Source organism: Oncorhynchus tshawytscha, linkage group LG06 (genome assembly GCF_018296145.1).
Source record: "Oncorhynchus tshawytscha isolate Ot180627B linkage group LG06, Otsh_v2.0, whole genome shotgun sequence".
Lineage (NCBI taxonomy): Eukaryota > Metazoa > Chordata > Actinopteri > Salmoniformes > Salmonidae > Oncorhynchus > Oncorhynchus tshawytscha.
The window spans coordinates 24,776,162-24,877,741 of record NC_056434.1 but is presented as its reverse complement, the minus strand read 5'-3'; the positions used below and the strand labels follow the sequence as shown (position 1 = coordinate 24,877,741).

Sequence of the window (101,580 nt, the reverse complement as noted above, 5' to 3'; positions counted from 1 at the left end):
ATTCCAACTGTACCATTTTAAATATTACATGACAATACATTTCATTACACTTTACCCAAAACATTTAGTTTGTTCCCTTAGGCCACTACTCCACTGTCACATATCTGTCCAATATCCAAAGTATTTGCTGTTTAGTCCTCAATTTAACGAACTTACAACTGCAAGCATTGCATGACTAGCAAATTGTTCAACAATAACTGACATTGAGTATGATCATGAATGTGTTAGTACATTGTGACTTTACTTCCCTATTCGATAGTTTCTGGAAGCTAAAAGTGCTGTGCTGGTGAATTCATGGTTAGTCCCTTGTGGCTCTGAATCCCTGCTTCAGAGCTATTTTCAGCTGAGACTAGGGCTGCTGCGGTCACAAAATTTTGTCAGCCGGTGATTGTCAAGCAAATAACTGTCGGTTTCACTGTAATTACTTAACATTAACACATTTAGCATCACCTGGTTTCCATACATAGCCTACAAGCCATTTTAAAAAGTCTAATAAATCCATGTAATATAGCCTCTACATCTTCACAATAAATCCATTATTTATTTTATATAGGTCTAAGGAATCATGATATGAAGAAAACGTTGTCTATTTCAGAAGAAAATAATAAAATACTCTGATACTCCGAGTTGTCCTTATGTTAGGTCCTGATATGGCTATGCCAAATTGCCAATGTTGACCCGTCATTCAGGACAGGTGGGGCAGAGCCCCTCATTGAGCCCCACATTTTTAGCAAAAAATAATAACAAGTAAATGTATATATATTTTTGGGGGGGCTTGCCTGTTTTGCATGTTATTTTGGCATAAATACGTGTCACATATCAGTTTGTAAACAATGTAAAAAATAATATATATCATTGAGTTAATAAAGCCGCATACAAACATGGTCTCTTTTTTGTTTTCTTGAGTAAGGCAGCTCCAAAATGCAGGTGTTTCAGCCTAGCTCAGTGCTTTCTGTGGTGTAAATACGGAGTGTTGCATCGTGACTAGCTCACTGTTCTGTCACTCATAGTAATTTTATGTCATTGCAAAGTGTAAGAGCAGACCTTGAAAATTCTATCCCTTCGGCTGCTGCCATAGAAGTGCCCTTCCAAGAAGGCTCAAGGTCATTGGCCACAGATAAAATTACATCAAATCACGTTATATGTACAGTAGCTATGATTGGACTGATCATGTCATCATCTTACTTTCAAAATATTAGATAGCAGTCATTGTCATGAATCAAGTCGACAATCTACTGGCAAATCCTTTTTAATCCTTGTCATATGAATAGAAATAATTAAGAGAAATTATAGATAAAACGTATTGGTGCTCATCGGCCATAACACAACAAGTTGGAAATCGCAAATTCAACGAGGGGTTTGGAAGGAATCAGTAACAATGGCTGTGTGATTCAAAATCTGGGATTAAGGGGCTCTTTTCCAAGTTTAAAGTGATAAACATTCAACATTGGTCATGCTGTCAAAACAACTGTTAACTCGGAGGACCGCTGCGCCACCTTCCTGTTCAAGTGAACACAGCACAACAATGTGAGTCCAAAAATGTATTGTATGCTGCTTCATGAATGATGTAATATGCCAGGGAGATATGTATACTGTAGCTAATAAAGTAATACTAAGTGTATGTTGTCTAGTAAGATGTCAGTAGGCCATGTGCCTCACCCTAATAATTTGGTCTATTACACCTCTTAATTTCGCCTACAAAGCCAAATAAAATATTAATATTTTCTCCAAACTATTTGAGAGAGTGTGCACATGCGACTATTTTGTGTTGAGCAGTGAACAAAGAAATAGGTACACCAATATGCTAAATTTACAGTTATAAACGTAACTTTAGTTGTTCTACTGTTATGTCCGTTGTTAGAAGGAGACCAAGGTGCAGCGTAGTAGGCGTACATTATACTTTTATTTTAAATGACACCAAAAAACAACAAAATGCAAAACAAACATAAAGCTATATGCAGTGCAGAAAGCAACTACACACAAACAAGATCCCACAACTAAAGGTGGGAAAAAGAGCTGCCTAAGTATGATCCCCAATCAGAGACAACGATAGACAGCTGCCTCTGACTGGAAACCATACCCGGCCAACAAAGAAATAGACAAACTAGAATGCCCACCCAAATCACACCATGACCTAACCAAATAGAGAAGTAAAAAGTCTCTCTAACGTCAGGGCGTGACATCTACAAACGTTGGTATATATGTTTGGATTTTTGAATGCATTGTAAGGCTGCATGATGAGACTCGAATGATGATTTGAAGAAAGGCACTTGAAAGACATGAGCTCTGCTTTGTTTTTTGAGCATGCTGTACATACTCCAATAGTCTCTCAATCACAATTTGACAAGCACTTGATATTCCCTCAAATTTCATGGCGGCATAACCCTTTGTGGCCATAATGCACCCAGAAAAAATACATGCCTTTTGCGGCCTGGAGTGCTGCATTGTGCTGCATCTCCCTGAGTCTGCTGCACAAGAGTCTCTCACTCACATCACTCTCTGTCATGTAATCGGGTCTTTCTCACAGGCTACAGTCATGGCCAAAAGTTTTGAGAATGACACAAATGTAAATTTTCACAAAGTTTGCTGCTTCAGTGTCTTTAGATATTTTTGTCAGATGTTACTATGGAATAATGAAGTATAACAAGTACAAGCATTTCATAAGTGTCAAAGGCCTTTATTGACAATTACATGAAGTTGATGCAAAGAGTCAATATTTGCAGTGTTGACCCTTCTTTTTAAAAACCTCTGCAATCCGCCCTGGCATGCTGTCAATTAACTTTTGGGCCACATCCTGACTGATGGCAGCCCATTCTTGCATAATCAATGCTTGGAGTTTGTCAGAATTTGTGGGTTTTTGTTTGTCCACCCGCCTTTTGGGGATTGACCACAAGTTCCCAATGGGATTAGTTATCACCTTTGCCTTATGGAAAGGTGCTCCATCACGCTGGAAAAGGCATTGTTCGTCACCAAACTGTTCCTGGATGGTTGGGAGAAGTTGCTCTTGGAGGATGTGTTGGTACCATTCTTTTTTCATGGCTGTGTTCTTAGGAAAAATTGTGAGTGAGTCCACTCCCTTGGCTGAGAAGCAACCCCACACATGAATGGTCTCAGGATGCTTTACTGTTGGCATGACACAGAACTGATGGTAGCGCTCACCTTGTCTTCTCCGGAATTATTTTTCTTCTCTGGATGCCCCAAACAATCGGAAAGGGGATTCATCAGAGAAAAGGACTTTACCCCAGTCCTCGGCAGTCCAATCCCTGTACCTTTTGCAGAATATCAGTCTGTCCCTGATGTTTTTACTGGAGAGAAGTGGCTTCTTTGCTGCCCTTCTTGACACCAGGCCATCCTCCAAAAGTATTCGCCTCACTGTGCGTGCATATGCACTCACACCTGCCTGCTGCCATGCCTGAGCAAGCTCTATACTGGTGGTGCCCTGATCCCGCAGCTGAATCAACTTTAGGAGAAGGTCCTGGAGCTTGCTGGACTTTCTTGGGCACCCTGAAGACTTCTTCACAACAATTGAACCGCTCTCCTTGAAGTTCTTGATGATCCGAAAAATGGTTGATTTAGGTGCAATCTTACTGGCAGCAATATCCTTGCCTGTGAAACCCTTTTTGTGCAAAGCAATGATGGCGGCACATGTTTCCTTGCAGGTAACCATGGTTGACAGAGGAAGAACAATGATTCCAAGCACCACCCTCCTTTTGAAGCTTCCAGTCTGTTATTCGAACTCAATCAGCATGACAGAGTGATCTACAGCCTTGTTCTCGTCAACACTCAAACCTGCGTTAACTTCTTGGTGACAGGGGGGCAGTATTGAGTAGCTTGGATGAATAAGGTGCCCAGAGTAAACTGCCTGCTACTCTCTCCCAGATGCTAATATATGCATATTATTAGTAGTATTGGACAGAAAACACTCTGAAGTTTCTAAAACTGTTTGAATGATGTCTGTGAGTATAACAGAACTAATATGGCAGGCGAAAACCTGAGACAAATCCAACCAGGAAGTGGGAAGAGGTTTGTAGTTTCATTTAAGTGATTGCCTGTCCAATATGCTGTGTCTATGGGGCCAGATTGCACTTCCCAAGGCTCCCAGCAGATGTCAACAGTCTTTAGAAAGTTGTTTGAGGCTTCTATTGTGGAAGGGTGTCGAATAAGAGCTGTTTCAACAAGTGGACTAGGCAGAGGCCAATCGGTTGTTTACTGCGCGGTCACGCGGGCGCGCCGTTCCTTCTTTTTCCTCTGTAATGAATACGCTATTGTCCGGTTGGAATATTATTGAAGATTTATTATAAAAAGACCATAAGGATTGATTGTAAACATCGTTTGACATGTTTCTACAAACTGTAATGGAACTCTTTTGACTTTTCGTCTGGATTTTGCACTCGTGCATTGTGCCTTTGGAATAGTGAACTAAACGCACGAACAAAACGGAGGTATTTGGACATAAATATGGACGTAATCGAACAAAACAAACATTTCTTGTGGAAGTGGGAGTCCTGGGAGTGCATTCTGACGAAGATCAGCAAAGGTAAGATGTATGCTATTTATGACTTTTGTTGACTCCACAATTTGGCGGGTAACTGTATGGCTTGCTTTTGTGGCTGAACGCTGTTCTCAGATTATTGAATATTGTGCTTTTGCCATAAAGCTTCTTTGAAATCTGACACAGCGGTTGCATTAAGAACAAGATTATCTTTAATTCTATGTAAAACATGTATCTTTCATCAAAGTTTATGATGAGTATTTATGTTATTTGATGTGGCTCTCTGCAATTTCTCCGGATGTTTTGGAGGCATTTCTGAACATGGTGCCAATGTAAAATTTTGGGATATAAATATGAACTTGATCGAACAAAACATACATGTATTGTGTAACATTGAGTCCTGGGAGTGTCATCTGATGAAGATCGTCAAAGGTTAGTGATTAATTTTATCTATATTTCTGCTTTTTGCGACACCTCTCTTTGGTTGGAAAATGGCTCAATGCTTTCTGTGACTAGTTGCTGACCTAACATAATGATATGTTCTGCTTTTGCCGAAAATACTTTTTGAAATTGGACACTGTGGTTGGATTAACGAGAAGTGTATCTTTAAAAATGGTGTAAAATATTTGTATGGTTGAGGAATTTAAATTATGAGATTTCTGTTGTTTTGAATTTGGCGCCCTGGAATTTCACTGGCTGTTGGCTAGGTGGAACGCTACCGTCCTGATTGATTCAAGAGAGTTTAACGAGAGAATCACTGACATGATGTCAGCTGGTCCTTTTGTGGCAGGGCTGAAATACAGTGTAAATGTTTTTGGGGGATTAAGTTCATTTGCATAGCAAAGAGGGACTTTGCAATTAATTGCAATTCATCTGATCACTCTTCATAACATTCTGGAGTATATGCAAATTGCCATCATACAAACTGAGGCAGCAGACTATGTTAAAATTCATATTTGTGTCATTCCCAAAACTTTTGACCACGACTGTACAAGTTAAGACCGACACAACTGAAATGCTTGCGTCCTTATCCAATTCCGAGGTGAATAATGAAGATATTGGATGAACTGGGACTGACAGTCTGGGACTGTTGTGGGATGCGATAAATCCCAAATTAATACAACCACTAGCATCAAAAAAAACTTGTGGCTGACACAGATCAGAACATTTACCTTAAAATGTTGATAAACTATTAGGCTATTTCTTCATGTTATGAGTTCCATTAGCGGAAAACACCATTATCAAAAGTGCCCGCAAATGCAATTATGCATGTAATGCTATTATTAGCATTAGCACACTGGGATTCTCTGCCTCTAACCCTATTACAGGGGCTGAGTCACTGGCTTACTGGTGCTCTTTCATGCCGTCCCTAGGAGGGGTGCGTCACTTGAGTGGGTTGAGTCACTGACGTGATCTTCCTGTCTGGGTTGGCGCCCCCCTTGGGTTGTGCCGTGGCGCCCCCCTTGGGTTGTGCCGTGAATTTAAGTATGCTCTCTCTAATTCTCTCTTTCTTTCTCTCTCTCTCGGAGGACCTGAGCCCTAGGACCATGCCTCAGGACTACCTGGCATGATGACTCCTTGCTGTCCCCAGTCCACCTGGCCGTGCTGCTGCTCCAGATTCAACTGTTCTGCCCGCGGCTATGGAATCCTGACCTGTTCACCGGACGTGCTACCTGTCCCAGACCTATTATTTGACCATGCTGGTCATTTATGAACATTTGAACATCTTGGCCATGTTCTGTTATAATCTCCACCCGGCACAGCCAGAAGAGGACTGGCCACCCCCCATAGCCTGGTTCCTCTCTAGGTTTCTTCCTAGGCTTTGGCCTTTCTAGGGAGTTTTTCCTAGCCAACGTGCTTCAACACCTGCATTGCTTGCTGTTTGGGGTTTTAGGCTGGGATTCTGTACAGCACTTTGAGATATTAGCTGATGTACGAAGGGCTATATAAATAAATACATTTGATTTGATTTGATTATAAAGGTGCATTTTTATGGTGAAAATTATCTTCCCCAAACTTGAAACAGACGCGCTGCTTATGTATGCCAGTTAGGCTCTACACTCCTTGTAAAGCGGATTAATATGCTTAATTTTTGAATAGTTATTTGGCCACTTTTGTTGTGATACAAATCTTATTAAAATAAATTAGGCTGATGGGCTAGGCTACATGGGGTGTGCAACTATGGTCTGAAAAAGTCGCTGAAAAAGGCATTGTTTCATACGCTGGGCATCATTCACAAGTGATAGGCTAATATTGTCACCCATCAGACTATTCTTGATTTAATATTGTCTTTACATATACTAAATACCGTGTGTGACATTTGTTTTGATTTAGAATTGACTATTATCATGCACCTTGATGGGTTCTGACTTAAAAACTTGAAAATATGAAATATCCTTCTTCATGTCACTGAGGGAGAGAGAATGGAATGCAGAACATTTACATTCTGTCAGAACAACGCTATAGTCTATTGTTAGACATCAGGTATCCTATGGAAAGGCGAAAGGCGACAGTCTGGTACAAGTCAATAGAACAGCTGTGAGTTGGGGAGAAGTGAGCAATTTGGGCCGAGGTTAGTTCTGTCTTATGCAGCTGTGTGAACCAGTGGGTGAATAAACTTGGTTTGAGTTTATAATCGTCTGTGGGTTTTTACTCTGTTTATGTAGTACCTAACAACCTGTATCGAAACAGGGGCAGCGGGAAAAAATACATGTCATCTATGCACTTAAATAGTGAATGGAGGACTCTAAGCCCTGTGGTTTATTTTCATGCCAACCAGGTAGGCTATACTCCTGTTGTAAATATAAGCAATGTGCTTCATATTAGGAAAGTTGAGAAATAAATATCATAGGCCTTTAGAAAGCTGATGGGATCTTCATCTTTTTATTAGCGGCCATCACTTTGTTTTTCTCCCGCAATTTCATAGCCTATAGAAATGTTGCGCAACATGAGCTCATGGGCTCTAATAAAGTCTTTGATAAGGTTTTCGAACACATTTGCGTTGATGTCAGAGTGATTAGAGGGACAATAGAGTGCTGAGTACCAGGCAGTTAGCAAGTTTGGTAGGCTACTAAAGACCAGCAGCAGCATCAGAGCAGTGACTAAACTGTCACGTGGAATTCAACTGCCTTCATGACTTGTGACCACCGGTATGGATGTAATACGGTCATCGCAACAGCCCTAGCTGGGACTCCATTGGATATCTGCCTAGAAAACTAACTACAATAGCCTGAGGTCACTGCAAAGAACACTGCTAAAAACAACAGAACATGCATTAGTTCATACCAAAAATAAACTCATATCCCTTCATTTTATTTCACTGTAATGGGATTTTATTCAGAGGCACACATGTTATCAGCTAATCATTTTGACCTCTAATAATATGCTGTTTATAAGATTCCTAGGCACAAGCAGGTATTGTTTCCAGAAGGAAAGTTTGGTGCCTCTGCCGAAGGTCTAGATCTGTCATTGTTTTAAAATACTCTTAATTTCCCCTCTGGTCACAAAGACAGTATGACACAGGTTGGCTGGGGGTAATTCCATGTACTGCAAACACTGACAAAATGACCAAGTGAACAGTCACCACTTCAGACAGACGGTGAAAGAGATGCGCCCAATTTGCTGAGAAAGTCATGTTTCACGCACAGTTCAGCTATCATATAATAGCTGAACAAAAGCTGGAATGTCGTGCCCAGTTTGAACAATCCCTTACTCCTAGACACTTCCAAGGTCCCCTTGATGATCTAATACTGGTTGGTTGGTGTGTGTGCTGTGTTCATGTTCATGAAATCTCATTGTAAAACCACCCTCTTTTCCAGCTTCTGCGCAGGGAAGGTGAACCTCCTCATGACATCATCGAGTTCCTCCAGAGCCAGCTGAGCATGGAGAACTGTGACAGTGTCTGACCGCACCACCCACTTCAAGGCCCGGTACAGGTCCAGCAGAACATCCCTCAGGACCTGGGAAAGACAGAAGAGAAACAAGGGAGAACGATAGGGGAAAGAGAGAGAGAAAGGCACGAGAGAGACATATTAGAGGGATGTATGCAAAACTGAACAGGAGTAATCTCATAGAACCATGATGAGTGGTGTAGGTAGGTGACCACTGCTCCTGGGAGCAGAAAGAAGACACAGGTCTTCAGCCATCAGCCGTTTCTCCTCTAACACCAGGTTTGAGGTCATGTCTGGTCTACCAACCTGACATTTCACATGGACTCTGTGTGTCATTACCATCACAGCAGCTGCACACAGCTACAGCAATGAACAAAATGACAGGATCTTGAGAAAAGCCTGAAAAACTTAAAAAGGTCCAATACAGCCATTTTTAAAAAAAATCGAATAATTTCTGGGTAACAATTAAGTACCTTAATGTGATTGTTGTCAATTAAAATGGTCAAAAAGACACAAAAAATGTTTGTTAGCAAAGAGCAATATTTCAAGAAAGAATTTTGCCAAGACTCTCTGGGAGGGGTCTGAGTGGGGAGGTGAAAACTGAACTAGTTGTTATTGGCAGAGAGGTTTGAAACTCTTAAAAGTCTATTAAGGGTGCGTTCATAAATTGGTCAGTCTTGGTATCTACTCCGATTTCAGAGCACTCTCGTCTGAGTGTGCCAGAGCACAGAATAACTGATCAATTTACAAACGCGCAACACCCATTCAATATGACTGGAGTCCATAAACTTTGGCAATTTTTTTCTCATTATTTCCAGCAGCACAGTTAGTCACCAACACTCTAGTCTAGATAATATGAAAACAGCCTAATCACCTCTGCCAGTGTGAGTTTTACAGTGTATCTGGAAGTAGCTAGCAGATCAACCCTACTCCTCTGCCAGAGCATCCATTGTGTGCTCTCTGAACTCTCCGAGAGTGAAACACTTTACCAATGGACAATCTGACAACGCTCTGAATGTACAAACGCCCAGAGCACACTTTGTGCGCACTCTGGCACTCCAGGGTGAATTTATGAACACATCCTGAGTAATTTACCACTTGGGGATGTCACAAGGCAGGCCAAAACTCCATCCCACCAAAACAGGCAGAATTTTCAGGTGGTCTTTTCAAACAGCTCTTACACTAAAAGGGCCTTATCATAATTTTCACAAGTTCACAGTATTATTCCAACCTCAGTGTAGAAATGTAAATAAAACTCAGAAACCTCATGTTTATGACTGCACTGGGGCTGTAACAATGGGAAACGTTGTGTTGAAAAAAGCAATTGCAGATTAGAAGGTTAAGTGTAAACGTTCTTCCACCTATAGGTTACACTGCAAGGACCATGACCCATTCTTGAATGACCATGACATTGTTTGAAGGAAACCAACTGGGGTTGCTAAAACCAATCCCAATCAATGACCAATCTATAAATCAAGAGGGTGAAAGTTAACTGGCCCTCGGTCCAGACTGTGTTGACCCTTAGCAACACATCTGTGTCCAGTCCAGGTCCTAGACAGCCACAACAGTTAGCTGATCTTTGTATTCTGCTCTTTTACTATCTGTTTACTATCTGTTTGGACAGAGCATGTTATCCAAGTTGAACATGGAATTTCCCCAGATAACATGGTTGTTACAGGGCAAGTACAAGTCCAAAAACAGGAAGTTTTTACCAGGTCTCCTTCCTGTTCTTGGTGAGAATCTCCTAGCAGCCTGTAATCACACTGTGGAGCATAGTGACACTAACAAGATTAATGAACCAATTGTTTCAAAGAACAGGCTCTGAACAGATTGTTGAACACCGTCAGTGTTGTTTTCAGTTCACACTACTTGTGTCTCAGTAGGCTGGCCAGTGTAGAGCACCAGAGATGACAATATGGACATTCCCTCCTTCCTCCACAGATAGGGTTCCTCTACTAACCTATATCGTTTTCAGAGATGCCCAGATTTGGTGCACACATTCTGAGGCCCTGGCTATACAGGTACTGTATGTTCTTTATATGGCATCTCTGAACTTTTGGCATTCGGGTCTATTGACACTAGGGCGATATTAAGATAGTATCGTCTATCGACGATGTTTGACAGCCATTGTTGATGGTAAGGACATCGTGATGTGACTATGGTATAACCTATTTGAACACAGTAGCCTAAAGAATAGAGTCTGGCGGGGGGGGGGCATGCCAGGAAACCCACTACACAAGACTAAACAATACATTAATTGCACTATAACGGTGACAAACGGGGCCTACATAAAGCTGTCCCAACAGCAGAGTCCCAACAGCAGTCGTCATTGTAAATAAGAATGTGTTCTTAACTGACTTGCCTAGTTAAATAAAGGTTAAATAAAATAAAATAGATAAAAATACTGCTACACCTGGCAATCAGCGGAGCCTTGTCTGGCAGCGAAACAGTTCATTCAGCCTCATTTTTGCCTTTAAAAAAAAACATAGCTGATATGGCTGACTTGCTTAATAAACAAATGTGGATTCTACTGAGAATTGAGATGTACAAACTATGGCATAAGGGGACGACAAGCGGATAAGAGGCAATCCGTAATTTTGATTAAGACATTAATGAGCTAGTGACAACGGACGTAGTCAATATAACTATTTGTTCAGCACTTTGAAATGTGCAGCAACAGAATTCAGAACATGGGCACGTTCTTACAGTGTACTCCCTGTACACCAAGTCAGAACCGTATGATAAATAAAGGGGGCATATAAGCAGATAATGAAAGCTCTTACATATTCAATGATAACATTTCTCTAAAACAGGCTATAGGCTACATGTGCACCACCAAGTTAGAACAGTAGGTGAAATTAAGAGGTGAAATTAGACCAAATTATTAGGGTGAGGCACATCGAACCCCATTTGGGTCTTTGTGTGTCAAAAAAGATACACGTCAATTAACACTGTTTGATGCATTAAATATGCTTTTAATTTGACATGTCAAATAACACAATTCTATAATAGAATGTTGTGTGTGCTGAATTTGCACATGCAAGCCAAGCGCCACCACTTCTTTCAGTAGCACTGTCAAAGCCATACAAAAAAAAGTCTGCAAACAAGCACACACAAACGATGTGTTTACAATACCGCATTGGTGAAAATAGACCAAATTATTAGGGTGAGGCACATGGGCTACGAACAGCTTACTAAACAACATACACTTAGTATTACGTTCTTAGCTACAGTATACATATCTCCCTTGCATATTACACCATTTATGCAGCAGCATAACGTCCCAAGACATTTTTGGACTCAAATTAAACAGGAATGTCCTGTTGTGGGCAAAAAGGCAGTCCTTTGTGGGCAAATTTTGTCATCAAACTTTGTCATCAAAGTCTGGCATTCTCTGGATTTTTGGTGGGAACACATCCACTCCACTGAATAGCAGGCTAGTGATTGCTTTGCAATGCTTGCCGTTAGCCACTGATTCCTTCCAAACCATTCATTGCTGAATTTGTGATTTCCAACTTGTTGTAGGATGTTTATGTCCAATGGAATATGTGCACCGATACATTTTATCTATAATTTCTCTTCATTATTTCTTTCCATATGACAAGGATTAAAAAGAATTTGCCAGGAGACTGTCGACTTGATTCATGACGATGACTGCTATCTAAGATTTTGAAAGTAAGATGATGACATGATCAGTCCAATCAAAGCTACTGTACATATAACGTGATTTGATGTAATTTTATCTGTGGCCAATGACCTTGAACCTTCTTGGAAGGGCACTTCTAATGTAACTCTATGGCAGGACCCAAAGGGCTTAAATGTTCGATGTCTACTCTTACTAAGGACTTAGCCTTGGCCTATGACGTAGTGTCCCATGAGTGACAGAACACTGAGCTAATCACTGCGCAATGCTCCTATTTTCTGCTGGCTTGCCCCACCACCACAGAAAGCACTGAGCTAGGCTGAAACATCTGCATTTTGGAGCTGCCTTACTGAAGGAAACATAAAAGAGACCATGTTTGTATGCGTCTTTATTAACTCAATGATAAATATATATTTTTACATTGTTGGAAAACTGATATGTGACACGCATTAATGACAAAATAAGATACATAACATACCTCAACACAATTAAAAATATATATATATTCCTAAAAATGTGGGTGTCAAAACAGGTGGTGCAAAGCCTGTGTTACAGTATATAGGCTGTGTTATATAGGCTGTGTTATATAGCCTGTGTTATATAGGCCTAGTGTATGCAAGAGAGGAATGTAGGCTAGACAGAGTGGAGAATTCCATCAAAGCAGCAATGTTCAGTCAGAAAATATTTCTCTCTCTCTCTCTTTCAGATGCATGAGCCTTATAGCCTAAATCTTAAAATGTTTCATGATGGACACTCCTTAACTATATTGTTTCTAGGGGTTTTAAAAGATGTAGGCTATATTCCCTTGTCTCTCCACTCGACATGAATGTGACTTTGGGCTAGGCTATGCTTTCATAGTTTTATGCATGCATGCTTACTCTCCCGATCAAACAATAAATTAATGTACACTACCGTTAAAAAGTTTGGGGTTACTCAGAAATGTCCTTTGTTTTTGAAAGAAAGGCACATTTTTTGTCCATTAAAATAACATAAAATTGATCAGAAATACAGTATAGACATAGTTAATGTTGTAAATTACTATTGTAGCTGGAAACGGCTGATTTTTGTATGGAATATCTACATAGGCGTACAGAGGCCCATTATCAGCAACCATCACTCCTGTGTTCCAATGGCATGTTGTGTAAGGTAATCCAAGTTTATAATTTTAAAAGGCTAATTGATCATTAGAAAAGCCTTTTGCAATTATGTTAGCACAGCTGAAAACTGCTGTCCTAATTAAAGAACCAATAAAACTGACCTTCTTTAGACTAGTTGAGTACCTGGAGCATCATCATTTGTGGGTTCGATTACAGGCTCAAAATGGCCGGAAACAAATAATTTTCTTCTGAAACTTGTCAGTCTATTCTTGTTTTGAGAAATTAAGGCTATTCCATGTGAGAAATTGCCAAGAAACTGAAGATCTCGTACAACGCTGTGTACTACTCCCTTCCCAGAACAGTGCAAACTGGCCCTAACCGGAATAGAAAGAGGATTGGGAGGCCCCAGTGCACAACTGAGCCAAAGGACAAGTACATTAGAGTGTCTAGTTTGAGAAACAGACGCATCATAAGTTCTCAACTGGCAGCTTCATTAAATAGTACCCACAAAACACCAGTCTCAACATCAACACTCTTCACATCCACACATGGCTTGCAGAGAAACAGCTAATGAGGGATCAAAGGACCAGCAGGATTGCCTGTCACTTCCCATTAGTCTTTTCACCTCTGTGCAAAGCCTCAGAGTGGGTCAATGGTCTGGTTTAACTAATGATACAATCAACTATGCAATTGGCATTCATTACTAGATAAATACTACAATACAGCACTGGACATGAGCCAAACTCAGAGGGTAGAAAGGTACATCGAGAGGTGACATAATTATAGTTGAATTTAAGCCCCCAGCTGAAGGCTTTCCAACGCAACTTATTAACAGTGGCCAGTCTCATCACACAATGTGGAAAATCCCTGGCCATTAATCATCAGTTTTGTATTAGCATGGCCTCTCCAAAGGCAGGCTGCGGACTCTTTTAAACAACCAAGTTTTGTGGGGCCGGGCAGAGGAAATCACCAATGTGAGTCACAGTGGCTCTGGCACCAAGGTGACATACCTATCTACCTACCACATCCAACAGACACGCCTACGGAGTGTAGAACCAGGAAGGCCAAATTGCACTGAAATCAATTAGTGTTGCAGCAAACTACTGCATCAGATGTACAGTACCTGCTCCAGTTCAGGGTCAAGGAGTGCAGTACACACACGGAAATACATCCGAGGTCAATCATTATTTCAATACAACAAAAAGTATCCTGTCTTGGCAGTAACTCCATATTTATAACTGAACATGACATAATAACAGTTGAATTCAGGGAGGTGTACTGTACTACACTAGTACATGCTGTAAAGTGTGGTGTGTGGATTAAAGGCTGTGTGAGTGAGATAAACACGGAGATAGGTATTCTGGGATCAACGATGCTAGGGTTCTCAGACTGGTGTTCAAAGTAAGGGAGAAGGACATTACAGATCCACTCTTCTTTGTCTCTCCATTCCAGCTGGCTCTAGTATTCCACATGTAAACACGGGGCTGTTCACCAAGACACACATCTCCACTCACATGTCAACTACATTCGATTACATTTTGTAAGAGGACATACCAATGTTTTTCTTCTTATGACTGTTCAACAAATTTGTGTGGGAATGCTCAACAAATGTGCGTTTCCATTTGGTTCTAGTACCTGTGTAGGTATAGATACTGTATCTGCTGTATTGATGTACCTGTGTGGCTTTGTCGCAGCAGGGCTCGCCACACCTCAGCTGCTCGCCACACCTCAGCTGCTCGCCACACCTCAGCTGCTCGCCACACCTCAGCTGCTCGCCACACCTCAGCTGCTTGCCACACCTCAGCTGCTCGCCACACCTCAGCTGCTCGCCACACCTCTGCCTCCTCCTGTCTTTATTAGTGCCGTCAAACAGGTGCTCAACTGATGAAAAACACACATACACAGATAAAAACACTCATGGGGGCTGAAATGGCAGAAACCGATCTATACAGAAGCAGTGAACTTGCCAAGGTTCGCAGTGCTGCGGTTACCGCTAGTGGACCGGGTCGATTTACATATTGGAAGGATGGACACACCCACACATTCCGGCAGGCTGCGATGGACTGAGAGGGATTAGGCTGTAGTAGAGAGCCATGGCTCTCTTGAATAAGGATCCCTGTTACTCAGCCTGACAGAGATGCTTATTCATGAAGCAGAGTCTGCAGTGCACAGCCCTCGCTGACAGACCCCCAACCCTCACAGCAGCTTTATTTAGGGCCCTGACCACTGCAGCATGCAGGCAGGCCTTCCACAGGCTGCCCTGACACACACACACACATTCTGCCTGGAGTGGACATGCATTTGAGTGAAGTGATTCCAGCCTCACTCCCTCATCCTCCCCCCACCTGCGAAAAGCCTGATCTCAGCGCAGAAGGAGGGGCTCTATAGGAGAGGACACTCCAACAACAATACTGCTGAGCTGGGAGAAATCTGTCATGGGCAGAGGATGTGGCCAAGACAGGGGCAGTAGGACAATACAGTCAGTTTAGTGATCTTCCTCTGAAGAAAGAGAACCATGACTTTAACCTTGAACAGCACCTGCTGTTCCCCTGACCCCTACTTGAACCCCACCCTGACCCCAACTCAGTGACACAATTAAGAGAAGGTTTAGTAAAGTCATTATGTAATGAGTGGGTGGGAAATGTAAAGATGATTAATTGATGGACAAACGAGACATAACAACTATCTACCTTACCTACTGACATTTAGACACTAGGCGAATAAACTGACAGTCCATAGTCTAAAGTTGTTTAACCGTATGACAAGGCTAACTAATGGTTCTCACCTCCTGAGTACTACACAGAGCAAGTCAACAAGCAAAATTGACTATTGGCTGCTGACAGTGCTGAGGAAACCTCCTCACATGTCTGTCCTCAAACACACCTCAGGAGAACATGACATCACTACCTGCCCGGTGGTCCTGCTGGTGAAGTTCTTTTAATCTATACAAAGTGCTGAGTCATTGTTTTTTTTTGCAAAAGTGGTTGCTAAATCTGAGGAGAAGCTTAAATAGAAAATAGACTTTATTCCTTTCAGGGTGTGTGTGTGTGAGAGAGAGTGTAAGAGTGTGTATATCTGCCTTACGGATACAGCCCCCCACTGACGGGGCTAAACCTGCTCTATTCTACAGCTCAAAGCAGTGGGAGTGGGGCAATGGAGTTGACCAGGTGATAGGGTGTCCCAGTAAGACCCAGACGGGTGGACTTGGCCTGGGTCACTGCAGGTGAGTCTGCTGGACCAGTCAGATAGACCCACCATGACACACAGATCCTATTAAATTGGTATTCTATATTTGTATTGTAATTCCTAATTCTATGCTATGAGAGGTATCATTCAGCCTGCCGAGGCCTCCACCCTGTACCCTCCAGATACACCCCACACACCAGTTCAGCTGGCCACTCCTCAGTCAGAGACACATTTCAAAGGAGGGTCACGGTTATAGTTGCCTTAATGAAAGAGAAAACAGGTGTGTGAGTGACTTTATCTGGATTAGAAGGCATGTACATCATCCAGTTTCTCCTGTCCATTCCTGACTCACTTCATCCTTCTAGCTCCTTTGTCCAGTAAGTCAAACAACTGACTGTACATTTCCATCAGTCTCAGACCAACAATCTCAAGGATATACATTCGCCTTCATGTGAATTTGGACAGTGAAGCAAAAGTTAGAACATTTGTTCTATACTCCAGGATTTTGGTTTTGAAATAAAAATGTTTCATGTGAGGCGCAGTGCAGAATGTCACCTTGAGTTGGTTGGAACCTCTCCAGCTCGCTGACAATAAACAATGATTCATTTAAGATTGACTTCGAGTGTCCCTGTGTAATAATTTTCACGACATTAGCATTTTTGGGGCCTTGTGCCTCTATAACATTCTCACTCATCAATATTAACGATTAATTCATGATTATCCATAATGTCATGATCGTCGTAGTGAGGAGACCAAAGCACAGCGTGGTGTGAATGCATATTTTAATGGATGACGAAAAACACGAAGTACACTGAACAAACTATACAAAATAATAAGATGAACGTGACCGCTATCAATACTCTGTGCAAACATGCAACATAACATAGACAATAACCCACAAAATACCCAAAGAAGATGGCTGCCTAAATATGGTTCCCAATCAGAGACAACGATAAACACCTGCCTCTAATTGAGAACCAATCTAGGCAGCCATAGACATATATAAACACCTAGATGATAAACAATCCCATAAACCTACAAAACCCCTAGACAGTACAAAAACACATACATCACCCATGTCACACCCTGACCTAACCAAAACAATAAAGAAAACAAAGAATACTCAGGTCAGGGCGTGACAGTGCCCCCCTCACAAAGGTGCGGACTCCGGCCGCAAAACCTAATCTAAAGGGGAGGGTCCGGGTGGGCCTTTTTCACGGCGGCGGTTCGGGTGCAGGACGTGGACCCCACTCTACCTCAGTCTCGGCCCACTTAGGTGGCGCCTCTGGAGCGGGGACCCTCGCAGTGGACCCAGGACTGAAGATCATCGTAGAGGGCGTCACTGGACTGAGGAGCGCCCCTGGCTGGCTGACGGCTCTGGCGGCTCCTGGCTGGCTGACGGCTCTGGCGGCTCCGGACAGGAGGGAGACTCTGGCGGCTCAGGACAGGAGGGAGACTCTGGCGGCTCAGGACAGGAGGGAGACTGGCGGATCCGGACCGTGACCCGTCGTGGTAGGTTCCGGTCTGTAGACTGTTGCCGGACGCTCTGGACTGGGTACTGTTGCCGGACGCTCTGGCCTGGGTACTGTTGCCGGACGCTCTGGGCTGGGTACTGTTGCCGGACGCTCTGGGCTGGGTACTGTAGCCGGACGCTCTGGGCTGGGTACTGTAGCCGGACGCTCTGGACTGGGTACTGTTGCCGGACGCTCTGGGCTGGGTACTGTAGCCGGACGCTCTGGGCTGGGTACTGTAGCCGGACGCTCTGGACTGGGTACTGTTGCCGGACGCTCTGGGCTGGATACTGTACCCGGACGCTCTGGGCTGGGTACTGTAGCCGGACGCTCTGGACTGGTTACTGTTGCCGGACGCTCTGGACTGGGTACTGTTGCCGGACGCTCTGGGCTGGGTACTGTAGCCGGACGCTCTGGGTTGGGTACTGTAGCCGGACGCTCTGGGCTGGGTACTGTAGCCGGACGCTCTGGACTGGGTACTGTTGCCGGACGCTCTGGACTGGCGAGGCGCACTGTAGGCCTGGTGCGTGGTGCCGGCACTGGTGGTACTGGGCCGAGGACACGCACCTCAGGGCGAGTGCCCGGGAGGAGGAACAGGGCGTACTGGACTGCCGAGGCACACTATAGGCCTGGTGCGTGGTGCCGGCTCTAGTGGTACCGGGCTGGGGACACACACCTCAGGGCGAGTGCGAGGAGTAGGAACAGGGAGTTCTGGACCCTGGAGGCGCACTGGTGGCCTGGTGCGTGGTGCCGGCACTGGTGGTACCGGGCTGGAGACACACACCTCAGGGCGAGTGCGGGGAGGAGGAACAGGGCTTACAGGGCTCTGGAGACGCACAGGAAGCCTGGTGCGTGGTGTTGGCACTGGTGGTACTGGATTGGGGACACGCACCTCAGGGCGAGTGCGGGGAGCAGGCACAGGACGTACTGGGCTGTGGAGGCGTACTGGAGGTCTGGAGTGTAAAGCTGACACAACCCGTCCTGGCTGGATGCTCATTCTAGCCTGGCCAATGCGAGGAGCTGGAATATAGCGCACCGGGCTAGAAATGCGCACTGGAGACACCGTGCGCATCTCTGCATAACACGGTGCCTGACCAGTTACACGCTCCCCACGGTAAGCACAAGGAGTTGGCTCAGGTCTCCTACCTGACTTAGCCAATCTCCTCGTGTGCCTCCCACAACAAATTATTGGGGCTGCCTCTCGGGCTTCCGTGCTAGCCGTGTACCCTTATATCTTCACCGTTCCTCCATTCTCCTGTATCCCTCCTCGCACTGTTCCAAAGAATCCTATGCAGGCTCTGGCACTCTCCCTGGATCAATCGACCAACTCTCAATCTCCTCCCAGGTTGTTACCCATTCGTCCTTCTCCCGGGTCCATCTCTCCATTAAGCGCTGTTCCTCCCAATCACGCTGCTTGGTCCTTTTAAGGTGGGTTATTCTGTCACGATCGTCAAAGTGAGGAAACCAAAGCGCAGCGTGGTGTGAATGCATATTTTAATGGATGATGAAAAACACAAAGTACACTGAACAAACTATACAAAATAATTAGACGAACGTGACCGCTATCAATACTCTAACATAGACAATAACCCACAAAATACCCAAAGAAGATGGCTGCCTAAATATGGTTCCCAATCAGAGACAACGATAAACACCTGCCTCTAATTGAGAACCAATCTAGGCAACCATAGACATATATAACCACCTAGATGATAAACAACCCCATAAACCTACAAAACCCCTAGACAGTCCTAAAACACATACATCACACATGTCACACCCTGACCTAACCAAAACAATAAAGAAAACAAAGAATACTCAGGTCAGGGCGTGACACATAATCATGGTAGCCTCCAAATGAATGTAGAAGTGATCAGAAACATATTATATTGTTTATTACAATAAAAGTGACTCCAAAATTCATTATTCACCATTCAGTTCTTACTGGGCAAAATACAATCCAAAACACAACCAAACAAAATGCAAATGCATCCAACAAGTTTGTAGAGTCACAAGCTTGATGTCATTGTCTGCTAGGAACAGGAGACCAAATATTACACTTTTGACTAAGTGAATTTACCCAAATAGTTGACTTTTTCAAATGTGGGGATTAGATACATTTCATTCTAAATGGTGAAACATACAGTGCCTTCAGAAAGTATTCACACCTCTTTCACATTTTGTTGTTACAGATTAAATTGAGCTTTTTTGTCACTGGTCTACACACAACAACCCATAATGTCAAGGTGAAATTATGTTTTTATATATATTTTTTAATTAATAAAAAATTAAAAAGCTGAAATGTCTTGAATGTCAATAAGTATTCAACCCCTTTGTTATGGCAAACCTAAATAAGTTCAGGAGTAAAAATGTGCTTAACCAGTCGCAATAAGTTGCATGGACTCACTCTGTGTGCAATAAAAACATTTGACCCCAACTCCAGAATACTGGAGGACATAGCTACATTTAAAACTTTAGCTTCGCTGCCCAAATACATATGGAGGTGAGGGTATGTTTGCAAGCCATACAATGAAAAAGCAAAAGAAAAGTGGCCCATTGTGCACTGGGGATTTGGACAGATACAGAACGTGGGGCCCTATGGTTTGATCACAGTTGTTCCGAATACGTGGGTTGGCGGGCAGAAGAAGTTTCCCAGGTGCATAAGAAGGGGAGAGTGATACAGAGGAGTGACAAAATATCCCTGTGGGTATCTAATGTGGCAACAAACCAGCTGTTGAACCAGCTGAGATGATGTTCTGTTAGACTGGTGGAGCAGGGCCAGGGAGAGACCGTCGCTGGTCTGTCTGGGTGTCTTTCACATCCAAGACAAGGCAGTGGGAGGGGGGTATGCCGAATAAACCCTCACTTGTCCCGAGAAATGGCACTATCGAGATCTGGCAGACAAAACCAGGGAGAGGGGAAAAACCCAAACAGGGAATTCTATCAGAGATAGGTTTTAATACAGTCCCCTCGAAAAAACAATCCTGAGTATGGAACAAGCATGTATTGTCTGATGTAAGACTGTTTTATGCCTTTCTGACTAAAATTAGGCCTGATCCACTGTTATGACACAATAACATGAGTAAGCACGGACACATTAACATGAGTAAGCACATTCACATTCATTCATACACATGTCCCTCACAAAACAGCTCATTATGAATCTGTCAGATGCTTGGGTGACTGTGTCATTGAGGCTAACTGTAGGTACTTCCTTCTTTGTGTGGTCAAATCTACACGCCAAAAGATAATGAGTCTATTGCTGGAGCCTCTCCCATGATGTGTGGTTTTTGTGGTGATTTTAAAAAAAAAATTACTAGATCAGCAAGCTGGGTTCATAACAGTCCACTCATCCATAGCCCTGGCAGCCCTCATCAGCACCTCTCCAACCTTCAGACGTGTCTCCAGGGTCCTCTCCTTCTAAGAGGATGGACCACTCTGGTACTCTTCCTGCAGCCGCAGCCAGGCCTGCAGAGAGAAGAGGTAGACAGAGAATGGGACACTGAGAAACCCCAAGCCCAATACAACCTATATACCACCATTAGGTGATTCCACTGCAGGTTAATGTCAATGTCATTCCAGAACATCCATTTCTAGGGCATATGAGATGAGATACAAGAGTCGTATCATAGATATACTTGTTACAACTTTCTAAAAGGAAAGCCAGCCAAAGTCAAAGGTTAATAACACCCCACAAAACTAGAGTGAAGACCAAAGGTTTACACATGTAAGGTGAAGCACCACCTGGAGCCCCTTGACTTCCTACCTTGAACGGCTGACAGATACACAAAAGAGTCTTCATGCTCCAAGTTCTCCAGAAAGAGCTTTAAGACAAACTATAAGATAAGACACATTACACCAAATCTGCTCAACTTTCCCTGTCTGAAATGTGTATCTCCATAGTGCTTACTATTTGTCCCAAAACAACCCTAACACATCTTCAATAAGATGAACATTAAAGAGGAACCCCACCCCCCACTAGGTATGGTAACCCCTAAGCTGAGACAGACGGACGGGGGACGGGGGATGGGGGGGTCGTGGAAGGTGCACACAAAAGGGGGCTCATTACGCTGAATACTAAATGAGAGCCAGGCCCAGGGGTGATAATCCAGTCTCCTCCACCTCAGTCACATTAACAAGTCCCCATAGACACCACTGTCACGCCTAGGGTCTCTGATCAACTCCCCTCATCTATTAAACATCCTCTCCACCCAAACAGACAGCAGCACCCACACAGATTGGTACTGCTGCCTGCTACTGTCCATGCCTCCAGGGCCTGCGTGAGGCCCAAGAGAGGAGCCTCTTCAAGGCAACAGTACCAATCTGTGTGGGTGCTGCTGTCTGTTTGGGTGGATTGGATGTTTAATAGATGAGTGGAGTTGATCAGAGACCCTGAGCGTGACAGTGGGGTCTAAGTTCACCACCTCATTACTTAATAGTTTTTTGTCAAACTTTTACTTTAAAGCTACAATATGTAACTTTTTGGGCAACCTGACCAAAATCAGTTATAGTTCTGTAACTCTCATTGAAAGCAAGTCTAAGAAGCGGTATATCTGTTCTATGTGCGTTATTTATGTGCTTCCCATTCTTAAGTTAGTTTTTGCGTCTTTTAGTTTTGTACATCAGATTCAAACAGCTGAAAATATCATATTTTTGGTTATGTAAAATATATTTCACAGTGGTTTAGATGGTACAATGATTCTCTACACTATACTTGCTTGCTTTGTCACATAAACTGATGGCGGAGTGATTTCTGCATAGTGCATCTTTAAGCGTCTCTGTCCTCTCCCTCAGCAACAGGGCTTTACAGAACACTGGTCATCTGGGCCTCTTTATTAAGGAATGCGGGCATGTTGACTAATACTTTAAGAGCTCTAAGAATAGCAGTGTCTGTCTCTGATGAGGTAAAAGACCCAGGGCTAACACTGTGCCATTTTGCATGAGGTAAACTCTTCATGCTCAGATTAGGACATGTCTCTGATAAACTGGTCTCAGTTTGGTTGATAAGCAGTAATTTTAGACGTCTTATCTCTACTGCCATTAGCCAGGTTTTTTTCAAATGAAAACTTTTTAAAAAACGTTTTATGTCTGTGTTGGTTTGAGGATGTGATGGAACTCTTTAGTGGACACCCAGTGGTAGGAAATTTGTGGTTTGTACAAGAAGTTGTCTGTCTGTTCTCTCCCAGGTGGTGATATTCATCGTGGCCAACCCGCAGAGGGCCTGTGTGGGTCTGGACAAGGTCTGGGGTGTTGAGGGGCAGGTGGAGACCGAGACCCTCAGTATGGGAATGGGCCTGGTGGCCACCCTGCTCTCAGGACCCTCATTGGTACACGCACATACGTTCAGGCAGCAGGCTTTAACATTGATATTACTAATACTGCTACTAGTATGCTACTATGTTGATGTGGTCATTCTGTGTAATATGTGGTATTTTGTTTTGATGTCTCTTTTCCTCGCTCTCTTTTTCGGTCTCCTCTCGCTTTCTCCTTGTCACAGTTGAGTGCTGATGACTACTCAGCAATGCCAAGGCTACTCCCACCCTTGGAGGAGATTTACCAGAGGCACCCTGAGGTGGTGATCCAGGAGCTGGCCTCAGACCGCCGCCATCACCACATGGGGCATACCACCCTGACAACGTGACGTGAGCCGCTACATACCAAAACCCCAAAACTGACAATAACATGCCTTCTGAGAAGAACCTAAAGATCAAGCGTCCCAAACAAGTCACTCACAAGTCACCCAAACTAGACTCCCCTCACCCACCTCTCATTCCAACCACAGCACACACACTTCCCAAATGCCTAACACCCCAGCCCCTATTCAGACCTGCATCCCCAACCTCAGAACACAGCTCTGGTGATGGGGATAGTCTGGCCCAGAACACTCATCCCATCCCAGATAGGGTCATCTGGGGCTGGCCAGGGTCGTATAGGGATAGGAACAGGAACAGCAGGAGGGAGGGATGGCAGCAGGAGCAGTGGGCCCTCCAATGGCGTCCCCAGTAGGGCCCTTCTCAGACTGCCTGCTGTAGGCTTGTGACCGTGACATCCCCACCAGAACAGCAACCCTGAGAACCCTAACCCGGGCCATACATAACGGTATGTAACGGACAGAGAGGCACTACAGAACCAGGAGAAAGTCCTCACGGTGAGTAGAGAGGTAGTGTATAGCTTATTAAATATGACTGTGGTCTGACTGTGAATAAACCAGGGGACCCCGTACGGAAATGGGTTTAATGGGTTCCCTCTGATTCAGTAGTATCTATCTATCTATCATCCCAATTGCCCCCAGGATCTCCATCTCCCATGAGAGGGGCCTCTAACACCGTAGCCTTGAAGAGGCTCCTCTCCTGGGCCTCACGCAGGCCCTGGAGGCATGGACAATAACAGGCAGTAGTACCAATCTGTGATGCATAGTTATGCAGTGAAAGGCAAAGACTATATTGGTTAACTATGGCTTGCGCAGTAGTAGAGTATGAGGGAGACCTTCACACATGACAGTCAGGACCTGCAGTAGAGCCAGCTACTGATCCCGCCCTGTGACTTTCCCTCCTTCTCCAGCTGCAGTAGTGTCATGGCTGACCTGTCCACTTCCTGCTCATCTTCCTCCTCAGCCCAGCAAGTCAGTGCCTGGCAGGGAAAAGAACATCCATAGTTACAGACCAACCTCACCTGGGCAACACAGCAGGACAATAAAGACTCATGTCCAAAGCCATAGGCTGCCTCTCTGTGTGTAAATACCTAGTAAATACCTAGAGTCATTTTCAGAGCAGTAAGGGCATTGATCGGCAGACTAATTAAAACAGTATTTTTCTGTAGCTGTGTCAATTTCCCTGACGCACAGAGCAATCATTTTTTTAGAAAAAGGAAATGGTAAGAAGCTGAAATCAGTTCTGAACACTATCAACAGTGGTGGTTATTTTTCAGTTAAATAGCCTATATTGTTTTCATTTTTAACAAACCAACATAGGTGACTAAGTAAACTGAACAAAAATATAAACGCAACATGCAACAATTTAAAAGATTTTACAAAGTTACAGTTCATAAGAAAATCAGTCAATTTAAATACATTTATTACACCCTAATCTATGGATTTCACATGACTGGGAACACAGTCATGTGTTGTTCACAGATACCCTTCTTTTTTTTAAAGTAGGGGCGTGGATCAGAAAACCTATCAGTATCTGGTGTGACCACCATTTGAATCATGCAGTGCATCTCCTTTGCATAGAGTTGATCAGGCTGTTGATTGTGCCCTGTGGAATGTTGTCCCACTCCTCTTCAATGTCTGTGCAAAGTTACTGGATATTGGCGGGAACTGGAACACGCCAATATCCACACGTCGATCGAGAGCATCCCAAACATGCTCAATGGGTGACATGTCTGATGAGTATGCAGGCCATGGAAGAACTAGGACATTTTCAGCTTCCAGGAATTGTTTACAGATCCTTGTGACATGGGGCTGTGCATTATCATGCTGAAACATGAGGTGATGGTGGCGGATGAATGGCAACAGTTCTGGTGGACATTTGTGTAGTCAGCAAGCCAATTGCACACTCCCTCAAAACTTGAGACATCTGTGGCACTGTGTTGTGTGACAAAACTTAAGATTTTAGAGCGATTTTTATTGTCCCCAGCACAAGGTAATGATGATCATGCTTTTAATCAGCTTTTTGATATGCCACACCTGTCAAGTGGATGGATTATCTTGGCAAATGAGAAATGCTCATTAACAGGGATGTAAACAAATTTGTGAACAACATTTGAAAGAAATAAGCTTTTTGTGCATATGGAACATTTCTGTGATCTTTTATTTCAGCTCATGAAACATGGGACCAATTGACATGTTGCGTTTATATTTTTGTTCAGTGTAGTATTTTTTTCTCTCAGAGAAACTCCAGCACAGCATGCAATACATATATATCCCAACTAGAAGCAATGGATTGCAGGCAACATCCACACTGAGCTAATGGTTAGAGCTGCCACTTTCAAGGAGTAGGACACTAACCCGAATGCTTGTAAGAAATCACACTATGCCCTCCAACGGACCATCAAACAGGCAAAGACTCAATGCAGGTCTAAGATCGAATCATACGACACCAGCTCTGACGCTCGTTGGACATGGCAGGGCTTGCAAACTATCACGGATTACAAAGGGAAACCCAGCCGCAAGCTGCCCAGTGACGTGAGCCTACCAGTCAAGCTAAATGCCTTCTATGCTCGCTTTGACATAACTTTGAACCATGCGTGAGAGCACCAGTTGTTCCAAATGACTGTGTGATCATGCTCTCCATAGCCAATGTGTGTAAGACCTTTAAACAGGTTAACATTCCTCAAGGCCAGATGGATTACCAGGACATGCACTCAGAGCATGTGCTGACTAGCTGGCAAGTGTCTTCACTAAAACTTCCAACCTCTTCCTGACACTGTCTGTAATACACTACATGACCAAAGGTATGTGGACACCTGCTCGTCGAACATCTCATTCCAAAATCATTGGCATTAATACGGAGTTGGTCCCCCCTTTGCTGATATAACAGCCTCCACTCTTCTGGGAAGGCTTTCCACTAGATGTTGGAACATTGCTGCGGGGACTTGCTTCCATTCAGACACAAGAACTTTAGTGAGGTTGGGCACTGATGTTGGACGATTAGGCCAGGGCTCTGTGCAGGCCAGTCAAGTTCTTCCACACCGATCTAGACAAACCATTTCTGTATGGACTTCCCTTTATGCACCGAGGCATTGATCACCAACAATGATGAGACAGCCTATAGGAGGAGGTCAGAGACAACAACCTCTCCCTCAGTGTCAGCCAGACAAAGGAGCTGATCGTGGACTACAGGAAACAAAGCTCCGAGCACACCCCCATTCACATCAACGGGGCTATAGTGGAGCGGGTTGAGAGCTTCAGGTTCCTCGGTGTCCACATCACTAAGGATCATGGTCCAAAACGTCTTTCTTTTTCCCAAAGCAGTTAAGCCAAAACCACGCCCCGTTATTCAGAGGGGCATTCTACAACACTTTGATCGCTCTCCATGTCCGGAAGTGAATATCACGTAGCTCAAAATGTCATCTTCCAAATACGGAAGTGAGTAGCACGAAATTTCAGTCACTGATAAATAACATTTGCCCTTGTATTTCAAGATTGAGTAAAACCAATCTTGAAAGATAGAAATGATTAGCTAATAAATATTTGACAAATTATGAATAATAAGCATATGCGTTTACCTGATAATAGACTACTAATGATAATATAACAACTTTAAATACAGAGCTAGTAACGTTAAGTAGCCTAGCTTAAGTCAGTTGACCTTCAAATAAGGGAATTCCTCAGTATTCTATGAGACATTTTTACAACTTTGAAACTCTGAAAATAAATATATGGGCAAATGATGTGTTGCGTGTTCGTTCATCCATGTCTCTCAACAGGCTGTGATGCTGTCGCGAGCCAACAAACGCTAGCCAATGGAAGTGTAGTAGAACAACCCTCTGAATAACGAGACGTGGTTTTGCTTAACTGCGTTGGGAAAAAGAAAGACACGGTCCAAACACATCAACACAGCCATGAAGAGGGCTGATGCCTCTTCTCCCTCAGGAGGCTGAAAAGGTTTGGCATGGGCCAGCAGATCCTCATAAAGTTCTACAGCTGCACCATTGAGAGCATTTTGATTGGCTGCATTACAGCTTCATGTGGCAAATGTTTGGCATCCAACTGCAAGGCGTTACAGAGGGTAGTACATACGGCCCAGTACATCACATAACTTTTCTATTATTTCTCTATTTTCTTTCTCTCTGCATTGTTGGGAAGGGCCCGTAAGTAAGCATTTCACTGCTAGTCCACTGTATGTGACAAATACAATTTGATTTGATTAACCTATCATGTGGCCACAGTAGTGGAGGGAGCTGAAGAGGGGATGACCAGGTATTGCTGGGTAAACTCTGGGAGGTCCTGCACCATGGTGAAAGCTGCCCTGGTGGCCACACGCTGGAACTTCTAAGATGTCAGCTTGTTTCTGAAGTGCAGGAGCTCCAGAATGTGACCATTATGAGCTAATATTATTACCAGACTGAACCTATCATGACTTTTATGCCGGTATCTATGGCAAGTTCAATTTCCACAAATCTTTTACAATATGACAGGTTTACATGGGGGCAAACCTGGCTGTAGTAGCTGTGTGGAGATAGAGACTGCTGAGGGCAGGCTGCTAGGATCCTGGCAATACTATCACATTTCCTCCGGTCCGACTCTCCTTTTGTTAGAGAGGGATGGAACAAATGGTGAACCTGCATTACAAAACAGGTAAGGATGACACTTATTGATAATTCAACACAAATGATAATGCCTAAGAGTTTCGTGGATATGTTTCTCTCCCTGCTCTGTCTTAAGCACTTGATATTTCAGATCTTCTAAATGTTCCCTTCACGTCTCCAGCTCACCACTCCTGGATGGCGCACACCACAAACTGGACTCCATTGGGCTGCATCAGCCTCTCAGACAGCAGCTGCCCACACAGACACCTCAGACATGAGGAAGCCTGGCTCAGAGGGCTTCTACTGGCACCACTAGCACCAGGGCCTGGAGGGGCCTGCAGGAAGAGAGAGACATGAAGTATAAGACCATAACAGAACACAGACACAGCACCATATACACATATGAAAACCAAACATACTGATACATAATGGTGTACAGATACTTTACTGCACTGTGTTCTACGTGTTTAGGACCTCCTTGGAGCATAAGAAAGTATTTGATGACGATTGGCTGATAAACCTTTCCCGGAAGGCTTTGGAGAGCCTCCCTGCAGTTCTTGCGTTCCTTACTGCTGAGCTCCTATGTTTTTTTACAAGAGATCATATGAAATCAGTCAGTGATGACAAGAAGACAGCTCATCAGCCGGCTTGCCAATAAAAACGTTGGACTTCATATGGCAAATAGGCAAAATGTGCATTTGTTTGTTCTAATTTTGCTAAAACCAGAGTATTTTCAGTCTTCATGATATCTAGGACGATGTATAATAACATTCATATTCAACATGAAAAGGCCTGACCAGTGAATGACCTTCTCATCCTTAGTGGTGCATTTCTCAGGGCAGAGTGGGCGATTTCCCAGCTGGTATAGTGCTGCCATGACGTCTTCCAGGTGGCGAGTGTAGACCATGGTGGCCAGGGATGACAGCACAGACAGCTCCAGCAGAACAGTGGTGGTGGTCAGGAGACTGCGCTCAGGGACAATGGCCACATCCTGACGCAGCAACACTGTACATAGCCCATCTGTAAATAGCCCATCCAACTACCTCATCCCCATACTGTGTTTATTTATTTTGCTCCTTTGCACCCCAGTATCTCCACCTGCACATTCATCTTCTGCACATCTACCACTCCCGTGTTTAATTGCTATATTGTAATTACCGCGCCACTATGGCCTATTTTATTGCCTTACCTCCCTTATCTTACCTCATTTGCACAAACTGTATATATACTTATTTTTGTTAAATTTTTACTGTATTATTGACTATGTTTGTGTATTCCATGTGTAACTCTGTTGTTGTAGTATATGTCAAACTGCTTTGCTTTATCTTGGCCAGGTCGCAGTTGTAAATGAGAACTTGTTCTCAACTAGCCTACCTGGTGAAATGAAGGTGAAATAAAAATACATTTAAAAAACACCTCCACCATCGCCGCAAGGATGGCTGCCATTTCATGGGTTCTTAACCAACAGCGCTATTTAGTTCATTTTTTGCATTTTTTTGTAACTTATTTTGTACATATAATGTTGCTGCTACTGTCTCTTATGAAAAGAGCTTCTGGAAATCAGAACAGGGATAACTCACCTTGAACTGGACGAAGAATTTCTCTTTAATGAGTCGGACAAGAGGGACTTACTCCAGACACCCGAACAGGCCCTCATAACTGTCATTCGCAGGAGAAAAAGAGAAGAGGTATCACGGAAAGAGATCGGGGTGACTTGTGAGGATCCGCCGGCGAGTGGCTAATCTGCTGGATAATAAATTGGACAAACTAAAAGCACGTATACCGTACCAACGGGACATTAAAAACGGTAATATCTTATGTTTCACAGAGTCGTGACTGAACAACGACATGAATAACATACAGTTGGCGGGTTATACACTGTATCGGCAGGATAGAACAGCAGCCTCTGGTAAGACAAGGGGTGGCGGTCTATGTATATTTGTATATCCGATATCTAAGGAGGTCTCTAGGTTTTGCTCGCCTGAGGTAGAGTATCTCATGACAAGCTGTAGACCACACAATCTACCTAGTTTTCATCTGTATTTTTCATAGCTGTCTACAAACCACCACAGACCAATGCTGGCACTAAGACCGCACTCAATGAGCTATATCCCGCCATAAGCAAACAGGAAAATGCTCATCAAGAGGCGGCTCTCCTAGTGTCCGGGTAATTTAATGCAGGGAAACTTATTTCCTTTTTACCACATTTCTACCAGCATGTTAAATGTGCAACCAGAGGGGAAAAAAACTCTAGACCACCTTTACTCCACACACAGAGATGCGTACAAAGCTCTCCCTCGCCCTCCATTTGGCAAATCTGACCATAATTCTATACTCCTGAATCTTGCTTACAAGCAACAATTAAAGCAGGAAGCACCAGTGACTCGGTCAACAAAAAAGTGGTCAGATGATGTAAATGCTAAACTACAGGACTGTTTTGCTAGCACAGAGTGGAATATGTTGCGGGATTATTCCAATGACATTGAGGAGTACACCACATCAGTGACTGGCTTCATCAATAAGTGCATTGATAACGTCCCCACAGTGACTGTACGTACATATCCCAACCAGAAGCCATGGATTACAGGCAACATCCGCACTGAGCTAAAGTAGAGCTGCCGCTTTCAAGGAGCGGGACTCTAACCCGGAAGCTTATAAGAAATCCCTCTATGCCCTCCGACGAACCACCAAACAAGCAAAGCATCAATACAGGACAAAGACTGAATCGTACTACACCGGCTCTGACGCTCGTTGGATGTGGCAGGGCTTGCAAACTATTACAGACTACAAAGGGAAGCACAGCCAAGAGCTGCCCAGTGACACGAGCCTACCAGACAAGCAAAATTACTTCTATACTTGCTTCGAGGCAAGTAACACTGAAACATGCATGAGAGCATCAGCTGTTCCGGACGACTGTGTGATCCCGCTCTCTGCAGCTGATGTAAGTAAGACATTTAAACAGGTCAACATTTACAAGGCCGCATGGCCAGACGGATTACCAGGACATATACTCTGAGCATGCGCTGACCAATTGGCAAGTGTCTTCACTGTCATTAATCAACCTCTCCCTGTCTATGTATGTAATACAAATGTGTTTCAAGCAGACCACCATAGTCCCTGTGCCCAAGAACACTAAGGTAACCTGCCTATATGACTACCGACCCGTAGCACTCACGTCTGTAGCCATGAAGTGCTTTGAAAGACTGGTCATGGCTCACATCAACACTATTATCCCAGAAACCCTAGACCCACTCCAATTTGCAGACCGCCCCAACAGATCCACAGATGATGCAATCTCTATTGCACTCCACACTGCTCTTTCACACCTGGACAAAAGGAACACCTATATGAGAATGCTATTCATTGACTACAGCTCAGCGTTCCAACCCCATATTGCCCTCAAAGCTCATCACTAAGCTAAGGACCCTGGCACTAAACACCTCCCTCTGCAACTGGATCCTGGACTTCCTGACGGGCCGCCCAGGTGGTAAGGGTAGGTAACAACACATCCGCCACGCTGATTCTGAACATGGGGGCCCCTCAGGGGTGTGAACTCAGTCCCCTCCTGTACTCACTTCACTTCACTCATGACTGCACTGCCAGGCACGACTCCAGCATGATCACCAACAACAACGAGACAGCATATATGGAGGAGGTCAGAGACCTGGCATTGTGGTGCCAAGACAACAACCTCCCCCTTAACGTTTTTACAAAGCTAACTAGTCACAGCTATTTCTCTTCTGACATGGATAAATGTAAATGTAGCATTGGGGTAGACAGCTTTCCCTTATTCATATGTGGCTTAGCTAGCTAGCTAACACTGTACACAAACAGTACCAGTCAAAGGTTTGGACACCTACGCATTCATTTTTACTATTTTCTAGAATAATATAATAATAGTGAATACATCAAAACTATGAAATAACACATGGGATCATAAAGTAACCAAAAAAGTGTTAAACAAATCAAAATATATTTTAGATTCTTTAAAGTAGCCACTATTTGCCTTGATGACAGCTTTGCAAACTCTTTGAATTCTCTCAACCAGCTTCATGAGGAATGCTTTTCCAATAGTGTTGAAGCATTTCCCACATATGCTGAGCACTTGTTGGCTGCTTTTCCTTCCGTCTGCGGTCCAACTCATTCCAAACCATCTCAATTGGGTTGAGGTCGGGTGATTGTGGAGGCCAGGTCATCTGATGCAGCACTCCATCACTCTCCTTCTTGGTCAAATAGCCCTTACACAGCCTGGAGGTGTGTTGGGTCGTTGTCCTATTGAAAAACAAATGAGAGTTCCACTAACTGCAAACCAGATGGGATTGCGTATCGCTGCAGAATGCTGTGGTAGCTATGCTGGTTAAGTGTGCCTTGAATTTTAAATTAATCACTGACAGTGTCACCAGCAAAGCACCCCCACACCATCACACCTCCTTCTTCATGCTTCACGATGGGAACCACACACAGCGGAAATCATCCGTTCACCTACTCTGCATCTCACAAAGACACAGCGGTTGGAACAAAACATCTCAAATTTGGACTCATCAGACCAAAGGACAGATCTCCACTAGTCTAATGTCCATTGCTTGTGTTTCTTGTCCCAAGCAAGTCTCTTCTTATTATTGGTGTCCTTTAGTAGTGGTTTCTTTACAGCAATTCGACCATGAAGGCCTGATTCACGCAGTCTCCTCTGAACAGTTGATGTTAAGATGTGTCTGTTACTTGAACTCTGTGAAGCATTTACTTGGGTAAATGCTGCAATTTCTGAGACTGGTAACTCTAATGAACTAATTCTCTGCAGCAGAGGTAACTCTGGCTCTTTCTTTCCTGTGGCGGTCCTCATGAGAGCCAGTTTCATCATAGCGCTTGATGGTTTTTGTGACTGCACTTGAAAAAACGTTCAAAGTTCTTGAAATGTTCTGCATTGACTGACCTTCATGTCTTAAAGTAATGATGGACTGTCGTGTCTCTTGCATATTTGAGCTGTCCTTGCCATAATATGGACTTGGTCTTTTACCAATAGGGCTATCTTCTGTATACCACCCCTACCTTGTCACAACACAATTGATTGGCTCAAACGCATTAAGGAAAGAAATTCCACAAATAAACTTTTAAAAAGGCACACATGTTAATTGAAATGCATTCCAGGTGACTACCTCATGAAGCTGGTTGAGAGAATGCCAACAATGTGCAAAGCTGTCATCAAGGCAAAGGGTGGCTACTTTGAAGAATCTAAAATATATTTTGATTTGTTTAACACTTTTTTGGTTACTAAATGATTCCATATGTGTTATTTCATAGTTTTGATGTATTTACTATTATTCTACAATGTAGAAAATAGTACAAAATAAAGAAAAACCTTGTAATGATTAAGTGTGTCCAAACATTTGACTGGTACTGTACATAATAATGATGAGCGTCTTTCGCTAAATCACACTGAATATTAACTTACCTCCAAGAGGTTTAGTGAGAACACTACGTGCAGGCAGTATGGCATATTTATGTTTTATCTTTCTTTAGCAGAGGTCCTGTACCGTTTTTATTTCAAGACCTGATTATCTTTTGTAGCCATGCTGCTAAAAACACGTCGCCGAAATTTTACCCACTTTTCATGTGGGTAGTTCAGGAGTGGATCCGATTGGTTATAATTTAATAGATCTGAAAACAGAAGATACCCGTAAAGAATTGGCGGACGCCTTCAAGCAATTCATCTGCACTTATTCTCAAATCGTTATTATAAAAATCTCAAGAGTAAATTATTGGCTAATGTAATAACGAAGGCTGTCTTGATGTTGCTTTTTAAATAACCTTAGTATATATTATAACCCCGAAGATTTATCCACCTTTAATAATTTAGGTTGGCCTAAATAAAGCATGATCGGCAGATATTTCATGAGTAATCTTTATTAAGGAAACAACAATAACATTTCATAAATTCTGCTACATTTCTATAAATTCATCACCCACGTACAATTTGTCAAAATCAATACCGATAAATAGCCTAATCAAACGATTCTTATAGTATACTGCGTTAAATGCGCAGAAAATTCGAATATTTACCATTTCCAATTTCAACAGAGGCAGCTATCTAAAATGTTTAATTATGTTGATGGGAAAACAGGAACAGAAGAACACATTGATGTTGAAAGGAATAGGCCTAATAACAAAAGTCACCAAAAAACATCGATAAATAAATAGCTTGAGAACATAGTTCAATAAATAGTTAGTCTCTGAAACCCAGACCTATGAGCAACAGCCGGAACATTGGTACATTGTGGGAGGAAACCCGTCTGCCGAGACTAATAAATAGTTAATAGATCATCAAATAAATACAACCTTGCAACACAAGTACTACATTAATGTACCTAAGAGTGTCATGTAAAAATCCATGTATTCTCGATAGCTTCGTATCCATAAGCATAGTGTTATACTTTCAATAACTTAAGTGCATTTTAAAACAAACACAACAAAATGTGAAACATGTCACTACAGTTTGTCTAAAAAAATGTCCTCTATGAGAGGCACTTAATATGTCCTAGCCTTAACGCAGGTGCAGGCAATAGGCACTTTAATATAATGTGAGCTGAATGAATATTTTCCTGGGTCGGTCGTGCAGTCGGTCTTCATCAAAACCATCTGGGATTGCACTACAGGCACAGAGTTATATCCATAATCTTCGTATTCGGCCCCGTGATGTCCGTGCCCTTTGACGATGATACATCCCGTGCATAGACATTCAGCAACAACAATCTTCTCAGGGAATCGTCCCTCCTTGCTATCGATGCTGTGGGAAAAGTCACATTCCAATGATCCAAATAGCCAATGAATCAATTAATAATGCCATACGAAAATGTATTTTCTTTCCTAGCCATATGTCATGCACATTGACTCAAATTATAGTATTGTCCGAATGAGAATACTATGGCTGCATGAGTAAAATTGTAGCCTGTACGAACCATCCTGATCTCGGAGCTCACATTCTTTGATCATGTTCTGTGCCGAAACAGAATATGAGTTCGCGAGATCATGATGGTTCGTACGAGGCTATAAAATGTTAGACCTATCCAGAAAGTATTTACTTCGAGTAGAAATAGATGCCTTACCTGTACCGCCAGGGGGAGACAGAACGGTTGTTGTAGTCTACTGACTGTGAATGAAGCACAGCAGGGCAGGTCTTCTTCGTACCCAGCTTGTGATACTGCGTTTCATCAATATGACCGTCTTTCAGGTACCGGTTTCGACGCAAGATCTTAAGAGCTCCATCCTCCAGTTCTTCTGCACTGAAGCATCCCTTATGCTTGTGTGCCTCTGATGCCAAAGTCAATTTACCAATAAAAAGTCCAAGTAAAAGTAGAGTCTGCAAAGGAGTGAAATAAATGAATAAAAACGAACAAACACCATTAATAAATTACCATTTGAATAAAAACCAATCCAAAATGATGGATCAAAACGTAATCCAACATTCATTCAGGTGTAGTTAAATTTCAAACAACCAGGGCAGTCAAACTCTCACTTACCTGCATAATCTTGAATAGACCTGGCATTTTCTAATATCAAAAATATATTTGTTAGTAGAGGAGTCCAAGTGCTTATGCTCTGTTTTGTGCCATAATGCCAGTGATCCTACAATTTATAGCGGATGTACCTGGTTGGGGAAATCCGTATGTAGGAGGAAATGGAAATCACTATATTCAGTTCCCAGCTTCCTCTTTCCTACAGTGAGTGTCCCCACTGTCAGGACTTGGCTTGTGTTTACATCAACATTACATCACCTGTTATTACATTAATCTATATGAGCTTGTGTACACCTATACATACTTATTCATATTGATTTTATTAGCTGCTATAATCAATATATTGACCATAGGCATACTATCAGACAGCTTGCATCCATTGACAAACAGTAATCTTACTGATATGTTTCCATAGTCAAGACAGAAACTAGGAATTATGAAGAAATGTAACAAAACTGTTCATTTATACACACACGGATAAAATAGATCAAATCTGAATCCATAAAATAAATGTAGCCTAATTTTGGCCTATCCTAATACACCTTTTCAGTTTTCTACCAATAATAAATGTAACCACATACTGTATGCTAAAACTTTCAGAGGGAAAAAAAACTGTAAATATATTTTTTCAAGTTAAATTCAGCATGATAAACGAAGGATGATGATTGATGAATTCTTATTATAGTATATTTAGCTCATTCACTAGACAACCTCATCAGCCTTCCTACAAGGTGAACACTTTCTCCTGCAGCCTGGATCGTCCCACTCTGATGCAAACAATGGTGTCATCACAATAGCCTCATCTCTCCCTGCCCCTCCTAGTCGTACCCTTACTGAACAAGGAGTATTTTTCATGTTTTTCCTGATTGAAACATTTCCAACATAGTTGGTTCCAGAAATACAAGTCAGTTACAAAGAAAGCAGATAAGGTGTGATAGCTGGGCAAACCTGTAAGTAAGTATGCCTTATCAGTGCATTATAACGACAAACATCACATGAGATTGTCAAAATGACAGGTATCCTCACCATCAAGCCAGTACACAGGCAAAGAGAAATCTGGAAAGAACGCCACATGGCTTCAATAAACTAACAGAAGACAACATGCTTCATTATAAATAGGTATTTTTCTTTGTGATGAAGAAGTTCCCTCTATCTGTAAGCTAATGAGCTGTCAGGGTATGGGACTTTTAGTATGCAGAATAATCAGACTGTATGCAGATAAAGTAGTAGAGCATGTGTTTTAATATATTCTGGTTATGTTGAAACAGACCCTAGACTATTAGTCTGCTTACTGATTAACATGTCTGAGAGATATACATTAACATCTGCCACTCTGGAGATGGCTCAGTGTAAACTGAGATGAGTCCAATAAGGGCAAGTACCATGAACTTTCCAATGATCAAATCCCTGCCCCGAAGAACAAACACACTAAATCAGTAGGACTTGTACCATTGACCAGTTTAGCTGGGCTCATATTTCCACCTCACTAACGTTAAATCAATATCATCACGTCTTCTATCACATTTGCCTCCAGTCTCTTTTCCAGAGTAATTGCCTGGAGCCTCAGCCCAGCCATTGACTGCCAGTGGAAAAGCACCAAATATCATTGGTTAATCCGAATGCATCTGTGATGTCCTTGCCCCACTCTAGAATGCATAATGTGTCCTGCCCATTATTATTCATAAGATCTGCAGTAATCATGTGAAAGCCTTGTTTTTCAAATTATATTTGGTAGTGAAAATGTACATCAACATGCAATACATTGCGCTTCATCTCCTGTGAAGAACAAGAGAAAACAAGTGATTGATGGAGCCATGTATCCAATTAATATAGGATTGGGGAGAGTGAAATTATGGAGAAGGACGGAACAGACACACGACAGATGGTTTCTCTTTATCAAAATAGTTTATTTAGAAGCCTTTTGTCACAAAAGCAAGACGCTCCTTATCCTCCGGTGTCCCCAACCATCTCTCATACTCTGTCAACTAAAAATGTGAGAAAAATAAAAACACAGTAAATTACTTGAGAAGAGCTAGAGATTTTTTGGGGTAGATTAAAAAAGCAATACTTCACATCACTATCAATTTGTTCTCTACAATCATACACTTGAAAAAAATGGGTGCTTGTCAAATGCTCACTATTATTGTACACGGTATGTAAAATGAACACTGCAAGAGAACACAGAGCACAGGCCTAGAACAGGAGAAGTCATTGGTTAAGACATAACCACCATGAACAAGAGGTCCTGTGAGCGTGTTTCTCATTCTGAATGAATGCAGACAAAATGTTTGTACAGAGAACCAGTTGGGTTTCCAGGATCTTCAGAACGGAACAAATGGGGCAAGACCAGCACTCGACCCAACAGAAAGAAAAAACAGACATGAGATAAGAGACAGTAAAAGGGGCAGACAGAGAGAAACAGTGTGGATCAAAAGTATATAAATTCACCTTGTCAATGAGACACGATGGGAAGATTGTTCCTTCTCACTAAATAGACAACAGTGAGCAACAGTGACACCCTGCTACTACTTCTTTTCAGCACTGTAAAACCTTTTAGACAACCTCTCTCTGAGGGCAAACAAGCAGAAATGTTTTGGTGGCCATTTTGTTCAGTAACAATTACACAATGGCCTTTACATTTAGGGACAGACACCTTTTTTACATTTCCAGAGAATGCTTGGCTTCTTGACAGGTATTGGTGATTTATGTCCCTTGATGCTTGATGTTGCCTGGGCGACTTGGGTAGGCAGGCAGGCAGGCAGGCAGGGTGAGGGTTATTTCCCTGGGATCTTGGCCCTCTTGCGGGCGATGGCATCCTCAACAGCTTTGAGCTGCTTCAGCAGCTCCTCACGGCGAGACAGTGTGCTGCTAGGCTTGCCGGAGCCTGAGCCCGGGCCGCCTGGGGGCTGTTTGCCTGAGCCCGAGGACAACACCCCTGGACCTTTGCCAGACGACTTTGGTGGTGGGGACAGAGGACGTTTTCTAAAGAGAGAAATTACATGATTGGGCTTAGTGCCACATGCCTATGACAATTTACAAGGGTTATCATGGGGATTAATCTACCTGTACAGAGAGGGTGCGAGTAGATGTATAAATAGTGACGACAGGGTCACATGCCCTGTGTATTGGTGTATATCATATACCTCTGGGGCTTCCACTTTTGTGACTTGTTCCACATTCAAAACAAAGGCTTGTGGTTGCTCTAACATCCTAAAATGACATCACTACTGCAGTGGTGAAGGGCAGCACCAACAAAGAGGCGTCAGATTGGGGTTGTGTGTGTAGTTTTGGACGAGAAGCAGCAGAGGGCACCTACCTTTCTCCCGCTGGTGGCATGGGGCGAGGGCCCTGGCCTCTGGGCCGGTCCATTCTAGGAGAGAGTGGGGGCCGCCCAGGCATCCTCCTGTCACCACGACCTGTAGGACATTGATGGGAAGTTGATTACATACAGCAGGGAATTGTGGCCTCAGATGAATGACTTGGTTCAACACAGACAAAGCATATAGAAAGAACAGATAATGCAGCCTACGGTAAGGTTTCTCTGGTAGTTGGATTTCCACATTTGGTATAACCAAACCACGTGTGTGTGTGTGTGTGTGTGTGTGTGTGTGAGAGAGTTCCTTGGGAAGAACACATTATTAATGTCAGACTAAGCGTTTTCTGAACAGTTTGAGGCCCTCACCTCTCTCAGGAGACAATGCTATCCTCTTGCTGAGTGGAGAGGTAGGCCTGTCCTTGTCTGAAGGCATGTATCGCTTCCTATTACCCCGCTCTGCCTGCTGCTACAGAGTGAGAGAGCGATACATTGTTAGTCAGACAGTTAACAAGCAACAAAATTAGACAAAATCACATTTGCTCAATGATCAATGGTGGCATTTAAATAATGTGTGTACACAGCCTACCCTGAAACAATATCAGCGATACCAAAAGTATGGTATACAGAAGCTTAATATTAGTACTAGTATCTATTTTTTCTTTTTTTAAATTTGACCCCTTTTTCTCCCCAATTTCATGGTATCCAATTGTTTTTTAGTAGTTACTATCTTGTCTCATCGCTACAACTCCCGTACGGGCTCGGGAGAGACCAAGGTTGAAAGTCATGCGTCCTCCGATACACAACCTTGGTTAGCGCACACTGCGCGCCCGGCCCGCCGCAGGAGTCGCTGGTGCGCGATGAGACAAGGATTTCCCTACCGGCCAAACCCTCCCTAACCTGGACGACGCTAGGCAAATTGTGCGTCGCCCCACGGACATCCCGGTCGCGGCCGGTTACGACAGAGCCTGGGCGCGAACCCAGAGTCTCTGGTGGCACAGCTGGCGCTGCAGTACAGCACCCTTAACCACTGCGCCAAATCAGACACTTATCACATTGACTGTCCAACCTCTCCTTCGCACAAAGATACTCACATCTCTAAACTGTAATGCTATTAGTGTCACAGGGTGTGATATCAGTGTCACTTGTATCTAAATTAATGTTGTCACGATACCAGTATAGCAATCCTACAATGCCAGATATTCCTTGGCAAAAAGAAAACGCGAAGCAGAGTGAACTCTGTGGTCATTTAAAACATACATTTGTAAAATAGTGTGTGCTATAGCTTGCAAAATAAATAAATGTGACTCTGGGTGGCAACATAAGGCTGTTTTTTTCCAACATGAACATCATTTCTGTCGATACTAGTCTCGGGACAACACTAATCCACATATTGTTCCATAGTAATTCAGAGACTCAGTCTATTTGAGTTGAGAGCAGTTGACTTTCAACAGTAAATCCAGCAGCAGTCACCTTGTTGAGAAGCGTGAGTTTGATGTCTTTGTGCTGGCCATAGCCTCCAGGGGCTCCCATGGGGAGTCCGTGGGGCGGGTGCATGGGGTGGCCGCCAGGACCGTGCCCCCCTGGACCGTGCCCCCTGCTGCCAGGCCCAGATCTGGGCATGGGGCCGTGGGTGTGTCTATGAGGGAGGCCTGAGGTATCAATCTTCCTCCGGTCCTCTCTGGGGGGATGGGGCTCATCTTTCTTAGTGGGCTTCCCTGTGGAGAGCAGACCGTATACATCACTAACATACAACCCATAGAACCACCAGATGCTGCCATTCTGTGATGACACGTCAACCACAATACAATCCAGAGTGAATTGCAGAGTCTATGACAAAAGCCTAACTGCTACCTTTGTCCTTGTTGGGACCCCTGTCCCGTGGCGGGACCCTCTCCTTGCGGGCATGGGGCTGTCCGGGGGTGGGGGATTGGGAACTGGCTGACGACACAGGGCTAGCCAGGTCAGCGTACATGTCATCTGAGTCAGCGCTCCTCACTGAGCTGCTGCTGGAGGAGGCCGAGGACACACTAGACACACTGCTCACACTCAGAGACCTAAACAGGGACCACACAGGCCACAGGGAGAGAGAGGCTCAGTGCTGTGTCACAAAAACCTGCACACACACTAACTCAGGCTGAAGGAAATATTGACAGAATATCGACATTTGTAGTGGGGGGGGATTTTTATTTAAGCATGACAAATTATGATTAAAACACACAAGAACAGAAGGTGGTGACTGAGTGGGTGGTGGGGCAAAATGGGGGAGAAATCAATCAAACGGATGAATCACGGTTAAGATAAATGAAGAGAGGAGCAGGTGTACAAGCCAGGGTAATATAAATGGCAGATATAAAATGGCATAGTACCTGGATTTTCTAGGTAGTTGACCAGTGGATAAACAGCAAAGAAAAACAAGAGAGAAGGTATTCAATACATATCGGTTTCAAAGTGGTACCTGCATCAAATCAAAGTTGATATGTTACATGCACCGAATACAAACAGGTGTAGACCTTACCGTGAAATGCTTAAGTTACAAGTCCTTACTCTACAATGCGGTTCAAGAAAAAGAGTTATGAAAATATTTACTAAATAAACTAAAATAATAAAAGTTTAAAAATTAATAAAAAAATAAAAAAGTTACAATAAAATAATAACGAGGCTATATACAGGGGGTACCAGCACCAAGTCAATAACTCCTTTCTGAGGCAAAATTCTCTCAACTATCAGCTTTTAAAGCAGTGTAGTGGAAGTTAGTGGAAGTGGGATCGATTCATCCTACCTAGACTTCTTGGATCCAGAGCGTGAGATGGAGGCAGAGGAGGAGCGGGATCTGGAGCGAGAGCTGGAGCCAGAGTAACTACTGCCGCTCACACTGCCACTGACTGTCCGCCTAAACAGCGGAATAGAGTGAGAGGAGAGAGAAAGATTAACATATTTCAGTGAGCGAAGAGATCATCATACTTTTAATAGTAGATTGTACATCACAGTAACAATCTTGCAACCTTACGGTTAACTAGTCCAACGCTCTAACCACCTGCCTCACGAGGAGCCTGCCTGTTACGCGAATGCAGTAAGAAGCCAAGGTAAGTTGCTAGCTAGCATTAAACTTATCTTATAAAAATCAATCAATCATAATCACTAGTTATAACTACACATGGTTGATGATATTACTAGTTTATCTAGCGTGTCCTGCGTTGCATATAATCGATGCAGTGCACATTCGCGAAAAAGGACTGTCGTTGCTCCAACGTGTACCTAACGGTAAACATCAATGCCTTTCTAAAAATCAATACACAGAAGTATATATTTTTAAAGCTGCATATTTAGCTAAAAGAAATCCAGGTTAGCAGGCAATATTAACCAGGTGAAATTGTGTCACTTCTCTTGCGTTCATTGCACGCAGAGTCAGGGTATATGCAACAGTTTGGGCCGCCTGGCTCATTGCGAACTAATTTGCCAGAATTTTACGTAATTATGACATAACATTGAAGGTTGTGCAATGTAACAGCGATGTTTAGACTTAGAGATGCCACCCGTTAGATAATATACAGAACAGTTCCGTATTTCACCGAAATTATTAACTTTTTGTTTTTGAAATGGCAGTTTCCGGATTCGACCAGATTAATGACCTAAGGCTCCTATTTCTGTGTTTTATTATGTTATAATTAAGTCTATGATTTGATATTTGATAGAGCAGTCTGACTGAGCGGTGGTAGGCAGCAGCAGGCTCGTAAGCATTCATTCAAACAGCACTTTTGTGCTTTTTGCCAGCAGCTCTTCAAAGTGCTTCAAGCATTGCACTGTTTATGACTTCAAGCCAATCAACTCCCGAGATTAGGCTGGTGTAACCGATGTGAAATGGCTAGCTAATTAGCGGGGTGCACGCTAATAGCGTTTCAAACGTCACTCGTTCTGAGACTTGGAGTAATTGTTCCCCTTGCTCTGCAAGGGCCGCGGCTTTTGTGTAGCGATGGGTAACGATGCTTCGAGGGTGGCTGTTGTCGATGTGTTCCTGGTTTGAGCCCAGGTAGGAGCGAGGAGAGGGATGGAAGCTATACTGTTACACTGGCAATACTAAAGTACCTATAAAAACATCCAATAGTCAAAGGTTAATGAAATACAAATCATAGAGAGAGAAATGGTCCTATAATTCCTATAACAACTACAACCTAAAACTTCTTACCTGGGAATATTGAAGGCTCATGTTAAAAGGAACCACCAGCTTTCATACGTTCTCATGTTCTGAGCAAGGAACTTAAACATTAGCTTTCTTACATGGCACATATTGCACTTTTACTTTCTTCTCCAACACTTTGTTTTTGCACTATTTAAACCAAATTGAACATGTTTCATTATTTATTTGAGGCAAAATATATTTTATTGATGTATTATACTAAGTTAAAATACGTGTTCATTCAGTTTCGTTGTAATTGTCATTATTACAAATAAATAAAATACTTTAAAAAAAATGTAATGTATTTTTAAAATCGGCCGATTAATTGGTATCAGCTTTTTTTTGGGTCCTCCAATAATCGGTATCGGCGTTGAAAAATCATAATCGGTCTACCTCTAATATGCATAGTCACTTGAACCATATCTACATGTACATACTACCTCAATCAGCCTGAATAACCGGTGTCTGAATGTAGCCCCGCTACTGTATATAGCCTGTCTTTTTACTGTTGTTTTATTTATTTACTTACTGATTGTTCAGCTAACACCTTTTTTGCACTATTGGTTAGAGCCTGTAAGTAAGCATTTAACTCTAAGGTCTACCTACACCTGTTGTATTCGGCACACATGACAAATGAACTTTGATTTGATTGCATACTTGGCAAGGCATTTTAGGTCACATTCATATAACTTAAAACAAACTGTTGTCCCTGCAGTGGAGTAGAGTGCTGCATCACAGATGAAGGGAGATTTCCCTCAGAGCAGGAACAACAGCTGTGTTCATTTGACGCCACTAACATCAAGTCACGTCGTGACTGACGATACAAGTTCACCTGAGAGGAAAACCTACGAAACTGCCTACAACAGTCTTCAAGTCCTACTCCTCTTGCCAAGGGAAACTCCCAGCGGCACCTCAGGCGTCATTGTGCCAGTCAGCTGTGAACATTCATCTCTGAGTGACAGCATCTTTTGTTGAAATGAATTAGTCAGGTTGGTCCTAGCTATGTGGTAACACTAAAAGCATCTAACATCCATTGAAATAATTTCTTGACAGCCCTTAAGATGCACGCACATCAATCTTGTGCCCGTCTTACTTCCTACCCTTTTGCCTGCTCCTGTGACATGGATACCTGGTGAGCAGTGCTAAAGTCATCACAACATTCAAATCACCATTTCATACAACGATGGGCTTTAACATCAAAAGTTAATAGAATGTGCAAATGTTTGTACTTGACTACTTTCCACACCAGCCCTCCATGTTTCAATCACATGAACACTCTAAAAAGAGATAGAAAGTAAAGCATTCATACATTATTCAAAATGTATCCATGGTATGAAATGACGTTATGGTTCATGTTCCACTAAAGGAAAAGGGTTGAGGGAAAAGGGTTGAGGGAAAAGGGTTGAGGGAAAAGGGTTGAGGGAAAAGGGTTGAAGAAAAGGGTTAGTTTCATTAACTATGAATCATTGCTGAACAAAATGACTTACATAAACATGCAGTCAAGTCAATAAATTAACATTTTACAGGGGAGCACAATGCATCTTTAGAGCTGCAGGACCCCCGGCCAACAGGTTTTACATGAGATTTTCCACAGGGAGAACCACGCCACCCACACAGCGTGAGCCTAGTGCATTCTACCCATGCAGGCAGAGAAACCACAGCCAGTGGCTCGCCCCCTCGCTGTCCTTTCCTACCCTTTTACTGTCCTTTCCCTGACCACAGCACCAGCCCTGGGTTCTTCCCCATGCAGGCCCAGACATGGCCGTCAGCTGAACCAGAGATAGAGGATAGTTCTTACACCAACACACAGTCCTGCTGCTGGAATAGGCCCCTGCTGATGCAAATCTACCTGCCATACAAAGTGGCTTTGTGAGCTGAGGGATACTCGTCGTGCAATTTCAATAAAAAACCCACACACACACAAATATGCCTGATATTAGGCCTACCAGTGACATATTGCCTGAAAATAAGGTTAACAATCTGATTTGCAAAATATTAAAATGTGAACCGGTTAAGTCTCAAGTTAGTGGAGCCGCAATAGAGTTCACTGCAATAATTTTTAAAAAGACTAACACCCAGATGGGAAAAAATAGTCTCTCCTTGATTTGTGGCAATATTTTGTACAATCATTGCACCATGGTATTAGGGATGGGAACAGTTAATTGAATAATCAAATGGACGTTAGTATTGGATTACTTAAGTGAGTGTTCATTAAAAAATATATAATAATTGTAGGCCTATTTTAACAATGAAACAGCTGTCTAAATTAAATTAAATGATAGTGACAGTTAGCTACAAGGATATATACCATGACACTTAATTCTTAATTGAATAAAACACAATGTAGCTTTTATAACATTGAGCTACTGCTGCACATTTAGCCCTCCAGTCCTCCCTGATATTGGTACACTTCAAACAGTTTCCACAAAACCCGAAAAACCCGAAACAGATCAATGCAAAAATCAGAATTCTCTTTCACTTTTGCTGTTAGCCAAAACTAGCGGAGAAAAGCAGTCTGTGCGCTGTTTACCACTGCCATGTGCATTTGTGTCATTTTGATTGGTCAAGAGCATTTTATTTGTGTGTTGCATTTGGACTACCCGCATATACAAACAAATGTCATGATATCATTTGAATAGTAAAATAATTTCAAATGTCCATCCCTATTTGGTATATCACTGGATATCCTTGAGCTCTCAGGTTGGCTGTGTTATTAATATGTGACAGAGGAACCTGTGATAAGACGGATGGCCAGTAGAAGTGTGTACTTCTGTCCTACCTCCTGGGTGGGTTGTGCTGCTGCCTCTCCTTCCGTCGGCCCCCTCCCGAGGCGGCGGCATGGGCCGGCCCCCTCCCGAGGCGGCGGCATGGGCCGGCCCCCCTCCCGAGGCGGCATGGGCCGGCCCCCCTCCCGAGGCGGCATGGGCCGGCCCCCCTCCCGAGGCGGCATGGGCCGGCCCCCCTCCCGAGGCGGCATGGGCCGGCCCCCCTCCCGAGGCGGCATGGGCCGGCCCCCCTCGTGGGGCTCGCGGTGGTTGATGGGCTTGCCCCCTTCTGGGGTGGGTTTGGGGAGTTTCCCAGGCTGGCCTGGCAATGGTGGGCTGGGAGCCTTCCTGGGGGGTGCCTTCTCCCTACGAGGAGGGGGAGGTGTACCAGGCTTCAGTGGGATGCTTGAAGATAAGAGAATATTGCTTTGTTGTTTGGCATGCAGCATTCACACGTCACAGTAATGAAGGCAAAACCCATACTTTCTTCAAAAGACTGATTGACTATAGACTAACAACAGAAGCATGCTAGCTACACATCTAAGGTGAACCATATAGCATGTCAATTAAAAGTAAACTACTCTATTATTATGTAAGACTCAGTACCTATAGACTCTTGAGCTATGAAAGGAAAAGTACAAACGATCTGTGTGAGTTGCGTATGAAGGTGCACAGCACAACTGATGAAAATATAGCATGTCTATGGATGAATGGATATGGCTGTACCCTTTGGGGCCTAGAGCTGGCGGGACCTCAACTTTATTCTTGGCGTTCCTCTGTGCTGAAGGGGTCGGAGACGGAGACGATGAGAACGATCTGGACCTGCAGTGACCATAGGTTAAAGGTTAGCATGGACTCAGTGAATGAGTGTCCTATTCAATAGACAGTGTTGTGGGGGTGTGTTAGGTGGTGCTGTGCGTTGACAGACAGGCAGGCAGAGTGTGTGTCGGACCTGGAGTGGCTGCCACTGAAGGAGGTGCGCTGGGATGAGTGGCTGGAGTACGAGCTGAAGGACGAGGAGCCTGAGCGAGACCGAGAGCGGGATGAACCAGAGCCTGTGTAGGAGGAAGAGCGGGACGAAGACCTGCAGAACAGAACACACACTTAACCTCTCCCTTTAACACACAAACACAGAGTACTCAAGTAGATTGAAACACTGCAGAAAATAGATGCTTTAGTAAGGTAGAGTACCAAAGTAGATGTATGGCTGAATTGAAAGCTACCTAGATGAGTTGGACAGCGATACAGAGGATCCAGAAGGCCGGTGTCGCCGGCGGCCCCGCGGTGGTGACCCAGACATGCCCGGAAGTCTCCTGGGGGATTTGGACCGGCGCCAGGGGTCCTTCCACTCATCTGGCCGCTTGGACATGGGCATCAGCTCCTTTTTGGAAGGCGCTTCCATCATCGGTCGACTGAGGGGTTGAGAAAGGAAATGGGGGCAAACATTTATTTTTTAAATCACACATTTTGCAATAAAGCATCACAAATGAATGAGACTGAAATCATGGACAGAAGGCCAATGATGAATGAGGACACTTTGATTCCATTCACTATTTTCACTCCTTCCTTAACAAGCTTTTCAGTGACAGATGTTATTTTTTATGAAAAGCTGTGGTATGACAACATCGTGCGTACATGGAACCAGTTCATGTTCTTGATAGAGTGTGGCACAACATACTGACACAACATACTTGAGCGACAGCCCTCCAGTTATTCCCAGGTAAGAGAAACCGAGACACTGATTTACAACATGCGTCGCAACATGATGTGAAGCTGATGATCTAAAAAACACATTAAACTGTTCAAAAGACTGTTCCTTGCCATACCTATGTGTGTTATACGTCCTGCACCCACTTCCTGACAGGTTGTCATTCTAAATAAGAATGTTGTTAATTGATTTGTACAGTATAAAGAAAAAATGTGAAAAAACAGTGCATCTGGAAAGTATTCAGAGCCCTCGACTTTTTCTACATTTTGTTACGTTACAACCTTATTCTAAAATGTATTAAATAATTTTTTTCCCCCTCATCAATCTACACACAATACCACATAACGACAAAGAAACAGATTTTTAGAAAGTCAAATTTATTTCAAATAAAAATACATTATTATCAATTTACATAAGTATTCAGACCCTTTACTCAGTACTTTGTTGAAGCACCTTTGACAGCAATTACAGCCTTGAGTCTTCTTGGGTATGAGGCTACAAGCTTGGCACGCCTGTATTTGGAGATTTAGTTCCATTCTTTTCTGCAGATCCTCTCGAGCCCAGTCAGGTTGGATGGGGGGCGCTGCTGCACAGCTATTTTCAGGTCTCTCCAGAAATGTTCAAATCGGGTTTAAGTTCGGGCTCTGGCTGGGCCACTGAAGGACATTCAGAGACTTCCCTCGAAGCCCCACGTTGTCGTGTTGGAAGGTGAATCTTCGCCCCTAGTCTGAGGTCCTGAGTGCTCTGGAGCAGGTTTTCATCAAAGATCTCTCTGTACTTTGCTTCGTCCATCTTTGCCTCGATCCTGACTAGTCTCCCAGTACCTGCCTCTGAAAAACATACCCACAGCATGAGGCTGCCACCACCATGCTTCACCGTAGGGATGGTACCAGGATTCCTCCAGACGCTTGGCATTCAGGCCATAGAGTTCAATCTTGGATTCATCAGACCATAGAATCTTGTTACTCATGGTCAGAGTGCTTTAGGTGCCCTTTGGCAACCTCCAAGCAGGCTGTCATGTGCCTTTTACTGAGGACTGGCTTCAGTCTGCCCACGCTACCGTAAATCAAATCAAACATTATTTGTCACACGCGCCGAATACAACAAGTGTAGACCTTACAGTGAAATGCTTACTTACAAGCCCTTAACCAACAGTGCAGTTCAAGAAGAGTTAAGAACATATTTACAAAATAGAATAAAGTAAAGGTACCGGTACAGAGTCAGTGTGCGAGGGTACAGATTAGTTGAGGTAATTTGTACATGTAGGTAGGGGTGAAGTGACTATACATAGATAATATACAGTGAATAGCAGCAGTGTACAAAAGGGAGGGTGGTCAATGTAAATAGTCCAGTGGCGATTTTATTATTTGTTCAGTAGTCTTATGGCTTGGGGGTAGAAGCTGTTGAGGAGCCCTTTGGTCCTAGACTTGGCACTCCGGTACCGATTGTCGTGCGGTATCAGAGAAACTTGGGTGATTGGAGTCTCTGACAATTTTATGGGCTTTCCTCTGACACCAACTATTATATTAGGTCCTGAATGGCAGGAAGCTTGGCCACAGTGATGTACTGGGCCGTACACACAACCCTCTGTAGCGCCATACGGTCAGATGCCGAGCAGTTGCCATACCGGGTGGTGATGCAACCGGTCAGGATGCTCTCGATGGTGCAGCTGTAGAACCTTTTGAGGATCTGGGGACCCATGCCAAATATTTTCATTCTCCTGAGGGGGGAAAAGGTTTTGTCATGCCCTCTTCACGACTGTTTTGGTATGTTTGGACCATGCTAGTTCATTGGTGATGTGGACACCAAGGAACTTGAAACTGGACCCGCTCCACTACAGCCCCGTCAATGTTAATGGGGGCCTGTTCAGCCCACCTTTTCCTGTAGTCCACGATCAGCTGCTTTGTCTCGCTTACGTTGAGGGAGAGGTTGTTGTCCTGGCACCACTGCCAGTTCTCTGACCTCCTCCCTATAGGTCGTCTCATTGTTCTCAGTGATGTGTTGTCAGCAAACTTGGTGTTGGAGTCGTGTTTGGCCACGCAGTCGTGGGTGAACAGGGAGTACAGGAGGGGATTAAGTAGACACCCCTGAGGGGCCCCAGTGTTAAGGATCAGCGTGGCAGACGTGTTGTTGCCTACTCTTACCACATGGGGCGGCCCTTAGGAAGTCCAGGATCCAGGTGCAGAGGGAGGTGTTTAGTCCCAGAGGCCTTAGCTTGGTGACAAACTTCGTAGGCACTATGGTGTTGAACGCTGAACTGTAGTCAATGAACAGCATTTTCACATTGGTGTTCCTTTGTCCAGGTGGGAAAGGGCAATGTGGAGTGCGATTGAGATTGCATCATCTGTGGATCTGTTGGGGCGGTATGCAAATTGGAGTGGGTCTAGGGTGTCCTGGAGGATGCTGTTGATGTGAGCCATAACCAGCCTTTCAAAGCACTTCATGGCTAACGACGTGAGTGCCACAGGCGGTAATCATTTAGACAGGTTACCTTCGCTTCCTTGGGCACAGGGACTGTTGAACTGCTTGAATCATGTAAGTATTACAGACTCGGTCAGGGAGAGGTTGAAAATGTCAGTGAAGACACTTGGTCCGCGCATGCTTGAGTACACATCCTGGTAATCCGTCTGGCTCAGTGGCTTTGTGAATGAAGACCTGTTTAAAGGTTTTGTTCACATCGGCTATCGAGAGTGTTATCACAGTCATCTAGAACAGCTGGTGCTCTCGTGCATGCTTCAGTGTTGCTTGCCTCAAAGCGAGCATAAAGGGCATTTAGCTCATCTGTTAGGCTCGAGTCACTGGGCAGCTCGCGTCTGGGTAACCCTTTGTAGTCCATAATAATTTTCAAGCCCTGCCACATCCGACGAGCGTCAGAGCCAGTGTAGTAGGATTCAATCTTTATCCTGTATTGACACTTTCTTATAAGAGTACGAATTAGTCTCCCGCTCCATGAAAGCAGCAGCTCTAGTCTTTAGCTTGATGCGGATGTTGCCTGTAATCCATGGCTTCTGATTGGGATATGTACGTACGTATGGTCACTGTGGGAACGAAGTCGTTGATGCACTTATTGATGAAGCCAATGACTGAAGGCCTGGTTGGTGGAGTGCTGCACAGATGGGAGAACCTTCCTGAAGGACCACCATCTCCACAGAGGAACGCATGAGCTCTGTCAGTGACCATCGGGTTCTTGGTCACCTCCCTGACCAAGGCCCTTCTCCCCTGATTGCTCAGTTTGGCTGGGCGGCCAGCTCTAGGACGAGTCTTCGTGGTTCTAAACTTCTTCCATTTAAAAATAATGGAGGCCAATGTGTTCTTGGGGGGACCTTCAAATGGCACAGACATGTGTTGGTAACCTTCCCCAGATCTGTGCCTCAACGCAATCCTGTCGTCTCGGAGCTCTACGGACAGTTCCTTCCTCCTCATGGCTTGTTTTTTTCTCTGACATGTAGTGACAACTGTCAGACCTTATGTAGACTGGTGTGTGCCTTTCCAAATCATGTCCAATCAATTGAATTTACCACAGGTGGACAGGCTACAGGGAGAAGTTCAGTGACCTGCCAATGTGGTTCCGGGACAACAACCTCTCCCTCAAAGTCAGTAAGACCAAGGAGCTGATTGTAGACTACAGGAAATGGGGGGGACAAACACACCCCCATCCACAGTGCTGCAGAGGAGCGGGTCAAGGACTTAAAATGGTCCACACACGCACAGTAGTAAAGAAGGCAAATCCTCAAAATGTTATACAGCTGCACCATTGAGAGCACCACTGTCTGCATCACCGCTTGGTATGGCAACAGTACTGCATGGCGGGGATATGGACAGCCCAAGCCCCCTGACATCCAGGACCTCCATATCACGCCGTGTGAAAGGAAGCCCCGAAAAATCATTAAAGACTCCAGCCACCTAAGCCATAGACTGTTCTGCTTCTGCATGGCAAGCGTAACCGGTCCATCAATTCTGACACCAACAGGCTCCTGAACAGCTTCTATTCCCAAACCATAAGACTGCTAATTAGCCACACAGATTATTGGAGTGGATCCTTGTATTTTATTTTGCACTGTCTCTCTACACACTCACAATGACACTCTGACTACACACACTCACAAAAAAGCTTCTACTTTTTTAAATCAAATGTCCTGATGCATACATCATGATTAGCTCTATACATATCTACCTCTATCACTCCAGTATCCCTGCATAGTATAAATATGGTATTGAAACTGACCCTCTATATAGCTAGCTTCTTACTTTCGTTTTTTCTATTTCTCATGTTTTTGTTCTATCTTGATATTTGTAGTACTACATGGATTACGGCATTGCTGGGTTTATAGCTTGCAAGAAAGGCACTTCACTGGACTTTTGCACGTGACATTAAAACTTGAAACTTGAAATGTTGATTTAATACATCGTGACAATAATGACACTTGAGAATGGCAGCAAATGTTCAAATAGGATGAAAAAAGGGTCTCATGCTTATCTATTGAATATCGGTTATCGTGGAATTATTGGGCGATACCGATATAGCGGTAAAAAGGCCCATATCTGCCGGGAACATTGGCGAACCGATATATCTGCCGGGCTCTATTAAACACAGCTCTACCACAGTCTTCTCCACAAACCTGAGGTTTTAGTCCAGATACAGTGCCTATTGAAAGTCTACACCCCATTAGAACTTTTTCACATTCTGTTGCATTACTAAGTAGAATTGAAATATTATTTTTGTCATTGATATACAGTACCAGTCAAAAGTTTGGACTCACAAGGGTTTTTCATTTTTTTTTACTATTTTCTACATTGTAGAATAATAGTGAAGACAACAAAACTATGAAATAACACATGGAATCATGTAGTAAGCAAAATTGTTAAATAATTCAAAATATATTTTATATTTGAGATTCTTCAAAGTAGCCACCCTTTGCCTTGATGACAGCTTTGCACACTGTTGGCATTCTCTCAACCAGCTTCATGAGGTAGTCACCTGGAATGCATTTCAATTAACAGGTGTGCCTTGTTAAATGTTAATTTCCTTCTTAATGCGTTTGAGCCAATCAGTTGTGTTATGACAAGGTAGGGGTGATATACAGAAGATTGCCCTATTTTGTAAAATACCAAGTCCATATTATGGCAAGAACAGCTCAAATATGCAAATAGAAATGACAATCCATCATTAGTTTAAACATGGTCAGTCAATCAGGAACATTTCAAGAACTTTGAACGTTTCCTTAATTGCAGTCGCAAAAACCAGACTGTGTGAATCAGGCCTTCATGGTCGAATTGCTGCATAGAAACTACTACTAAAAGGATGTGCCGTGACGTGTGGAAGGAAATTTGCAACACAAACAAACATGGAAGAGGGGAAAGGTCGGTCGCATTGATGTGGTTTGGGAATGATAAGTAAAATATGCAGCAGGCCGGGCCCGACAACAGGCTCAAACACCACAAACCTCTTTTACCACCTACGCAAGATTCATGTGAAACAGTACGGAGAGAGTCTACAGATGAGACCCAGAAAAGTACAATCGAGTGCTCAAAACAAACCCCCGACTCAGACTTTGCAAGAGGCTTTTGCCCGTGGCACACCAGATGGCAAAGAATCCCAAAGATGGAAGGAGATAACAGCTGCCGTTACAACTTACTAGAGGTCGACCGATTGATCAGAATGGGCGATTAATTAGGGCCGATTTCAAGTTTTCATAACAATCAGTAATCGGTATTTTTGAGCACCGTTCTTTTTTTTTACACCTTTATTTCATCTTTATTTAACTAGGCAAGTCAGTTAACACATTCTTATTTTCAATGACGGCCTAGGAACGGTGGGTTAACTGCCTTGTTCAGGGGCAGAAAGACAGATCGGGGGATCCAATCTTGCAACCTTACAGTTAACTAGTCCAACGCAATAACAACCTGCCTCTCTCTCATTGCACTCCACAAGGAGACTGCCTGTTACATTAGCATTAAACTAATCTTAAAAACAATCAATCATAATCACTAGTTAACTACACATGGTTGATGATGTTACCAGATATTATCTAGCGTGTCCTGTGTTGCATATCATCTGACTGAGCATACAAGCATCTAAGTATCTGACTGAGCGGTGGTAGGCAGAAGCAGGCGCGTAAACATTCATTCAAACAGCACTTTCGTGCGTTTTGCCAGCAGCTCTTCGTTGTCCGTCAAGCATTGCGCTGTTTATGACTTCAAACCTATCAACTCCCGAGATGAGGCTGGTGTAACCGAAGTGAAATGGCTGGCTAGTTAGCTCACGCTAATAGCGTTTCAAACGTCACTCACTCTGAGCCTTGGGGTGGTTGTTTCCCTCGCTCTGCATGGGTAACGCTGCTTCGATGTGGTGGCTGTTGTCGTTGTGTTGCTGGTTCGAGGCCAGGGAGGAACGAGGAGAGAGACGGAAGCTATACTGTTACACTGGCAATACTAAAGTGCCTATATGTTTTTCAATAGGACAATGACCCAACACACTTCCAGGCTGTAGAAGGGCTATTTGACCTGGCCTCCACAATCCCCCGACCTCAACCAAAATGAGATGGTTTGGGAAGAGTTGGACCACAGAGGGAAGGAAAAGCAGTCAACAAGTGCTCAGTATATGTTGGAACTCCTTCACGACTGTTGGAAAAGCATTCCAGGTGAAGCTGGTTGAGGGAATGCTAAGAGTGTGCAAAGCTGTCATCAAGGCAAAGGGTGGCTACTTTGAAGAACCACTTTTTTGGTTACTACATGATTCCACATGTTACTTCATAGTTTTGATACCTTCACTATTATTCTACAATGTAGAAAATAGCACAAATATTGAAAAACCCTTGAATGAGTAGGTGTGTCCAAGCATTTGACTGGTACTGTACACAAAAAAACCTCCATAAAAGTCCATGTGAAAATAATTCTACACATTTTTACAAATCAAAACAAATTCAATAACTAAAATAGTTGTTGCTTAAGTATTCACCACCTTTGTTCAGGTAAGCCTAAATTAGTTCAGAAGTAAGATTTGGCAATAACAAACCAGAAATGGAATATATCTTTAAGTGAATCATTATGCTGTGGATGATATAATAAACCAGCTCTGTTAATTTAGTGCCTCAACTGTGACGGCACAGCAAGGTTACATCATGGGAATCTTTCCCAAACATCAGTGGTAATAAGCGAGGTGGGTGGGTACACAGCTCAGCTAAACTTCCAAGCTGAGCCAACTGATGGAAGAAAGGACTTAAGGAGGAAGTATTACACTTGAGTCAATGACACAAACACTGAGGGAAAACAAGCACGTCTATATTCTGTGGGCGTCTCAGTGCATGCAAGATGATATTAGTCACCGCTCAGTGAAAACAGTGTGTGACAGCGACACTACTGTAAACGACTTAAGCCGGGCGAACACTACATGATTTGGCCTTGATTTAGATGTCCCAGACAATGAGACTCTGCACGGAACATGGCCACGCTCAATGAGACACTGCACGGAACATGGCCACGCTCAATGAGATACTGCACGGAACATGGCCACGCTCAATGAGATACTGCACGGAACATGGCCACTCTCAATGAGACACTGCACAGAACATGGGACACTCAATAATACTAATAATATTAACAGATACTGCATGTCTGACATGGACGGGATGGGCAAGTTGCATCATGTTTCGTATGCAAAACTCCTCCCTCGCCACTCTTTCCAAACAAACCCAGAAACTAGGCACTCCTGTCATTGAGAAAGAAAACAGTGAAAAAATACATTACTTCCTGAGTGAATGAGTCAATCAATGCTCTGTCCACAGGCTATGCTACAAACTGGCAAAAGAGACCACAATGAAACTCAACCAGGGTTATGACTTAACAGGCCAAAGTCTCAAAACTTATAATCAGGAAAACAAATGCCAAACTCCTTTTAACCAACAGGTTGCCCTGCCTAAGAATTTACATCATGAATATGACAGCAAAACACAAACGCGAGTTGAGCCAGTCTAAGACAACTATGATTTCAATTGGTGGTCACAAACGTGAACAAATTATAAACAATAGATTAAATGAATCTCAGAAAGGAAAAATGTGTCAAAGTTCTAGATAGTGGGTGGAAAGACTCAAACAATGCAGTTTGGAATGAAGATCAGGGAACCATCATCATGCTTGTGACTAGGGCTGTCCCTGACAAAAAAATCTTGGTTGACAGAGTCGTCGGTTCTTTCAACCAATTGATTGGTCAATATTTTAAAACATGCCTAACCAGAAGAGAAAAAAAACCTGTTCCCAACCAGACCCCCCTCCTCCCGCTGCTGCTGGCCTTTACAGATTCTGCCATTATGCTCCTGAAGTTGCCAGCAATAGGCTACGCCAGCGGTCGGCAACCTTTTCCATTTGGAGTGCCAAGTTATCGTACCATTTCTATGCGTGCCAGTTATGATTTTCATACACACATTTTTGTGGAACAGTTTAATTTAATTTATAATAAAGTCTTCATATCTCAAAACCAATGTCGTGGTTAATAACTCAATGAAAATTAGACTAATCTTAAAGTAACTTCTATTGCCAATATGTAAAAATAGCCTACATAAAGCCATCAAATAAAAACATTGCAGCCCGCAGGTAGAAAATATCCTGATAAAAACAAATATCCTATAAATCCCATTGGCAATGTATGGCCAGTCTGCAATTAACTTGAAACACTATCAATTACTAACTTGGATCAGGCCTGAAGGCACTTGAAAACTTGCAACATTGTCTAAAATATTGTGGGCCCTCAGAGTTACCGGAGTCAGTGAGCTCCAGACAAACAGACACAGCTGTAAGCCATTTGCGCAAGGGATAAGTAGTAATCAGGTTGACCTTTTTTTCAAATAGGCTACATTGAGGAACTATTGTCATTCTCAATGGATGTAAAAACAGACTTTGTTTACTTGCATTTTGAGGTGAAGAAAAATAATTTGAGAAACTCCATAGTGATGTTGAGTTAAGTCAATCATAAATCGTGTCAGATACCCAAATGTGCACATTAATAAGCCTACATTTGCACGCCAGCCAGGTAACCTAGGCCCAGTTAATGCGTAATCAGGTGCGCGTCCTAACTCAGGATTGACAGGAGCGCTCCAAACAATAGACAATAAATTGACAAGTCGTAATTAAATTAAATAAACCAAAACGTTTCTCACAAGTGTGCCTAGGTTGTGTGCTCAGCAAACAACGTGTCTACTCCTACAATGACAAAGGTAAGACTGTAATAATAATTGTAATAATAATAATAATATATTCAATGCATTAACAGAAATTACCGTAACCAAACAAACATTGTAGATTACAAATTATGGTAATGGTAAATGTACTACTGGTGATACTGGTGTTCCACCCCCACGGCCTCTGCAATGGATTAATCCACTCAGACAGGTGTGAATAAAACAGGTGTCTCATGTGCCATTTTTTAAATTTTATATATATGCCACTCCGACTAAAAAAAATCTCAGTCGACCGACAGCCAATCGACCAAGCAATCAACAGTAGACTAAATAGGGTCAGCCCTACCTGTGACATTATAATTTGGAGGATTCCCATCAGGTAACAACAGAAACCAAATACATTCCAGCGTCTTGCAGTCATACATGAATACATTTTCTAGCCATGTGCCTCACAATTTATATGTAAGTAGTGTGGAGTATGACCAATAGCTGCCTTCCAGCTCCCCGTTATCTTTAGGTGCTGACAGCTCTGTTAACTTAGCTCCCCAACAGACGGGACAGCAAGGTTACATCATGGGAAACTTTCCCAAACATCAGTGGCCATAGGTGAAGGTGGGCGGGGGTGCACAGCTCAGCTAAACTTCCAAGCTGAGCCAACTGACAGAAGGATATACTTGAGAAAGTATTGCACTTGAGACTATTACACAAACACAAGTATAATATGTGGACATCTCAGTGCATACAACCTGATATTAGTCACTGCTCAGTGTACAAAACTTAAGCCGGGCGTACACTACACGATCTGGCCCTAATTTAGCTGTCCAAGACAAGTTAAGATCGGAGGAAGAATTTTTTTTTTAAACCAGTACTTCTACGGAGCTACATTGAGACATCGCAAAGTCTCAAAACCTTTAACCAGCAGCCTTTAACCTCAGCTCAATCAGTGAAAGGAGTGGTGTCTTATTGACACTGTATAGGCTACTGTATGTCTAATATTAAAGAAGCCTAGAGGTATTGCTCGTGTGAGGCAGAATACCTCATGATAAATTGTAGACCACACTATCTACCAAGAGAGTTCTCAGCTATATTATTTGTAGCCGTCTATTTACCACCACAGAACGAAGCTGGCACTAAGACAGCATTCAACCAACTCTAAGGCCACAAGCAAACAAGAAAATGCTCATCCAGAAGCGGCTCTCCTAGGGGCCGGAGACGTTAATGCAGGCAAAAATATGTTTTACATTCTACCTTCACATGTGCAACCAGAGAGAATGTTTATTATATATATATATATATATATATATATATACTTTTTTTTTCTTAAATACACTCTAGACCACCTTTACTCTACACACAGAGATGTATTCAAAGCTCTCCCCCTCCCTCCATTTGGCCAATCTGACCATAATTCTATCCTCCTGATTCCTGCTTACAAGCTAAAACTAAAGCAGGAAGTACCAGTGACTCGCTCAATACGGAAGTGGTCAGATGGCGCGGATGCTACGCTACAGGAATGTTTTGCTGGCACAGACTGGAATATTTTCGGGGATTCATCCACTGGCACTGAGAAATACACCACCTCAGTGACCGGCTTCATCAATAAGTGCATCGACGACGTAGTCCCCACGGTGACCGTACGTACATATCCCAACCAGAAGCCATGGATTACAGGCAGCGTCCGCATAGAGCTAAAGGCTAGAGCTGCCGCTTTCAAGGAGTGGGAGACTAATCCGTACGCTTTTAAGAAATCCCGCTATGAACAGACAAACCACCAAACAAGCAAAGTGTCAATACAGGATTAAGATTCAAACCTACTACACTGGATCTGACGTTCGTCGGATGTGGCAGGGCTTGAAAGTTGTCTCTGTGTTCTTCTGCCCATCTTAATCTTTTTTATTGGCAAGTCTGAGATTTGCAAAGAGAAAGCCATCTCTGCCTAGAAGGCCAGCATCCCGGAGTCGCCTCTTCACTGTTGACCTTGAGACTGGTGTTTTGCGGGTACTATTTCATGAAGCTGCCAGGTGACTTGTGAGGCGTCTGTTTCTCAAACTACAAACTAATGTACTTGTCCTCTTGCTCAGCTGTGCACCGGGGCCTCCCACTCCTCTTTCTATTCTGGTTAGAGACAGTTTGCGCTGTTCTGTGAAGGAGTAGTACACAGCGTTGTACGAGATCTTCCGTTTCTTGGCAATTTATCACATGAAATAGCCTTCATTTCTCAAAACAAGAAAAGACTGATGAGTTCCAGAAAAAAAGTTTTGTTTCTGGCCATTTTGAGCCTGTAATCGAACCCACAAATGCTGATGCTCCAGATACTCAACTAGTCTAAAGAAGGCCAGTTTTGTTGCTTCTTTAATCAGAACAACAGTTTTCAGCTGTGCTAACATAATTGCAAAAGGTTTTTCTAATGATCAATTAGCCTTTTAAAATGATTAACTTGGATTAGGTTACTCAACGTGCCATTGGAACACATGGTTGCTGATAATGGGCCTCTGTACTCCTATGTAGATATTCCATAAAAAATGAGCCGTTTCCAACTACAATAGTCATTTACAACATTAACAATGTCTACACTGTAATTCTGATTAATTTGATATTATTTTAAATGGACATTTTTGGGGGGCTTTTCTTTCAAAAACAAGGACATTTCTAAGTGACCCCAAACTTTTGAACGGTAGTGTATATTTTTTTTGCTGCGGTGGCAACGTTAGGGGGGATACTGGGTGTGGCCAATGGTGCCGCTTCTGACCAAACATTTTAGAGGACCTCTTAACCGCGGAGAAAAAATGTTGCTATTTTAAAGCTAATTTCCTGCAATTCTACACATTTCGCCATGTCTTAAAGCTATCTGATTGACTCAAACATAACTAAAATCAATGGGGGCCCCATGCCCTGACATTTTTTGTATTTTATTTTCCCTGACCGTCTAATTTTTCTTATTTAAAAATATTGCTCCAATACATTTTCTACATACTTTATATCTGGTTTTAGTTGTTTAAGTTTACACTGAAAACATCTTACCATCCCAAAATTAAGTTTTGTTATTTAATTTTTATATCGTAATTTTGAGGAGTTTGGGAGTGGCGGCTGTTGCTGCTAAATTAATATAGGGCAAACACAAGTACATGTACAATCTGTTAATCGTCACTGCTCAGTGAAAACTGATCATGTAACAGCGTCACTACTATACACAACTTAGGGAGTGAAGGGTAGCGCTGGGATGATAAACCGAAAATTATCGACACCAACCATACCGATCTCTTATCGCAAGCATTTTGATGATATCGTCCTATACTAGAAAAATGTAATACGTTTGCTATTATGTGTGAAGTGTGTGAATTAATGAATACAACCATCTAACTAGTAGCAGTAGTTTAAAGGACCATTTGGAACTTAACGTTCCATTTATCATTATTGCATCAATTCAGGAAATTTATCGCAATATTAATCTTTCCCCCATATCCCCCAGCTCTATCGAAGGGGGAGTCAAAAGTGCAAAGTCTACATCAGCCAAAGTCTACATCAGCCAATGTCTAAATCAGGGCTGACCAACCCTCTTCCTGGAGATCTACCGTCCTGTGGGTTCAGTCCAACCCTAAATTAACACCTACTAAATTAACACACCTACTAATTAGCTGCTCAACAAGACCTTAACTAGCTGAATCAGATATGCTAAATTAGGGTTGGACTGAAAACCTACAGGACAGTAGAGCTCCAGGAAGAGGGTTGGGCAGCCCTGGTCTAAATCATGTCAAAATATTTTGCAACAGGTTTGTGTTAATATCCCAGTCAGATACAAAACGATCTATATTGGATGTCAAAAGATGAGTGCTCTATGACCAGACCCTGGTCAACTGAACTGTAAATGTTCACTGAGCTTTGCTGCGGCAGGGCAGATGTTTATGGCCAGCCACAACAGGTGTCGTGTTTACAGCCATGAGAGTCTGAGAGAAAATCCCAAACTTCCATAAGAGGTGTGTACTATATCTAACCCTAGTCAAGTGAGGGTCTCTCACTGAGGTGTGTTAACTGCTTTGTCCAGAGAACATGATAGTAGAGCATATGCTACTCACTTGGGGAGCATGTTGGTGTCAGTGGGGGACCTGGGGGAACCTTTAGGGTGCTTGTCCTCCCCCTCCTTCTCCTGAGGTTCCCGTGGTGGCCGCTCCCTGACAGGCCTCTCCTTCTCATCACGCTTCATGCGATCCCTCTCCCACTCCTCCTTTCGGCGCATCCTCTCCTTCTCTCGCTCCCTCTCTCTTTCCCTCTCACGTTCTCTCTGCCGGCGTTCTCGCTCGCGGTGGTCCCGCTCTCGCTCGCGGTGGCGCTCCCGCGGATCCCGCTCTCGTTCACGCTCCTGACATTCACACAGGTGGATTTGTGAACACTCGGTCATGGTCCTTACAGCAAGGCTCCTTTAATGGTTCCTTCAAGATCATCTTTAATCAATAGGCCTATGCGCAATAAAGTTCATATCTCTTTGTAATAATAAAGTTAATATCTCTGCGTATTAGTGTTTGTAAGGTGTGTAGTCCTTAAGGGGTGGACATCTCTTTGAGTGTACTCACACTGTAGTGGTAGGGCAGAGGGGTCTCTGTGTACTGCACTCTGAAGTTCTCATACTGTCCCCCTCTCCAAAAGGCCTCCATCTCGTAGTCATAGTAGGGATCAGCATAAGGGTCGTTACTGAAAAGAGATCCCAAACATGCGAGGGGAAATCAAAGTATATAGATGAATAGGAAATAAGATCTTTGTTTCATATGGTTGTGCAGCTACATGCTCTATGAGTCTCTGTATCATATATTTGTATCAAAGACAATTAATTCAGGGCCATGTGCGGTTGATGGCAGTAGTTGTTTGGGAAGAGAAAGTAAAGATAAGAGCTGCGTGAAAAGAGGATGCTGCTATTTCCCCTCCAATGTACTTACGGATAGACTGGGTCTCTGAACTCCACGTCACTAAGGGGAAAGGCAATAAATGTATTAAATATGAGACGTAGTCTAAAAACATCCACAGGCAAGATATTTTGCACTCACTTTAGGTCTCTCTTTTGACTAGAGCTGTTGAGCTTACCCTGGGTCTCTGATTTCTCTGGTGATGCGGTAGCTGCGTTCCCTGAAGAAGTCGTTCTCTTTGTCAAAGTCTCTCTCATCCTCTCCAATGGTCACATTAAAGCGTTTCTCCTCAAAGTCTGGCTCCTGCTCTTTGCGTATGGTGGCTTTCTTCAACACCTAGAGGAATAGGGCAACATGTACATGGAAAGTCCACTAATGAATCATAGTCTACTGACTGAAACCACCATAAGGTGGTTACACACACACATTGATTAGTATAAAGAGGCTTCTCGAGCCAAATGTAGCATGGGAACCTCTCAGAAAACATGTTAATCAAAAAAGTATCAAACACAAAATCAGTTGGTGCTGAAACATAACATATACAGAAGGGGAGTACATTTAGCTTGTGAGAGCTGAGAGGGTGTTGTACCTCTTTGGCGTGTCTCAGACCCCTCTCCCAGGCACTCTCCACAGGAGGCTCCACTGGAGGAGGGGGTGGAGGGAGTTCCTCAACAGCAGGTCCACCCTGAGACAGAGGTAAAAGACAGTAACAGACATAAATACAACACATTTACTCACGTAGCCTACATACACACACAGTCTTCAAATCATACAGCCATGCAGCGGCAGTGAGAGGTCAGGGGTGGTGCATACCCAGGGGTTATTGCCTGGCATGAGAGGGTGGGGTGCTCCAGGTGGTGCCCCGTTGGGAGAGAAGGGGTCTGGCTTGGAGATGAGAGAGTAGTTGCCCTTGTCATTGACGCCTGGATGGATGAACCTACAATTCATACCCCAGGTGCAGTTACCTGGGAAAGAAAAACACAACATTTGGTATCATTTTGTGATAACAGATAAATGGGAATTGGAAAAAGCATACGTTCATTGAATACAAATACTTTGAAGAAAATTGTGGTTGGATGTAAATTGACATCAATCATCGGTGTATGTGGTTTAGCTCCTAATGCTATTCCATTACCACATTATCTTTATGTAAGATATGAAGTACAATGCTTCCCCCTGCTGTCTGAAACCAGTGTTTTTAATATCACTGCCTCACTGAACAAGTTTCAACAACAAGAGACATGCTTCACAGGCTAGAGAAGCAGCACATCAGTGAAACAACAAAATGCAAGGTTTGTGTTAATGATAAAGTAGCTTACACTATCTTCATCATGATATGTCTTTGGTGTAGAATCGAATCTTCTAGTTGCACACGCATTGTTTGCACAGCGTAAATTCGTCATAATTAAGACGGGTGCTGTACACGCGTGTGGTGCACAGGAGAGTATGTTGAGGTACCTTTCAAAAAGAAGCGGCAGATGGGCCTGGGTCTGATCTTCCTGTCCATGGGGTCCTTCACCTCTCCCTCCTCTAGGTCATCATCCTGCACAAAGGAAACAGAACCTAGGCTAAATATCAATCTACTTACCCATGTGTGTAACTGCTGTAACATTATTATGACACTGGAACAGGGTATAAATTGTATTGCATGGCAAGTTTATTGTATTGTTACATTGGTTCTGACTTTGCAGTCCTGTACTTGATCTGATCTACCGTTTTGATTCCCTCCCTCATGTTAGAGTGTGAGAAGCCCTGTATACGCAAAAAAAAAATCACTCAATGAAAATTACAACAATACGGATTGAAGACCGAGACAGCATACACAGTGCCTTCAGAAAGTATTCACACCCCTGGACTTTTTCCACATTTTGTTGCATTAGAGAATTTAACATTTATTAAATTGAGATTTTGTGTCACTGGCCTACAAACAATACCTCATAACGTCAAAGTAGAATTATGTTTTTAGACATATTTAAAAATGAATTACATATTAAAAGCAGAAACGTCTTGAGTCAATAAGTATGGCAAGCCTAAATAAGTTCAGGAGTAAAAAATATATATGCTTAACAAGTCACATAAGTTGCATGGACTTAGTCTGTGTGCAATAATATTGTTTACAATTGTTTTTGAATGACTACCTCATCTCTGTACCTCACACACACACTTATCGGTAAGGTCCCTCAATTGAGCAACCACAAAGACCAGGGAGGTTTTGAAATACCTCGCAAAGAAGGGTACCTATTGGTACATTGGTATAAATAAAAAAGACGACATTGACTATCCCTTTGAGGATGGTGAAGTTATTAATTATACTTTGGATGGTGTAACAACACACCCAGAGATACAGGTGTCCTTCCTAACTCAGTTGCCGGAGAGGAAGGAAACCGCTCAGGGATTTCACCATGAGGCCAAAGGTGACTTTAAAGCAGTCACAGAGTTTAATGGCTGTGATAGGAGAAAACTGAGGATGGACCAACAACATTGTAGTTACTCCACAATACTAACCTAAAAAGACAGTGAAAAGAAGGAAGCCTGTACAGTCTACAAATATTTCAAAACATGCATCCTGTTTGCAACAAGGCACTAAGAAAAACAGAAAAAAATGTGGCAAAGGTATGTTATGTCCTGAACATAAAGCACTATGTTTGGGGCAAATCCTACCCAACACATCACTACGTACCACTCTATTTTCCAGCATGGTGGTGGCTGCATCATGTTACGGGTATGCTTGTCATCGGCAAGGATTAGTAGGTTTTTTAGGATAAAAATAAACGGTATAGAGCTAAGCACAGGCAAAATCGTAGTGGAAAACCTGGATCAGTCTGCTTTCCACCAGACACTGGGAGATTAATTCACCTTTCAGCTGGACAATAAGCTAAAACACAAGGCCAATTATACACTGGAGTTGCTTACCAGGAAGACATCGAATGTTCCTGAGTGGCCTAGTTACAGTTTTGACTTAAATCTGCTTGAAAATCTATGGCAAGACTTGGAAATAGTTGTCTAGCAATGATCACCAACAAATTTGACAGAGCTTGAAAATGTTTCTAAAATAATCATGTGCAAATATTGTACAATCCAGGTGTGCAAAGCTCTTAGAGACTTATCCAGAAATAGTCACAGCTGTAATCACTGTCAAAGGTGCTTCTACAAAGTATTGACTCAGGGGTGTCAATTGTTATGTAAATTAGATATTTAATTATTATTTAATTTTCTATACATTTGCAAAAATGTCTAAAAACATGTTTTCATTTTGTCATCCTGGGGTATTGTGTGTAGATGGGTGAGAAAAATTATGAATCGAATTCATTTTGAATTCAGGCTGCAACACAATGTGGAATAAGTCAAGGGGTAAGAATACTTTCTGAAGGCACTGTAAACCCCATTTACATTACTTACATCTATCTCTCCCTCATCAATCTCGCCATCATCCTCATCCTTCTTTTTGTCACGAAAGGAATCTCTCCTTCCTCTCTCCTGAGCCCTGGACTCTTCAAGCTTCTTAGGTGGACCGTCTTTCGGGGATGGAGGAAGGATTGGTATTTTCTCTTTCTTTTTGATGCTCTTGTCCTCTTTCTCTTCCTCCCCATCTCCAGGTCCTTTCTCCACCTCCTCATCAGGCACTAGAACATTGGGCTCCTCAGGAACCTCCTCGTCATAGTCCAGCTCATGTTCATCAAGCTCTCTGGACACAGACGACTCCATCTCATTCACCACCACCACTCTCCTCCTCCTCCTCCGCCCCTCTTCCTCCTCATCTTCTTCATCTACCTCTGCCGTCTCTGCTGCCAGCTTGGCTGATGGTTCCCCTCCTTCACCCCGCTCTTCTTCCTTCTCATATCTGGACATCTCCTGCTCAGCCAAGGGGGATGACCTCTCCTGCTCTGGCTCAGAATCAGGGGACTTAGGAGTTTGGCTGACCTGGTCCTCCTCTTCATCCTCATCAGCTGATTGGCTCATCTGTCCCATCATCACCATCCCCACTGACTCCTCCTGCTCCTGTTCTAAACCAGTATGGCTATTCCTTCTACCGTCTCCACCCGCTTCATCATCCTCTGGGTCAGAGATATGCTCCTGAACTATCCCCTCATCCTCCAGCTCAGAGTCCCCACCTCCACCACCCTCTTCATCTAACTCATCATTTTCTTCATCATTCAGCAGCTCGCTGTCGGAGAGCAGCCTGTCCTCCTCCTCAGGGGATGCCAGGAACTCGCTGTCAGAAATGCCCTTCTCCTCTTGCTCTGGGGACTGGGGTGACTGGTTGGGGCTTTCGGGGGATTGGGTGGGGCTCTCAGGGGTGTCCATTGGAGAATGATCCACTAAAACAGAGTAACATATTTGATTATATAAGTGTCTTATTAAAATGAGAATACATTTCTTTAATACACAAAAAAGCATCTATGGGCAATATACACATTTTGGTACATACCATAAACACACCATCTACTTTTTGGAGTAAGTAGTTACAATAATTTTGTAGGAGGATTTACTAACCAGCTAGTAACTAAATATCATTATGGGAGTCATTTGACTACTGCCAGCTATCTATTTCTCGATACAATATGTCCAAGTGTGCTAGCCATCCGATCAACATTATAGCTACTACATACATTTCGTAATCAGATACATGCATGTAGAGAGAAGGCATCCGCCTCATCTCAAAAAGAGTCAACCTCACGCAGGTCAATAACATTCGGTCAGAAACACATTAGCTAGCTGGCTAGCGAATGATAGTAGCTATCTGTTTCAGCCGGTAGGTTATCATCGCTTCCTTTAATAATATATCAGATTAAAACTCGGGTACTCGGTGTTTACAGTAGAACAATGTCATAGGTAGCTAGCTATCTAGTAGATAAGCAAATCAAGAGGCAACTTGGGCGCTGTAGGACGAGACGTATCGTTAGCTTGCTAGTTAGCGCTTAGCTACAATACTAGCTAACTACCCGGTGAAGCAGGCCCGAAAACTGCCAGGGCTCTAGCAGACAAGAGACCAACGTCAACGTCTGATTTGTCTTTAAAAGAAGCCACAATGCGCTTAAACAAAGGTGCAATCAACCAATACAACTGAAAAGCAACTTTACACACGCGAAACACCGCTTTCTGGTCTGCTATCGAAGCATGCGTGTCTTGTCTGTTCAATTAACAATGCAGCCCTCCCTCTAAAAACACCAGTAGCTACACTTTAAATATTTTCAGTCACCTTTCCAACCTGAACCTCTTTGAAGACAGGTTTGCGGCGTTAAGAACAACCCAGTCTCTTTCTTTATGTCTGACGCTCTACAATAAATAATTGTATGGTTATTTATCTGCTATGCATGAGAAAACAAAAAAACCTACACGATACATTAAGAGCGGCCATTACCGTGACGTCATCAAAATACGACACTGTCAGTTTAGTGATTTGGCTTTGGCGCCACCGTGCGCTCAATATGAAGCATGACTTCAATAATTTAACAAAATACAACTCTGTCACTGTTTATGGTGTCATTGTATATATATATATATATATATATATTTTTTTTTTAAACCTATTTTCTATTTCTTATTTTAATATTGGCCTAATTAGGGTTAGCCTACATTGGTGTCAGGAGTGGGATGGTGCTGGCGGGAGGCACATGGTGGTGATGGACTTGTGAAGGTGAAGGGCAGGTGAGGATTTCTGAGGATGGGGGGTAACACAATACAATGGCCTACTTTGTCCTGGACTAGTAAAATATTTTTATGGTCATTTTGATATAGGCCTAGACCTACTGTGGTAATTCAGGGCATAATGTAAATTGTAGGCTAGTGATTACTATCAGAAAAAGAGAACATTCCATGTAAGAAAGGCTCCAGACATAAATAAATGTAGCCTTGATGACTGGCTGAATTATCTATATAATTCTGTATTCTTGCATGCAGAACGGCATAGTTTAGGATTCCATGGGTTAATGATTAACAAACACCGCTGTGGCAGTGGTTCAACGCAAGGTGGGAGACATGAGCTATGACGAAAGCGCATGGACTGCGTTCGAGAGGCTGTGAAGGCGCATCATAGTTTATGTCAGCGCATTGCTGGTCTGCAAGACTGTACATTCTCTTAGACAACAGAAACGAGTCTTAACTGCACAGTGTTCAAGGTGAATAACAGAGCTGAAAATAATTTGAACAAACGAGAAATTGGGGAAGTGTGTCTATGCGCATCAATTAGCAAGAATGGATATAAGGTAGGTGCGCAAATTTTGAGATTGATTTGGGCAGGAGAGGTGCAAGGGATTAAAGTTATTAAAGGCATTATTAATTGTCACATTGTTTGCCTAATATTTCTCTGAAATTTTCCTGCAAAATTCACCATTAATTCTTAATCATTTCTGGAAGTTGCCTCTACAGCAGGGTTCTGTGAAGTATTATTGTGGGTTTTTGGAGACAACGTGATAGGTAGGTTATGAATTTGAAAATGACCTGTAGTGGGGAAATTGTAGCTGTCGATTATTTTTTTATGATATATATCTCATATAGGGTCATCAGGTCCTCAGTGATTAATTAATTTGAATATTGATTTATGAGTTTGAATATTGATTAATGAGTTTGATGATTAGTTAATGTCATTGTTTTCAATAATTATGCTGATCCATATGACAAGATCATTTTTGTTCATTTACTTGTACATTTTAAGTGTCAATAGTCCATGATGCCGGAAAGATTGTGATGAGCCTCTATGAGCCACATATTTTGAACAACTCTTACTGGATTTGATGGCTACGCATGCTGCTGTCACATGCAGGCACAAAAACACTGACAGAATGACAGATTGACAAACAAGCTCCAAAATGTTTCTTCCATTTATGACCATGCTGCTATAGGGAAACATGCCCAATCTCCAACAGCTTAATTAACATCACATGACTTCAGTTACCACCATAATTTCCAACAGAATCAGAATGAAAGTTTGGCATCCATCACAACACAAGACAATAGAAATCCAGAGCCCAGTGTAATAATGACATTCTGGATTGTGTGTACTGCAGTGATGATCAGAGCAACCAATGACAGCAGAGAGTTCAAACTACAGAGAACACAGTAAAGATATGTGTTGTTGATCAATAGGCAGAAATTAAACAATGAAATTAAAGACATTAAATGTAATAGTCACAGCAAAGTATCTGTGGCTAGCAAATAGGCTTACTTCTATTTTTAAAGACAAACCTAGTAAACAAACGCATCTATAGTGTATTTAACAGTTTATTAAATGTACAGCCTGTAGCTGGTAGATGATAACCTATACTGACCATAATACAGAACTATTATTATTCCAATCATCTCTGCACAGCAATGTTAAAATTGCTTCAGACCAACAGCCCAACATAATGAAAATGTAGAAATGGGTAAAACTAAGTTTACTGTGAGATGTGGGGGGATGGTGGTGTCTGAATTATGGTGGGATTCAGTTAAATTACTTTTCATTTCATGTCCACCTCAATTTATTAGAGGTATCCTCTGGGGAGGAGGCCCAATCTCATTTACAAGGCAATGGAGACTGAAAAGAGCAACAGATGTCTAGATGGCTTTCACTCACTAAATGTGTTGCACTCTGACTAAGCCTAAAGCATATTTGAAACACAGTCTTTGAAATAAGCGATGAGGTTCTTGGGGTGATATTTGTAAAGAGTGTATTGATGTTTGTGTTGAATTGTATTGATATTGTGTTGAATATATGAAACTATTAGCTGCTAAATGGCCCCAAAAGGTAATTTATATTCTACTGAATATTAATCTGCATTATCTGGGCTTCAAGTAAACATACTGTATTTTGCACATGCATGAAAGCACACATTGGAATATAATTTGTATCTTTACCAATCTAAATGAATCATTTTGGAAATGTCAAGTGTCTGGAAAGCGCTGGCATGCTTTTTGGGAATTTGTTATGCTTAACTAATGCAGAATTAAAATGCCTCATTTGAATAATTTTCTGTGGGAGCTTATGTCTCCCTAGTGTTTCCCCTATATTCATTTAGCGTTGCTAAATTGTTGCCACCGCTGCAAAAATATGTCATTTCTTTATACAGTATATATATTTCTGCCAAGACACGCTTTTAGAACATAGGGGAAAGAATATAGGGGAAACACTGCCACCTGTTGGTCATTTTTATTGCAGAGAACGAAACCATCTGTACAGATGGTTTATAATGTTTTGTTTTACCAACATGTGTTGAGCCAATTGTTTTACTCCTAATGTTGACATTCAAACAAACAGCATTTATCTATCATGTCCAACTAAATGTGTATTTAGCGATTGGCAATGCATGTCTTTCCCAAGGTAGATACTTTGATAGTAGTATTCTTTCAATTAACTACAATAATTGTTCTATTTTCAGGCGGATCAATGGCATTCTCATTTGTTTAAGGGCTAGAGGCAGAGGAAAATTCGCTCCAACATGTTGATTTGATTAATTAAATCAAATTATAACCCTGCAAAATAATTAAATAGGCTGAAGACAGACGGAACATTAAGTATACTATTAAAAGGGTATCATTACCAACAAATACAGAACACGTGTAGGGACATTTATTACTACATTCCCACGCTGACATATCACACACTCACACATGCCAGTTCCTATGTCCTTCACTCTCTCCATCTTACTCACATAGAAACAAACTCATCACCTGCAAACATGACAGAAAATGTGAGCTCAAGGATGGACACCCCAACCAACATTTCCTTGGTGGGACCAGGGGACCCCATATCCCAGTCTCTGGAGTACAAGACTGTGGCAGTTTTTCTGGTTCTGCTAGTCTGTGGACTTGGCATTGTGGGTAATATCATGGTGGTTCTGGTGGTCCTCACCACGAGACACATGCGTACGCCCACTAACTGCTACCTGGTCAGCCTGGCCATAGCGGACCTGACCGTGCTGGTTGCCGCTGGTCTGCCCAATGTGTCAGACAGCCTGACGGGTACCTGGGTGTTTGGGCATGCTGGCTGCCTTGGTATCACCTACCTCCAGTACCTTGGCATCAATGTGTCCTCCTGCTCTATCACAGCCTTTACTGTGGAGAGGTGAGTGATGCCTCAACTACCGTAACCCCTTTATACCTCATCAACCAAAGCCATAAACAAAAACTATTTGGAATAATTTGCTGTATAAATGTCTTTGGAGAACAACAAGCCAAAGTGTCTGTTGTTTGTGCTTCTCCATTTCCAGGTACATTGCTATCTGCCACCCAATGAGGGCCCAGACAGTGTGCACGGTGTCCCGGGCCAAGCGGATCATAGCAGGAGTGTGGGTGTTCACCTGTGTCTACTGCATGCTGTGGTTCTTCCTGGTGGACATCCAGGTAATGAAGAGCGGCAGCACCCAGTGTGGCTACAAGGTGTCCCGTGACCTCTACCTCCCCATATACCTCATTGACTTTGCCATCTTCTATGTGATCCCTCTGCTCCTGGCCATCGTCCTGTACGGCCTCATCGCCCGCATCCTGTACCTCAATCCACTCCCCAACCGGCCCGATGTGGGCACGGTCTCCTCTGGTGCCACCATGCTCCGCAGGAGCTGCAAGGAACCAGCAGATGGAGGGAAAGGGGGTCGTCAGGGCCGCCCGAAGAGCACGCTCTCCTCCAGGAAACAGGTTCGTGCATCACAGAGCAAGGAGCCCCCTTTATGTCCTCCTGTAATTGACATCCAATGGCTTTGGTCACAATTGACCCCAGCATAATCTTTACCCTGCTCTCTGATCTCCACGGATTAGCGCATGATTCCATCAAAGCATCATGTTCTTCCAATCACTTGGGATAAGTGGCCTGCTGTTTGCAGAGTCAACTGCACTGCCCACCTTGGTTATGACTGACCTAAGGGTGAAATAGCTGTAATGGTTTCTGGAGCTGTTGGGGTAAAAGGCTTTCTCAGGGGGTCTGAGTCTGTGCTGTTGCACAATGCCAAGTGCCTTAGCCGTAGCTTTATACGTGTTCTCTCCAAACTTTACAGTATTGTACACTGTGTACTATGCCTGAAAACCCAGATTCCCCTTATCCATTTAATATGAGGGTAAGCAAGGCCGTATTTGTATGTAGGCTATGTATGTATGTTTTGATTTCACCCATCAATTGTTTCCAAACACATGTGTATGGTAATACCCACTTCCTTAGCAAATTCATGTAATTATTTATTTTCGCATTGCCTACATAACAGAAGCATTCAAAATATGAATACCTATCGAATCACAATGTTACAAAACAGTAAGTAAACAGTGATGTAGACCTTCAGGGTCTAGAAATACAACCATACTGTAGAATGAAGAAAATAACTCCCGTTTATCAGTCAGCATTGGCAAAATCCTTTGCATGAGACACATTTGGCTGAGGAATATCACACAGCCAGTTAGTGCTTGCTCGGTATGGCAGCATTGTAGGCTACATGTATTGCAATGGGGAAATAAAACACAGGATTGTAAAATCATACACATAGACACACACAAAAAAGTCTCGACTCTGAAATAATGACTTCCCCAGGCTCTCCAGTGCATTGCACCTGCTGTGGGATACAGTGTCCACAGTTCCTTATTATCCACAGGTCCACAGCTATAATGATGTTTCAAGGCTGAAATGAAAACATAGACTAAAACAGAACACTGGGTACAGCTACAGCTGTCAGTTCTGTGGCAGAAAAGTGAACATATGTCATGTCAGGATGCTCTAAATGACCTTGCGTGTGTGTGTGTGTGTGTGTGCGTGCGTGCATCGGTTTTTGATTGTGGGTAGATCTTAATCTCAAGTGTTCAAGGAGCTCCATTTGACAAAATATTTGCATAATAAGATTTGTAATTTCCATTGAAGTGTGCTTAATGCAGCAGATGATTATAGTCTCAGTTCTCCAACAGTTACTCTTTGCTCTTTTATTTATTAGACCTCTATTTGATTTGCTGATAAAAATCTGATGAAGTTATGATGAAACTCCTGTAGGATCTTAATTTGAACCAGTTTGCTACCGCAGGAAAGTAATCCTGCAGCAACAGGAAATGTGAATTCTTATGTGGATTATGATTCATGGAAATTTTTGTAGAGGTTAATACATTTTTAGTACATCAAGTCTGAAATTTCATAAGCCCTTTTAAACCTCAACTATACTACAAGTTTTATATTTCCTGTATTCAACCTAATTGAAACCTGCTATGATCTGCAGCAGCTTTGTTTGTGATCTACAGCAGTCTGCTTTAAAACTCCCTGTGCTGGTGATGCGTTATGAAAATATATTCAAAATGTCACAGTGATCCTCAGTGTCATTATCTCGCTGTTGTATAATTAAAGCCTTCACCTCCATGGCTCTCTCCGCTTCAATTAAACGCTTACATTTTTTTATTTCACTCAAGGTTGCTGTCATCGACTGTCGTTTATCAAGGGAACCTTATCTCAAAAAGCATTTAGCTTAAAGAGGCCATGTATGATACGAGTATCAACCGCCTCTCTTTTGTGTTGCCATGATCAAATGTAGGACGACTAATAAAAGGTTTTGAATTGGTGAGAGTAAAGTGTTTAAAATTCGTACAGACAAAAAGGTGAGCAGGGGATAAAAGACAGCCTGTGCCATTGTTTGGGAGTGATAAGGCTAATCAGTGGAGTCTTACGGTGGTTCTTCATCTGTCTCACCGGGGTTCTAGAATGTCTGCCTGTGTGTTGTCGCCATGGTCACAAAGCCAGGGCGCTCTCTCTCTCTCTCTCTCACTCTCTCTCACTCTCTCTCGCTCTCTCTCTCTGAGGATATACCAACCTCTGAAATGGGGGTCTGTTCTCCCTAAAACACTGGGGGCCCCTGTGGCCTCGTTGACATAATCCACTATGCCTGCTGGCCAAGGCCAAACACTCTCTGGTTAAGAGTGGCCACAGTGTGTCTGTTTGCTTGATACAAGGCCCTCACACAGATAAACACTGAATTGTGGAGTGCTAAAGGTAATCTCTAATGTAATGTTGAGTGCGATAAGGGAATCAGATTAATGATACTGTAATACGTCCCACAGTATTTACCTGTGCTGCCGATACCACTGAATATCACAGTTTGACACATATGTTTAAACGGTTATGTATGCATGTTCATCCAATTATTGGATTTAAAAGGTTAATGGCTTAGCCCAGGTTTATTGTGACATGAGTGAACAAACAGTATGCATTAGATCTCCCCTGATCTAATCTCTCCTGTCTCTCTCACAGGTCACTAAGATGCTCTCAGTGGTGGTGATCCTGTTCGCTTTACTGTGGATGCCCTACCGGACCTTGGTCCTTATTAACTCCTTCATTGCCACACCCTACCTGGACGCATGGTTTGTTCTGTTCTGTCGGATCTGTATGTATGCCAACAGCGCCATCAACCCCGTAGTGTACAACCTGATGTCTCAGAAGTTCCGTTCAGCGTTCCGCGGGCTCTACAGATGCCAGAGCCAGGAGGCCCACCACCGCACCCTCTCCATGATCCAGAGCGGCTACAGCATGGCCAGGGACCCACGCACCCCACAGCAGACCAGCAATGGGACCAAACAGGGGGCCAGGAGAGTGACCTGTACTGACACAGTGACAGAGTGGCAGAGCAAAGACACCTCCCCAGCCAAAGAGAAGAAGGATCTGGATCACCTGAAGGAAGATAGAAAAGACACAAGCTGTGGTGAGATCAAATCAACACCTCAACAAACTGAGATCAACTCCACATCTGGGCAAACTGAGATCAAATCCACACCTGGGCAAAATGAGATAAAATACACACCTGGGCAGAACGAGATCAAGTCCACAACTGGGCAAAATGAAATCAAGTCCACATCTGTGCAAGATGAGATCAAGTCCACACCTGGGCCAACTGAGATGACTGAGGCAGAAATGAATCACACAGTGCTGTAGATAAAACAAGCCTGTTTTCACATGAGGAAGTGAGTATTAGTCATTCACCAATTCAAACACATTTTGGTAACATATCAAGCCCTTGATGGGTATTGCAGGATGCATTGGAATGGAAAAGTCATCCATCTCATTACCCTTGAATAAGCACTATCACCTATTGTAGAATGAAACGATTCTGGCCAATAATACTATATACATTTAGGATTCTGGATTTTTGGCTGTTGCATATTCCCAAAAATCATCATCAACATGTGACAGAGTGGTATGGACTGCTTCCATGGATCACTGCAGGTCTCCTCTGCTCTTGTTAAGCTCAGAGGGAAAGAGGAATAACATGCTGTTCAGAGAGAGCGAGAGAGAGAGAGCACTGACTGCCTTTAAGGGATGCCACAAATACATTTTTAGAAGTGCTTTTAGGTATGATGCTGCTTACAGAGCTCTTCTCATCATTCAGTTTCAAAGCCCTAAAAATCAGATGTGAAATAGCAATGATCTGTCCTCCCTGCAGTCCAGGGACAACACTGTAAAGCACTGCCATTTGTTCTGCATAAAAGCCCCTGCTCAGAGCACAGGACATGTTAATATGGTTGTATCTCCACTTTGCCAAGAGATACATGTTAATGTTCTGGGCCACATGTAAGACAGTTGGAAGGACTGGGGTAACCGTGGTTTGAGAGTACACAGGTTAAATGCCCATAGATGTTAAATGTTTGGGTTAATATCCGGATAAACAGCCGTCGTAAATGATCCCTTAACAATGTTTGGGGAAGTGGGAATATTAGGATGCTGGCCTTCAAAGTGGTTCAGCCGACCCAGCTCTGCGAAAATGAGTTCAAGTTGTTGCATTATTGAAAGAGTGGCTCATCCGCTGTCTACACATCCACACCTCATTATGAGTCATGGTCCCAGCCCAACCTAGGCTGAGTCTCTTTCAAATCACACATCCTGAATTAAAGTGGATTATGTGCACATTCTTTATCCTGTAATGAGAATACCACTCTAGTTTCAGTCATTGCTAGTGAGTAGCCATCAATACATGTATAGATGAGTAAGGTCTGCAGCATTTTAATACAGAGAGTTTCAGTGCCACAGATTTAGTCATCATCCGGTTCATGTCGTACACGTATAGGTCCCACGGCTATTCTACAGTATGTGATCTCCAATCCCAGTGGTCGGCAGACTATTACGTTTTATTACACAAATATGAACACATTTCAAATCTCTAATAATATGTTTTTTTGTTGAGAAATAAGTGCATCATATTGAGACTCTAGTGGATCCTTTGATATGAATAGAAATGCCTTTTAACACTATCCAACTATTTCATTCCTGAATGTCTATCCAAAAGTGTGTTTTGTTCAGTCGTTCAGTCGCTGTCACTTGGTCTCTTTTCAATGCTTTTTTCAAAGTCTTGGTTTCTCCATCTCTGTCTTCCCAGTTTACCTTGTCTTTTATTCGTGCCATCTAAAAACCTGTGCCTCAAAGAAAAGCACTGAACATTTCTTCCTACGTCATCGAGATGGGTTGAGAATACTTCTGTCATTTTGCCAAAAACCTGAAACATAATTCATGTTTTGCTTTGTATTTGAAAAGCAGAACATCATTCTGTTTGTTAAGGATAATTACAACATTCTCAAACATAACTGCCGAAGCAACAAATGTGGCATAACAAAACACTCTTTATCTAGTTGTTTACACCGTGTATGGATTTGCTGATAGGATTTTGTAGTGTTATTTGGACGCTGGAAAGCGTGTATATTTTTTTGGACTGATTTGATTTTGTTGTCATTATTGGGAGCTGGAAAGCTTTGCCACTTTGATATTGTGTCCTCAGTGCGTTGTAATCTCAATCTTAGAATTGTATTTGATATGCTAAACTGGTGTTTGTAATGATAAATAAGCTATGTACTGGTGTGTGGTGTACAGTATATGCACGCGCAGTAAGTACAGTGTTGTGTTTACAATTTTGCCAAAACATAATAAATTCATCCAAAACATGTTTGTCGGCAATTTCGTTATTCTTTTCCTTTGTTTCTTCATGAGCGTCTTGCAGGAAAATCAGTATGGAATGCACAATCCAGATGTTTCTAATGGAATAGATGTTGTTGCACTGCAATGGTTTTAAAATGTACTTAACAGCAATGGTTCGCAAAATTATTTATTTTCGCCTAAGTGATTATGTTAATTGGTTAATTCAGTGTTCGGTTAACATTTTATATACTGTATATATATATATTTTACATTATAGTAAAATATGGCTTTCGGGTTCTTTTAAATAAGATGTTCAGTTGCAGAAGAGGATTTGGTTGAGTTACAGCATTCTATTTGTAAAATTAAAGATACTCCAGAAGTGTTGCAAGTGTCACATTACATGTTCAAATTACACCCACTCTTTTCTTAGAATCATTTCAAGGACCCCTAAATGGCTCAAAAGTATATTTTATTTTCTGGTATTGCAACAATAAACAAATCTAACTGTGGAATCTAACTCAGGTAGGCAGATGGTTGCTAAGGTTACATACTGTTTCTGTGCTCAGAATAGAGGGCTGGAGGGCCACCTGATAAGATGCTGTGGGGAATGGGTCTCTCATCAGGTGCAGGTAGCCGTGCCATGGCTGTTGTTTATCAGTATTCTTTGTCAAAAAATAAAGTGTCATCACCCAGAGGATTCTAGAAGGTCTTTGAAAATGACAATATGTAAATATCAGAGTGTACTGTAGACCTTTGACCTAGAACAGATGTTTAAGAAGTATTTAGTTCCTCTGAGTAGGTGGCAACAACACTTCATCATCAGATCCGTCCTATTCCAGACTTCTCTTTGTTCATACCTTTGTCTCGACTGTTTCAATGTCTCTGATTAAATGGAATGAATGTCCCAAACTTTTCTAGAGGGGTAGAACTTTGACAGAAAAAAAGTGAGGTATAGCATCTAAATATGAGAGATACTGTTGAGCCCCCCAAAGGATAACTTTTTTTTCGTATGGACATTTTCACTGTCAATTAAACTGCAAAATCTAAATTGTAAACGTTCCTAATGTCACGTCCTGACCTTAGTTCCTTTTTTATGTCTCTGTTTTAGTTTGGTCAGGGCGTGAGTTGGGGTGGGCATTCAATGTTTTTGTTCTAGGTTTTGTATTTCTGCTTTTGGCCTGGTATGGTTCCCCATCAGAGGCAGCTGTCAATCGTTGTCTCTGATTGAGAACCATACTTAGGCAGCCTGTGTTCCCATTATGATTTGTGGGTAGTTGTTTTCTGTTTTGTGTATTCACCTGACAGAACTGTTTAGTTTCTTCCTTTCACTTTGTTATTTTGTTTCGTGTGTTCAGTCTAATAAATAATTAACATGGACACTTACCACGCTGCATATTGGTCCGATCCTTCCTACTCCTCCTCAGACGACGAAGAGATTTGTTACAGAACTACCCACCACAACCGGACCAAGCAGCGTGGTAACCAGGAGCAGAGGGTTCTGGACTCTGGACATGGGAGGAGATTTTGGACGGTAAGGGACCCTGGGCACAGGCTGGGGAATATCGCCGCCCCAGGGAGGAGCTGGAGGCAGCTAAAGCCGAGCGGCGGCGTTATGAGGAGTTAGCACGGCAGCGCAACAGGGACGAGACGCAGCCCCAAAACTTTCTTGGGGGGGGGTACATGGGGAGTGTGGTTAAGTCAGGTAGGAGACCTGAACCAACTCCCCGTGCTTACTGTGGTGAGAGGTGGACCGGGCAGGCACCGTGTTATGCCGTGAGGCGCACGGTGTCCCCAGTACGCAGGCATAGCCCGGTGCGCTACATCGCAGCTCCTCGTATCGGAAGGGCTAGAGTGGGCATCGAGCAAGGAGCAATGAAGCCGGCTCAGCGCATCTGGTCTCCAGTGCGTCTCCTCTGCCCAGGTTATATGGCACCAGCCCTACGCACGGTGTCCCCGGTTCGCCAGCACAGCCCAGTGCGGTCTGTTCCACCCCGCAGCACTTGCCGGGCTACGAGGAGTATCCAGCCAGGACAGGTTGTGCAGACTCTGTGCTCGAGACCTCCAATGCGCCTCCACAGAATTGTCCATCCGGTGCCTCCTCCACGCACCAGGCCTCCTGTGGCAGCCCCACGCACCAGGCAGTCTCTCCGTCTCCTCCCTCCAGGTGCTCCCTCCTGTCCAGCGCTTCCAGAGTCTCCCTCCTGTTCAGCGCTTCCAGAGTCTCCCTCCTGTCCAGCGCTTCCAGAGCCTCCCTCCTGTCCGGAGCTGCCAGAGCCGCCCGTCAGTCAGGAGCTGCCAGAGTCGCCCTTCACTCCGGCGCTGCCGGAGTCGCCCTTCACGCCGGCGCTGCCGGAGTCGCCCTTCACGCCGGCGCTGCCGGAGTCGCCCTTCACGCCGGCGCTGCCGGAGTCGCCCTTCACGCCGACGCTGCCGGAGTCGCCCTTCACGCCGGCGCTGCCAGAGTCGCCCTTCACGCCGACGCTGCCGGAGTCGCCCTTCACGCCGAAGCTGCCGGAGTCACCCTTCACGCGGGCGCTGCCGGAGTCACCCTTCACGCCGACGCTGCCGGAGTCGCCCTTCACGCCGACGCTGCCGGAGTCGCCCTTCACGCCGACGCTGCCGGAGTCGCCCTTCACGCCGGCGCTGCCGGAGTTGCCCTTCACGCCGGCGCTGCCGGAGTCGCCCTTCACGCCGGCGCTGCCGGAGTCTCCCGCCTGTCCGGCGCTGCCGGAATCTCCCGTCTATTCGGGGCCCGCTGCAAGGGTCCCCAGTCCAAGGTCGGCGGCGTTGGTTGCCGCTCCAAAGGCGGCACTTAAGTGGGCCAAGACTATGGTGGAGTGGGGTCCACGTCCCTCGCAAGAGCCGCCACCGCAGACAGATGCCCACCCAGACCCTCCCCTACGGGGTTAGGTTTTGAGGCCAGAGTCCGCATCTTTGGAGGGGGGGGGGCTCCTGACCTTAGTTCCTTTTTTATGTCTCTGTGGACGTGAGTTGGGTGGGCATTCAATATTTTTGTTCTAGGTTTTGTATTTCTGCTTTTGGCCTGGTATGGTTCCCATTCAGAGGCAGCTGTCAATCGTTGTCTCTGGTTGAGAACCATACTTGGGTAGCCTGTGTTCCCATTATGATTTTTGGGTAGTTGTTTTCTGTTTTGTGTCAGGACCTGACAGAACTGTTTCGTTTTTTCCTTTCACTTTGTTCTTTTGTTTTGTGTGTTCAGTCTAATAAATAATTAACATGGACACTTACCACGCTGCATATTGGTCCGATCCTTCCTACTCCTCCTCAGACGACGAAGAGATTTGTTACACCTAACCACTCCAATCAAAAAGTTTGTGATTGAAGAAGGGGAGCGGGTGATACGACTATATTCACACACAGTCATTGATCCTGGTTTAAAATGGTCCACCTTTTAATAATTCATTTATAAAAAGCATCTCAATTAATGATGTACTTTTTGTCCACCTTTCCACAAATGTAGTAATTTTATTATGCGATTACTTTAGTGTCACAGAGGGGGCAAGTAACTGTTCACAGGATCCAAACCTGGCCAGATCAGGAGAGGTCATTGTTTCTGTCCACAGACCTGAAAGGCGTTAAGTGTCTGGGGGTGTGTGTTGTGAGGCACCTGACAGCACCCAGGTACAAAGCCTCATTCAGGCCAGATGTAGTGACAACAGGTTCATCAGAACCTCAGCACCTGCCATGGAGACTGTGTTGTTGTCTGTCAGCCCTCCTCCAGTCCTCAGCCTCTATCTATCTAGTCCTTTATGCTGCTTTGTTTGGTGTTTGATGAGTGTCAAACGATATTAGGAAATACCAGACAGAGGGAGGGAGGGAGGGAGGGAGGGAGGGAGGGAGGGAGGGAGGGAGGGAGGGAGGGAGGGAGGGAGGGGAGGGAGGGAGGGAGGGAGGGAGGGAGGGAGGGAGGGAGGGAGGGAGGGAGGGAGGGAGGGAGGGGGAGGGAGGGAGGGAGGGAGGGAGGGAGGGAGGGAGGGAAAAACTGAGGGGAAGTTAGGCATAAGTGAGAAACACTGGGTAGTTCCACGAAATGAGTTCCTTTTGCGTTGCTGAAATTTTAAGTAGAAATTGTTCACCAAGATTGAATTTTAAAAGCCTATTATATATATATACAAAAACGTGCCCATTAATATAGACCACATGGAGAATTCAATCAGATTTTTATATGAATAAAGACTTGCTTTAGTGACAAAATTCCAAATTTTGACATGTCCCTCCATGCACCCTATGTGACTTCTAGGAAGATTTTAACCCCAACATTTCTCCAAGTTTTCGCCATCATTGTCAAGCCAAGTTATACTGTTGCTTTGACAAAGTCATTTCTGAAGATGATTATTTATTTATTGTGATTAGTGAATTTTCTGTCTGTCCGTAATTTTAAGGGCAAGCCTCCCACCAGGCACAGACGTCAACTCAACATCTATTCCATGTTGGTTCAACGTAATTTCATTGAAATTATGTGGTAAAAACGTTGATTGAACAGTGTGTGCCCAGTGGGCTGTTACATAAACTGAACTGTTGTTTTAATATGATGAAACTATGACTTTTTAAATATTTATTTTTTAAGGAACATTTAACATCTTATAGTGAAATCATAGTGCTCTTTATGACAGAATGTTAAAACTAAGTGAAAAAAAAACACTTCTCAAAAGGCACTGAATTGTTGGAAGGACTCTTCTGTTCATTGGATTGGATATTGTGTGCAGCCCAGAGCCCAGCCAAGGCTGCCTGCTTGTTTTTAGCTCCATGTAATTACTTGATCCAGGCTGCTGCTCTCACCGAGTCAATTCGATTAGGTATGCTCTGCTGGGACAGCTCAGTTGCCCATCCCGGCTGTCACTCACTCCCCTGAGCAGCAGAGAGCAGAGAGAGCCCTCCATGCCTGCTGGAGCCCTAGGAACAGCTAGCTGGTCATGTGGGCACCAGGCCCTCAGAGAGAGAGAAGCAATACCTGGCCCTGAGAGGTGCACCTGCCTCACCTGGCATTGCCTGAGCTTCATTCACTCAACTCACGTATTCCCACTCCCACTCCAGGTGAGAGGCCACAACAGTCACAGCACCACAGCCATCAAGATGATGCATCACACCGACATTAACAAAAACCTACAGTACAGGGAAAAGCATAGTTTTGTTTTAGAGAAAATATTTTCTCCCCAACACAATTGGGAATTTTAAAACAAACATCACATACTGTTCTGTATGTAGATAGGCACAAGAAATCCAAACAGTGGAATGACTCAAATAGAAAACCTGAGTGGTTCTATAACATATGGCAAAATGACATCTGCAGCTTGTGAGATGAGTTTGGGGTTAAATCTCGATATCACAAGGGTAATATTGTCGTTTGACAGGTGCGTTATATTGAGCTAGTCAATCTTGAATAATTCAACAAAGACATCCAACTGTGCTGTGTTATCTTTAGATTCCAGTGGGGGATGTAGCTACTGTCTCACATGTAGAGCTGTAATAAGACACAACCAATGGTTGCTCCCAAGAAAGAGTCTTACTTATTGTATTATCATTCATGAGAACATTTTGGTCCCGTGAGATAGGACTTGTACACTATCAACATCCTGACCAACAAATAAAGAACCTGTGTTCACCATTTACAATTTCTGAAATTACAGGACATTGTTATAGTGTACATGTCCTGTAGCCTAGCCTCAGGCTTCAGGCTTCTCACGTAAAGTCAACAAGACAGGATTTGGAAGGATGATCATGCGAGACTACCTGTACCTAGCCTCTTCATTAGTCTTCATTAGTCCTAGACATGCCAATAAAAGCTCTTGAAGAGCTCCTTTCCTGTCACAGCCTTGGTTCCCTTTTATGTAATATTGATGTAATATTCACTGTAGTGCTGAGCGATTAGTGCTTTTTTAGGTTGGTTCAGTTTTGGTTCGATTCTTTTTTTAAATTATCACGGTTTTGAATTTAGGATTTCGGGTTTCAATGCACTATGCGTTGTGTGGCTTGAGTGCTGTAACAACACAGAATTAAGCAATTAATATAATTCTCATGATGGTAGTGACTTCCCTTGACTGCTTATCACTTACTAACCATAATTTCTTTAATAATAAATATTTGTTTTATTTGATTACTTTATTAGTTAATTACAAGTCATCATCTCATCTCTGTAGAGCTGATGCCTATGCTGTCTGACAAAATCACAATTTTAGTAGTTCTTCAAAGTAAATAAGGCGTACCTTTATGACTACTGAATACTAGCTATCAATCACTTAGATCAAGTATTTTCAGGCTCTCAAAGCAACTGCTTTCTATCCCTCTCGATCATGCATTCTCTCTTCTCTCTGTGTCAGCTCCGCACATACCCTGATAAGTTTTAGCGGGCGCACAATGGATTATGGTCATTGTAGTCATTGTAGTTATGGTCATTACCATGTTTTCTTTTGCTAAACTATGTAGAATATTTGCTAATTGGAAACTGCAACTCCCTACTACATCTCACAGTTCACGCTTCATCTGATTTATCTGTACAGAAACTGCACATTGAGCACACAGAAAAAAAGAAAAAGAAATGGAATTAAAATAATTTAACCGTTGGTCAATTGGTCAATTAAAAAATGAAAAATAACCACCATTTCAGTTAATCGCACAGCACTAATTCGTTGCATTCACAGGTCCAGAGAAAAAAGTCGGAAAGGGAAAGGTATTATGGTGAGACTGAGCACACACCTCAATGAGAACATTTGACTTTTCACAGTTGCACTCTACAGCCCGACAAACGGGGTCAATGTAAAAAGAGCCAATAATTTGTTTTGTATTTTCTGCCCCAAAATGTGATAGTGGTGTCACTATGAGGTCACGCTCATGCCCCTGCAAAAGTCTTAGCTTACGGAGATTACACAGATCTCCTGACAAAGCAACCCTTGGAGTGGGAATGGAGATGTGGCTGTGAAGATTACCACAGGGCCAGCCACAGCACAGATGAGAATGATCCAATCTGAGCATCAGGCAGAGAAAGTGCTTTGAAAAGTGTCCTTCATTCATCCGTTCCCTGCGATATCAAACATTTCTCACAGGCTTTGGAGGAGTAAATCCATTGGCAGAACTATAGATAGATTTTAAAGTCATTAATATGATACATTTCTCATCCCTGCTGATTGCATGTACTGTAAGTAGACCAATGTTCAGGTTAAGCTAAAACATAAATGTACCCTAGACACTCATCTTGCAAAATGATAACATTATAATTAACACTTGACTGACAACTAAAACTATGACTTGCCTCTCCTGTCTATACAATCACTACAACATAGACATGACCCATGACACCACATCATTTGTAATTGTCAAACTGATAACTCAATTCACAATTCCTGAGGGCTCACTGCCAACTAATCAAGACACAGACAGCCATAAATCATCACTGTGGAAACAGACATGCTGAGTTTGAGAATAATCATATTTCATGCTCAATATTTACTCACTTCCCATGTAGATCTGTAAGGTATTGCCCTGGTGTGTAAAGATACAGAGATGATTGTCCTCTGTAGCTCAGTTGGTAAAGCATGGCACTTGCAATGCCAGGATAGTGGGTTTGATTCCCAGGATAACCCATATTTAAAATGTAAGTTGCTTTGGATAAAAGTGTCTGCTAAATGCCATATATTATTATTTATTATTATGTGCATTTCGTAGATTGGTTTGGCATTCATACTCTCAACAGGGCACTTAATCCCTGATATTACTCTAATCAGAACAGCAGCTTTCAGGACCTTGTTTACATGTGTGGGTATGCGTGTGTGTTGTGTTGTGTTGTGTTGTGTTGTGTTGTGTTGTGTTGTGTTGTGTTGTGTTGTGTTGTGTTGTGTGTGTGTGTGTGTGTGTGTGTGTGTGTGTGTGTGTGCACATGCTGTGGCTGCCAATACTGTCATAGACTCTCTGACATCCTCCCCTCCTGCCTGGAATGTCAGTGAGAATGCACATGTGAAATTGATCTACCATACACAGATATTACTATTCTACCAGGATGGGCACATGGGTGATGTGGTTAAGTAGATATTGTGCAACTATTCGGGTTAGTTGTACAAAATGTGAGAGTTCGGAGAGAGGTTGAAGCCATGCGGTTGAGACAGAATTAAAGTGATTTGATTAGAGAAGTGTCGATGGCAGCTAATTCAAATCAGTGCACTCGATCTGGGAGGGCCATTCCGCTGATCTTTCCCTAACTGCCTCTATGACACAAACTTACAGATATAAGAATGTTTGATCACAATATCTGAGGCTGACAGCAGAATACTACTTGTAACTTGTAACTCACTAACTTGTGTTGTCTTAAGGGTCAAAAATGACCCGCCACTATGTTTAACAGCAGAGAAAAACCCCTCAATTATATTTCTTCAACTTGAAATTTCATTACTTTTCCTAGAGTGACCCCAACATTAGAAAAAGTGAAACATCGCCTTTGTTCATATTTCCATGAAAGCTGTACACCACCAGGGTACAAAGATTGTCTTAGGGTCATTTTTGAACCAGCAGTTATAAGATAATTTGCACACCACAAAAACCACAAAGACACACACACACACACACACACAACGAAAAATTGAGATTGTGTGCTACTGATTGAACTCAGACAAATCTAAAACTTTATTGTGCATTATCTCCCCTCCACGACCCCTCCACGACCCCACACATGACTCAGATTCACAGACAAAAAAAATAAAAAAATAAAACAAAATAAAACAAATTTCAGGCAAAATAAATATTTCTTGAAAGCATTGTTTACTAATGGGGAATGCAGTCAGAGGCTATAAAGGTGCTGCAGATGACAGTCCCCCCAGATCTTTCTTTGCTGAAGCCATGAGTGCACATTTCAGTGCCCAGCAGGTTGTAGATCTGATTTTTTCAGATGTATAGGAGGAACAAGAGAACAATGATTTGGAAGAGGAAGAGGTATCTGAAGAAGAAGATGGGGAAGAGTATAACCCAGAGCACAATGCATCATCTTCAGATGAAGAAGAAAGACCCCAAGCTGAAAGAGAGACATTTTTGTCAACTTGTCACCATCAAATCAAATCAAATCAAATCAAATTTTATTTGTCACATACACATGGTTAGCAGATGTTAATGCGAGTGTAGCGAAATGCTTGTGCTTCTAGTTCCGACAATGCAGTAATAACGAGCAAGTAATCTAACTAACAATTCCCCAAAAAACTACTGTCTTATACACAGTGTAAGGGGATAAAGAATATGTACATAAGGATATATGAATGAGTGATGGTACAGAGCAGCATAGGCAAGATACAGTAGATGATATCGAGTACAGTATATACATATGAGATAAGTATGTAAACCAAGTGGCATAGTTAAAGTGGCTAGTGATACATGTATTACATAGGGATGCAGTCGATGATATAGAGTACAGTATCAACGTATGCATATGAGATGAACAATGTAGGGTAAGTAACATTATATAAGGTAGCATTGTTTAAAGTGGCTAGTGGTATATTTACATCATTTCCCATCAATTCCCATGATTAAAGTGGCTGGAGTAGAGTCAGTGTCATTGACAGTGTGTTGGCAGTAGCCACTCAATGTTAGTGGTGGCTGTTTAACAGTCTGATGGCCTTGAGATAGAAGCTGTTTTTCAGTCTCTCGGTCCCAGCTTTGATGCACCTGTACTGACCTCGCCTTCTGGATGACAGCGGGGTGAACAGGCAGTGGCTCGGGTGGTTGATGTCCTTGATGATCTTTATGGCCTTCCTGTAGCATCGGGTGGTGTAGGTGTCCTGGAGGGCAGGTAGTTTGCCCCCGGTGATGCGTTGCGCAGACCTCACTACCCTCTGGAGAGCCTTACGGTTGAGGGCGGTGCAGTTGCCATACCAGGCGGTGATACAGCCCGCCAGGATGCTCTCGATTGTGCATCTGTAGAAGTTTGGAATATGACAACCAGGGCAGGATGGCAGCAGAAAATGTCATAAGGATGACCCCAGGGCCCACAAGACATGCAGTTTCCCATGCCAGGGCATACCTCCACATTCTACTTGTTCATCACACCAGCCATCGAAAAAATCATCCTGGAGATTACACATTTTGAGGGTTTCTGTAATATGGAGACAACTGGAAAAGGATGGATGACACTGGCCTGCGTGCCTACATAGGGCTGCTAATCTTAGCGGGTGTGTATAGGTCCCGAGGTGAGGTTACATGTAGTCTCTGGGATGCAGAGATTGGAAGGGCAATTTTCTGTGCCACGATGCCACTGAAAGTCTTTCACACTTTCTCAAGAATACTACGATTTGATAACCATGAGTCAAGACCTGCAAGACGTGTGAGAGACGAACTGGTGGCCATAAGAGAGGTCTGGGAGAAGTGGGTGGAGAATCTGTTATATCTCTACAACCCTGGGCCTGAAATAACAATGGATGAGCAACAGGTTCCATTCAGAGGTACATTTTTTTTCCTTATCTGTAATGTAAGTGATTTCCACTGTTCATGTTATTATGTATTGCTGTAATATAATTGATGTATGTGATTGTTTTCTGTGACACTGAAACTAATTACTGATAATCTATTTTGTCAAAAGGTCGCTGTCCTTTCCGGCAGTATATGCCCCACAAGCCAGAAAAGTATGGCATCAAGATATGGGTGGCCTGTGACGCACAATCCAGCTACGCTTAGAAGACGCAAGTCTACACAGGGAAGCCAACCAGTGGAGGTCCGGAGAAGAACCAGGAGATGCGGGTTGTGCTTGACGTGACAGATGGACTGAGGGAGCACAATGTCACGTGTGACAATTTCTTCACCTCTTATGAACTCAGCCAGCAGCTCCTGAAGAGGGAGATCATCATGGTTGGCACAGTTAGAAAGAACAAGCCTGAGCTCCCCCTGCACTCCTCGCAACAAGGGGGAGAGAGGCCTTCTCATCAAAGTTTGCCTTCACCCCCACCACCACTCTAGTTTCTTACCTCCCAAAGAGGAACAAGAATGTGGTCCTCCTGAGCACACTGCACAAAACGACTGAGATCAGTGATCGTGAGGAAATCCTGGACTATAACTACATCAAAGGAGGCGTGGACAACCTGGACAAGGTGATTGGAACTTACAGCTGCAGGAGGATGACTACCTGCTGGCCCCTGGTCATCTTCCATAACATAATTTAGGTGTCCTCATACAATGCCTTTGTGATATGGAACTCTCCCCCCTGATAATATATATATATTTTTTTTTACCTTATATTACCAAGGCAAGTCAGTTAAGAACAAATTCTTATTTTAAATGATGGCCTAGGAACAGTGGGTTAACTGCATGTTCAGGGGCAGAATGACAGATTTGTACCTTGTCAGCTCAGGGGTTTGAACTTGCAACCTTCCAGTTACTAGTCCAACACTCTAACCACTAGGCTACCCTGCCACCCTGGCAGCTGGGAAAGGCACTTGTAACCACACACATTCGAAGAAGGGAGCGCCTTCTTCGCACAGCACCCTCTGCAAGCGCTTGTGAAAGCTATTCAATGGGCAGAATCTTGTCCTGATCCACCTGAGGCTGCAGCTGGGGCAGGCAAGAGGAGATGCCAGTTCTGCCCCCCAAAGAAGGACTGTAAAACAAGTACTATCTGCTGCACATGTGAGAAATACATCTGCAAAGCCCATGCACACACACTTGCATACTGTCCTACATGTGCTAATTAGAGTTTATTGATTTATGTTCTTCACTTTTTTGTTTTGTATCTATTATCTTATTTCATTCTTGTTTATTGTTGTTGTTTATACATATTGTGGGTGGGGGCAATGGTTTAAAAAATGGGAGAAGACTAGCATTTTGTCAATGAATTCCTCATTGTACAGTATATAAGAATATATCACTATGTTGCCAAAAACGTTCAAGACTGTTATTGTTTCCCTTCAATAAAATGCATTCAAAACTACTTTCTGCACATTTCTGCTACTTTCTTAGGCTATACAAGTGCTATCTCTTGCTAAAACATTTATGTTTACACTTATGCAGTACCTTTAGCAATAATAATAATAATAAACCTCCACGTTAGTAAGGAAAACAATTATGACAGGTGTGTTGTAATAAAAACAACTGGTGTCCACTGATTAAATGCATGTCTTTCTGCATTGTGAAGAGGGAAAACCCAGATACAGTATTTACAAAGTTTGTGATGAATGACAGGTTGTTTCTTCACGCAAAATAGATTTGGGGTTTAAAATTCAATTAAGCTCCTTCATTTTAGGGGTTTAGTGAAGGTGGGTCATTTTTGACCCATAGGACAAGGGGAGTATACAGAATGTTAAGACTAAATGAGGACAGAACACAGGGATATTGCTTTCAGTATTGGCCTGCTGCAGAGCTCCTTGTCCTTTCATTTGAACTCCATATGTACAGTGCATTCGGAAAGTATTCAGACCCCTTGACTTTTTCCACATTTTCTTGTTTTTTCCCCTCATCAATCTACACACAATACCCCATATTGACGAAGCAAAAACAGGTTTTTCAAAAACAGGTTTTTTGAAATGATTGCAAATGTTGTTTTTTTTCAACTGAAAGAACACATTTACATAAGTATTCAGACCCTGCCTGGGCGCTCTGGAGCAGGTTTTCATCAGGGATCTCTTTGTACTTTGCGCCATTCATATTTCCCTCGATCCTGACAAGTCTCCCATTCCCTGCCGTTGAAAAACATGCCAGGTTTCCTCCAGACGTGATGCTTGGCATTCAGGCCAAAGAGTTCAATCTTGGTTTCATCAGACCAGAGAATCTGGTTTGTCATGGTTGGAGAGTCCTTTAGGTGCCTTTTGGAAACCTCCAAGCGGGCTGTCATATACCTTTTACTGAGGATGTGGCTTCCGTCTGTCTATTCTACCATAAAAGCCTGATTGGTGGAGTGCTACATAGATGGTTGTCCTTCTGGAAGGTTTTCCCATCTCCGCAGAGGATCTCTGGAGCTTTGTGACCATTGGGTTCTTGGTCACCTCCCTGACCAAGGCCCTTCTCGTCCGATTGCTCAGTTTGGCCGGGCGCTCAGCTCTAGGAAGAGTCTTGGTGTTCCAAACTCCTTCCATTTAAGAATGATGGAGGCCACTGTGCTCTTGGGGACCTTCAATGGCACAGAAATGTTTTGGTACCCTTCCCCAGATCTGTGCCTCGACACAATCCTGTCTCAGAGCTCTACGGACAATTCCTTTGACCTCATGGCTTGATTTTTGCTCTGACATGCACTGTCAACTGTGGGACCTTATATAGACAGGTGTGTGCCTTTCCAAATCATGTCCAATCAATTGAGGTGTACCAGAGGTGGACTCCAATCAAGTTTTAGAAACATCTCAGGGATGATCAATTGAAACAGGATGCACCTGAGCTCAATTTCGAGTCTCATAGCAAAGGGTATGAATACTTTGTCATTATGGGGTATTGTGTGTAGGTTGATGGGGAATTTTAAAAATTTATCAATTTTATAATAACGCTGTAACATAACAAAATGTGGAATAAGGGACGGCATTTGAATACTTTCCGAATGCGCTGTACATCATCTATTGTTCATTACCATGGAGATTGTGTTAAAGTGACTGTTTCTTTCTCATTCCCCATTGTTGGCCATGAGAAGATGATGGCCCTGATGAGCTCCATGGTGATTGTTAATAAACTGTGGGCGAAACAATTGGATGAAGGGAACTGCTAAAGACCTTGTTCATAACATCATGGTCTCTGGAGGGCCAGAGGGCTCTATTGATGCTGTTATGTGTCTGAATAAAGAGAAAAGCACTTCACATGGGTACAAATACACAAGCACTTCAGCATGTAGTGGTTTGTGCATTAGATTATCTCATAATGATCTGTTTGTCACTTCAAAACCGCTACAGCATGGTCCCAATCTATTAGTTGCTCACGCATGCGGACATAAGCACAAATACACACACACAAATGTACAAACGTACATATGCATGAACACATGCTCGCATGAAAATGCAGTCGCACAAATGCACGCATGCACAAACGCACAGATGTACACTACTGTTCAAAAAAGTTTGAGGTCACTTACAAATGTCCCTGTTTTTGAAAGAAAAGCACGTCTTGTCTATTAAAATAACATCAAACTGATCATAAATACAGTGTAGACATTGTTAATGTTGTAAATGACTATTGTAGTTGGAAACGGCTGATTTTTAATGGAATATCTACATAGGCGTACAGAGGCCCATTATCAGCAACCATCACTCCTGTGTTCCAATGTTACATTGTGTTAGCTAATCCAAGTTTATCATTTTAAAAGGCTAATTGATCATTAGAAAAACCTTTTGCAATTATGTTAGCACAGCTGAAAACTGTTGTTCTGATTAAAGAAGCAACAAAATTGGCCTTCTTTAGACTCAAATCAAATCAAATTTTATTTGTCACATACACATGGTTAGCAGATGTTAATGCGAGTGTAGCGAAATGCTTGTGCTTCTAGTTCCGACAATGCAGTAATAACGAACAAGTAATCTAACTAACAATTCCAAAAAAAATACTGTCTTATACACAGTGTAAGGGGATAAAGAATATGTACATAAGGATATATGAATGAGTGATGGTACAGAGCAGCATAGGCAAGATACAGTAGATGATATTGAGTACAGTATATACATATGAGATGAGTATGTAAACCAAGTGGCATAGTTAAAGTGGCTAGTGATACATGTATTACATAAGGATGCAGTCGATGATATAGAGTACAGTATCAACGTATGCATATGAGATGAATAATGTAGGGTAAGTAACATTATATAAGGTAGCATTGTTTACAGTGGCTAGTGATATATTTACATCATTTCCCATCAATTCCCATGATTAAAGTGGCTGGAGTAGAGTCAGTGTCATTGACAGTGTGTTGGCAGTAGCCACTCAATGTTAGTGGTGGCTGTTTAACAGTCTGATGGCCTTGAGATAGAAGCTGTTTTTCAGTCTCTCGGTCCCAGCTTTGATGCACCTGTACTGACCTCGCCTTCTGGATGACAGCGGGGTGAACAGGCAGTGGCTCGGGTGGTTGATGTCCTTGATGATCTTTATGGCCTTCCTGTAGCATCGGGTGGTGTAGGTGTCCTGGAGGGCAGGTAGTTTGCCCCGGTGATGCATTGTGCAGACCTCACTACCCTCTGGAGAGCCTTACGGTTGAGGGTGGTGCAGTTGCCATACCAGGCGGTGATACAGCCCGCCAGGATGCTCTCGATTGTGCATCTGTAGAAGTTTGTGAGTGCTTTTGGTGACAAGCCGAATTTCTTCAGCCTCCTGAGGTTGAAGAGGCGCTGCTGCGCCTTCCTCACGATGCTGTCTGTGTGAGTGGACCAGTTCAGTTTGTCTGTGATGTGTATGCCGAGGAACTTAAAACTTGCTACCCTCTCCACTACTGTTCCATCGATGTGGATGGGGGGGTGTTCCCTCTGCTGTTTCCTGAAGTCCACAATCATCTCCTTAGTTTTGTTGACGTTGAGTGTGAGGTTATTTTCCTGACACCACACTCCGAGGGCCCTCACCTCCTCCCTGTAGGCCGTCTCGTCGTTGTTGGTAATCAAGCCTACCACTGTTGTGTCGTCCGCAAACTTGATGATTGAGTTGGAGGTGTGCATGGCCACGCAGTCGTGGGTGAACAGGGAGTACAGGAGAGGGCTCAGAACGCACCCTTGTGGGGCCCCAGTGTTGAGGATCAGCGGGGAGGAGATGTTGTTGCCTACCCTCACCACCTGGGGGCGGCCCGTCAGGAAGTCCAGTACCCAGTTGCACAGGGCGGGGTCGAGACCCAGGGTCTCGAGCTTGATGACGAGCTTGGAGGGTACTATGGTGTTGAATGCCGAGCTGTAGTCGATGAACAGCATTCTCACATAGGTATTCCTCTTGTCCAGATGGGTTAGGGCAGTGTGCAGTGTGGTTGAGATTGCATCGTCTGTGGACCTATTTGGGCGGTAAGCAAATTGGAGTGGGTCAAGGGTGTCAGGTAGGGTGGAGGTGATATGGTCCTTGACTAGTCTCTCAAAGCACTTCATGATGACGGATGTGAGTGCTACGGGCGGTAGTCGTTTAGCTCAGTTACCTTAGCTTTCTTGGGAACAGGAACAATGGTGGCCCTCTTGAAGCATGTGGGAACAGCAGACTGGTATAGGGATTGATTGAATATGTCCGTAAACACACCGGCCAGCTGGTCTGCGCATGCTCTGAGGGCGCGGCTGGGGATGCCGTCTGGGCCTGCAGCCTTGCGAGGGTTAACACGTTTAAATGTCTTACTCACTTCGGCTGCAGTGAAGGAGAGACCGCATGTTTTCGTTGCAGGCCGTGTCAGTGGCACTGTATTGTCCTCAAAGCGGGCAAAAAGTTATTTAGTCTGCCTGGGAGCAAGACATCCTGGTCCGTGACTGGGCTGGGTTTCTTCCTGTAGTCCGTGATTGACTGTAGACCCTGCCACATGCCTCTTGTGTCTGAGCCGTTGAATTGAGATTCTATTTTGTCTCTGTACTGGCGCTTAGCTTGTTTGATAGCCTTGCGGAGGGAATAGCTGCACTGTTTGTATTCAGTCATGTTACCAGACACCTTGCCCTGATTAAAAGCAGTGGTTCGTGCCTTCAGTTTCACACGAATGCTGCCATCAATCCACGGTTTCTGGTTAGGGAATGTTTTAATCGTTGCTATGGGAACGACATCTTCAACGCACGTTCTAATGAACTCGCACACCGAATCAGCGTATTCGTCAATGTTGTTGTCTGACGCAATACGAAACATCTCCCAGTCCACGTGATGGAAGCAGTCTTGGAGTGTGGAGTCAGCTTGGTCGGACCAGCGTTGGACAGACCTCAGTGTGGGAGCTTCTTGTTTTAGTTTCTGTCTGTAGGCAGGGATCAACAAAATGGAGTCGTGGTCAGCTTTTCCGAAAGGGGGGCGGGGCAGGGCCTTATATGCGTCGCGGAAGTTAGAGTAACAATGATCCAGGGTCTTTCCACCCCTGGTTGCGCAATCGATATGCTGATAAAATTTAGGGAGTCTTGTTCTCAGATTAGCCTTGTTAAAATCCCCAGCTACAATGAATGCAGCCTCCGGATAAATCGTTTCCAGTTTGCAGAGAGTTAAATAAAGTTCGTTCAGAGCCATCGATGTGTCTGCTTGGGGGGATATATACGGCTGTGATTATAATCGAAGAGAATTCTCTTGGTAGATAATGCGGTCTACATTTGATTGTGAGGAATTCTAAATCAGGTGAACAGAAGGATTTGAGTTCCTGTATGTTTCTTTCATCACACCATGTCACGTTGGCCATAAGGCATACGCCCCCGCCCGTCTTCTTACCAGAAAGATGTTTGTTTCTGTCGGCGCGATGCGTGGAGAAACCCGTTGGCTGCACCGCTTCGGATTGCGTCTCTCCAGTTAGCCATGTTTCCGTGAAGCAGAGAACGTTACAGTCTCTGATGTCCCTCTGGAATGCTACCCTTGCTCGGATTTCATCAACCTTGTTGTCAAGAGACTGGACATTGGCAAGAAGAATGCTAGGGAGTGGTGCACGATGTGCCCGTCTCCGGAGTCTGACCAGAAGACCGCTTCGTTTCCCTCTTTTTCTGAGTCGTTTTTTTGGGTCGCTGCATGTGATCCACACACTGGTTGTAAGGCAGAACACAGGACTACTTGAGTATCTTTGTGGGTTCGATTACAGGCTCAAAATGACCAGAAACAAAGACCTTTCTTCTGAAAGTTGTTCTTGTTCTGTTCTTGTTCTGGGAAATAAAGTTTATTCCATGCGAGAAATTGCCAAGAAACTGAAGATCTCGTACAACGCTGTGTACTACTCCCTTCCCAGAACAGCGCAAACTGTCTCTAACCAGAATAGAAAGAGGAGTGGGAGGCCCCGGTGCACAACTGAGCAAGAGGACAAGTACATTTGAGTGTCTAGTTTGAGACACAGACGCCTCACAAGTCCTCAACTGCAGCTTCATTAAATAGTACCCGCATAACACTATCTCAACGTCAACAGCGAAGAGGCGACTCCGGGATGCTGGCCATCTAGGCAGAGTAGCAAAGAGAAAGCCATATCTCAGACTCGCCAATGAAAATGAAGGATTAAGATGGGCAAAAGAACACAGACACTAGACAGAGGAACTCTGCCTAGAAGGCCAGCATCCCGGAATCGCCTCTTCACTGTTGACGTTGAGACTGGTGTTTCACCGTCTAGTTTAGATATACACTGCTCAAAAAAATAAAGGGAACACTAAAATAACACATCCTAGATCTGAATGAATGAAATATTCTTATTAAATACTTTTTTCTTTACATTGTTGAATGTGCTGACAACAAAATCACACAAAAATTATCAATGGAAATCAAATTTATCAACCCATGGAGGTCTGGATTTGGAGTCACACTCAAAATTAAAGTGGAAAACCACACTACAGGCTGATCCAACTTTGATGTAATGTCCTTAAAACAAGTCAAAATGAGGCTCAGTAGTGTGTGTGGCATCCACGTGCCTGTATGACCTCCCTGCAACGCCTGGGCATGCTCCTGATCAAATCAAAATCAAATCAAATGTATTTATATAGCCCTTCGTACATCAGCTGATATCTCAAAGTGCTGTACAGAAACCCAGCCTAAAACCCCAAACAGCAAGCAATGCAGGTGTAGAAGCACGGTGGCTAGGAAAAACTGATGAGGTGACGGATGGTCTCCTGAGGGATCTCCTCCCAGCCCTGGACTAAAGCATCCGCCAATTCCTGGACAGTCTGTGGTGCAACGTGGCGTTGGTGGATGGAGCGAGACATGATGTCCCAGATGTGCTCAATTGGATTCAGGTCTGGGGAACGGGCGGGCCAGTCCATAGCATCAATGCCTTCCTCTTGCAGGAACTGCTGACACACTCCAGCCACATGAGGTCTAGCATTGTCTTGCATTAGGAGGAACCCAGGGCCAACCGCACCAGCATATGGTCTCACAAGGGAACTGAGGATCTCATCTCGGTACCTAATGGCAGTCAGGCTACCTCTGGCGAGCACATGGAGGGCTGTGCGGCCCCCCAAAGAAATGCCACCCCACACCATGACTGACCCACCGGCAAACCGGTCATGCTGGAGGATGTTGCAGGCAGCGGAACGTTCTCCACGACGTCTCCAGACTCTGTCTTGTCTGTCACATGTGCTCAGTGTGAACCTGCTTTCATCTGTGAAGAGCACAGGGCGCCAGTGGCGAATTTGCCAATCTTGGTGTTCTCTGGGAAATGCCAAACGTCCTGCACGGTGTTGGGCTGTAAGCACAAACCCCACCTGTGGACGTCGGGCCCTCATTACCACCCTCATGGAGTCTGTTTCTGACCGTTTGAGCAGACACATGCACATTTGTGGCCTGCTGGAGGTCATTTTGCAGGTCTCTGGCAGTGCTCCTCCTGCTCCTTCTTGCACAAAGGCGGAGGTAGCGGTCCTGCTGCTGGGTTGTTGCCCTCCTACGGCCTCCTCCACATCTCCTGATGTACTGGCCTGTCTCCTGGTAGCGCCTCCATGCTCTGGACACTACGCTGACAGACACAGCAAACCTTCTTGCCACAGCTCGCATTGATGTGCCATCCTGGATGAGCTGCACTACCTGAGCCACTTGTGTGGGTTGTAGACTCCGTCTCATGCTACCACTAGAGTGAAAGCACCGCCAGCATTCAAAAGTGACCAAAACATCAGCCAGGAAGCATAGGAACTGAGAAGTGGTCTGTGGTCACCACCTGCAGAACCACTCCTTTATTGGGGGTGTCTTGCTAATTGCCTATAATTTCAACCTGTTGTCTATTCCATTTGCACAACAGCATGTGAAATTTATTGTCAATCAGTGTTGCTTCCTAAGTGGAAAGTTTGATTTCACAGAAGTGTGATTGACTTGGAGTTACATTGTGTTGTTTAAGTGTTCCCTTTATTTTTTTGAGCAGTGTACATTTGGTTGAGTTGTCAAGTAATGTGAATTCAACAAAACATTTCACGTCATTGGATTTAGGTTAAACGTTGGTTGAAGAAAATATGAAATTCCCATATGTTGATGACTTTTTGCAAATCCAAACTGATTTCCACATCGATTCAGCATCATCACATAGATTTTTTGTTGTTGAAATGACCTGGAAACATTGTTGATTCAAGCGGTTTTTGCCCAGTGGGAAAGCCCCCACTCAATCAATAACATTACAGAGAAAAGGCTTTCTGTTTGAAAACACATTGTAGGCTAGAGTATGTTAGACAACCTAATTCAATCAAACATACCTCTTTAGAATCCACAGGTTTTAGCAATTATTTAGTATGGGGCAGAAATCCGTAAACCTTGACATTGATGAGTGTTTTTTACATTCAATCAAACAGAAATGCTCCTTGGAAAAAAAGTGTTCAATTTTGGTTCACATAGCTTTGGGTTAGTAATTCACAGCTGTGGCTATCTTTTAAAGGAGGATGACACACTCCTACGCTGATGTGTAACACCAGTCTCCTATTTTCCTCTCACATCAATATTTCAGAGAAGTTAATGTTGACTAGGTGAGACAGGATGTCTTTTTCTCTAAAACCAGGCCACTATGCATTTATAAAGAGGAGTATGTCAGAAGTGTTGGAACAGAATCACCAATGTTAGAAATTCAGCACACTGTGAGACTACCATCAATTGACATTATATTTACAGAGAGATATTCTAAAACCCTTTGAGTAATCACCTATAGTGCTCCTAATCCAGACGTTGCGCTGAGATGCAATAATGCTAATTCCTCTCTCAGAACAGTGGGACTAGAAGAGCTAGCCTACTGTTTCCTTTTCATGATTAATTCATTAGATTGTTTTCAGCAGTTTAGTCACTGCTGGCTGCTATCCATCTCAATCAAAGCATTGAAGCAGTGGCAACACTCTTAGAAAAAAGCTGTCCCCATAGGAGAACCTTTTTTGGTTCCTCGTAGAGCCCTCTATTGAAAGGGTTCTACAAGAAAACCAAGAGATTACTACCTAGAACCAAAAGGGTTCTACGTGGAACCAAAAAAAGGTTATTCAGAGGGCTCTCCTACGGGGACAGCCAAAGAACCCTTTTAGGTTCTAGATCGCACCTTTTTTTCTAAGAGTATAAAGACAGAAGTGGCAGCAGTCCAAGCAGAGGAGATGTATTCAAAGACAGGGACTGACATTGCCGCCTGTGTCATTGAAACCACAGCCACCTCCACATCAGCCACCTACCTGGCTGGTTTTAATGGCCAGTGGACAATAAACGATCTAAAATGGGCGGTACATAACTCAATGATGGACAAATGGCTCTGGTTATGGTGGAGATAATGACAGAGAGGTGGTTTCAAAACCACACTTAACGGCTTTCGTCATCGGATGAGGAAGAGTACTCGGACCAAAGCGCAGCTTGGTAAGTGTTCATATTTCTTTATTGAACTGAACACTCACAAAACAAAAACGGGGGGAAACCACCAAAACAGTCCTGCAAGGTGAAAAACACTAAACAGAAATTAACTACCCACAAAAACCCAGTGGGAAAAGACTAGCTAAGTATGGTTCTCAATCAGAGACAACGATAGACAGCTGCCTGTGATTGAGAACCACACCGCCAAACAACAAAGAAATATAAAACATAGATGAACATAGAATATCCACCCTAGTCACACCCTGGCCTAACCAAAATAGAGAATAAAAGCCTCTCTATGGCCAGGGCGTGACACACACAATGTGTTTAATATCTGGGGTTTTGAAAACTCCTTTTGCAGGGTTTCCTTTACATCCTCCCACGTCCTCTCTTCACCAAAAAGTCCAGTTGTCTACAGTCTAATTAGCAGACTACAACTCATAGCAGTCCCAGCTAGCACACAGCGTTCTGAGAACCATTTACTTCTTAGAGCTTGGTGAGAGCGAAGTTGTCCTATAGTTATTTTGCATACAACCTTCCCACAACAATCTGGGAATGGTGCAGGATACCCAGCTAGCATATAACGTTGTGAGAACCATATGTTTCTTAGGTGGGAATTTCAGTACTTCAGCGTAACGTTTCCTACAGTTTTCCCCATGTTTCTATTTAAAGTCATGTTCTCAAATTGTTCCCGAGAATGTTTAGAAACAAAGTTCTTCTGTGGGACTTTCAGTACTTCAGCATAACGTTTTCTGCAGGTTTTCTATTTAAAGTCATGTTCTCAGAACTTTAAGAAAACTTTCCATAAAAACCACAAGAAAACCTTCAAAGAAAGTTCAAAGAGTGTTATTTAAAAACATATACATTCCATTCTCTTGTTAAATTAGCAGTTTAACGGAAAGTAATTTTGAAACACGTTCTCAGAACAATATTTAATTACCTTCAAAATTACTTTGAATTTCCGTTCTCAGAACATTAATAAAACCTCCCAGGAAAATTTTTAGAGAACCATAGTAAAAACCTCCCTGCAACCTAAAAATGTATACAGGTTACATTTCCCCTTCCATTCTCAAAAAAAAAAACATTCCTTTTTACTAGTCAGGAAACGTATGGCTTCGTTCCCAGAACCAACGGGGAACCAAAAACGTACATTCCCACAAATTCCAAGGAACCAAATGAGCTAGCTGGGGTGTGATCAAATTAAACATCCAGTGAAGAGTACATTGCACCACTACGTAACATTGACAATTTGCAGCAGACTTGTGTTTCTTGAGGACATTCAAGGTGCTATTTGTGGCACTGCTCAATGTATTTAACAAGAACATGTGCACACCTAAAACCCGTTGGCCATACAGTACACCACTGTCTGCCTTGATGATAATCAAGTTCATCATACATATACATCCACCTTGTATATCTCATCTTGAATCAACATACCATACCTCTTTCAAATCAAATACAATTTTAGGGTCACATACACAGTTTAGCAGATGTTATAATACTGGGCAAACATGAGTGCCACTAAAACTTGAACACAACGTCATGTTTTGATTGTATAGAGAGGATTTATTGAGATTAAATGGATTGCCATATGCGATTGGAACTGGAGTGAATAACCTGGAATGATATGACTAAAGTGGACTTGACACCAGAATTGAAATACTGTACAATCGTAGTAAACACTTGGTTTTGATAGTGACTTTGTAGTCCACTGTTACAATGAATTATACATAGGTGCCGTATCTGCACAAAGACAGAACCTCGCCCGCTGTGGGGAGATAAATAACCGCAGCACAGCCTAGGGTGGAGTGAGACCTGGGACTCTACATCTATGGCCACACTGGAGACACAGACCCGTCTATCAATCTGTCCCCTGGAAACACAACAAGGCGACTCGCCCCAGAAAGGTACGGCACATAACGGTCAGACCCGTCCCCACGCAACACATCTGCATAGCTCACCCAGCCAATGGCTTGTCATCAAACAAGAGGTTATTAAGATACACAGAGACATGATTTAAGACTAGTTAAAGTCCTATTCAAAAGTGTGAACCATGACTGGCTTGGCCAATTCCACTTTCAAGTTTTTGGATCTGGTTGCTTTAAATTGAATGTAGCTAATCAGGTTTATTTTGAGAGGCGAGTAGTAGGAGCAGTGGGATCATTGTCCTTAAGTGGGATAAGGCTGTCATTTGAAATCACAGGGGCTTTTGTGCTGTTAGGACCAACTAAGAATTGTTCAGAATCTGAAGTGGAGTTGAATTTGTGGAATTAAGGGCTAGAAGGGGGTTGGGTTCTGCCACCCCTTTCCATTTTGGAAAGGTGGGCAAGGCTTTTCTGCCTCAGAAAATGCCGCTTTAAAATGTGAGACTGACAGTGAAAGTGTGCTTTTAGGCCACAGGCTTGAGCAAAGTAACTCTGCTAATCATGGAACAATAATTATAGTACCTGTTATTTTCTATCTTTACACTCAGGGGCCTTGTGTGGTGGGTGTGTGTTTTCTTACGCATGTGTGCTTATGTGGGTGAGTCATTCAACCTACCTGGGACCTGTTTCCTGGTGAGTATGTTTCCAGCATTGTAGACAATAATAAGCAGTTGAACTCAAAGGATAACATGGTAGCCTACTGTAGTTTTCACTTTCTAAAAACAACACAACCTGGTATAATGATAAGGTTGGCATTCCGCAGAGCAGGCACATGCCAGGCAGCAGCCAGATGGCAGGGGAAGGTCGCCTGCGCTGCGGAGGGCCAAACCTCTTGCTGGCTTACAGATTGATATTTAATTGCCCTGTAATTAAATTACTCCCTAAAAAACTCTGCGTGGATTATCTCGGTCAGGTACAATTTTCCCTTTTCATGGCATATGATGCAGCGCTGAATGCGATGAAGCAAGGATAAATATGATAACTGCCCACTTCACGCAAGTGTGGCGGTTCACATGCTTGCCTCTTTTTTATGGAGTTGTCATGCTCCAAGCAGATTTAAATGAGGCGTGAAAGAAAGAGACATTGTGAAAGGTCTGGCAGCACAGAACAAAGGAGAGATTGAGAGAGAGAGGGAGGTTATGATACCCTTCAGGTATTACAGGCAGTTTGGGGGACGGATGAGCCTGACTGGAGTGTCTGTCTGTCAGAGAAGAGCTGACATGGCAGGGGATAATCAACTCCCACCCTGCTGTACTGGGTGCCTCTGATTGGTAGAACTCTAGGGGTGTGCTGGGAAGGACAGTGACAATAGAGAAAAAACTATTAATTACAGTGTCACTTGACCTCTTGAACCCGCCTCTCTGTCCTTAAAACAAGCTCATAACAAAGCAACATGTCAACCAGCTATTTCAATCGACCTTTGACCACAGAGTCCTCTTTCCTGCACCAGCAAACTTCAGACACAATTGTTCTTCATGCCCTCCACATCATACATTGACCCAGAATCCATTACTTTCCCCTTAAGAGGCATTAGAAGAAGACAAAAATGTATTCTACCAATTGAACGACATCTATTGCAGGATAAATCAATGTTAAAGTTTACATAGTTGGCCATACATGGATGCTAAATTGTACTTTATGGGTTCTACTATATATAATAATACGATTCAATTATATCTTTACATGAATAACCAAAGTCTATCAGAATTCCAGTCATTCCAATATATGTTATACCCCTTGATCTTGAAGAATAGGACTTGGAAATATAGAAGCCAAATTGTTTTACCTGAGCATAACCCCAAACCTAAGGACCTATTAGCCAGCCCTATTCTGTTGATTATGATTTTGTTGTCATGGAG

At 43.3% G+C, this 101,580-nt stretch overlaps 3 protein-coding genes across 6 annotated transcripts; 1 reads left to right on the top strand and 2 right to left on the bottom strand.

Annotated features, from left to right (window-relative positions):
* Positions 1-33,955: 33,955 nt before the first annotated feature.
* On the bottom strand, positions 33,956-35,672 carry LOC112253343 (interleukin-17C). Its single transcript, XM_024425335.2, has 3 exons — positions 35,585-35,672; positions 35,171-35,424; positions 33,956-34,851 (listed from the first exon to the last, which is right to left on the bottom strand). Exons 1-3 carry the CDS (start codon positions 35,609-35,611, stop codon positions 34,593-34,595), a joined length of 540 nt encoding a protein of 179 aa, XP_024281103.1. The 5' UTR covers positions 35,612-35,672; the 3' UTR covers positions 33,956-34,592.
* Positions 35,673-37,464: 1,792 nt separating this feature from the next.
* LOC112252312 (zinc finger CCCH domain-containing protein 18) lies at positions 37,465-66,995 on the bottom strand. 4 transcript variants are annotated; one of them, XM_042323114.1, is made up of 21 exons: positions 66,813-66,995; positions 65,012-65,931; positions 63,071-63,155; positions 62,426-62,577; positions 62,202-62,297; positions 61,791-61,948; positions 61,646-61,675; positions 61,286-61,403; positions 60,791-61,074; positions 47,060-47,248; positions 46,789-46,920; positions 46,563-46,658; positions 45,952-46,241; positions 45,851-45,893; positions 41,677-41,787; positions 41,264-41,272; positions 40,749-40,951; positions 40,368-40,612; positions 39,264-39,363; positions 38,898-38,997; positions 37,465-38,563 (listed from the first exon to the last, which is right to left on the bottom strand). In XM_042323114.1, the coding sequence occupies exons 2-21, from the start codon at positions 65,915-65,917 to the stop codon at positions 38,356-38,358; spliced, it is 3,555 nt and encodes a 1,184-aa protein (XP_042179048.1). In that variant the 5' UTR covers positions 65,918-65,931; positions 66,813-66,995; the 3' UTR covers positions 37,465-38,355. The 4 variants fall into 4 exon arrangements, with proteins under 4 accessions (XP_042179048.1, XP_042179051.1, XP_042179049.1 ...); XM_042323117.1 differs by having other exon boundaries at positions 45,952-46,202; XM_042323115.1 differs by lacking the exon at positions 66,813-66,995 and adding an exon at positions 66,042-66,756.
* A 560-nt stretch (positions 66,996-67,555) lies between these two features.
* Positions 67,556-76,542, top strand: LOC112252310 (thyrotropin-releasing hormone receptor-like). Its single transcript, XM_024423430.2, has 4 exons — positions 67,556-67,818; positions 69,970-70,655; positions 70,801-71,224; positions 73,797-76,542. Exons 2-4 carry the CDS (start codon positions 70,270-70,272, stop codon positions 74,472-74,474), a joined length of 1,488 nt encoding a protein of 495 aa, XP_024279198.1. The 5' UTR covers positions 67,556-67,818; positions 69,970-70,269; the 3' UTR covers positions 74,475-76,542.
* Positions 76,543-101,580: the final 25,038 nt, after the last annotated feature.

Coding starts and splice junctions, on each gene's coding strand:
- LOC112253343 (XM_024425335.2), bottom strand. CDS start 35,611: ATGCCAGGTCTATTCAAGATTATGCAG. Junction 35,425..35,584: donor GTCTATTCAAGATTATGCAG/GTAAGTGAGAGT, acceptor ACTCCTTTGCAG/ACTCTACTTTTACTTGGACT. Junction 34,852..35,170: donor GTCTCCCCCTGGCGGTACAG/GTAAGGCATCTA, acceptor CTTTTCCCACAG/CATCGATAGCAAGGAGGGAC.
- LOC112252312 (XM_042323114.1), bottom strand. CDS start 65,917: ATGGACACCCCTGAGAGCCCCACCCAATCCCCCGAAAGCCCCAACCAG. Junction 61,676..61,790: donor AGAGAAATCAGAGACCCAGG/GTAAGCTCAACA, acceptor CTTTCCCCTTAG/TGACGTGGAGTTCAGAGACC. Junction 41,788..45,850: donor CAGCACAACCCACCCAGGAG/GTAGGACAGAAG, acceptor TCCGCTGTTTAG/GCGGACAGTCAGTGGCAGTG.
- LOC112252310 (XM_024423430.2), top strand. CDS start 70,270: ATGACAGAAAATGTGAGCTCAAGGATGGACACCCCAACCAACATTTCC. Junction 70,656..70,800: donor ACAGCCTTTACTGTGGAGAG/GTGAGTGATGCC, acceptor CTCCATTTCCAG/GTACATTGCTATCTGCCACC. Junction 71,225..73,796: donor CGCTCTCCTCCAGGAAACAG/GTTCGTGCATCA, acceptor TCTCTCTCACAG/GTCACTAAGATGCTCTCAGT.